Genomic DNA, 144,179 nt, shown 5'->3' with positions numbered 1-144,179 from the left:
CAGATGATGCATCTGTGGAACTCATTTGTGAGAAAGCAACGGTTTAATCGTCCTTTTATCTCCCAAAATAAAGAAAACAACAATAGCAAACGCGATCATTAAAAGTTGTTTGTTTATGATAATGCCTGCAGGGTGCTGGCAGATGGCCATATTCCATGGGCTTGCGAAGCATTTTCTAAATTACATGCTCAAGACCTTGTCCAGGCCTCATCACTGCTCTTGACTGGCTGATTTGGCTTTAATAGTTCGATTTTGTCATATTTATGTCGGTTATTTATAAATTTATTTGTCATATTTCTGTCTGTTGATACGTCAATTGATTATAAATTTATTTTTCATATTTCTGTCTGTTGATACGGATGTGTGGCCTCGGTCTCGATCAGCTGGACTGGCTGATTTGGTGGTTTAATAGTTCGATTTTGGCGGTTTTATGATTTAAACCAGTTTTTTTTCTACATATCATTAGTTTGTATTTAAATTTTAGAATGGTGAAGATAGTTCATGATTGTAATAGGATTATTTAATTAATCAGGGGTAGATATGTCATTTAGCTTGTTTTAAATATGGAAATAACTGTCATTCCATAAACCACCCCACATTTCTTGCGATTTTCTCTCTCTCTCTCTCTCTCTCCCTTTCTCTCTTCTCTCTCCCTTCCTTCTATCCTTCATGAAGAAACACAACATCAAGAAAAGACATCGTGACAAATGTCACACATCGTACGAGCATGAATGGTAAAACACAGCGTCAAGAAATCCTCCAGCATTACCAGCATGAATGCTAAAACACAACGGTATTAATCTGCTTGCTGTTAAAACACAATGTCAAGAAATCCTCCAGCATTACCAGCCTGAATGCTTGCTGTTAAAACACAATGTCAAGAAATCCTCCATCATCACCAGCATAAATGGTAAAACACAGCTCAAGAAATCCTCCTTCTAAAACACAACTGTATTAATCTGCTACTTTTTTTTTTAATTTACAGAGAAAATTATTACCAACAAGGTGATCATGTGTACCCGAGGCTCAAGGTTCTTGATGTATACAAAAGGGCGCTTGCAACGTGGGCCCGATGGGTAGATGAGAACATCGACATCAATGAAACACAAGTTATCTTCAGATGCTACTCGATCACCCATTTTAAGTAAGTTTAATTCGTCTTTTGTGTCGTTCACGTCTTATTATGTTTCGAAACCACCATTCAGAAAATCATACAGAAACAGTTTCCATAATCTTATGCATTGTTAGTTAATGAGAGATAAAATTCCAAAAATAAAATAAAATGTCAAATTACACAAGTGTCCTTTTAGTTAAAATCCCTCCATGCCACGTGTCATATTTTTATTGCTTCCTAGACTTTCTAGGAAAACCCCACTTTCTACCCAACTCCTCCTCTATGTAACCATTTATAAATATAATACACAGATGTATAAAAGTCTATACACATGTGTATTAACTAACAGTTGTGTATCTTGTATAAACTGATAGTTAGCGAGACTGTGCACATGTGTATAAATTAACAGCTATGTATCTTGTATAAACTAATACTAACGAGACTGTACACATGTGTATATACTAACAGCTGTGTATCTTATATATACGGAAACTAGCAAGATTTTAGGGATTTTGATTATATTGTTTAATAAATGCAATTTACAAAGACGCAAATGCACTTCTACCAATTATTTTAAAGGAAAGTTACAACATTGTAATTACAATCTTGCCATTGTTTAAAAATCTCTAGATGATATAATCCAATGGCACAGATAAGTTCACACAGTTCACTCTCAACCTGGTGTTACTCTAGAACCCTCACGATATATAGGATAAGGATCCGTTAAGAACCACCCTTTACTGAGATAAACGCGAGAACCAATGTGAACACAACCAAAAATACCTAAAAAATTAAAAACACACAAAAATATATTTTTATAAAAAAAGGCCACATTACGTCACCTAAAAAAACTGAACAACAATATTGATGCACATGTGTATGCGATATATGCGCATGTGCATTCGCATGCACATGTGCATTCGCATTCGCATGCACATGTGCATCAGTACTGTTCAATTTTTTTTCCATTTAATTGTGGGGTTTAGCTTTATGGTTTAGTTTTTAGCATTTAGCTTGGGTAGGGTGGGTGAGGGAGGTTTAGGTTTTTGGGGGTGGGGTGGGGGATTAGATTCTTTTAGGTTTTTGGCGGTTGGGAGGTGGGGGTTAAGTTTTCTTAAGTTTTTGGGTGGTGGTGGGAGGGGGTTATGTTTTTTAGGTTTTTAGGGGGTGGGGGTTAGTTTTTTTAGTTTTTTTTTTTTTTTTTTTTGGGGGGGGGGGTGGTGGTTAGGTTTTTTTTTAGGGTTTTTTTGATAAGGTATAGTTTTTTTTAATGGGGTGGGGGGTTAGGTTTTTGGGTTGTGGGTTATGGTGAGGTGGGGGGTTCATGCTTTGGGTGGTGGGTGGGTTTATTTTGTTGTGTTCATATTGGTTCTGGTGGTTCTCAAATGAAACCATATATATATATATATATATATATATTATATATATATATAGGGTCAGGATTTAGAGAGAACGATGAAAAGTGTGAGAACGGTGAGAACGATTTTGGTGGTGACATGTGGCATTGATGTTAAATTACACTAAGGGATAATATTGTCAAAAAAATCCACTCACATAAACTGGGTGTTCAAATAAAACACCATAAAAACACCCAATTTAGAAAAAACACCAAACACTCAAAAGCTATTTTTTAAGCTATAATTTACAACAGCTCAAAAAAACCATTTTTTTAACGTCATAAAACACTCAAAAGCTATTTTTTGAGATATAATTTAAAACAGCTAAAAAAAACATTTTTTAGCCGGCTCCTAGTTTAAACGCCATAACAATAAAAGCTATATTTTCAGGGTTCAAAGTGTAACTTATAGTGTGAACAAGTGTAAACAAGTGTGAACACAAGTATTTAATTAGTTTCACAGCTTTGGGGAATGTGATTGGAAATAAAAAAAATTCATACTAGTTAAAACGCCATAACAAAAAAGCTATATTTTCAGAGTCCAAAGTGTAACTTATAGTGTGAACAAGTGTAAACAAGTGTGAACACAAGTATTTAATTAGTTTCAGCTTTAGGGGAATGTGATTGGAAATAAAATAATTCATACTAGTTAAAACGCCATAACAAAAAAAAGCTATATTTTCAGGGTCCAAAGTGTAACTTATAGTGTGAACAAGTGTAAACACAAGTATTTAATTAGTTGTAACGGGTGAATTCCCCGATATCCACCCTGCCCCTGAGAAAAACGCATGAAAATACCTAGTCTAAAACGCCATAAAACACCCGGTTCAGAAAAACGCCATAAAACCCAATTAATTTTTTTCGAAAAGTATATCAATAGTATACTCATTGGAAAGATAAAAAAACGTTGAGTTTTATGGTGTAATTTTTTTCAAAAAAATAATCACGTATGAAAAAGTTATTGTCGTTAATATGATGGGGGAAATGGCATGTGATTAGCATGTGCACCTTTGATTGGATCTTCCTATTTTACCCCTCCTGGTAGTTCCAAGATCCCTATTATTTACAAAAATGCCACCGCATCAATCTCAGTCACAAACCACTAAGATCTTGTGGCTGAGAATCATTCTCACCGTTCTCACACTTTGAGGCGTTCTCTCCTGATAGGGTCAGGATTTAGAGAAAACGGTAGAAAGTGTGAGAACGGTGAGAACGCTAATTGATCGTCCGATCAAAACAATCTATGGACTAGATTGGCGCGGTGGCATTTTAGTAAATGAAAACAATTTTATTACATGGACGTGCTTCATTAAGGGTAAAAAAGTAAAAAACCATTTCTCACATAAAACGCCATTGAAAAATAAAACGCCAAATACATACAAAACGCCAATTTTATCACTTGGTACTTTTTAAAGGCTTTTTATTTAAGCTCTCTGACTACAAAAACGCCAAAAAATATGAAACGCTATTATATATAACGCCAAAGCTTACATCAGGATAAATGTTATTTGCATTTTTTTGTTATAAAAATAACATCCCGCCTAAACTACGCGCCAAAAAAAATTCTATAAATAGAAACGTCTCACCACCTTCCGTTTATCACACCAAAAAAACACAAAAAAAACACATAGTGGTTGCTAAAAAAATTTACAACTCAATGTAAAACGCCAAAAAATACAACGACGGCAAAACATCTTTTCTTTGATCCTCAGTAATATTCTGCATGAAGCTTCATTGAATGATTTGTTACGTGTGTGTAGAAAGATTTTGCTGCATGAGATGGACAAAATTGAAAAAAGAGGGACTGATGACACCCATATGTCATACTGTCATCTTTGTTCCTGAAGAAGGTTTGGATGATAAGAAGAGACCTATACCAGTGTAAATGTTACTTTGGCCTCGATGATTATAATGAAGACAATAGGCAGATAGCATCCACCCACACGGGGTCGATCTATGTCTCCAACATCCACAAAGACACTTCAACACATGAACAAAGAAAATAAACAACGGCAAACCCAAAACGCCATTTATTTTTCACATTTCTTGTAGTTTCAAGAGAAAAAAGAGACTGATGACACTGAAGATTTAAAATCATAAATTGCTTCTACTTTGTTTTTTTTTAATTTTCTTTATCTATTGTTTGTTTTGTAATTTCAGTTAATAAACAACAAAAAGAATATTAATGCTATAATGAAAAATATAATAAAACGCCAAAATTGGCAAGTGCGTGTAAAACGCCATAATGCCATAAAAAAAAGCCCTCAAAAAACTACCAAACTATAATAAAATTAATTTAAACAACTAATATTATAAAAAAAGCGTGAAACAATGTGCAAAGAATATAAAACAAAAAGAAGTCCAATAGTTATCTAACCGTCACTGGAAAACAAAACGCCATAATTACAGCCGTCAAAGATTTGACGTGTTACACCACAAAAATAGTTGAGTCTGAAAACATAACATGGTAAACTACAAAAAACAGTAAAATGAAACGACGGGAAACATAATTACTAACATTTATTATATTTATTTATCTTTTTCAAAATGCCATAATTACCTGTCATACGCGGAAAAAAAAGTCAATATAAAAGAAGACCATGAGAACCCAAGCTCAAAACATGCCAAAAAATTTTACTAAAACGCCACATATTGTCCAAAACGCCAAACAATTTAAAAATGGCTAAGGTTATTGCATGGAGGTTTGAAAGGAAAGAGAAACGATTCTGATAGGAAGAATGGTAAAGGTAAGGACAATCAAAGCAATGCTTGGAATGAATGAAAATGTTCAGAAGGATATCCTGGCCCTTGGGGTTCCAATGGACAACGATTGTGAAAGAACGAGAACTGTAATAAAAAGACTGAAAAGAAAATTTCCGGCAGAAGATGATGAAGATGATGATGATATTGAAGATACTCATATACCAAAACTTAGCAGTTGGGTATTGCATGAGGAAGAAGGAACACTTGAAGTGACTTGTAAAAACGGGGTGCAATATTCAAGGCCAATGGAAGATGTTGAAGACAGGGTTGCTATCTATCATTGAACAACTCTGTGATTTAACAACTTCAAACGATCCAAAATCCAAGGATGTAGTCATATTCAAGAATAGGTTCCAGCAAAGAAGAGTTGAGCTAATGGCGTTATACGCAAAAATGAAATTTGATGATGAAGAATCTGAAAAAAGTGAAGAACAAAGCGATGAGTACATCTCTGATGTAATCCCACCTACGTAAGACTATTAGTTTATTTTGATTTTCGTGTTATTGTAGTTTTATAAAATATTAATCTATGGTAATCAATTATTGTAGTTTATAAGAGCCATAACGCCAAAAATTTACTATGTGACACAAAAAGAATTAATTCAACAAAAAGAAATCTGAGAAAAACAGTAAAACGCCAAATAATTAATAATTCTACATAACGCCAAAATTATCTTGCACGCAAAAAAAAAAAGCAGCATGTCAAATGTGAAAATAGTGAAAGGGGAAGAATACTAAAAAGACAAAAAAAACCCCTCGGACACTGATCATGCCCCGCGCCACGTGTTCGGCCAGGATGCATTCTCACCGTTCTCACACTTTTTGCCGTTTTCTCCTGATCCCGTTTATATATATATATATATATATATATATATATATATATATATATATATATATATATATATATATATATATATATATATATATATATATATATATGGGAGGGTTATCTTGAGAACACTAAATATTGCAAGACCCGTGAGAGCGAATGAGAACACCAATCAAAACTATTTTTTAATACAACCCTCATTGAAATTATAATACAACATCAAAAAAATAATTTACAACATCGAATAATTCATTTCTCCTCTTTAAATCACTCTTATTATATTTTTTACGCATGTGTAAATTTTCTTTATTTACGAATTCTCGTAAATTTAAACTAGTAAATTTAATTCCTAGCAATGTATTCAGATAATAATAATAATAATAATAATAATAATAATAATAATAATAATAATAATAATAATAATAATAATAATAAGCATAAAAATAAATTTAGAATTTGAATTGTTTTTACCAAGTTCTCATGGTTTTTTTATTCGTTCTCACAATATTTAGCGTTCTCATTTAGACCCTCCCCTATATATACAAGTGTAAAAATTGCAACAACCACATTTTACGTTGTTTTTTTTTTTTGTGTGTGTTTTATTGAACATTTTGTATCCTTTTAAATTGAACAAGCATCCGTAGGCCCAATAAAGGTCCAATAATATGAATCTATAAATATCAAACCCTACTTCACGCGTAATCATAAAACCTAATTCTTCTTTTGTTATTTTCTAGACCTATCTACGATTCCAGTAGCGTTGCAGCCGTCGCCATCGACAACCTCAATTGGTAACACTTTATTGCCAATCTTCAAAGAAAACAGCAAATGTCATATCTGAGTAAACATTAATTAGTTCTTATTTCATTACTTCTATCGTCTCCCTTATTGTTTTGAGTTATTATTGTGAAGAAATCTCCTTTTATTCGTATCATAAGGTTTTTTTTTTCTTTCAAATGTATCATGCTTAATTTTAACCTTTTTCATCATGTAGGAATGAGAGAACACATATTTTAGTTGTTTATAACATGTTGACCGTTCATAGCAAGGAAAATGAAGAATTGTACAAGGTAATGTTAAACTTTAAAATTTCAATTTAACTAGTTTTTAGATATGTGGCTCCACATCACAAGATGGGTTGGTTGTTAGTTTTTCAATGCTTAGTTCTCAAACAAAATCTGAAACTACCTTTTGGATACGGATTTATAGATTTCTTGCTTTTTTCTAAAATATACGAATTTGAATTCAACTTTAAGCTACTTGATCCTTTTTCATATCTTTTGTCTCCAAAGTTTATTTAAATCAAAGAAACTTTTATTAAATACACGACCAATAATAGCTAACATACGTTTTCGTGAAGAATTTTTTTAGGGAAAATTACAAAATTCTAATTGACCAAAACTATTTTCAGATTTGGACATCTCATAAGTCCTTGGAACGACACATCATTCATGGGATGAGTCTTTGGAAATCCCTTTACTAATACCTAATAAAACATGGACACGCCTCGGAAGATTTCAAACTAATAATTTTTTGTTTATTATTAAATTTATAAAGAGAAACGTGTATTTATTCAGAATGTTCTTTATCATTACAGGTACCTGTATTTATTCGGGATGTTCTTTATCATGAGAGTTGTTCTTGAATCTGAATCCTGAATACTTGAAACAACAACCTCATCACCTTTAATCAAGAACCTCGGATCACCCTTTCTTTGATTATTATACCTTGGTCCCTTCCACAGCTTGTTCCAGCCACCATTACCACCGCCTCCCCATTGCTCCGGTGGCTTATAAACACTCTTCACATTCTTCTTTGAACCACCACCACCACCACCACAAGGTCAATTCACATTATTAACCTCCCGGACAACACCGTTTTCCACAGGACTTCCCTTCAGCAACAATTTTTGACTGGGAATTGTTGAGGAAGATTTGGTTTTTGGAGTTGACGTTGAAGCCGAAAGCTATGGAGGTTCGCCGGAAATTACGGCGGTTGTCGGGAAACTATGGAGGTTCGCTGGAGACGATATGAGATTGTTGTTGGTGCACTTGTGTCTGTACTTTGTCTGTATTCGGTCTGTATGTAACGATGTCCTTGTAAGTCATGTAAGTTGACCAAGTCAACCGTCCTCCTGGTTTGACTCAGTCAACAGTAAGTAAACTTGTTGAAAGTTGTCTGGCTCGAAGGATGAGTGATCGAAGGATAATGTAGATCCTTCGATCACCTCGAAAGATATGCTTCGACTAATGGTCCTCGAAGGATGATCCTTCGAGGTCCTTGCTAATCCTTCGAAAGCATTGTATCCGAAAGATGATCCTTCGGACCATCTTTCGGATCCTTCGAGCAGACCTGCTGTGTTTGGGTATATATACCCATGCATGTGTTGAGTTTCGGTAGACAGACACACAGACAGAAAGATACCGAGAGATAGGTTAAGAGCATTCTGTCCAGGACTCACACACACACACTTAGAGAGTTTATAGAACATTTCTGTAAACATTGAGCTTGTAACCGAACCCTCATTGCATTAATACAAGTTGTGTTAATCGGTGAACTTGTGTGTTTGTTTCTCTACTTGCTACTAACGCGGTTTGCTTGCTAGCTTGGATTCCGCACTCGCTAGTAGGTTTGTATAACAAGGTTTAGGTTCGTAATCCTCCGCGAAAAAGGGACCTACAAGTGGTATCAGAGCCTCGCTCTTTACCTTGTTTAAAACCGTGTTTTTACAAGTTTTGGTGTGTTGAAACACTTGGTTTTGCACCTGTTTTTACTTGTTTTCTTGCATTTTCTTTGAGTAAAAACGTGTCTAAACTAACCGGGAGTGTTTAAAGTTGGGTTGGGTAATTTGGAAATTGGTTTTTGAGAAACTTTGTGTTTTCCGGCCAATTTCCGGTGTGTTTCCGGTGACCGGACTTGGTGGATAAGGTTATCCATTTTTGGCATAGTTTATTTCAAATCTTGGTTGGTAAGATAGTTGTCAGCCTGCCATACCCTTTTGCCGAAAGTTGACTTACCAACCAATCACCTTTCTCACCAACCTATCACATCAGATCAGTGTGTGTCAGGACCTCTCGAAAGATATCTTTCGACATCGAAAGACTATCCTTCGACATCTGTCGATCAAGGAAGGCTCGAAAGATTGTTATCCTTCGACCCATCCTTCGAAGTCTGAATCATATCCTTCGAGAAAGGAATCTAATCGAAAGACTAGTGTCCGAAAGATAAGGATCTATCGTATTGGTGAATCTTTCGAGATCTGTTGTTCGAAAGATAAGGATTTAGCTCGAAAGATAAGGATCTTTCAAAGGAGAATCCTTCGAGCTCTTGAATCTTTCGAAATCATTGTTCGAGACTCAACAGTAATCTTTCGAGTACTGTTGATCCTTCGAACAATAGTTAATCTTTCGATTGTGGTCAGTTTGTTATTAACACGTTTCTGTGATTTCAGATCTCTCGACCAGGATCTTTCGGTTGTGTTATCTTTCGGATCATTCTTATTTAGCATTTATTTTGCTTATCTATCATGAATCCGAGTTGGTGGGGAAGTCCGGCTCCAGACAGTGGAAAATACATGAATACCAGTCAATCTCCATCATGGGCCGAATCTCCGGTATCTACATCCTCACAAACAAATGCCACTCCAGCTGGTCAATGGGCGTTTGTTTCAAATCAAACTCCGAGTATTCAAAGTCTTCTACTAAGCGAAAGTGAAACCGGAAGTTTGAACAGGCCTCCAAAGTTGATGCATCTTAATGAATATCCGGGATGGGTTGATCGTTTCCATACATACATTCTTGGTCAAAATACAGAGTTGTGGTTGCGGTTCACTACGGAATTCGATCAATCTATCGAGATTGCTGCTTCTTCGACAGCTACTTTTGCCGATCTTCCTGATGATCAAAAGAAGACATATGAGTTAGAAAAGAAAGCATACGCTATTCTCACTCAAGCACTGAGCAAGGATATTTATCATCAGTTCGTCAGTTTCAAGACTACGAAGAAGCTGTGGGATGCATTGAAGACAAGAGGAGTAGGTAATGAAGCCACACGTCAACTACGACGAGATCTACTGAAGAAAGAATTCGATGGCTTCACATGTATGGATAAGGAGTCCTTGGGAGATATGACAAGCCGTTTCTATCACCTACTTACTGAGCTGACCAACTTTGAAGTCACAACGACTCCAACAGAGGTGGTAAAGAAGTTTGCAGATGCATTGCCTCCTCAATGGAATAACTTCCTGGAAATCTTGAAGTACAACGGAACGTTGAAAACTACAAATATCAACGATTTCGTGCAGCTTCTGGAGAACAAGGATCAGGAAGAAACGTTGAAGGCAAAGAGAGTTGCAGTGCCACAGAATCCAGAGATGTATTATGGCACCTCCACTACTTCATCTGCAAAAGCCGGTTCACATGCTCCACTTCAAACGGCGTTTGTCACAAGCACGGATATGTATGGCAATCCAGTGCAAGTTCCTGTAAAGCCACCTCCAACCACAGATCTGTATGGAAATCCAATACAACCACCTCCTCCTCCTCCTGCTCAACAACCACAATATGCGTGTTATGGAGGAACATCATCTGCTGCAGGTCAACAATCAAAGCCAAATACAGTACAGCTTGACACTTCAAGCTTCTCTAAAATCAGTGTAGAAGTAGCTAAGGAACACATGGAGCTGCTTAACACTGTAGTGAGCGCGTACTGTGGGTTGATAGAAGGTCAGATTGGAAACATTAATCTGACACAAGAAGATTACAGGCAGATTGATAAGGAAGAGATGGACTTGATGGACATCAAGTGGGCCTTTGCGAGTGCTGTGAGAAGAGCAAAGGATTGGATGGAAAGTACTGGCAGAACCAGCTTGGAAAGTAAGCGAGACACCAAGTATGGGTTCGATAAGCAGGCTGTTAAGTGCTTCAACTGTGGTGAACGGGGCCATTTTAAAAGGGAATGTACAAAGCCAGCACAGCACGGGAATCAAAATCCCTTCAGAAACCGAGGCAACCAGCAGAATCAGAACAGAAACACTGAGCGTTCATTGGTGCCTGCAAATAACCAAACCAACCGAGCACTTGCAGTTCAGGTGGATGAAGGTTGTGACTGGTCAATCCAGTTGGGTGGTGATGCTCCTGATGAAACAGCATGTTTTGCTCAAATTGTGAAAGAGTTGGTTCACACCAGTGGTAGAGAATCTTCTGCCAGTGGTGGTGAATCGTCTGAAGATGAAGGCTCTTCTGGTTATAGCAGGAGTGCTGATGAAGAATCATCCAATTCTGGGGATGATTATGTGGGTGAGACATCGAATGCAGCAATCGATGCAGATATTGATGAACTCTTGGAGGAAGCTGCAGCAGAAACTCAAAGAAGATCTATTCTGGTGGATCAAGCTGCTTATACTTCGTCTTCTCTCCATTCAGCCTTTATGGCTAATGTCGACGGTTCATCAAGTCAGGTATGTGTCGATGAACCCACTGCTGTTAATTGTGATGAATGTGCTAGGTTGCATGCTAGATGTGCTGATCTGGAGAAAAGTATGTCTGAGTTGCAAGGCAAACATGATGCTTTACAAGCTAGTTTGTTTGACTTGCAAGACAAACATACTACTGTGAATGAGAATTTGAGTGACTTGCAAAGTAAGCATGACGCTTTGCAAGAAAAATATGATGTGACCTTTCTCCACAATCAGAAATTGACTGTGGATCTCTCAAAATGCACAGAAGCCAACATGTTTTATGAAAACCATGAAAAAGAATTTAAGTCAGTAATTGAAACATTAAAGAAGGATAAAACTGAACTGACTAAAATGGTTTCAAGAAAACAAACTGATATTAATTTGTATATATCTCGTCTTGAGAGTATGCAAAAAGAGATGGCTTGTGTGAAAACCGAAAGTGATGCAATCAAACTCAAGCTAGACAGTTATTTGAGTTCTAGCTATGTGTTAGATCACATCATTGACGTTCAGAAGGAAAAGAGAGATGTCACATGCATAGGCTACAAGAAGTGTCCACCACCAGTGAGACATAATTATGACGCCATGCCTGATGAAGAGGACAGAGTTTTCTTTGAACCTTCTGTGCCTCTAGATGTTAAGGAGTTTGCTGCAGGACTCGGATACCAAAGGGAAGTATCCTCAGATTCAGATGTGTCAGCAGATACATTTGTGAGTGCTGAACAGAATCAAGATCCTCCAGTTGTGATTGAGGATGCTGATTCGTCTGATGATGAATCTGATGATACTGTCCCAGCAAAGTCTGATGCGGTAGTCAAAAATGAGGACATACCTCTTGAGAATCACATTCTATGTGATCCCCCTGTCAAACCCGCTAAGACTGTTGCAACTGAGTCCTCATCTGAGAAGGAGTCGGAGAGTGTGAATTTGCTGTACACTCTAGTTGGTGATGATAAAATTTACTCAGACAAAGATTTTCCCATTAAGAATGTTAATCAATCCTTAATCTGCAAGGTCTTTGAGAATTCGACGAGTAAGTTCTTGGGAAAGGCAGGACCTAAAGTTACAGTTACACAGTGTCCTCCTATTCCAAAGGCTGAAATTCGAAAACAATTTGGTAACAAGAAATTACCAACAGTGCCAACACAGCAAAATCACACCAAACCCAAAGGTAAAACACCGGCTCAAGCTAACAAGAAGCCGAACCAAAAGAAGAAGAAGAATGTTAACTTTGTGAAATCGACGGGAACAGACAAAATTGAGAAGTTTGAAAATCAATCTAACTTAGATTTTGTCAAGAAAGCTATTGTCGAGAAAAGAAATGAACCAAGCAGTTCAAAACCAAGTACCTCGGGTTCACAAAGTTCAACATCATCGGCTAGACGATCACATGATTCTTCGGGGTTTGTAGAACGAAGATCATGTTTTGAGTGTGGAACCATTGGGCACATTATTAGAAACTGCCCATATCTTCATAAGCAGAAAGGAAAGGTTGATGATCCCCGTGACAAAACTGACCGTAAGCCAACTGTTTCCACAAAACAAGATCCCCGCCTTGTAAAAGAAAGGGAAAAGAAACAGAAACGCCAACAGGTCAAAAAGATAGAAAAAGCGATTAAAACCGATGCGGTTCAAAAACAATCTGTTGTTGTAAAACCAGACAATTCTAAAACTTCAAATCATCAAGAAGTTAAACTTTTAAAGAAAAACACTGGTGAAACCAAACAGACTTGGAAACCAAAAACGGTTACTGAATCAGGGGGACCATCACAATTCACCAACCATCAAAGACAAGAAGTTATTGTCATTGATGAAAATGGAAGACCCAAGACCACAATGGCTTGGGTCCCCATCTCCAACTAATTCAATTGAGTTCATGTGCAGGGTGCTTCAGGAGGAACTATCAGTAGTCACTGGATTGTTGATAGTGGGGCATCCAGGCACATGACAGGTGACATGAAGCTTCTCTATGATGTCAAATCTATTAGAGGAGGTTATGTTGCTTTTGCTGGAGATAAGGGTGGATACATAACGGGTGAAGGAATGATATCTAACGGGATTGTCAGTTTTGACAAGATCAATTTTGTGCAACAACTTGATCACAATCTTCTTAGTGTTTCTCAAATTTGTGATAAGAAATTCTCAGTACACTTTGATGCTAATGGATGTTATGTGCTGAGACCCGGCTTCAAAATTCCAAAAGAATGGATTCTCTTGTCGGCTCCAAGGATAAATGATTTGTACGTCCTTGACATGAGCCAGGCTATTACTACGTCTGCACAAGCAACTTGTTTCGTTTCCAAAGCCACAGAAAAAGACACTATCTCTTGGCACAGACGAATGGGTCACATTCACTTACGAAAAATGAATCATTTGGTTTCAAATGAATTGGTGAATGGTGTTCCCCTCAAAAATTTCCATCTTCAAGACGTCTGTGTTTCGTGCCAGAAAGGAAAGCAAACAAAGAAGAAGCACCCTACAAAGAAGATCAACACAGTGGCAGTTCCTCTTGAACGTTTGCACATGGATTTGTTCGGTCCTGTCAAGCACAAGAGTATTCGGGGTGACCAATACTGCCTCGTGGTTACTGATGATTATTCAAGATTTTCTTGGGTTGCGTTCATGGCACACAAGAGTGAAACCTTTGGCATTATCAAAAACTTGATCATTCAGATTGAGAATTTGTATAAGTTGAAGGTTAGGCGGATACGTAGCGACAATGGTACTGAATTTAAAAATCATTCCATGGCGGAGTTCTGCACTTCAAAGGGTATTCTTCATGAGTTTAGTGCAGCTTATACTCCTCAACAGAATGGTGTCGCTGAACGTAAGAACCGCACATTGATCGAGACTGCTAGGACAATGTTGGTAGAGTCGCAGCTACCCATTCCATTCTGGACTGAAGCTGTGGCCTCTGCATGTTACACATTGAACAGAGTCCTTACAGTCAAAAGGCACAACAAGACCTGCTTTGAGCTTCTTCAAAAACGGAAACCAGATTTGTCTTATCTAGAACCGTTTGGAGCTCCATGCACAATCATCGATCCTAATGGAAAGTTTGGGGCAAGAGCAATTGATGGATACTTTCTTGGGTATGCCACCCCTAACTTACGAGTCTGGAATCTAGAGACTAAAAGGGTCGAGGAATGGTCTGAGGTCAGAGTACAAAGGCACACCTTGCCAGTCAAAAATCCGGGTCAACCTTGGATGTTTGAGTACGATGACTTCTTCAATTCGATCAATGTTGAAGCCGTTGAAGAAAATGCTGCGGCTAGGATGTTTTTCGAGAGTGACAATGCAACAGTTTCACCGGTGGTTCGTCCGATTCTTGTGAATCAAGAACCATCTTCTTCGGTGAACAACAATACTCTCAACAATGAGGATTTTCATGACGCAAACGAATTGAACGAATCTTCAGAGGATGATGAATTTCTAGATGCAGATCAAGAGGCTCCTACAACAGCAGTTCATGGTACTTCAGAGGGTACCCCTCCAGTGGATACACATAGAACAGCTGAGACTACTGCATCATCCTCTTCGTCAATTCCGGGTCTTGAATTGGTTGTTGATCTTAATCTTAACAACCTGGGTATAAATGTTCCAGTTCCAGATAATCCAGAAACAAGGATTCATAATACCCATCCTCAACAAAACATCATTGGAAATGTGCAAAGTGGCGTACAAACAAGAAACATGTTGCGAAATAACAACAATGCAGGCTTGTATGCAGCTATTCGGGAATCCGGGCAACAAAACGACTGGTCCTTCGCGTGTTATGTCTCACAAGAAGAACCAAGAACGTGGAAAGAAGCCTTGAAAGATAATGCTTGGGTTGAAGCAATGCAGGAAGAACTGCAACAATTCTAGAAGCTGGGTGTCTGGAAACTAGTAGAGAAACCTGCTGGATATAAGAAGATTGGTACCCGTTGGGTTTTCAAATGCAAAAAGGATGACCGCGGAGTAGTTATCCGAAACAAAGCTCGTTTAGTCGTTCAGGGTTTTCGTCAGATTGAAGGGATCGACTACAACGAAGTCTATGCACCTGTTGCACGTCTTGAAGCAATTCGAATCTTTCTAGCCTATGCGTCCTTCAAAGGATTCAAGGTCTATCAGATGGACGTGAAAAGTGCATTTTTACATGGTGTGGTTGAAGAAGAGGTGTACGTCGAACAGCCTCCAGGTTTTGAAGATCCTATCCATCCCGATCGGGTTTGGTTGCTCAACAAAGCTCTTTATGGTCTTCATCAAGCACCACGAGCTTGGTATGCAACCTTATCTCACTATCTGCTGGAGAACGGTTTTCGTAGAGGTCTTATCGACTGTACTCTTTTCATCAAGGAACAAGATGGAGATCTTCTTTTGGTACAGGTATACGTTGATGACATTATTTTTGGTTCTACTAATGATGTCTTGTGTAGGGAATTCGAGCGCATTATGCAGGATAAATTCGAGATGAGTGCTATGGGGGAAATGACCTTCTTCTTGGGCCTACAAGTACAACAAACGGAGTCTGGGATATTCATCCATCAGACTAAATATGTTGGTGACATCTTGAGCCGATTCCAGATGTCTGATGCAACGCCCATTGGTACCCCATTGCCAACTAATCACGGAATTACTCCAGACTTGAAGGGAGAAGCTGTTAGCCCTTCAATCTATCGCGCTATGATCGGATCTCTTATGTACCTCACAGCATCAAGGCCAGACATAATGTACCCGACGTGCCTGCTTGCCAGATATCAAGTTAATCCGAAGGCCTCACATCTTGCTGCTGTTAAAAGGATTTTTCGTTATTTGAAGGCGTACCCTGACACCGGTCTGTGGTACCCTAGGGATAATAACTTTGAATTGGTAGCTTTCAGTGATTCTGATTTTGGCGGATGCAAAATCGACGGCAAGTCCACAACGGCTGGATGTCAGTTTTTAGGAAATCGCCTAGTTACATGGCAATGCAAGAAGCAGACGTGTGTCGCTACATCAACATGCGAAGCTGAATACATTGCTGCCTCAAGTTGTTGCTCCCAAGTTCTTTGGATCCAACAACAAATGCGGGACTACGGTTTTGAATTCCTAACTACTCCTATTTACGTTGATAATTCTGCTGCTTTAGATATCACTAGAAATCCTGTACAGCATTCAAAGACCAAACACATCGAAATCAAATATCACTTCATACGTGATTGCTTTGAGAAAAGGCTAATCGATGTTGTTAAGGTCCACACCGATGACCAACGTGCCGACTTATTTACCAAAGCTTTTGACAAATCAAGATTTGACTCTTTATTATTGGTAAACGGCATTAAGGTCAAGCAAGAGTAAAACCAACATCGGAAAATCATTTTTGTAAATATCTTTGTGTGTTTTTAAATTTATCTTAGTTTATTGATTTTAGGGGGAGTAAATCCAAAAATCTGAAAATCCAAAAACATCGAAAAATTTCAAAAACACAAAAACAATAGAAAATCAAAAATGAGTTTCCTGGCGAGCAAAAGAGAAAATGATAGTACATCAGTGGTCTATCCAACCTCTTTAAATCTTAAATGAAAAACGATAAGCAACTCTATATAAGATGTATCGGTAGGCTCACAATCATTTTAAAGTGTGCAGGGTGATATAAATCTTAATCGACTGAAGACCAGGTGGGAACCATTCATTGGCATATGGTCTTAGTACCGAAATTTCGTTTGATAGATTGCCGAGGATCTGAGATATTCGGTCTTTATGCTGCTTATCATCTGGGTATCATGGTTGTATCTTTTACCGAAAAATAACGGGGACGCAAGTCTAGATCTTCCATGATACTATACATACGTGTACATATTGCATACTGCATTCGACCTCAATAAGTGATAAACAATCACATGTCCAAATCAAATAAGTGATAAAATATCACATTTATCCGGGTGTCAAGTTCGTCTCTCTGCTGTACGGAAGTACTGACCTGTTCACGGACTTGCACCTGTGCCCTCATGCATACGAAAATCAAGTTCCTCATCAATAAGTGATTTTATCACAAAGGGCTTGTTTTCAATTCAAAATAAGTGAGTATCTCACATTTTATACGGTCAAACAGATGATAATCGGTATACTCACCGGTAAGATGAACTCTCGTGCATACCTTGATACGGGAATGTGTCGTGATGTGGATGAACACCGGTCGGTAAGTATAAATCATTCATTAACGTATCCTCTAAACATGATTACATCTGATAAGTTGAGCTTAAGTGGACAACAATACCGATAATTGTTATAGGATGCTTATCTTAATGTTAACTAACTGAACAACAAGAGTGTTTTGGCATGACCGTACACTGATATGATTCTCTTACCCTCGAAACTCACAAAAAGAACGTCTGTACTTATTTATTTACTGCTTAACTTTTATTATTTCTTTTAAACAGTTTCGTCGTTTGGTGCATATCAGCACGACATTAGCGGTGATGTCGTTTGATAACACTCAAAGGATTTTAAATTGTTGTCTTTTACTTTATAAAAGCCAAAAAGATTTTATTTCTGCTTTATTTTCGATCGTACGATGTTGGAGCTCAAGTCTTCGTTACCTGAAACCTGACTGAAAACCGAACTGACTAAATCTTCATAAACGGTCAAAATTTGCATGTTTGAAAGTTAAAAACTAAAATTGACAAATTTATTAAACTTTCAAACTGTCGGACGGTGTTTGATTATGACATGGTCATTCGTGTGTCATTTGTTTATACTATATTCCAAGCAGTTGTTCTCATTATGCGTTTAGATTTCTTGCATGTGCAGATTCTAAAGGCTAGGAGAACATGGTCGATGACAAGCATTGGAATGAAGACACGACGAGAAGGCGCTCAAGAGATGAAGATGATCGAGTTGCCGCTGGCCATCATCAACACCACAAGGATCTCACTTCATAAAGATAAAGTCTTTTCACGAGCATAACTCAAGGGGGAGCTTATGTTAAGGGGGAGTTTGTCAACACACTTCCTACATGATACGGGTAGTTTGTTGATACACTCTCTGCTTTCAAGACGTGAAGACTTTGAAGATTCTCCGACATTGAAGACTTGAAAGGACATCAGAGTTTTGAGAACTTGAAGACCAAAGACCGTCGAAGTTCAAGACGAGTTTACTACCATAGAAGATAAAGACAAAGCTACAGCCAAGGGGGAGTTTGTTGGTGCACTTGTGTCTGTACTTTGTCTGTATTCGGTCTGTATGTAACGATGTCCTTGTAAGTCATGTAAGTTGACCAAGTCAACCGTCCTCCTGGTTTGACTCAGTCAACAGTAAGTAAACTTGTTGAAAGTTGTCTGGCTCGAAGGATGAGTGATCGAAGGATAATGTAGATCCTTCGATCACCTCGAAAGATATGCTTCGACTGATGGTCCTCGAAGGATGATCCTTCGAGGTCCTTGCTAATCCTTCGAAAGCATTGTATCCGAAAGATGATCCTTCGGACCATCTTTCGGATCCTTCGAGCAGACCTGCTGTGTTTGGGTATATATACCCATGCATGTGTTGAGTTTCGGTAGACAGACACACAGACAGAAAGATACCGAGAGATAGGTTAAGAGCATTCTGTCCAGGACTCACACACACACACTTAGAGAGTTTATAGAACATTTCTGTAAACATTGAGCTTGTAACCGAACCCTCATTGCATTAATACAAGTTGTGTTAATCGGTGAACTTGTGTGTTTGTTTCTCTACTTGCTACTAACGCGGTTTGCTTGCTAGCTTGGATTCCGCACTCGCTAGTAGGTTTGTATAACAAGGTTTAGGTTCGTAATCCTCCGCGAAAAAGGGACCTACAATTGTTGAGAAAGATTAAATTTTCTGGGGTTGTTTAAGTTTTCCAGGAAACTATGGAGGTTTTTCCAGAGACGATGTGGGATTGTTGAAAAAGATTGCGTTTTTTAGAATTGTTTAAGTTTGGAATCTCGCCGGAAACTATGGAAGTTTGCCGTAGACGTATGAAAAATCCCCGGAGATGTCTGAAGGACGCATGAGGTGGTCAAAGACCCATCCGGTGCATGATAGGTCAATCCAAGGATTCATGAGATGGCCAAATCAAATCTGAGAATGGTTTTGCCAATGACTATTTTTATAATTTTACCAATTTTTTTTTATCAATTCTCATCCCGATAAAGCTACCTCATATTTTTGTAAAACTGGCAAAAAAGGTATTCTTTTAGTAAAACTGGCCAAAAAGGTATTCTTTTATGTTATCAAATTAAAAAGTATTACAGTTTATTTACTACATCAACGCACTCTTTTTTTAAAGATAAATACGTATGTATAATACTTCGTTTTTTGAAGTTGACTAACTGGTTGAAAACTATTTTTGTAAATGTTTCTAGTAAGTTGATCCAAACACCCTTAACCCTTTAAGTAGGGTTAGTATTTTGGGTCAGTTGCGAAATTCATTTAGTTTGATCCAAAGAAGATAGTTGTAATCCTCCAATCATTCATGTTTGATGAGAGTTAATTATATAGATGGCTTTGTTGTTTTTTATTTTACAATACGGATTTTGTCTTTCTTTTGAATAATCAATGATATGGTCCCAAGTTCCAATCACTCAAAGAAAAACTATAAGTGTATATATATAAACCTCAACTTTACAGACCTAAAATGGTAAAAAGTGTTACACAGACCAATGTACAATAAAATGAACTTGGGATATTGAAATCATACCAACATATAGAGGTGTTCATAAACCTTGAAACCCACCTAACCACCAAAACCAAAGCAAGCTGGCCGGTTTGAAATCTAACTAGTTTGGTTTAGGCTGTTTGACGGTTTTAGCCGTTTGGTTTGGTTTGTAACTTGGAACCGGATTAGAACGTATGGATACAGTTAAAAGTTTTCATGGGTGCGTTCTATCCCGTCCCAACAAGTGTGTCTGCCCCTGTTTTGGGTGATCGTTTTTCTTTAAACAACAGTTGTGCCTCCATTTCGTCAAGAACCCTTTTCTTCCAAAACCAAGAACTTCAAAAGCTGAAAAATACGAACAATCATAATACTGAACGGTGATTGAAGGATTACGTTAGATGAAAAAAAATATGAAGATTAACAACCATAACCGGATGTTACTATCTCTATATAAGAATATGAAATTTTTTAACTACATTCCTCACAAAAATGAACAAGGAGAGAGAAGCAACTAGTATATCGTAGACTTGTATGCGCTACAAATTGGTATAACATTTGATGTATTAAAGCTTTTGAGTAGCAAGTTTACTATTTCCAGAACCCCAATATTATTAGAACTGGGCAAAAACAAGCCCTCTAGCGAAGGACTTAATTAATACATGGGGAACAAAGGAAATAAAGAAAACGAAACACATAAAAAAAACAAAACAAAACAGAAACAATTTAGTTGCAGCCCAGCAGGTCTGAAGTCCAATCAGTCCATCTCCAATCCTTGTGTTTAGACCTGTGCTTAAACCAATTAATTGTTGAACTTATATGACACCCAGTGGCGGAGCCACACTTTGAGCAACGGTGTCGCCCGACACCATTGAATTTTGTGTAGCAAATACAACGTATAATAAGAAAAATTCGAGCGACACCATTGTTTTTTTACGAGCGACACCATTGTCTTTTTACAAACAACACCATTGTTTTGTTTTCTTCTAAACGAATTAGATAATAAACAAATTTATAGTTCAAAAATTAAGCCTAGTTACTTGAATTTGATTAGTATACTTTAAATCATTAGAGATAAGCTTAATAGATTTACATATACCCTTGAACTTTAATAGATTTATCATAAGTAAGTTTAATAATAATTATATTTTTTATAAGCGATTTATGTTTCGATTCCCAAACTTTAATAGAGTTATCATACGGTCCTTACAGTTTAATAAAGTTAGTAAATTTATTTTTTTCTTTTTTGACAAATATCTGTTCTTGTATCCTTTTTATAGGTTTAATTATTTTTTGTTTTACTTATTATAATTAAAGCTAACCTTTAATTCTAGACATGGTTATTTAATCATGTTGCTTTTTAACCCTTCAATATAAAATATACAAGATAACAAATATTATCATCTTTTTATTTACCTTATTATAGTTAAATGAAACTTTTAACTCTAAGTTGTTTACTTAACTGTGTTGATTGCTTATTTTACCGTCATGAAATATATACATCCTCGCCATCAACCTCTACGACCTCGCCACGAATCGTGGGCTCCAATCTTCACCATCAGCCTCCTACAACCCACCGCGAAGCGCATACTCGAATACTAGTTGAAAACGTTATGAATCGTTTTCAAAACATGAAAACAGAGCAACTATTAAATACTTTTTTTTATATATTTCAAATGACTTTGTAATTTTATTATGTCTTTTTATTTACTGACGTTGTACTTTTACTGTGATATTTGCTTTTATTATGTGATTCGATCAGACTAGATCCGAAACGATCCAAAAAGTTCGACTATGGGTTACTATAAACTGGGATATCCATAAAATATGACACCATAAGAAAAAGTTTCTGCCTCCGCCACTGATGACACCCAATTAATTTATACACTAGTTTTTTTTTTCTTTTGTTTATTTTTTTTTCAAACAAAACTAGTTATCTAAAACACCGATAAAACTAAAGTTGGTTAAGGAACAGTGGCGGCTTTGATGGTGGCTACACACAAGGCCCGTGATTTCGAAGGGCACATTTTTTCTAGCTCGAACAGGGTACGTGAATTCTCAGAGACGCCTCTGTTAAGGAACACCTTATATCAACTACATCAGTTTAACTCTCCATGGTCACATAACATGTCAAAAGAATTTAAAAAAAAAATATGCAAAAAGAGTGAAGGAAAATCACACATGTAGAGCAAAATGTGAAAACAATCGTAGTTAAGGAACTAACTAATATACAAATTATAATAGCATTGGATTTGCAGTAGACGAAGAACACATACGAGAAAGCCATAATTTAATATTTGTGTAACCTTTCAATTCATTCAGAAATTAAACAATTAAAATTTAATTAATAATCCTACTATAATATTACCATCTATTATATAGTTATATAATAATAAACCAACTATTAGATATTTATTTAGAAACCAACTATTAGATGAGAATATGATAAAAGTGTTTTTGGAAAAAGATCATGGAATCGAAATGGGAAAAACTGAGATGGGAAGAAAGTAGTCCTTGAATCGAAATGGAAATAGCACAGGAAAACATCTGGAAACTGATAGCTTGAAAACCGTCACAACCTGCTCAAACGATTTGAACATGTCCAAACGATCAGGCTAGATCATTTAGAATAGTAAACGATCAGGCAAATCCTGAAATGATCATGTTGATCGTTTAGAAGAGTAAACGAGCAGGAACAAACAACAAGAGATCCTTTGATCGCTAAAACCTTCAAAAAATCTTCGTGATCGCTAAAAAGATCCCATGATCATTAAACAAATAGGTAAATGATATTGCTGATCGTTTAGATATTCTTGACTGATCTTGGTCGCTAAAACAAACAATTGATATTCTTGATCGCTAAAAACTGTCACACCCTGATTTTCCGATGGGCCCGGACTTGGGGTATATGACAAACTAATATAGATATTCACAATAACACAGTGGAAGTCTTGGGAGTATAAAATAATTATTACAAATGTGAAAGATTGGATGTGGAGGGACCATTTATGTTAACATGCCAATTAATTTGGCCTCTGAGTGACCCTTACGGACCGCAAGACCTAAAGCCTTACGGACCGTAAGGCAATTATATTATTGTAACTGGCAGTCAGTTACGGACCATAAGGTTTAATACCTTACGTACCATAAGCAATTTAAAACTATGGGCGCCAAGGGTCCTTACGGACCATAAGCTGCCACTCCTTATGGCCCGTAAGGGGTTGCAGCTAGCAGAATGGCAGTCTGTCATGGCAGCCTGCATTTTGTGCCACCTTATTCGCGACTTGCCACTCCTTCCCTGCTTCCTACACGTCCTTGGACACTAATCAACTCCAGGAGAAGTTTAGGGACACTTGGCATGATCTACAGAATCATGTTCAAGTATAAATAGCCCCTTTAGGCAACCATTTTCCTTTCTCATTCTTATAGTCTCGTTAGTATTAGTTTATACAAGATACACAGCTGTTATTTCACGATGTGTTCTACATATGTAATTTAAAGAAATGTCTAGCCGATGAGTCGCTAGCAATGTCGCACCATGATGTGCAAATTGATGAAAACATGAGGTTCATTAAGAAACTGATTTCGAGCGAAGATCGACATGTTAAAAAGCTCTGAAAGAAATTGATCCCCATCGTGAAAGTCAAATGGGATTCCCGTCGTGGCCCAGAATATACATGGGAGGTTGAGTCTATTATGAGACAAAAGTACCCCATCTTTTTGAATAAAATCTCGAGTTCGCGATTTCTTTTAAGGGGGGTGAGGATGTAACATCTCGAAAATTTTATCGAATTATATATGGCAACACGTGTCCAATCAACTCTTAATTATGCCAAGTTATTTGGACAAGAGGGACTATTTGTGTATAAATGTGGAAGATTGGATGTGGAGGGACCATTTATGTTAACATGCCAATTAATTTGGCCTCTGAGTGACCTTTACGGACCGCAAGACCTAAAGCCTTATGGACCGTAAGGCAATTATATTATTGTAACTGGCAGTCGGTTAAGGACCGTAAGGTTTAATAACTTACGGACCATAAGCAGTTTAAAACTATGGACCGTAAGCTGCCACCCATTACGGCCCGTAAGGGGTTGCAGCCTGCATTTTGTGCCACCTTGTTCGCGACTTTCCACTCCTTCCCTGCTTCCTACACGTCCTTGGACACTAATCAACTCTAGAAGTTTGGGGACACTTGGCATGATCTAGAGAATCATGTTCAAGTATAAATAGCCCCTTTGTGCAACCATTTTCCTTGCTCATTCTTACTTTCTCTTCTCTATCACTCTTGGAGATTGCTTCTGATCTATAGAGGCCTCCTACTAAGTTCTTATTCCTCCTAGAAAACTTGTAAGTGTTCTTTCATAGCTCTTTTCTTTTCTAGGCTAAGTAATTAGCCGAAAGTCAAGCAAATTGACTTTTGCTTTGACTTTCGGTTATGACCATTACGGTCCAGCCAATATTCGAATTGAACATGGCTACGTGATCATAATATGGTAGATGATAATCCCCTATGAGGGCACCTCCTAAAGACCACATTAAGTTGGTTAAATGACGAGTCAAAGTTATGTTAAAATGGAAGTCAAAATGCAGTTTTTTGGAAAATATATAAAATAAACTTATAAATATCTAAGCACATACTTTTGACATTATATTAGTTACTTTAACATATTAGAACATGTTAAAGAATGTTCAACCCGTCATTTTCAGTTTATAGTTCAGTTTGCAACCGAAAGTCAAGCAGTTTGACTTCTGCTTTGACTTTCGATTCTGACCCGATTTAGCTAAGTTAGCTTCTCATTTGAAGTTGTATTATGATCAGATTAATCTATGAAATAACCCTCTGAGGTTATAGCATTTGATCATAATTAGTTGTTGGGTTTTATGCAAGTTCATGTATTATGCCTATTATTGACCGAAATGCTTTTTTGAGCATAAAATGGTTTTAAACCATAATGAACATATAATTTGTAATACCTACTGATATGGTAACATATTAATCATTGACTCATCTTATCACCCGATCACCCGATACCGCCTATGCGCGTACGGTTGACTTATATAGCTTAGTTTATATAAACTAGCCGAATTGGGTTAAATTCCTTCAATTTCACTTCTAATGAATGTATTATTGTTTACCCTATATTATACAAGTCATAGTACTTTTAAGGGTTTAAACCTCATTCTACCCGGTCACCGCTTAATCTAGCGAACCGTACCGTTTTATATTAGTTAACCGGTCCAAGTCTATGACTTGAATAGGACCCGTAAACATGCTAATGGATAATAAGTCCATTTATTCTAGACTAAGGGAGTCCAGTAACTTTCAACCTTACTTGTTGTTTTGTTTGAATGGTTGTGCTTGTAACTTTCTTTGGATTGTAAAGACTTAAGTCAGGTAGATACTCTTAACCTATTTTCCCTATATGGGCTTGGGATACGGTAAATTATTACTGCTTTGTCAGGTATAGGATCAATGACCTTTTGTGTCCAAAATATGAATAACCCGTTTTAATTCATTTTCCTTGATAACTTAAACATTGGGGGTTAATGCGACCATGTCCGGATATCATTGGCTCATTTAATTGCAAATGGCTATGACTTAAGCACAGGGTGTAGGCATACACCTGTCAGATGCTAATGTTGTACTAAAATATTTTCTTACCCTTTATAGGGATACCTTTTATGGGTTAAAGTGGTGTGTCGATTAATCATGTCTCGGAGTTTAGTTCCGGATCCCATATGTATTGATACTAATAACAAGAGATATAGTTTGTCCCAAGTAATTTATGAAAATTGATATACCTATGGTATATAAAAACATTTTTAAATATTTTCAAAATGTATCGTTTATTTGTATTTACCAGTGTAAACTGACGTATCTTCAAAAGACTAAGTGCATGTTGCAAAGTACGTAAATAGGCTAGAAGCTGCCCGGTAATTGCTTAGTGGAATTTGCAACTCCATGCATGAAGCCTAGTGGTCTTTTATGTAATATTTTGTTTATCCGATCCGCCCGTGGATCATTTATACACTTCGGTCTGTACATCATGGTGCGACATTGCTAGCGACTCATCGACTACACATTTCTTTAAATTACATATGTAGAACACATCGTGAATTCCACTGAGTTTCCACCGGTAGCTTAAAAGTATAAGCTACAGAACTGACACATTCAATTATTTCGAATGGTCCAATGTATTTCGGGCTCAACTTGCCCTTCTTTCCAAATCGCATCACACCTTTCCAGGGTGATACTTTTAATAATACTTTGTCCCCAACTTGGAACTTAAGAGGTTTCTGCCTCTTAACAGCATAGCTCTTCTGCCTATTACGGGCAGCTTTGAGCCTATCACAGATTTGAATAATCTTCTCCGTGGTTTCCAGGACTATCTCAGGTCCTGACAGTTGGCCTTCCCCAACTTTAGCCCAACAAACGGGCGTTCTACATCTACCCCTAATCGAATTCTCCTACAATAATAGTTATCATACTAGCATCAAGGCCGCTCCATTTGAAAATGGAGCAGCGGCCTTGATGCTAGTATGATAACTATTATTGTAGGAGAATTCAATTAGGGGTAGATGATCATCCCAACTACCACCTAAATCTATAACACACGCTCTCAGCATGTCTTCCAATGTTTGAATAGTACGCTCACTCTGTCCATCAGTCTGTGGATGGTAAGCTGTACTGAAATTTAATCGTGTGCTCAAAGATTGTTGAAAACTTCTCCAAAAATGTGATGTGTATCTAGTATCTCTATCGAATACTATAGATACTGGCACTCCATGTAAAGACACAATATTGTCCACATATAAATTGGCCAATTTGTTAGAACTAAAAGTTTCCTTGGTTGGCAGAAAATGGGTGACTTAGTCAATCTGTCGACAATTACCCAGATCGTGTCATTGCCACGTTTGGTCTTTGGTAACTCGGTAATCATGTCCATAGTTACCATCCCCCATTTCCATGTGGGAATTTCAAGTCGTTGTAGCAGTCCTCCTGACGGTTTCTGATGTTTGGCTTTAACTTGCGAACACGTCAGACATTTAGCTACATAAGTGGCTATGGATTTCTTCATACACATCCACCAATAATTTCTTTTCAAATCCTGGTACATTTTGTCTCCCCCAGGATGTACAGAATATCTAGAATTATGAGCTTCCTGGAGAATCAGATCTCTGAGTCCTCCAAAGATAGGAACTCATATGCTATTATTAAATCTCAGGATTCCATCATTTCTAGGTATTAACTGCTCAACAGTTCCACCTAATCCTTCATTAGAAGAATTTGCTTCTAATAAGGCTTGTTTCTGAGCATCTAACAGCTTCTCATTCAGGCTAGAACGTAAGTTAATGCTTTTGGCGTTAACTCTAATCAGTTTAACCCTTTCCTTGCAACTCAAGGCATCAGCAACGTCATTTTCCTTACGGGGATGGTAACGAATCTCACATTCGTAGTCATTCAAAGTTTCAATCCAACGGCGTTGTCGCATGTTTAAATCTTTCTGATTAAACAGATGTTGTAGACTTTTATGGTCCGTGTTTATAATACACTTTGTGCCATATAGACAATGTCTCCACAACTTTAGTGCGAATACAACGGCACCCAATTCTAAATCATTGGTGGTGTAATTCTTTTTGTGCACCTTAAGTTGTCGTGATGCATATGCAATCACTTTGCCTCTTTGCATAAGCACATAACCCATTCCTGTGTATGAAGCATCACAGTAAACAACAAAGTCTTCAATCCCTTCAGGTAGGGCTAAGACAGGAGCATTGCTCAATTTCTACTTCAGAATCTCAAAGGATTCTTTCTGTTTCGGACCCCAGTCAAACTTGACATTCTTGCGGGTTAATGTAGTCAAAGGAGTGGCTATTCTTGAGAAGTTCTCAGTGAACCTTCTATAATAACCAGCTAATCCTAAGAAACTACGAATTTCAGACAAAGTCTTGGGTGCTTCCCAATTCATTATAGCTTCAGTCTTGGTGGGATCTACTTGGATACCTCACTCACTTATGACACGTCCTAAGAATTGGACCTCTCTAAGCCAAAACTCACACTTAGAGAACTTTGCATAAAGCTTCTCTTGCCTTAGCAATTCAAGAATGCATCTAAGATGTTTCTCGTGATTGTTCTTATTATGAGAATAGATAAGTATGCCTTCTATAAAGACAATGACAAACTTATCTAAATACGGCTTGAAGACTCTATTCATGAGATCCATGAAAACTGCTGGTGCGTTTGTGAGCCCAAAAGGCATCACAAGAAATTCATAGTGGTCGTATCTGGTTCTGAAAGCAGTCTTTGTAACATCTTCATTTCTCACTTTTAGTTGATGATAATCGGATCTTAAATCAATTTTCGAGAAATAACTAGCTCCTTACAATTGATCGCACATATCATCATTTCTTGACAGTGGATAACGATTCTTGATCGTTATCTTGTTCAGCTCGTGGTAGTCAATGCACATTCGCATGAACCGTCTTTCTTCTTAACGAACAGTATGGGAACTCCCCAAAGTGAAGAACTTGGCTGAATGAAGCCTTTCTCTAATAGCTCAACTAATTGTACCTTCAGCTCCTTCATCTCCGTGGGTGCTAAGCGGTATGGTGCTATAGCTACAAGAGCATATCCAGACAAGATGTCGATCCCGAACTCGACTTGCCTCTCCGGGGGCAGACCGGGTAAGTCTTCTGGGAAAACATCTGGATACTTTGAAATAACTGGGATGTCTTCAATCCTTGGCTTTTATTTATCAATTGTCACATGTGCCATGTAGATGACACATTCTCTTTTCAAACACTTGGATGCCTTAAGCAAAGACACTTTCTCTGGCAATCCATAGTGTTGATCTCCATGAATGGTGAGTACATCAGCGGATGGGGATTCTATGTTGATAAGTTTCTTATCGCAGGCAATACGGGTTTGGTTATGAGCTAACCAATCCATGCCTAAAACTATATTGAATCCCGCCAAAGTCATTGGCAAAAGATTAACAAGGATATAATGATTCTTAATGGATATAACGCATCCATCAAGAATCGTTGAGGCTATTTCTATACTACCATCAGTCATTTCAACTTCATAAGTTATATCTAGAGCTATTAAGGGTAGATTTTGAAGCTTATCAAACTTATGATCTACAAAGATCTTATTGGCTCCAAAATCAAATAAAATTCTAGCAAAAATATCATTTACGATGTTTCCGCTATCCGTTGGGGTGTTACAATAATTATCTCTTATAGGTAGTTATCTAAGAGGTTGTGGTATAGACAGGTTACCCATGAGGTAGTAATATATACCACCTACAACGATGGTTGATCAACTATGTAGAGTAAAATCTGTATGCTTAGTTCATTTGGATGTGTTTATGATTGTTAAAGAATATTTTGGTTTTACACAATGCTATGATTGTACGTGTGATATAGTTGTGTGATGCGCCATGAATATTTTGTGATTAATGCTTGTTAAAGTTTATATTTTTAATTTAGTTAAACTAGAACTCACTTAGCACACAACTGGCGTTTGGTATTCAATTCACGTTTGTTGACAATGTGAAGACTAGTGTGCAGTAGAGACTCCCTGGCAATTGCCATCCCATTTTTAATGTTTATGTAGATGTTTCTTTTTTCTTATTTAGGTATGTAAATATTAAAATTTTCCTTTACGTTTGATTGAAAGGTTTTGATTTGAATTACATGCCAAAAAGTAAATCCAACAGTTGAGATCCTCGCACACATGGCGTTTCATGAATTGTGTTAACAACACTTATTTTTTTTAATTTCACTAATTAACCCTTTAACTTGATTTTTCTCTAAAAGATCACATTTGTTAACTTGAAAGAAATAACTAAATACACAGTTTTGTTTATTTTTTTATTTTGTCAATATTCCAATATATTTTTCTTTATTGAAATTGGATTTGTGTTCAAAATAAAGTATTTTTATCAAAATTATACAAAATACTATTCAATGATCTTTGTTACACTGAGTAACGGTATCGGGTAACGAACCCAAACCATACCGACCAAGTACCATAACGAACCAAACCAATACCGAATGAACATGATTGTATATTACATTAGACAACTATTGTGTAATTAACAATTGTAAATAATATTTTTCTTTTGTAATACATATATGTTTCCTGTTGCACCGAACATAGAAATTTCCACTACTTAAGAATTAGACCTTAAACTCTCATAGTTTTTAAAATTCACTAGAAGACTGATCCGCGCGCGTTGCGCTGCGGCCAACGAAATGGACATGTTGTTGATTAGATTCACATTTACAATGTGTTAAAGGTGTTTTTGTTGGTTAAGTCTGTATTACTATCTTATACAAATAAGTAATTCACCAAATAATCTCAATACAATTAATAGTATCATAATTACTACGTTACATGACTTGTATCCATATAAATAACATATCGTATTAAGCTCCCCCGTTGTGGCGGGGGTGTAAAACCGTGACAAGTAGCACCAATGCCACACTCGAGCCAACTACCACCAACATTGAAGTTGCGGCGTCTTAACGTGGAAAAAGTAGACCGACATACAAAAATAGAAAATAATAACTAACTCGATTTAGGACTCGCACATTGTGACGAACTTATTAAACCGGAAAAAAATAGATGACGTAAACACACTTAACCACACACGTACGTTGCCCCATGTTAACTCGCAAAATTTAGAACGAAGCGTATAACAAAACGTAAAATCGTTGAACCACACACACATTGTGTCATGTTAAGTCGCAAAATTTATATCTAAACGTAAAATGAAAATTTTGCAAAATATGAAAAACATTGGGGATCAAAGTTGAAAGTAAAAAGGTTGTGAGGTTAAATTGGAAGAACTAAAAACTTTTGGGTTAAAACTACAAAATCAAGTAGTTTTGGGTTTAAAGTGAAACACCACTTTTTTTTTTTTTTTTTTTTTGAAAAACCCCCCAAAACATGGGGTACAACACCACTAAGCATCATGTACAACACAACTATGCACAAAAAACTCATTAAGCATCATGTACAAACCCATTATGCACAAACATCTTTCAAATTAATAGTATATAAATTACCCTTTATTTAAACATAGTTAATATTTTTAGACTTATTAATCAGATAAATAAGCATAACCCACCCCCTAACATCAAGTTAGACCGCATAGGGGGATTCGTCGAGTCTGCCAAGGCTTATGTGAAGCTTAGGCATAGGGATAGGTGGATGACATAGAAGGGAAGACCCACTTTCATAAGAAAATAAGTTATGGTATTGGGCCCTAAAATTTGTGTGTCCCATTTAAAAAAGAGAGAGTAAATATGATATGTGGATATTGCTATGCAATTTGATTTTATGAATCATAATCTTGAATTCTTTGATATAGTTTACAGAAAAATATTCTATGTTGTCGATGTACAAATCTTGGTACAACTTGCGATAGCTGAACTTTAGCTTTTTTTAATTGTATTTGTATTCTTTTACACTGAAAAAGCCTCCGAAGGCCCAATAAAGGTCCAATAATAAAAATCTATAAATATCAAACCCTACTTCATGTGTAATTACAAAACCTAAATCTTCTTTTGATATTTCTTCAAACCTATCTACGATTGACAGCAGCGTTGCGGCCGCCGCCTTCGACAACCTCAATTGGTAACACTTTGTGGCCAATCTTAGAGGAAAACAACCAATGTCATCTCAGGGTAAACATTTGATTCTTGTTCCGTTACTTCTATTTTCTCCCTTATTGTTTTGAGTTATTATTGTGAAGAGATCTCCTTTTTATTCTTATAGTAAGGTTTTTTTATTTTTTACGAATGTACCATGCTTAATTGTAATCTTTTTCATCATGCAGGGAATGAGAGAACACATATTTTAGTTGTTTATAACATGTTGACCGTTCATAGCAGGAAAATGAAGAATCATACAAGGTAATGTTAAACTTTAAAATTTCAATTTAACTACCTTTTAGATATGTTGCTCCACATGGCCACATGTGTTGGTTGTTAGCTTGTCTATGCTTAGTTAGAGTTTTTGTTTTCTCTAAGCAAAATATGAAACTTGTTTTGTTTAGATCTTTCAAGGGGAGGCTGATGATTTATAGATTTGTTGCTTTTTTTTCTATGAAATATGAATTTGAATTCAACTTTAATGTAGTTGATTGTTTTCTAAATTAAATACTTAACCAATAGTAGCTGACTTATGTTTCCGTTTAATTGAAGAAATTATCATCAGATTTCAACCTGTAAGTGCCTATGCACCTAAAGTACAATTCACTCGAGGTCACACACGTGTAATGTGTTGAATCCAACACACAATTATATAGACGAATGTAATTGATCACAAACACGTAAATAAACCTTGATTTCTATTGATTGAAAGATACACTCTTTTAATGACACTCAGAAATCTCTCGAAAACCTCTCCAAAAACATAGATAAAATCTGAGCTATAAACCTATTAATTAAAAAATAAATGATATTTGTTTAGTTTAGATTATCCAAGTTAGTGGATGATGATTTAAAACTAGATTTAACTATATGGACGGTCTTAAGAACATGTGTATATTAAAGATTTGTTGACCATTAAATGTGAAACGATAATGAATAAAGTAGGAATGGTGTATTTTAAATTCATAGCCATTTATCGCTTCTTTTTTGTCTTGGTGAATTTATTTATTGCAACAAAGTTCTGTTGCGGAAGCGGCAGCCGAGCTCTGTAAGTGCCTATGATATTTACAATCATGGGTCGTGTGTTGCTCTAATGATATTTGAAATTGAGATGCTAACATAATCTTACATGTTTATCAGAGCATCTGTGGAGCTTGTTTGTGAGAAAGCAAAGGTAGTTTAATCTCTCCCAAAATAAAGTAAACAAAAATAGCAAAGCGTGATCGTTAAAAGTTGTTTGTTAATGATAATGCCAAGGGTGCTGGCGATGGCCATATTCCGTGGGCGTGCGAAGCGTTTTCAAAGCTACATTGTCAAGACCTTGTCAAGGCGACACCACTGCTCTGGTAAGTACCCTTTTATTTCAGTTAATCAAAAATTTATTTATCAATCATATTTCTGTCTATTGACTCGGAGGTGTGGCCTTGGTTTCGTTCTGCTGGACTGGCTGATTTGGCAGTTTAAAAGTTCGATTTTGGCAGTTTTACGATTTAAACCAGTTTTTTTCTAGATATCATAGTTTGTATTTAAAATTTAAAATCATGAAGAATGTTCATGATTCAAATAGATGTAGCTAACTATATCTTTCATATATACATACATACGTACATATATACACACATATATATAGAGGAAGGTTAACGTACATTACGGCTTAACTTACATCACGTACGACAGGTAATTACACACGTTCATTTTAAAATCACACACGTTATAATTCAAAAATCCAAAATCACGCATGTTGAAACACAATAATCACGCATATTAAAAACATTAATCACGCATGTTATAGAACAAATCACGCACGTTGTTGTACGTGAAGTACGTTAAGCCGTAATGTACGATATACCTTTTCTCTATATACATATATATATATATATATATATATATATAGGATTCGGTTCAAATGAAAACCACTACGAGTTGCGAGAACCGTGAGAACTTTTTGATCCGACGCGAGTTGGGCCAAATTTTTTTCGCACAAACGTAGATGAAAACATTATAAACATATCTGTAAAAAAAGTAAAAAAAATAGTCGAGGCGTTAGTTTTGACTAATACAAGTTTTTTTTACGCGCTTTTTTTTATCAGGGCGTAAAAAAACTTGAGTCAGTGACTCGACAATTTTTTATTACTTTTTTTACAGATGTGTTTATAATGTTTTCATCTACGTTTGTGCAAAAAAGTTTTGGCCCAACTCGCGCCGGATCAAAAAGTTCTCACGGTTCTCGCAACTCGTAGTGGTTCTCATTTTAACCCATTCCTATATATATATATCATTAGTTAACACTAGTGAACTAATCCTAGTCCTTGATTATCAAAAATACAAGTGTATACACAAGTGTAAATCAATGGCTAAGATTTGTTTACTCAGTTCACAAATACATTAGTGTTCACTCTATAACCCCACCCTATACATATATACGGGTGGGTTAACGTACAATATTCTTTAACTTACGATGCGTACGAGATGAAATTACGCACGTTTTAAAACTCAGAAACCCTAATCACGCATGTTGACAAACCATAATCAAGCATGAACATAATCATGCGTGTTAAACAACTATGTACGCATGTTATAATTCCATCTCGTACGTATTGTACGTTAAGTGATATTTTGTTTTACACTTTCACTACATATATATAATATATAAATATATATATATATATATATATATATATATATATATATATATATATATATATATATATATATATATATATATATATATATATATATATAATTTGGTTCAATTCGGTTGAATTTGGTTTGGTATATATATTCTTAATTTAGTTTGATTTTGTTCGATGTTTGGTTTGAGGTTCAAAATTTAAAAAATTAAATCGAATAAACATGGTAAATTTTTTTAAAAAAAAATCAGTATTGGTGGGGTTTTCAACTCAAATGGGTTTTCAACAGATCCATCCCTTTTATATATATATATATATATATATATATATATATATATATATATATATATAAACAACTAGTTTGATTGTTCATTTAGTATGACAGAATATAGAAATTTGTGTGATTAATCTTACCAAATAACTTACAAGTGTAAGTGGATAGTATAAAATAAAATAAAAAGATATGAAATATTAATTTTGATTTTTTCTTGTATCCATAAGTTACACATATGTATGCAAAAGTATAAAATTCAAAAATTACAAACCTTTGAATAAAATGAAATGATATAGATTTTTTCTTCTTGCAACAATTAGTGTTATATATATACTAATGTATTTTAGATGGGTAAAACAATAAATATATACTCATGTTAAGACAAATTTAACACAAGTCGTTAATTCAACTACCAATTAAATAGTTGAAATTTAATGAAGTTTAATCAATTATCTAAGTCTATTTTGTTATAATTTTTTTTTAATGGCTAAACTTGCACACTATAGGGATAGAACCCATAGCCTCCTATTACCTCAATCGTTATCTAATTCACCAACACCACTAGGCTATACCTAAATGGATATTTCGTTATTATTATTATATTAAAATACAGCTTTTTGAGATAGAAAGGTAATTTTTACGTGATATTAAGACACGAGATATTAAGACATACGATATAATGAGTTTTAAAGTGAAAGCTTGAAATTTAATACACGTGATAATAAGACGCGATAGAGTAAGATGATACGATATATTGGTAATAAAGTGAAATGTTTGAAATATAATTCTTCACCATTCTAACCTCAAGATCGATCATCTTCTTCCCTTCAAGATAGCGGAAAAATAATGTCCTAATAACCGACACGTTCATCTTTTTTTTTCATTTTTTGAACTATAATTAAATTATATTATTGTAAGGAAATTGCACACTCTACTGTGCAGGTTCCCCTTTGATAATATTCAAAGAATTTAGTTAAACATTTAATGCTCATTGAATGTTTTCACCAATATATGTAACCTTCTAACCAAAATATATACAAAATGTGTTAGAGACCTTTTGGTAAGAACACAAACCACCATGCTTTTGTAGACCATAATTTGATGGCCGTATAGTGGTTACACTTTTGAGTGGGGATTTTCAAATCATTTGAATGGGATAATAACCTCCCATTGTATTATATTTGTTCCATGATAATCTTTAGCTTTTCTTGACTTTAGTAAATGTTCTAGCATATATATATAGGGGACCGCTAAAATGAGAACCACCTCGAGTTGTAAAAACCATGAGAACTACACCGTGCGGGGCGAGGTGGACCAAAATTTTTTTTTCAAAAACGTAGTTGCGTGTATTATAAACACATTTGTAAAAAAAATTCAAAAAAAAAATGTCGTGTATGTAGTTTTGAGCACCACAAATTTGTGTTTACGGGTACCATAAATCTAACCGGAAAATTTACGGGTACCGTAAACACAAACTTGTGGTGCTCAAAACTACACACACGACATTTTTTTTTTTGAATTTTTTTTTTTACAAATGTGTTTATAATACATGTATCTACGTTTATGAAAAAAAAATTTGGTCCACCTCGGTCCAGATCAAAAAGTTCTCGCGGTTCTTACAACTCGAGGTGGTTCTTATTTTAGCGCAATTCTATATATATATATATATATATATATATATATCATTTAGTGCCATGCCATAAATCCATTTAGCGATAGATTCATCACCCACCCCAATTAAAACTTATCCACTCATTCACCCTTAACACATATGTATGCAAAAGCATAAAGTTCAAAAACTATGAACTATTGAAAAAATATAAATGATATAGATTTCCTTTTCTCGCAGCAATTAAGTGTTCTATGGTAATTTTCCCAGATACAAAGAAAAATAAACATGTTTTTACGTGCCATTAGTGTTTGCCATAAAATCCTATTCATTGTATATTGATCACCCACCCCTATTAAAATGCATCTATTCATTCACTCTTTATTATAGACTTCTTGCTAAAACCGAGTTGCTATTTTTCTTTCTCAAATTCACCAATTTTTCTTAGCGATCTCTCACATTTTTCTCTTTTGGTCATTTTCTTCTTCTTTTTCCGTTTCAGGTTCAAAAAGTTTTGCAGTATTTCTCAAATTTATTATCAATAATGGCCCAGAACGTAAATTCCTACACCATCAACGGTACCAACATAATAATCAAAGGTATGACATGTCTATTTTACATCGTGCAATGTATGCATATCATGCAACACTCATTATCTAGCCATTATGATTGTATAAACTAAAAGTTAAATGATGTGGAACTTTTCTTTATTGTTTTATAGTGTACGCATATCATGCAAACACTCAAAGTCCAATTATTATGATTGTATAACCTTAAAGTTAATGACGTGGAACTTTTTTTATTGTTATACATTTTAATATTAGATTTAAAATCTACTTTTTGTGAGACTTGACGGTGTTGTTGATTTGTTTGTATGTACAGTCAGTGATTACGTGCGTATAAGGTCTAATGACCCTAAGCCATACACTCTTGTTGCTCGAGTAGAGTTGTTGGGTATTGAACATCAAATGGCTCTGATTCGGTGGTATTACCTGCCTGAGGAGACAGAGCAAGGGAGGAAAAGCTTTCATGGTATAAAGGAGGTGTTTTTATCTAATCACTATGATGTGCAGAGCATTCATACCATCCAAGGGAAGTATGTTGTTTATTCCTTGGAGAACTACATGAACCTAAAGCGTGTCGGTGTTGATGATTATTTTTTCCGATTTGAATACAACTATGTTAAAAAATGTCATGTCGATGTTTTTGTTGTCGTGTGAATAATTTGATTCTGTCAACTACTGACTACATGTATTCACTTTTGTTTGATGAGTTTTGAAATATGTCCCAAAATGGCAGATATTATGTTGCTTTTAATTTATAGTTCTTATAATCATAATCACTTCATTTTGTTACTTGACAAGATTTATGAACTAATTGGTTATATACATGATATGAAGGTATTGCGAGTGTGAAATGCCATACAATCCAGATCTATTTATAGTGCAATGCGATGGATGCAAGTGCAGGTATATCTTGTCCAAATATCATCAATAATCACATGCATAATGTTCATGCTCCAGATGAGACATTTTTTTATTCATATTTTGTATTTAAAAGTGATTTGTGAGAGTGATATAATCAACCTTACATCTCTAACCAGTTTATAATACCATTTTAATTTTTATTTACCATTAAATGTGAAACGATTGTGAATAATGTAGGAACGGTGTATTTCAAATTCGTATCCATTTATCGCTTCTTTTTTGTCTTGGTGATTTTATTTATTCCCTGTTGCAGAAGCGGCAGTTCTTTCACTCTCATAGAGCTCAGGTTCCGCTTGCTACTAATAACTTCTATTTTGTTTTTCCTTTATCAAATATAGTCCTCTCTTGTCATCTTTATTAGCTTTAATCTAGGCTTTTAGTTTTGTTTTGTGTTTTCTTTCTTTCTGTTGGTAAAAGATGTTTTGCATTCACCATAAACAATGTAGTTATCTCTTACATTTTTATTTGTGTTTTGTAAAAGCCAATGGCATCGGAACAAGTGTTTGCTGATCAGCGGGACAGCGAAGATGAAGTTGATGACGATGTTGCTGGTCTTGAGGACTGAAGGGTGTGTCATGTTTTTCTCTGACCTCATATTTATGATATTTACAATCATGGGTCGTGTGCTGCTCTAATGAAATTTGATGCTGAGATGCTAACATAATATTTCATGTTTATCAGATGCTAGATGCTCGACAACTTCGCTGATGTTTCTAAAGATGAGAAACAGATGATGCATCTGTGGAACTCATTTGTGAGAAAGCAACGGTTTAATCGTCCTTTTATCTCCCAAAATAAAGAAAACAACAATAGCAAACGCGATCATTAAAAGTTGTTTGTTTATGATAATGCCTGCAGGGTGCTGGCAGATGGCCATATTCCATGGGCTTGCGAAGCATTTTCTAAATCACATGGTCAAGACCTTGTCCAGGCCTCATCACTGCTCTGGACCGGCTGATTTGGCTTTAATAGTTCGATTTTGTCATATTTATGTCAGTTGTTTATAAATTTATTTGTCATATTTCTGTCTGTTGATACGTCAGTTGACTATAAATTTATTTTTCATATTTCTGTCTGTTGATACGGATGTGTGGCCTCGGTAACACATCGTGACAAATATCACACATCGTACCAGCATGAATGGTAAAACACAGCGTCAAGAATTCCTCCAGTATGAATGCTAAAACACAACGGTATTAATCTGCTTGTTGTTAAAACACAATGTCAAGAAATCCTCCAGCATTACCAGCCCGAATGCTTGCTGTTAAAACACAATGTCAAGAAATCCTCCATCATTACCAACATGAATGGTAAAACACAGCGTCAAGAAATCCTCCTTCTAAAACACAACTATATTAATCTGCTACTTTTTTTAATTTACTGAGAAAATTATTACCAAGAAGGTGATCATGTGTACCCGAGGCTCAAGGTTCTTGATGTATACAAAAGGGCACTTGCAACGTGGGCCTGATGGGTAGATGAGAACATCGATATCAATAAAACACATGTTATCTTCAGATGCTACTCGGTCACCCATTTTAAGTAAGTTTAATTCGTCTTTTGTGCCGTTCACGTCTTACTATGTTTCGAAACCACCATTCAGAAAATCATGGAGAAACATGTCACACCCCGACCACGTAGGACAACAAACCGTGGCGGAAACGTCGGGGAGTGTTGTAACAGAAGCTATCGTTTCATAACCATGGATACAAAAAGTGTTTCGTTTTATTGATATAATTAAACATTACATTGTTTTAACACATAGAACAACAAGTTTCATATCGACTATCATAGTTTTAAAGTCACTAAGGCCTCGTCCAGATCCTATGTGACGCATGCATCCTAGAAAATCACATCATTCAACCACACCTGAAACATATGTAAAAACAAAGTCAGCAAAGAAATTGCTGGCCAGTACATAGCTTTTATAAGAGTATCGAAGTCATGGCTCGTTTATATGTTGCAGTACTTTATTAGACTACATGAGTCAAAATACAAACCTTGTTTTAAAAAGTGTATTGCAACATATTTAACCAACTCAAATCAAGATGGTTATAGTTTGTAAAATCTCGTAGCCATGCTTCTTAACCCCAAAAACATTTGTTTTAGAAAACCAACTTGTAAAATATCTTGTAAAAACTCGTTAAAAACTCGTATAGTTTATATCTCTTAGAAAATAAAAACATCTTTGTGTGACATTGTTTCAAAATCGTTTACCCAAGTGAACTAAATAACGCCACGATATGTAATATGATGAAAACACTTATATATAAGAAGTACCAGCGGCGTATCTACCATGTTTTCACCATATTACCCCCGTCTCATTATCTAAACACTTAACAAAAAACCAATCGTTTATCGAAATCGTTTAACATCGTTTCCAAATCGTTCCCAAATCGTTTACTCGTTCCCAAATCATTTCCAATCGTTCCCAATCGTTTACTCGTTTCCGAATCATTTAAGTCGTCATCGTTTTAATTGTGAAAACTTATATATGGTCGTCTCGTTAACAACATTCATGTCACACCCCCAAAATCCACCTGCGGATAACACCCGCTTCGAGGGCGTGACTGACCAGGATCCAGCCACCAATTATACTGAATAATTAAGTTGATAACCAAAGTAATACTCACTAACCATGAGATTAGCAAATATCAAGTTCAGAGTTTAAAACTTCAATAGCGGAAGCAGAAGTAAAATAGTTTTAACAAAGTTCATAGTTCATGATAAATAAAACCCAACACACGGGTTTCGACGATCACTACACATTCCCAAGCAGCAGCTCCTCAGTCACTGGTTACCTGCAAAGCATGCAGTAAGGGGGTCAACAATAATGCTGAGTGAGTTCACTAGTTGTCCAGTTTTAATTACCAAAACTCGTTTCACCAGTTAATTTATCCGTTTATACATGCCATAGGGAGCTACCCCAAAAGTTAGCGACTAAACTGTTTTTCCAATACCGAACACTAGGTAACCGTTTGCGTTTCCGCAGGATGCCCCGATGTCAATGTTCTATCATCATTGACGGATGCCTGAGTACATTAGTTCACGACCGATCCCATACCATGGCACTGTGTGAGGTTGGTAAAACCTAAATAGCGCTATCAACTAATAACCCGTTCGCCTGGCCCCGGCGACTAATCGGTATTATGTAGTAGGGACTTGAGTGATAGAGTTGCGTTTAGTGCCGTTTGGTTGCATTCCGTATAAACAGTAATTAACTCAAAGGTTTCCCAATACAAGGGAAGGAAAAGTAAGTTTGTTCCCAGTAACTAGGGAAGGAATGTAAATGGTATCCCCTTTTACAAGGGGATAGGGTTGTTTTAGTCTCGAGTCCCAAACCACCGGGACGCATGCTTTTAAGTTGTGAACTCACCTTGGGTTGCTCGGTAGATATTTTTACCCGGTCAAGTATGTTGGTCACCACGTCCTAACATGGTTACCAAATATGGGTCAAGTCGGGTACAAGTAAACACATAGCGAACACGTATGGCAATACATATAGCAAACACGTATAACATGCGAATACACAAACAGTTGGGTTATTGGGTCAGCCCTATCATATAATCATCAGTGACAAACATGCAGCCCAGTCAACAGGAAGCCCAACAGTCAAAGCCCAATAACACCAAAATAATCCAGTCGAGACAAGGGTGGTTGCGACTCGCAACCGAGGTTACGACTCGCAACCGAGGTCTCGGTTTATCACGTTTTGGTTACGACTCGCAACCAGAGGTTCCGACTCGCAACCGGCGGTTCCGACTTGACGGCAGTGATTACGACTCGCAACCAGATTCGATACGCGTTGATTGCGACTCGCAACCGGGAGATCTCGACAAGACTTGATGTGGTCTCGAGTCGCAACCAAAGGTTACGACTCGCAACCGTGATTACGTGCACAACAAACCTTCTGGAACCTGCAATGTACTGACCAATAGAATTGCATTTTCATGCAAATTGTGTACTATATCCACTAACATGTTTTCTTGTCTAAAATGTGCACAAAACAGATCAAACAAAGCATATTTGAAAATATTTATATGACATTCAAGTTGTTCATCATATTCAAATAACATTCAACATCATTCATGAACATTCAATCCCTAACATCACTTTAATATCATTCGGATAACAAAATCATCAAATCCCTCATAGAAATGTTAGAACACATTTTATCACTAAACATCACAACATGAACGGACATAATAGACATTATCATTCTCGGTTCCTAAGCATAAACGGATGCTACCCATTCAACCAAAGTCATGAATATTCATTCTATCTAAACATTCCGGACAAAAATATGTTAACCGGTTATCCATTTCACACATTTTGATTCTCACAATGAAGCATCAATAAGCATACACAACAAACGTCATAAACACTAACCAATGGAGATTCAAGGTGTGAGGGGATGATGGATCGATGAGTGAGCTTCCGGTTGGTGATTCCGAGCTAGAGCCGAGGTGTTCTTGTTGTTGGTTGATCCGAGAGAGAAAAGGAGAGGAGAGGAGAGGAAGGTGATCTTGGTTAGGGTTTGAGGGTTTTGGTGAGAGAGATGAGAGGAGAGCATGAGAGTGTTTGCAAAAATGGTAAAATGCAAAGGTTGGCCGGTTATATAGAATGGGTCAAGGGTTGTTTCCGGGTGGGCTAAGGGGTGTCAAGGCCCAAACGGCCCATCACTACTGTTCACTCGAGACCGAGCATGGTCTCGAGTCGGGTTTCGGCTCCTATATATATAACACACATATATATCTATATACGCGTATACATACATACACATAACATGAACAACAATAGATCAATTTTTCATTCAAACACACATATACACGTAAGTTACATCAAAAGGTTTCCCGGGAAAATCCGAAGTGTCACATTATCCCCAAGTTTTAGGAACTTTCGTCCCGAAAGTTAAGGCAGCCACTGTCAAGCTAGCGTAAGTGAAAGCGTTTCAAAGGGGTGTCACATCATCCCCCCGTTAGTTTGGAATTTCGTCCCGAAATTCGGTTGTAGCTTCAGTGCTGGGGTTTTCGTTAGGGAACAGCTGGGGATACTTGTGCTTCATCTGGTCTTCCCGCTCCCAGGTATACTCTGGGCCACGTCGCGAGTTCCAACGGACTCGTACAAGAGGTATCTGGCTACGTTTGAGGATTTTGATCTCTCGATCCGTGATTTCAATCGGTTCCTCAGTAAAGTGTAGCTGTTCGTCAATCGTCAGTTCCTTAAAAGGAATTACGAGCGTTTCATCTGACAGACACTTCTTCAGATTGGATATGTGGAAAACATTGTGTACCGCACTTAGCTCTTCAGGTAGGTTCAATCTGTAAGCAACCTTACCGATCTTCTCGGTAATTTCGAATGGTCCAATGTATCGCGGATTAAGCTTGCCCCGTTTACCAAAGCGAACCACACCCTTCCAGGGTGAGACTTTAAGTAGAACCCGGTCACCGACCTGGAATTCTAGAGGTTTCCTACGCTTGTCAGCGTAACTTTTCTGACGGTCACGAGCCGCCGCCATACGTTGTCTGATCTGGGCAATCTTTTCCGTTGTATCTACCACCATCTCTGGGCCCGTGATTTGACTATCACCGATTTCTGCCCAGCAAAGAGGTGACCGACATTTACGACCGTACAATGCCTCAAAAGGTGCTGCCTGAATACTAGTGTGGTAGCTGTTGTTGTAGGAGAACTCTACTAGCGGTAGATGCTTCTCCCAGTTCTTGCCAAAATCGATCACACACGCTCTAAGCATGTCCTCTAGGGTTTGGATGGTGCGTTCAGACTGTCCATCCGTTTGCTGGTGATAAGCGGTGCTCATGTCCAAACGTGAGCCAAAGGATTTGTGCATAGCTTGCCACAGTTCCGAAGTAAAACGAGCGTCTCGGTCGGAAATAATCGAGGTTGGCACTCCGTGCCTCGAAACTACTTCCTTAATTAAACCTCCGCCAAGGTAGAAAACTTGTCTGTTTCCTTAATAGCCAGAAAGTGCGCGGACTTGGTCAATCGATCTACTATTACCCAAATAGTATCATTTCCGCGTTGAGACCTAGGTAGCCCTGTAACAAAATCCATGGAAATTTGCTCCCATTTCCATTTCGGGATTTCTGGTTGTTGGAGTAGGCCTGCCGGCTTCTGGTACTCTGTCTTGACTCTCGCGCAAGTCAAACATTTGCTGACGTATGTTGCTATGTGGGCCTTCATACCAGGCCACCAATATGTAGTTTTCAAGTCGTGGTACATCTTGTCCGAACCAGGATGTACTGAGTAGCGGGACTTGTGGGCTTCGTCCATCACGAGTTCACGTAAATCTCCATAGAGAGGGACCCAAATGCGCCCTGCTACGTAGTAAGCGCCACCTTCCTTCTGTTCTAGTCGCTGCCTCGACCCTCGCAGAGACTCAGCCCTGATGTTTTCCGGTTTCAATGCTTCAACCTGAGCATTTCGGATCTGGGTAGGGAGGTTAGACTGGATGGTAAGTTGCAATGCTCGCACGCGCTTTGGTATAGTGTCCTTTCGGCTGAGGGCGTCTGCCACGACATTGGCCTTGCCCGGATGATACTTAATGGCGCATTCGTAGTCATTCAAGAGTTCGACCCATCGACGTTGTCGCATGTTCAATTCCTTTTGCCTAAAGATATGCTCGAGACTCCTGTGATCGGTGTAAATAGTGCACATGGTACCGTACAGGTAATGTCTCCATATCTTAAGAGCAAAAACCACTGCTCCCAGTTCCAAGTCATGCGTTGTGTAGTTTCTTTCATGCGTCTTGAGTTGTCGTGAGGCGTAGGCAATAACTTTCTCGCGTTGCATTAACACGCAACCGAGCCCATGAATAGACGCGTCGCAGTAAACCACAAAGTCGTCAGTGCCTTCAGGCAACGAAAGAATAGGAGCGCTACAGAGGTTATCCTTAAGCCTCTGAAAAGCAGATTCCTGTGCTTCATTCCACTTGTAGGCGATGCCTTTCTGAGTGAGTATAGTGAGGGGCTGCGCAATCTTTGAGAATCCCTGAATGAATCTGCGGTAGTAACCTGCCAAACCCAAGAATTGGCGAACTTCTGTGGGAGTCTTAGGCGTAGGCCAGTTCTTTATTGATTCGATCTTGGCGGGGTCGACGTGAATTCCGTCCTTGTTGACCACATGCCCAAGGAAATGGACCTCTCGAAGCCAAAAGTCGCACTTAGAGAATTTGGCGTACAGCTGCTCATTGCGAAGGAGTTCCAGAATAAGGCGTAGGTGTTGCTCATGCTCTTCTTGACTTTTCGAATAAATCAGGATGTCGTCGATAAACACAATCACGAATTTGTCGAGGTAAGGCTTACATACGCGGTTCATAAGATCCATGAACACTGCAGGTGCGTTAGTCATTCCAAAAGGCATAACGAGGAACTCGTAATGACCTTAGCGAGTCCTGAACGCAGTCTTAGAGATGTCTTCATTACGAACTCTCAGCTGATGATAGCCTGATCGCAGGTCAATCTTAGAATAGTAGCTCGATCCTTGCAACTGATCGAATAGGTCGTCGATGCGCGGGAGAGGGTAACGATTCTTGATGGTAACCTTGTTCAACTCACGATAGTCGATGCATATTCGGAATGTGCCATCCTTCTTCTTAACAAAGAGTACTGGTGCTCCCCAGGGTGATGAGCTAGGACGGATAAATCCTTTATCCAATAGTTCCTGTAATTGCGTGGAGAGTTCCTTCAGTTCTGCAGGGGCTAGACGGTACGGTGCACGAGCTATAGGTGCCGCTCCGGGAGCTAGCTCGATTTGGAATTCGACCTGACGGTGGGGAGGGAGTCCAGGTAGTTCCTCAGGAAATACCTCGGGATAGTCTCGTACTACAGGAAAATCTTCAATCCTCTTTTCCCTTTCGTGGGTGTCGGTGACGAGTGCTAGGATAGCGGTGTGCCCTTTCTGTAAACACTTCTGGGCTTTCAGGAGCGAGATAATGCCTGTGACTTCTCCACCTTTGTTGCCTTGGACGATGAGGGGTTGGCCAGAACGACGAGGAATGCGAACCGCTTTCTCTTGACAGAGGATCTCAGCGCGATGTTTGGATAACCAGTCCATACCAATAACGACGTCGAAGCTTCCAAGCTTGACAGGGAAAAGATCGATACTAGACGTGTGGCCCGACAATTCTAGTGTGCAGTCGTGGATCACGTGCGTGGCCTCGATGTTCTTACCATTAGCTATCTCGACGATGTGCTTAGAACTTAATAATGCGGGCGAGTGCTTAAGTTTCTTACTAATGCGAAGGGATACATAACTGGCATCGGCACCGGAATCAAATAACACAGAAACATAACGATCATCAAGTAGGAACTTACCCGCCACGACGTTGGGGTCGTTCCTTGCTTCTCCAGCTCCAATCACGAAAGCTCTTCCCCTTGCACCATTCCCAGCATTGTTGTTTTGCTCATTGTTCCCAGCTCCCTGATTGTTGTTGCGATTCAGATTCAGTTCAGGGCAATCCTTTCGCATGTGCCCTGTTGCCCCACATTTAAAACATGCTCGGTTGTTTCCCTGCTGCTGTTGCTGTTGGGGTTGTTGCTGATTCTGCCTTGCTGGGAACTGACTTCTACAATCCTTGGCTTCGTGCCCCATCTTGTGGCATCGCTGACACTGACCCTTGCTACATGCCCCATTGTGGTGCCTGTTACACTTGTTGCACTTAGGGTAGTTTCCCCGGTAGCCACCCTGTTGCTGAGTGCCTTTGTTGTTGTCAGTTTTCCTTTGCTGAGCTGGGGCCTGAGTAGAGTTAGCATCCTTGCCCTGATTTCCATCCCACTTTCGTTTACCATCACTAGAAGTTCCTTCCGCAGCACTGATCCTTTTGGGCAACCTGCCCTCCTCCACAGCCTGGTTGGTGAGCTTGTGGGCAAGACGAACCACGGGCTGTATGGCAGTGAGGTTGGCCGAGGTTACGTGGCTCCTGATTTCTGGGACTAAGCCTTTGATGTACAATTCGATCCTTCGGTACATAGGTCGGGACATGTTTGGACAAAGAGCAGCATATTCGTTGGACAGCTTGGTGTAGGTCTCAATCTCTGACCCAACCATCTTGAGTTCATAGTACTCGTCCTCGAGTTTGTGGATGTCATCCCTGTGACAGTACTCTTCCTTGATCATATCCTTGAAATCTTCCCATGCAGTAGCGTTAGCAGTCTCCAAACCAAGCATTTGAATTTGCGCCTTCCACCACGAAAGTGCGCTTCCCTCAAGAGTACGAGTAGCAAACTTCACCCAATTAGCAGGGGGACACTCGCAAACAGCAAAAACAGCTTCGACCTTCTCGATCCAGTGCAAAAGACCTATGGCACCCTCAGTGCCACTGAAAGGAAGAGGCTTGCAATCCATGAAGGTCTTGAAAGTACAAACACGTGGTTGCACGGGCGCAGGCTGACCTATAGGGTGAGCTACGAAAGCTGCAGCCACTGTGTTGAGCAGGTTAGTGAACTGTGCCTGAGTCATGTTGACGTTTCCTCGTCCGCGTCCACTCATTGTCTTCATAACCAGAAAACATAGTATGAGTGTGGTGTCGTAATATAGCGAGAAAGAGATAGAAGAGAGAAGGCGTATCTATCTAATCAGGCAAACTGGTATGTATAGTAAAGCAGAAGCATAAGACAAACAAGCAAGCAAATATGGGTCCGAGCTATGAGGTTAGATAAGTCGAGCCTTGCACTTGGAGTGTAGTGTCGTCACGAGTCACGGGTTATAGTCTGGTTTTTCTCAAAAAGATTTTCCCCTTTTTAAAACCAAGTTCACTATAACCAATAGCTCTGATACCAATCTGTCACACCCCCAAAATCCACCTGCGGATAACACCCGCTTCGAGGGCGTGACTGACCAGGATCCAGCCACCAATTATACTGAATAATTAAGTTGATAACTAAAGTAATACTCACTAACCATGAGATTAGCAAATATCAAGTTCAGAGTTTAAAACTTCAATAGCGGAAGCAGAAGTAAAATAGTTTTAACAAAGTTCATAGTTCATGATAAATAAAACCCAACACACGGGTTTCGACGATCACTACACATTCCCAAGCAGCAGCTCCTCAGTCACTGGTTACCTGCAAAGCATGCAGTAAGGGGGTCAACAATAATGCTGAGTGAGTTCACTAGTTGTCCAGTTTTAATTACCAAAACTCGTTTCACCAGTTAATTTATCCGTTTATACATGCCATGGGGAGCTACCCCAAAAGTTAGCGACTAAACTGTTTTTCCAATACCGAACACTAGGTAACCGTTTGCGTTTCCGCAGGATGCCCCGATGTCAATGTTCTATCATCATTGACGGATGCCTGAGTACATTAGTTCACGACCGATCCCATACCATGGCACGGTGTGAGGTTGGTAAAACCTAAATAGCGCTATCAACTAATAACCCGTTCGCCTGGCCCCGGCGACTAATCGGTATTATGTAGTAGGGACTTGAGTGATAGAGTTGCGTTTAGTGCCGTTTGGTTGCATTCCGTATAAACAGTAATTAACTCAAAGGTTTCCCAATACAAGGGAAGGAAAAGTAAGTTTGTTCCCAGTAACTAGGGAAGGAATGTAAATGGTATCCCCTTTTACAAGGGGATAGGGTTGTTTTAGTCTCGAGTCCCAAACCACCGGGACGCATGCTTTTAAGTTGTGAACTCACCTTGGGTTGCTCGGTAGATATTTTTACCCGGTCAAGTATGTTGGTCACCACGTCCTAACATGGTTACCAAATATGGGTCAAGTCGGGTACAAGTAAACACATAGCGAACACGTATGGCAATACATATAGCAAACACGTATAACATGCGAATACACAAACAGTTGGGTTATTGGGTCAGCCCTATCATATAATCATCAGTGACAAACATGCAGCCCAGTCAACAGGAAGCCCAACAGTCAAAGCCCAATAACACCAAAATAATCCAGTCGAGACAAGGGTGGTTGCGACTCGCAATCGAGGTTACGACTCGCAACCGAGGTCTCGGTTTATCACGTTTTGGTTACGACTCGCAACCAGAGGTTCCGACTCGCAACCGGCGGTTCCGACTTGACGGCAGTGATTACGACTCGCAACCAGATTCGATACGCGTTGATTGCGACTCGCAACCGGGAGATCTCGACAAGACTTGATGTGGTCTCGAGTCGCAACCAAAGGTTACGACTCGCAACCGTGATTACGTGCACAACAAACCTTCTGGAACCTGCAATGTACTGACCAATAGAATTGCATTTTCATGCAAATTGTGTACTATATCCACTAACATGTTTTCTTGTCTAAAATGTGCACAAAACAGATCAAACAAAGCATATTTGAAAATATTTATATGACATTCAAGTTGTTCATCATATTCAAATAACATTCAACATCATTCATGAACATTCAATCCCTAACATCACTTTAATATCATTCGGATAACAAAATCATCAAATCCCTCATAGAAATGTTAGAACACATTTTATCACTAAACATCACAACATGAACGGACATAATAGACATTATCATTCTCGGTTCCTAAGCATAAACGGATGCTACCCATTCAACCAAAGTCATGAATATTCATTCTATCTAAACATTCCGGACAAAAATATGTTAACCGGTTATCCATTTCACACATTTTGATTCTCACAATGAAGCATCAATAAGCATACACAACAAACATCATAAACACTAACCAATGGAGATTCAAGGTGTGAGGGGATGATGGATCGATGAGTGAGCTTCCGGTTGGTGATTCCGAGCTAGAGCCGAGGTGTTCTTGTTGTTGGTTGATCCGAGAGAGAAAAGGAGAGGAGAGGAAGGTGATCTTGGTTAGGGTTTGAGGGTTTTGGTGAGAGAGATGAGAGGAGAGCATGAGAGTGTTTGCAAAAATGGTAAAATGCAAAGGTTGGCCGGTTATATAGAATGGGTCAAGGGTTGTTTCCGGGTGGGCTAAGGGGTGTCAAGGCCCAAACGGCCCATCACTACTGTTCACTCGAGACCGAGCATGGTCTCGAGTCGGGTTTCGGCTCCTATATATATAACACACATATATATCTATATACGCGTATACATACATACACATAACATGAACAACAATAGATCAATTTTTCATTCAAACACACATATACACGTAAGTTACATCAAAAGGTTTCCCGGGAAAATCCGAAGTGTCACAATTCAAACCTTTGTGACTCGTCCATCGTTCAACTCGTTCTCGTATTAACAAACCACCAAAGGGTAAGTTAACAAACATCAGATTCAGTCGCTACCCACAACCCCCACACATAACCATGGGTGTAGTAAAGTAACGTGATTTGTCAGATCCTATGGTACCATAACCTAATACTGGTCGGCTTGATCAATGCTAATGAATGTCATTCGTTATGTAACTACAACCAACAAGTTCGTTCACCTTATCGAAATCGTTCTTAGTTTAGTAAAATCGTTTTTGAAATCATCGTTTAAACTTTGAAAACATTTCGTACATATGAATCACCCCAAAACATTTAAAAACAGTAAAATAGGGGAACTATGTACTCACATGAAGTGCAAAGTATCCTCGTTCAAATAGAACTCCAACAAACTCAAGCAAATCACAGAAATCAAGTAGCACCTAATAATCGAATCACTAGTCAAACAATAGACGCCTAAATCGGAAGATCGAATAGACTGAAGTCTTGTAAACCAAATGAGTGTTGGAACTCATGTGATATGGTTTAACAAAGGCTACATCCTTAAACGAAACCTAACCTAAGTGCTTTCGACCCAACGTGACCCATTAAGGTAGCTTACGCTACTTTAACGCGTCGTGCGCGCAATGCGTGTTCGAGACGTCTAACTAGTCCTATGACAAGTATTATATGCCCATACATGTTTAATTATGTTACATAATCAGTTACGTGATAAAATTTTAGGTTACATATGCTTAATTACCAATTATGTATGAAAAGGGTATTTTGGTAATTTACCAAAGGCACATAAACTACTTATGATGCGACTAATCAAACCTAAGTGACCATAAGGTATAACCTCGGAAGGTTGTTCCCTACGCTACTATGGTCACTAAACATGTTTGGTCGGATCCTAATGATCGACCAAACGGGTCGTGTTCGAAAGTCTAAGCGGGTGTTTAGTCCGCTTGACTTACGACTCTACACAAGCACTAATCCAAAAGTAACGAGCTAAACATGCTAGAACATGTTTAGTTAAGTTAGAAAACAGGTTTTGATATCAAAACAAACGGTTTTGATACCCTAGAGTAGTTTGGTTACAAAATACGCATAAACATGCATTTTGGCCGAAACTACGACTCGTCACTACGCCTAGTCAACGTGGTAATCAGTAGGTATAGTCACTAGGGACTATAACCATCGTGATTACGCTCACGTTATGAAGTTCAAACGAACTTCACATTGACCATAAACTGGTCAATGCAGAAAGTCAAACGCAGTTTGACTTTAATGCTAAAACGAATGAAAAGAACGAAAGAACGCTTACAGAAGGTCCCCGCAAGATTTGATTCCGATTTTTCTCTCAGGTAGGAAGCATATACTTCCACTTAGAGAGCATAAATCAGATTTCAAATTGTGGGTTTTGAAGTGAAATGGATGGGGTATATATAGGATTTCTAGAACCGTTAAGATCGTTCGTCGAAAAACGTGCTTTGATCTAGACCTTACATGTGGGCACATGGTTTTATAAACCATGGGAATACTTAAAACCATCAAATGGTATTGCAAAACAAGGATCAAAACCATCCATGTGTGGCACATTGTTTTGAAATACCATGGATGCCTAAAAAAATGGACCAAGTTCAATGTATCTGCCAGAATTTTCAAAAATGGTCCATGCACTTTAAAACTTGATTTTTGGCACTTTTAAACCCCTTTAACCTCATTTCAAGGCTCTAAAATGATATTAAAGTATAGGGAACTTAAAATATGCTCAAAGACATCACGGATGTCGGTTCGTTTGGCCGTACGGTTGCGTTATTCGGTTAATTACGACGGAAGTCGTAACGAACGCAAAAAGGATCCAAATTAAGCGACGAATGGAATTTTGTCATGCCAATCACTAAAATAAAATATTTTAATGATTACATAAATTTTTGGATGTCCGGATATATTCAGGACGTAAGATATGCGCAAAAATGCAAACTTATGCACTTTTGATGCTTTTAGTCTCTATTGATCAATAAAGTTTATTTTAGCATACCGAACCCTTCAAAGCCTATTTCTAAGCTATGTAAAGGATATTTATGTTATATTTAACTTATGATCAAGTTCCAGAGTGTTCGTTACTACACAAATTGGTATAGTTTTGTAGTTTGACACAAATAGTCCCTACGATCGAACAAAGTTGATTTTAACACACCAAACCATCCAGAACTTATTTCTAAGTTATGTGGAGGTTGTTTAAGATATGTTAAGCCTATTTCACTATTCCGGAGTGTTTGTTGCATTAAACTGGTTATATTTACGCATCAGTGCGCGTATAACCTTCCAGAAAGCGATTTAAAGCTTGAAATTGGAATTGAATCGAATTATAAAATCACCAAACACAAATACACACAAAATAACACCAAAACACATATAATAACACCAAAGCACATTGTTTTATTAATAATCAACATTGTTTTATATCGTACATCGATTACAGAGCACAGTTGTCACAAAACAGTTTCCATAATCTTATGCATTGTTAGTTAATGAGAGATAAAATTCCAAAAATAAAATAAAATGTCAAATTACACAAGTGCCTTTTTAGTTAAAATCCCTCCATGCCACGTGTCACATTCTTATTGCTTCCTAGACTTTCTAGGAAAAACCCACTTTCTATCCAACTCCTCCTCTATGTAACCATTTATGAATATAATACACAGATGTGTAAAAGTCTGTACACATGTGTATTAACTAACAGTTGTGTATCTTGTATATACTGATAGTTAGCGAGACTGTACACATGTGTATAAATTAACAGTTGTGTATCTTGTATAAACTAATACTAACGAGACTGTACACATGTGTATATACTAACAATTGTGCATCTTATATATACGAAAACTAGCAAGATTTTAGGGATTTTGACTATATTGTTTAATAAATGCAATTTACAAAGACGCAAATGCACTTCTGACAATTATTTTAAAGGAAAGTTACAACATTGTAATTACAATCTTGCCATTGTTTAAAAATCTCTAGATGATATAATCCAATGGCACAGATAAGTTCACACAGTTCACTCTCAACCTGGTGTTACACTAGAACCCTCACAATATATAGGATAAGGATCCGTTAGGAACCACCCTTTATTGAGAAAAACGCGAGAATCAATGTGAACACAACCAAAAATACCTAAAAATTAAAAACACACAAAAATATATTTTTATAAGAAATGCCACATTACGTCACCTAAAAAACTGAACAACAATATTGATGCACATGTGCATGCGTATGCATATGCACATGTGCATTCGCATACACATGTGCATCAGTACTGTTGTTCAATTTTTTTTTCCATTTAATTGTGGGGTTTAGCTTTATGGTTTAGTTTTTAGCATTTAGCTTAGGCGGGGTGAGTGAGGGGGGATTAGGTTTTTGGGGGTGGGGTGGGGGATTAGATTCTTTTAGGTTTTTGGTGGTTAGGAGGTGGGGGTTAGGTTTTCTTAGGTTTTTGGGTGGTGGTGGGAGGGGGTTATGTTTTTTAGGTTTTTGGGGGTGGGGGTTAGTTTTTTTAGGTTTTTTTTTTTTGAGGGGGGGGGGGTGTTAGGTTTTTTTTAGGGTTTTTTTGATAAGGTATAGTTTTTTTTATGGGGGGGGGGTTAGGTTTTTGGGTTGTGGGTTATGGTGAGGTGGGGGGTTCATGCTTTGGGTGGTGGGTGGGTTTATTTTGTTGTGTTCATATTGGTTCTCGTGGTTCTCAAATGAAGCCATATATATATATATATATATATATATATATATATATATATATATATATATAGGGTCAGGATTTAGAGAGAACGGTGAACAGCGTGAGAACGATTTTGGTGGTGACATGTGGCATTGATGTTAAATTACACTAAGGGGTAATATTGTCAAAAAAACTCACTCACATGAACTGGGTGTTCAAATAAAACGCCATAAAATACCCAATTTAAAAAAACGCCAAACACTCAAAATCTATTTTTTTAAGCTATAATTTACAACAGCTCAAAAAAACCATTTTTTTAACGCCATAAAACAATCAAAAGCTATTTTTTGAGCTATAATTTAAAACAGCTCAAAAAACCATTTTTAGCCGGCTCCTAACTAAAACGCCATAACAAAAAAACTATATTTTCAGGTCCAAAGTGTAACTTATAGTGTGAACAAGTATAAACAAGTGTGAACACAAGTACTTAATTAGTTTCACGCAGCTTTGGGGGAATGTGATTGGAAATAAAAGAATTCATACCGGTTAAAACGCCATAACAAAAAAAGCTATATTTTCAGGGTTCAAAGTGTAACTTATAGTGTGAACAAGTGTAAACAAGTGTGAACACAAACTCAAGTATTTAGTTAGTTTCAGCTTTGGAGGAATGTGATTGGAAATAAAAGAATTCGTACTAGTTAAAACGCCATAACAAAAAAAGCCATATTTTCAGGGTCCAAAGTGTAACTTATAATGTGAACAAGTGTAAACACAAGTATTTAATTAGTTCAGAAAAACGCCATGAAAATAACTAGTCTAAAACGCCATAAAACCCGCAGTTCCGAAAAACGCCATAAAACCCAGTAAATTTTTTTTCGAAAAGTATATCAATAGTATACTCATTGGAAAGATAAAAAAACGCTGAGTTTTATGGTGTATTTTTTTTCAAAAAAATAATCACGTATAAAAAAGTTATTGTCGTTTAAATATGGTGGGGGAAAATGGCATGTGATTAGCATGTGCACCTTTGATTGGTTCCAAGACCACTATTATTTACAAAAATGTCACCGCATCAATCTCAGCCACAAACCACTAAGATCTTGTGGCTGAGAATCGTTCTCACCGTTCTCACACTTTGAGACGTTCTCTCCTAATACTGTTCCTATATATATATATATATATATATATATATATATATATATATATATATATATATATATATATATATATATACTAGCCATTTACCCGCGCGATGCAGCGGGAATAGCGATTTACATAGATCTTATATTCTTATGGTCTAAGCTATACTTATTTGGTGGATTATTTGCATGTGTAAGCATATTCATACCATGGGTCATGATTGTTTATTTTAAGTTAATTTACGACTAAGGGTACCCGCGCGATGCAGCGGCGACAAAATTTTACAACATGGTACTTATTTTTATTACTTTGTCAATCGTTTCGTGATATATCATATAGTACGTCTATTAGTTTATTTATCTGTAACATCGGTATGATCCACCTATCTCATGAGTGTTACGTATCTCAGTCAAATAATAACGGAAACACAAAGTCAACTTATGAAAACACTAAGAGAAGAAAGGTTATTAGTCTATACACTCGTATAAGAGTAAAATACGGATGGATGCATGTGAGAGATGAAAGAAAGAATTAGATAGATGTGTTAGATGATGTAAGAAAAGATATAGAGAAAAGAAAGAATTATATAAAAGTAAAAAATTATTTCATCCAATCAATACAAGTAAAAATGTTCATGAGCCAGCCGAGTCGGTATTAACCAACTAATGTCAGCTTGGCAATCTAATCGTCCAACATTAATTGTTTAATTCAAATAATTTAGCATATAAATAACTGATGTTAATCAACAAATTTGACAAATTTGGTTTTTATACAGTGACCTGTGTTTTTGAAACCGGACCGGCCGGTTGAACCAGTGACCGGTGACACTGCCGGTCCGGTTACACACATTCAAACCGTTTTCCTTTGAGCCGGCCAGTTTTTTTCAGCTCGTGGTTGAACCGGCGAACCGTAATCAAAGGTTGAACCGAATTAGTGAGGTGAAATACATATGACAGAGTCTAGAAGAACAATTGAACAAAATACTTGGATGCATAGACAGTGACTATTCCATGTCCCAAACTGAGCTATTAAAAACCGTCAAGCTACTTCTATTTGATCAGTTCTTACAATTTTTAAATATCTCTAAGTAGTACCATCGATATTCAATCAGATAAGAACACACAAACATTTCCCAAAATAATATCATTATTATAAAGCTATTAAAAGTAAAAGATTGTGTCAACATCCAAATAGTTCCAACAAAATACCAAAGTAGAGATATGATATTAATGACGGAGATTTTGTTTATAGATGCGTAGAAGCGTGATACTGCCTTGTGTTATTTTTCTAACATCTTCATTTTCATCACTTTTCTGAGATAACATTTTTCTTGGTACTCATAACACAAAGAACCATATCATCATCAAATATATATTACTAATAACATCCTAGAACAGGAAGACTTGTATTGATACGTGTGAATAAATAGAACCAGAACTTACTTCCAATGACAGTGAAATAGTCCAATCCTTTTGGCTCACTAAAACAATGATGTACCAATATAAAAATGAGTGCAAAAGCTACCAATGGAAACAAGTATTGTATTTTTGACATTTTTTTCATTTATTTATTATTTTTTTAATATGACTTACAAGTATGAGTTATAAAAAAAAAAAAAGAAAACTAAGCTGTATACATGTTTTGACCATATGAACTACAAAAGAATGAAAAAGATTCCCAAGTCAATTTCATATTCACCCTAAACAAGAATATAATTTAATCAAAAAATGTAAGTAAGTTCACCTATTTTGCTTGCTCCAACGCATGCCCCTCATCTAACGGAGAAAAATGGACAGAGTTGATGAGCTGCATACACATGATGACATTTTAATAAACCCAAGGAAAGGAAAGTAATCAAAAGTACCTGAATCACATGTAGCGTTGGACTGCAGAGAATTGGACATAGGATTCGCAGATCTATTCTCAATGCCCAACAGCTTGAGAGATATTCTCTGCGTATAATTAGCCTGCAAAATCCCCAAGTGAGCAGAATATATCATTGAACTTTATCAAATACGTGGAATGTTTACTTAATTTTCAAAATAATAATATTAGCATACATAGTAGAAAACAAACCTGGCTTGTTGCAGCAGTATAATATTTCTCTTCAAACCTCAACGCAAAATCCTTAAGTTCATGTAGCTTCTCTGGTCCAGAAAACTGAGGTTGCTTCTTCAAGTTATCCATTATACATAAAGCATATGTTAGATAGAAAAAAAATAAAGAGCTATGAACATGCATAGATACATACATATATAAATGACCACTTACAAGCCCCCAGTTTTGAACATGAAAGAAAGTATCAATTTTCCAGCAGCTGCACCTTTAATGATTTTTCCATAAAAATGAAAAGGCAATGATGGTTGAGGGTTGGGAAGACTTGCTGTATAACCTGGGAAGATATCAACAGGCAACAACCTAACCCTTGTCATGCTTCAACTGCGGAATGTTTGCATGTAGCTCAGCGAAAGGCGTGACATTCAGATTGCAAGATTTTGCTCCAAACATAGGCTCAGCAAAGCAAATCTGAATGCATCATTTAGCAGCCAATATAACACACAAAAAACACAGTAATTCGGCAATATAAATACGCAGATAGCGAGTGACAATCATATAGGATCAACCAACAAACCTTTCCAGGTATCACCATTCGTTGCTCCTGCAGAGATCAAGGTACAAATTAATGTACTGAAAAGTTTCCTTTCATTTTGAATTAGATACAAAAGTTGTAGTCTTGCCAAGGTGTGTACTCAAATCTCATCAAGAGCGAAAAGGGAAACTGGCACAACAGTACAACACATGATGCCAATTTCAAAAGCTGCAAACTTCTTTTTCAAAATTTTATAAACATAACTGATTTGTGTTGAAATGCTTATAGTTGTTACTAAATATTTAAGTCATAATTTATATAATGGTGGGAGCTTGATGTGGTTAACTTTGACTCATCAGTTTAGCTTTTTATTTGCAGCTCTTTTTAGTTATTTATTTGAGTAGAATTTGTTTTAGTTTAAAATTTTGGAAGTATGTGATGACGAATATTGGAGTAGCAAAGCATTTCAGCAGACCCTTGCTCTTGTTTGACCATTTTAAGAACTCTTGAAGTCTCAACAGGATCTGTAAAAGAAACAAAAGTAAAAAGTCAGAGATAGAAAGTAAAAAGCACAAATTGAAAGCCAAAAATGGGTCCAAAGAATTTGGTCCTTTGAGTACCATCTGTTCTACCAATTTCCATGTATACTAAACATACCACAAGAGTATCATCTGTGTAGCCCCCCCCCCCCCAATAAACTCCTTTAGCTTTTCCTTCACTCGATCCCCCAACCTTCCAGATCCATCTTACATCAACATAGCTGGTTGGCAGGAATAAACCGGTCTTTAAAGAACCAAATACTTCCACCTGAAAAACACATGCTCGCCATTATCAACGCTGACAACAAGTGCATCAATAATCCAATATACTTGAAATTTTAATACATTTCTTTAACAAGTGCCGCTGCGATACCATCGGTCAAATGCACTCAAACAGCAGTTGTTGTTGCACGACAAACAAAAATGACTTGAAAATTTACATTGCGACACACGTTATCAAGGAACAGAACACTTAATGAATCGACCATTCAGAAGTGTTGATTTTCATGCGCTCTTTAAGAAAGGAAAAAACAGTCAAAATGGTCAAAATTGTAAAAAAATGAACCCCACGTGACCCGTTTCAACCTGAACCCATCTGGAAAAGAAAAACTTACTTAGGCTCAGCTGCATGAACGATCTACAGTACATCAGTACCAGCAAAAGTGACTCCATCGGCATAAAAAGAAGCCAATTTTAGATCTAAATTGTGCAAATCATAACTCTAAAAGGGACCAGAAGAAATTAAACACAATGACAACAACCAATTACTCGGTCACTCTACTCACTCTACTGATGTTTTTGTCTTGTCGTTGCTTTCTTCGTCACCGCCATTTGTTTTTGCGCCATTTTTGGTCCTTTCTCCTCTATGATCTCTTCTTTGTTATTCTTAATGTCAGTCTCCTCGTCAAGAGCTTTCTTGTCATCAACTTCCATTGGCTCGGTTTTTCATTTGAGAGTGCAATCTGAAACAAGTAACAAAAACTATAAACATCATAAACTGAAGGTACACGTGCACTTAGCAGAATTGCTCATGCACAGAATACTCAAATTTAGCAACATGTAGCAAGATTTACATACACGTATACACGGTTACAAGTGGCAAACATAATGATTTTTACCCACGTTGAATTTATCACAAGCTGGATCACCAGGCCTATTTCAGAGGCACAACCGCTTACCGCCATTTACCTGAGTAACATGCCTACTTTCTTTTTGGGTGGTTCTGCATAGCAGCCCAAAAACTTGAACTATTCAACCCAAACTTATAATATGAAAGCGTGATGTGAACAAATAAACAGAATGCCTAAATAACAATGACCATACCAGAAATAACGGAAGGCTTCAGCCAGCGGTTGCGATTGAAAGCCGACATAAGCACGTTTCAAACTACCTAGTAGCTTCCATGTGCAATTTGAAGCCCTAAAAGAAAGCATAAAACTTAAATGCATAAATTACTCCATTGAATCAACAATCAATCCAAATTTTCAATTAGAAAGGAGAACATAAAAAGGTTAGACCAAAACCAAAACTCGAATAAAACCCCAATTCATAAAAATCAAACCAAATCGGAGTGTTTTAGTTCCGAACGACATGGAAGCCCAAGATTTTAACTCGAACATATCCTACCACCCTTTCCACCGTCTCCAATAAGTTTAGGGTTGATAGGAAGAAGATATTGCGTACCAGACAGCAGCCGTATCACCAAGGTTGAAGAGAGAGAGGGAGAGCAGGTGCGAGATGAGATTGAGATCTTGAATCGCCTTGGAGAAAAACTCTAGATCCAGATCTAGAATCGCCAGAGAGAGAGAGAGAGAGGAGCAGGGAGCGGGCGATTTGAAATGTTTTGAAATGAAGGTGAAACTCTAAAATGTATCCAGATGTATCCCGTGTTTTTTAGTAGAAGGGTAGAAGTGGAAAGTGATGTTTTCTAGTGCTTAAAAGACTTGTACTGTATGCTTTAGGGGTGTTTTAAGGAAATTCATATGACCTTAAGAAGTCCTTTGGATATGCTTATTAATATAGTATAGATATAAATATATATATATATATATATATATATATATATATATATAGGGGATGGTTCAAATGAAAACCACTTTTAACGCGAAAACTCGAAAACTAACTAAAAAAAGCCTAAAAAACACACAAAAAAATTTTTTTTTTTTTTTTTTCAATTTTTTTAATAAAAATCGCTAGTTTTTATATATAAAAAAAAACTTTTTTTCAAAAAAAAAAAAAAAAAAAAAAATTTGTGTAGTGCACATGTGTAATAATACACATGTGTAGTACACAGACACATGTGCAGTATTACACATGTGCACTACACAAAAAAATTTTTTTTTTTTTTTTTTTTTTTGAATTTTTTTTTTTTTTAATAAAAAAACCTGCGAAAATTTGATTGAAAAAAAAAATTTTAAAAAAAAAAATTTTTTTGCATGTTTTTTTGGCTTTTTTTAATTAGTTTTCGAGTTTTCGCGTTAACTAGTGGTTTTCATTTGAACCTTCCCCATATATATATATATAGGGGATGGTTCAAATGAAAACCACTTTTAACGCGAAAACTCGAAAACTAACTAAAAAAAGCCTAAAAAACACACAAAAAAATTTTTTTTTTTTTTTTCAATTTTTTTAATAAAAATCGCTAGTTTTTATATATAAAAAAAAAACCTTTTTTTCAAAAAAAAAAAAAAAAAAAAATTTGTGTAGTGCACATGTGTAATAATACACATGTGTAGTACACAGACACATGTGCAGTATTACACATGTGCACTACACAAAAAATTTTTTTTTTTTTTTTTTTTTTTGAAATTTTTTTTTTAATAAAAAAACCTGCGAAAATTTGATTGAAAAAAAAATTTTTTAAAAAAAAATTTTTTTGCATGTTTTTTTGGCTTTTTTTAATTAGTTTTCGAGTTTTCGCGTTAACTAGTGGTTTTCATTTGAACCTTCCCCTATATATATATATATATATATATATATATATATATATATATAGGGTAGGGTTCCAGCCTGAACAACCTCCCAAGAGTGAACTGCGTGAACAGATCTGGACTCTTGATTTCCTTTTTAGTTGTTAAGGGTAGGATTGTAATTATATAAAAAATTAGATTTAAATCATTATTTTAATAATTGAATTAAGTTACATCTTTCCTATTTTAAATTCATTATCTTTTATTTTTTAATAAGATAAATATCAAAACAAACAACATATCACAAGATTTCAATTTCAATTTTTATTTCAGAATTCATCACCAGAATTCAAATTTTTATATTTAAGATCCACGTGACCTTCATATTTCAACGGTATACACATGTGTACTTGGATATTAATAGAACAGTACACATGTGTACTCAGCATCGTACATATGTGTAATTAGCTGCATAATACATACATAGAAACAATACCTGTAAAACTATTTTATATTTAACAAGTTACAAGTCCCGTAATGTTTGCCAAACCAAACAAAAAAAACATACAATTACAAGTTCTAGTTTCATGAAAACAATAAACCCAACATAATCGGAAAAACAAAAACATAATCTTTTACAACTATTCGCCACGTTGTATGCTGAATCATCCTTATCGACCAAGCAAACAAACATACGTGAATCATCCTTATCGACCTCATACGTGAATCATCCTTATCGACCTTCCATCTCCACTTTTCTCGTTAATGACAAACTCCTATAATAGCACAAAAGAAACTCAGCAACTAATACTTTGCATAATCCACAAGTGTAGATCAACAACTTTACACATTCAGTACTCAAAAAATCATGAGATATCACAAAAACAGACTCTATACACATGTGTACATCACATTAAAATCAGAGCAAAATCCGAATACACATGTGTACTTCGCATTAAAAACAGAGCAAAATCAGAATACACATGTGTACATCGCGTTAAAAACATAGCAAAATCAGAATACACATGTGTACATCGAATTAAAAACAGAGCAAAATCAGAATACACATGTGTACATCGCATTAAAAACAGAGTAAAATCAGAATACACATATCTGCATCGCATTAAAAACAGAGTAAAATCAGAATACACATATGTGCATCGCATTAAAAACAGAGCAAAATCAAAAAATTGAAAAAAAAGTCATGAAAAAAAAATTACGAATTTTGGAGTTACTTACTATACGTCGGTGATAGATTCTGGATATTCTGGACCGCCGGTGGATAACCGTTCTGTTCAAGGATCCAGAAAACCGCCGGTGGATCTGAAAAACAATGTAAAATCGGATTTAGAATCGTTTTTTCTTCGATTCGGTGAAGATCAATGCCGACGAGGAAACTAAGATGAATCGTTTTTTCTTCGATTCGGATCTAAAATTCAAATTTAAACACTTGATTATGGTTTCTTCTAGGAAAGATCAACTGATCAAGAACTCAAGATCTAAAATTCAAATTTCAAACAACACCCAAATCACAGAATATGCTAAATTCTTAATCACTCTCTAATCAAACCCCAATTAAAACCAAATTAATTATAACCAATAATAAAATCAACTGAAGTGGAGTGATAATCATAAAAAAGAAGAAAGAAAACGATTGTTTACCTTTATCATCCAGCTAATTAAGGGACCCACATTTATTGAAAAAAGGGGGTGGAGCATGCTGGTTAATGTGTGATATTGAACTCAAAAAGTAAAACATTTTTCAAACTACAAAATTGATATAATGATATTAACGTACCACTATTGTGTCCCAAACAAGATGCATCCTTTCTTCAAGCCCTGTGTAAATATGAACAAAAATGTAAAATGCCAGGAGAAAAGGCTCAGGAGGTACACAATGGTTCTAGAACATGTATTTTTACCGTTGACCCCATTTGGTATTTTGCAAAAATCATCAATTCCAAAAGACTTCTGTGTAGAATTTAAAGGACAGTTTGGTACGAAAGCACAAAATTATATGAAAAAAGAACAAGAAAAATAGTCACTTGCTTTGCCGCTGTGATAAAATCAGGATCCCATAGGACGGAATCATCAAGAACTAAGCCAGAAACCACAGGTTCTCCAATAACTTTTTGCCCTGTATGAACACAAAGCTTATCAAACCATTGATCACCTTCTGCATTAATTAAAGAAACGGAGGACGATGAATGTTACCAATTTTAGTTTCGTCTTCGGTTGGATAAACTACGCCATAGATTCCGCTAAACCGGAGAAATCTCCGGCGTCCATTGCGATCGAACCAGATTTCAGATCTATGGCGTCCGGTGGAAGGAGGCGGATGTGCGGCAGCACATTGACGCCGAACTGAGTGAACGATTGTTGTGATTCGCCGAACTCGATATCGCAGAAGAAGAGTTTGTGAGTGTAGATATGGAGTCTTGGTGGTTGATTGTGAACGATTTGGATAGTAAGAACAATTCAGATTTGAGTGATTTGAGGTGGGAGAGAAGGATGTTGAAGAAAGTTTGTTGAGTGTAGATCTGGAGACTTCGTATTCCCAATTAAATGTTGATAATCATGAATTTTCAATTTGATATATGGAAAGAATTTAGGTTTCTTTTTTGAATTAGTTTGATTGTGTAATTACGGATATACCCTTATGTATTTAATTAAATGAAAAAAATTAACCAAATAATTACCATCATGCCACAATTTTAAATCTCAAGATCATAAAAATCAAGGGCCAAGATCAGTTCACGCAGTTCACTCTTGGGATTTTGTTCACGTTTGAACCTAATCATATATATATATATATATATATATATATATATATATATATATATATTGGGCCAGGATTTAGAGAAAACGGTAGAAAGTGTGAGAACGGTGAGACGCTTATTGATCGTCCGATCAAAACAATCTATGGACTAGATTGGCGCGGTGGCATTTTAGTAAATAACAACAATTTTATTACGTGGAGGCGCTTCATTAAGGATAAAAAAGTAAAAAACCATTTCTCATATAAAACGCCATTGAAAAATAAAACGCCAAATACATACAAAACGCCAATTTTATCACTGGGTACTTTTTAAAGGTTTTTTATTTAAGCTCTCTGACTACAAAAACGCCAAAAAATATGAAACGCCATTATATATAACGCCAAAGCTTACATCAGGATAATTGTTAATTGCATTTTTTGTTATAAAAATAACATCCCGCCTAAACTATGTGCCAAAAAAAATTCTATAAATAGAAACGTCTCACCACCTTCCATTTATCACACCAAAAAAACACAAAAAAAACACATAGTGGTTGCTAAAAAAATTACAACTCAATGTAAAATGCCAAAAAATACAACGACGGCAAAACATCTTTTCTTTGATCCTCGGTAATGTTCTGCATGAAGCTTCATTAAATGATTTGTTATGTGAGTGTAGAAAGATTTTGCTGCATGAGATGGACAAAACTGAAAAAAGAGGGCACTACGTCAAAAATGGCCTACGGCCACACTATTCTCAAAACCGTTCTGCCACTTTCAGCCACACATTTTATTATTAATGTGACCATTGTATAGCAACTCAAATCCTTTAGCCACACCTTTTGAAAAAAATGTGACATTTACTAGCCAGTTTAGCCACAACTTGAAAAATGTGGCCAAATGTGACCTACTGTCACGGTATTTGTTTGATTTTTTAATTCATGTGACAGAAACACATCTTTTAAAACCTTTAGTCACGCTTTCAATAAAAAATGTGACAATCACTAGCCACAATGTAAAATTGTGACAAAATATTACTAATCGTCACAATAGATCTTTAATAATGTGGCTAAAAGATAAAACATATGGACACTTACAAATTTCAGTGACCAAAGATATTGTTTATTAGTCATTTATAAGTTTTTATATGTGGCTAAAAGTGATCAATTGTTACTGTGATGAGAAAAAAATGTGACTAATAAGTAGTCAATCATCACACTTTAATTAATTTATGTGACCATTGAATGCTTTTCACTCTTTATCCCCTTCACATTTTTCCATCCCCAACCATGAACCATCACACTGTAAGCCTCATTCCCGCTCCCGCTCCCGCTCCAAGATTCAGAAGTCAAAAAACCCTAACTCCTATCCCACTCCATAGACGAACAAAAGCACTCATTTTCTCAACAAAAACCTAAACACTCACTTTGCTATTTATGCACCCATTTTTTTCAAATCAAGCTCAACGACGGCACACTCCAAAACCCTTATTAATCGAATGGCATAAAACCTCAATTTCATTCAACTCGATTTTGATTTCGATTGTTTTCGTTCTGCAAAAAAAAAAAACCTAAATACTCTGTTGTGCACCTCAATTTGCGATAATTGATTGTTTCTTTTGCAGATACGGTGGCAGAAAGGTTCCAGAACTAACTAATGATTTTTACTAATTTTGTTAAATGGATGTATCGCCGTGAAAATTGATTGATCCGAAGTGTGAAAATGAGAACCGGCAGGCAACAGGTGACGCTTCGGGACCTTGTTGATGAGGCGAAGAAGCGGAATGTTTTCCTGTTCGTGTGTAGTGTTGGACTATCATATCTGATGTCTTGTAAGTTTTTTGTTGTGGAATTGTGTTCAGAAAATGTACTTATTTGGAATTGTGTTCAGAAAATGTTTTCAGATTGATACGTGAATGTTAGAGAGAGAAAGTGAGTTAGAGAGAGAAAGATAACAAGAAGGATTTCACAACCAACCAACTGTTCTGTTATTACTCCACTCCTTAAGTACACTATTACAACTGTCATTAACTGTCTTAACAACTATTAACAGTAACTATTATAACAACCCCCCCAACTGTTACAATTTTACAATTAAGACCCTGTAGTATATTCACATATCAATACCCCCTTCTTTAAGTAATTTTGTCCCCAAAATTACCAATCCTTAACAATTTCAACTCCCAAAGTCAAAATCAGGGAACCGCACTTTCATTTCTTCAAGATTCTCCCACGATGCCTCTGTCAATGGTAAGCCCTTCCAACTTATTAACACATCCACACTGACACGATTATTCTTCTTAACCATCTTCCGATCCACCACTGCAGCTGGATAAAACAAGAACCGAGATTGCACTGGTAAAGGAAGAACAGTAGAATGATCACCTCTTGCTGGTTTCAACAACGACACATGGAAGGTAGGATGAAGTTGTGCTTCCGCCGGTAAGTCATGCTTGTATGCAACTTTACCAACTCTTTCTAAGATTAGGAATGGCCCAAAGTACTTAGGGCTTAACTTGCTATTTGTGTGTTTCCTTAGAGAATGCTGTCTGTGATTCTGTAGTCGCAAATATACCCATTGCCCCACATCAAACTCTCGTTCACTTCTTTTACCATCTGCCACTTGTTTCATCTGATTCTGGGCGACCAACAAAGCCTGTCTCAGCTGTTTAATTGTTTGTTCCCTTTCAATACACAATTCATCCACAGCTGCGATAGTGCAATCCTTAGGAATATAGGGAACACAAATAGGCGGTGGGTATCCGTACAAAGCCTGGAAGGGTGTAGTCTTGATTGAGGAATGGTAATTTGTATTGTACCACCACTCAGCCAAGGTTAACCATTTAATCCAGGGCAGTTTAGTACTGAGTGTCATGCCCCTCAAATAAGACTCAATGCACCTATTAACCACTTCAGTCTGGCCATCAGATTGAGGATGGTAGGCAGTTGACATGTTCAGCTGTATACCATGCATTTTAGTGAACTCTTTCCAGAAACTACTTAAGAATAAGGGGTCTTTGTCAGATACAATGGTTTGAGGCCATCCGTGCAGCTTAAAAACATTATCCATGAAAGCTTGAGCAACCCCAGCAGCTGTATAAGGATGTCCCAACGGAATAAAATGACCAAACTTAGTCAACCTATCCACCACCACCATAATAGAATCCTTTCCTTGCACCTTAGGCAATCCTCCTATGAAATCCATTGAAATATCGGAAAAAATATGCTTTGGAACAGGCAAAGGTTGCAACAATCCAGGATATGCCACATTTTCAGACTTAATCCTTTGACACACATCACAGGTTCGAATAAAGTATCGAACTTGTTTATGTAATCCCTTCCATTTAAAGATGCCCTTGATCTTTTGGGTAGTGGCATGTACACCCGAGTGCCCTCCCATGCTTGAATCATGGCACAACCTAATAATATCTCTTTGTAATTCCTCATCATTTCCCACTATCACCCTGTTATTCTTTAATAATACTTCCCCATTCCACTTATATCCTTTTACAGTTTCTCCCTTCATCAATTTTTGTATCCTTCCTTTAATCACACCATCCTCTTGCCAAGATTTCTTAATTCGTTCCCAAAGAGTGCCATCCAATGTAGACAAGGACATAGTAAACAAGGCAGGACTTTGGACTCTAGACAATGCATCAGCCACTTGGTTTTCCACCCCCTTTTTATACACTATTTCATAATCATATCCCAACAATTTGGAGCGCCAAGCATGTTGTAAGGGTGTAGTTAACCTCTGTTCTAGCAGGTACTTCAAACTTTTTTGATCTGTTCTGTTCTGATAACGAAACGACTGACAGATAAGTAGTGGTGCCAATATTTGACTGCATAGATGATAGCTAACAGTTCCTTTTCATATACTGATAAAGCTTGCTGCCTGGGAGATAGTGCTTTGCTGATAAAGGCCAATGGATGGTTGTCTTGCATTAAAACAGCCCCAATCCCTAATGCAGAAGCATCAGTCTCTAACACGAAGGGTTTATCAAAATCTGGAAGAGTCAAAACTGGCGGTGAACAAACTGCTTCTTTAAGGTTTTCAAAAGCACTTGTAGATTCCTCCGTCCATACAAAGTTATCCTTTTTTAAAAGAGAAGTCAATGGCTTTGCTAAAACACCATATGCTCGAATAAATCTTCTGTAGTACCCTGATAACCCGAGAAAACCCCTCAACTGTTTGACATTGGTAGGTTGTGGCCATTGTTTGACTGCTGCAATCTTCTTCGGATCAGTTGCTACCCCCTCTTTTGAAATAATGTGACCCAAATATTCTACAGTCACTCCTCCAAATGCACATTTAGAAAGTCTCGCATACAACTTAGCTTCTCTCAAAACAGTCAAGACCTCTCTTAAATGTATCACGTGCTGCTCTACCGTTTTGCTGTATACCAGTATGTCATCAAAGAATACAAGAACTGATTTCCTCAAAAAATCCTTAAAAGTATGATTCATCAAGGACTGGAAGGTAGCCGGAGCATTGGTTAAGCCGAAAGGCATTACCAAGAACTCAAAGTGACCTTCATGAGTCCTAAAAGCCGTCTTATGTACATCATCAGGATACATCCTAATTTGATGGTATCCTGACCTTAAATCCAGCTTAGAGAATATTGTAGCTCCCCCCAATTCGTCCAGCAGTTCTTCAATCAGAGGTATAGGGTACCCATTCTTAACGGTTGCATCATTAAGCCTTCGATAATCAATACACATTCGCCAAGATCCGTCTTTTTTTTTAACCAACACCACAGGGGCTGCAAAAGGGCTGGTACTGCCCTGTATAACTCTTGTGTCCAGTAACTCCTTAGTCATCTTCTCTATGACATCCTTTTGTGCAGCCTGATACCTATACGGCTTTTGACTAATAACCATGGATTCATCCTTGAGAATAATCCTGTGATCGTAAGCTCTAGATGGTGGTAAACAATTAGGAGTAGCAAAAACATCCCCAAACTCCTGCAATAAAGACTGAATCTTGCTATCAGCTACCCCATTAGGAACCACTGCCTTATGTTGGTAATGCTCATCACCCTCAACTTGTTGTAAACTGAACAATTGAGATTGAACAACTTGGCTGCCCTGTGATGTCAATAGATGACTCATCAATTTATTCGAACATAATGAGACTCTATTAGTATTACTTCCCTTCAATTGGTAAACCTTACTATCTACCCGAAACTGCATAGTTAAATCTTGAAAATTCCACACAATATCCCCAAGAGAAGACAACCATTGGACCCCCAACACCATGTCGTAACTGGCCAGTGGTAATACTAGTACATCAGCCTTCATCCACAAACCCTGCATTTGCCATTGAAATCCTTGACAAACTTTCACACATAACAGCTGAGAACCATTTGCTACTCCCACCTTCATTCCCTCTATGTCTTTCATTACACACCCCAACTTAACAGCCAACTTCTCATCAATGAAATTATGAGTAGACCCCGAATCTATCAATATTTGTAAGGTTTTTGTACCAATATTGCCTACTACTTGCATAGTATAGAAAGAGGGGATACCTGTCAAGGCATGAATAGAGATAAGAGGATCAGTCACTGTAGTGTCAATCACCGTATCCTGAGTAACATCAGCAGTTGGGTCATTAGTCATATATTCCCCATCCTGTTGTCCCTCATCTTCCCCATCAACCACTTCTAACACAAACAATTGTTTATTTGGACATTTGTGGGTAGGGGTAAACTTGTAATTACACCAGAAACATTCCCCTTTTGACCTTTTATTTTCAATTTCTCTACTGGTCAATCTTCTAGTGGTAGACAACTTCTGATTGGGGTGAGGATTAGGTAACAATGGTAAGTGTGATGTGTTAACTGGTGGTTTGAAGGTGGATATAGGTTTAGGATTATGTATAAATGTGGAAGACGTTGGTTTCGAATTGAATGAAGGTTTAAACTGGGATTTCATTTTTTCATTAGCAAGTTTCTGTTTCTTTGCCAACATATAAGCTTCTTTCATGGTTTTTGGATCAAACATACTAACCGGACCCCCTAATTCAGGTTTAAGACCCTTAATGAAAAGACTAATTGCATACTCTTCTGCTATAGTTACCCTTAACAAGTTTTCATCAAACTCATCACAATAAGTTTCCAACTCCCCATCTTGTACAGTAGAGGATAAAATCCCCATAGCATCTCTAAACAATTGCTTAGAAAATCTATCAGTGATTGTTCTAGCATATTCTGCCCATGAAACACTAGCAATAGGTCTAGTTTTTGCAAAATTATTATGCCATTTAATAGCTCTTCCTTCCAAATGAATCACAGCATACCTGACCTTGTAGTTTTCCGGAGTATCATCCACATCAAAAAAGTGATCGCACTTACACACCCAGTCTTCAACGTCTCCGGAACCATCATACTTTGGAAATTCCAGTTTCCCCATTCTAAAGAATCTATCATTCCGATTGAAATTATTGAAATCTTGATTGGTATTACCTGTGTCGCTGGAACCGGAATGATTATTGTTGTTATTGTTAACCAATTTCTCCAATAATTGTTTGAAATCATTGAAGGTATGCTCTGTTTTCGCCATGAATGCATCAATCTTGAGCAATGAATTCGCATGCTCCTTCAAAGTTTTTTCAATTTCAGTTTGACCTCTTGTTGCTGTCATAATTGCTGAACAAATTGATCGAACAATGATCAATTTTGAGTGATGAAACGAAGAACACGAATAGAATTGACCGAACAATGATCAATTCCGAATCGAATTGAACTGAATCAATCGAACAATGACTGATTCTTATGAATCAAACGGACCAATCAATCGATAATGGAGCTTCCGAGGATCGGAGAGCTCTGATACCAATTGATACGTGAATGTTAGAGAGAGAAAGTGAGTTAGAGAGAGAAAGATAACAAGAAGGATTTCACAACCAACCAACTGTTCTGTTATTACTCCACTCCTTAAGTACACTATTACAACTGTCATTAACTGTCTTAACAACTATTAACAGTAACTATTATAACAACCCCCCCAACTGTTACAATTTTACAATTAAGACCCTGTAGTATATTCACATATCACAGATATTTTGGATGTATGTTTGTTCATACATTCAGGGCTGCAGATTATATGGATGGTATGTCGAAAATCTGACTTCACGTTTATAAGGTTATTTTCTTTGCGACACATTGTATCTGGAAAATCGAACAATAAATGACATGAGTTAATCATAATATGAATTTGAATCACAGTTTCAGAATTCATCGTTTGATCGTTTCTCCTAAGTCCTATTGTAAGTCTCGGTCCGTCATGAATACATATGTATTAGAACGATATTAAATATAAGCTAGATCTTATATATAGGTTCATTAAGTTTATAAGTAACATTATATCATTATTATTGTTATTCTTTATAATATAAAGTTAGGGACGGTTATTAGTTTTCTTCCGGGATGTATATATACTTGTATCATGTAATGTTACATTTACCAATTCAATCAAGAACCCTATCAATTCTGTTAATCATTACAAATTTCATCCAATAAAGTGGTATCAGAGCCACCGATCCGTGATCATTATTCGACAGATTCGTTACAATATCATCATTTTTCAGTTTAAAAGGATTATAATTTCATCAGATCTGTAAACATGGCGACGAATGGTGGAATTCAAACCCAAATTCCCAAATTATTGGGTCAGAATTACTACCATTGGCATATACAGATGAAGGTTTTACTAGAATCACAAGACTTATGGTCAATTGTGGATGAAGGTTATACTGAAATTGCATCCAATGCACCGGAGAATGAACAAAATGCTTATAAAGAAAAGGTTAAGAAAGACAAGAAGGCGATGCATATTATGTTCCAGTCAGTGAACGAAATGGTATTCGAACGCATTGCAACATGCAAAACATCAAAAGATGCATGGGAAGTTTTGCACAAAGCATACAGAGGGGAGAACAGGGTTAAAACGGTAAGGCTTCAAACCCTAAGATGTGAATTCGATAACTTACGTATGAAGGAAAGCGAAAGTATAGAAGATTATGTTAACCGTACCACGATAATAGTCAATCAATTACGTATGAATGAAGAACGAATAGATGAACAACGTGTAATTGAGAAAATCTTAAGAAGTTTGACTAGAAAGTATGAATCGGTGGTCGTGGCAATTGAAGAATCGAAAGATCTAAATATGATTTCTACTGAGGAACTGTTAGGTATTCTTCAATCGCATGAATTAAGGTTAAAACAGTATGATGATACATCCGTAGAACAAGTGTTTCAAGTTCAAGGGGGTAATTATGATAGACCAAGACAGTTTAAAAACGATATCCCAGGAAGGGGACGAGGAAAAGGAAGGAATAGGTTTAATAGTTCGATTCGGTGTTACAATTGTCAAAGAATAGGTACAATTGCTGGTACCTAGATAGCGGATGCAGCAATCACATGACAGGCAATAAAACCTTGTTTGTAAATCTGGATGAATCAGAACAAAGAGAAGTAAGGACTGGAGATGATAAAAAGTTAGAAGTTCTCGGATGTGGAGAGGTAAATGTCAGAATCAAGGGACAAGAAAAGAAAATACCGAATGTGTTTTACGTGAATGGGTTAAAACATAATTTACTAAGCGTCGGTCAGTTAGTGCAGAAGGGTTATGATGTAAGATTTAATAAAGAAGGATGTACAATTCATGACTCCTCTGGTCACTGCATGGGAACTATTAAGATGACAGGTAACAAGATGTTCCCGTTGAATCTGAAACATGACATAGTCCCTAGAGTTTGCAACATGACTACTCAAGACAACTCGGTCTTATGGCATCGAAGATATGGACATGTAAATTTCGAGACTCTGCATGATATGGGCTTGAATGAGACGGTAAGCGGATTGCCAAAGATCGATAAATCATCGCACATATGTGAAGGATGCATCTTTGGTAAACATGCTAGAAAGCCGTTCTCAAAGAAAGTTGTATGGCGAGCAAGTGAACCTCTTCAACTTATCCATTCTGATATCTGTGGACCCATGAAAACACAATCCATCGGAGGGTGCAGGTATTTTATTACATTTATAGATGATTTTTCGAGAAAGACATGGGTATATTTTCTAAAGTTCAAGTCTCAAGCCTTAAGTTACTTTAGAAACTTCAAACGTCTAGCAGAGAATCAAGTAGGTTATAAAATTAAGAGCATGAGGACGGACAGGGGCGGAGAGTATTGTGGGCACAAATTTCAAAATTTTTTAAAGGAAAATGGAATACATCATCAACTTACTACTAGTTATACTCCTCAGCAAAACGGGGTAGCAGAAAGAAAAAATAGAACTCTCATGGAATTAAGTAGGAGTATGATGAAAATGAAAGAACTACCAAACATGTATTGGGCCGAAGCCGTGTCTTGTGCTACTTATCTACTGAATCGAACCATCACCAAAAGTGTTCCAGACTTAACGCCACAAGAAGTATGGAGTGGTAGGAAGCCCAACGTAGAACATCTCCGGATATTCGGATGTATTGCTTATGTTCATATTCCAAAGCAAAATCGTACTAAGTTAGATGTTAAAACCGAGCGGGTTATATTCGTTGGGTATAGCGAACATAGTAAAGCATACAAACTATATAATCCAGTGACAAATAAAACAATCATAAGCAGGGATGTAATCTTTAATGAAAGTCAACACTGGGTAACTACAAAGGGAAGCGATGGGAAGCTATACATAGGAATGAATACTGTAAGTGATGATGATCAAACTGTGGCTGTAGAAGATATGGTAGAAAACCGAAGCGGAAGTGAAACACCTTCAGTGAGTGGTGCAAATGAAAATCATGCAAGTAACATTGAAGATAATATGCAAAATGCTCATGATGAAGAAATAGGTAATAGTGAGGGATCCGGAGTTCATGAAGACACTTCATCTGATTCTGAAAATGAGGTTATAAAAACTAAGCGAGTGTCAGAAATATATCAAAGTTCGTCGGCCCTAACAGAAGCACAAGTAAGGGAACTTTATAACAAAAGCCAAAGTGATGCTAGCAACGTAGTGAATTTTGTCTTGTATGCGGACTCTGATCCAACGACATACAACGAGGCAAGCAAAGATATCAAATGGCAAGAAGCCATGGATAAGGAGATGGAGTCCATAATCAAAAACAATACCTGGGATCTAGTAGATCCTCCTAAGAATCAAACACCAATTGGTGTTAAGTGGATATACAAAACGAAATATGACGAGCATGGAAAAGTAAGCAAGTACAAGGCCAGATTGGTAGTGAAAGGTTATAGTCAAAAATATGGGATAGATTATCAAGAAGTCTTTGCCCCGGTAATAAGATTTGATACAGTTCGTCTTGTACTTGCATTAGCAGCACATCATGGATGGTATTTACACCAAATGGATGTTAAAACGGCCTTCTTAAATGGGAACCTTAAAGAATGTGTCTTCACTGAACAACCAGAAGGATATGTAGTGAAAGGTGAAGAAAAGAAGGTATGTAAACTAAAGAAGGCACTATATGGTTTAAAACAAGCTCCAAGAGCTTGGTACAGTAGAATAGAAGGATACTTTGTTACACATGGATTCAAGAAGTGTACGTATGAACATACCTTGTTCACGAAAATATCTAAAGATGAAAGGATAATTATCTGTCTGTATGTGGATGATCTCATTATAGCTAGTGATTCAATGTCTAGTCTCAAGACATTTAAAGATTTGATGAAACGTGAGTTTGAAATGACCGATATGGGAACGCTGCACTATTTCCTGGGAATGGAAGTCACTTTCAACAATGGAAACATCATTCTCACACAACATCAATATGCAAAGGGTTTATTAGATAGATTCAATATGTCAAACTGCACCACGCTTTCAACTCCAATGGAATATGGTTTACGCTTGTCAAAACAAGACATGGACGATGATGTAGATTCCAATTTATATAGGAGACTGGTGGGAAGTTTGATGTATCTGACAAACACTAGGCCAGACATAATGTTTGCAGTTAACAAAATAAGTCAATTCATGGAGCAGCCCAAACGAAGTCACTGGGAAGCAGGAAAGAGAATTTTAAGATATATAAAAGGAACTCTAAACCAAGGACTCGTCTACTCAAAAGGAGGGAAAGGGACATTAACGGGTTTCAGTGACAGTGACTATGCGGGTAACATAGATGATAGTAAGAGCACATCAGGATACGTATTTCAATTAGGAACAGGAACTATAGCATGGCAGTCAAAGAAACAAAAGGTAGTAGCTTTGTCTTCGACAGAAGCCGAGTACATCGCTCTATCTATGGCAGGATGTCAAGCACTCTGGCTTAAAGGAATTCTGGAAGAACTTCAAGAAGGAGTCAAAGGTCCAGTAATAATTCACTGTGATAACAAATCCACAATAAGTCTTGCCAAAGATCCTGTATTTCACGGGAAAAGCAAACACATAAGGATTAAATATCATTTCATTCGAGATTCGATTAAAAATAACAATGTAGAAGTACATTTCTGTCCCACCGGAAATCAAATTGCTGATATACTCACCAAAGCTTTGCAGCAAAAGGTCTTCAACCATCTGAAAAGCCAACTGCAGATATGGGATGCATACGCTGACTAAAGATTCAGCAAACCTCTCGATCTAGCTTACGGGAGGGTATTAGAACGATATTAAATATAAGCTAGATCTTATATATAGGTTCATTAAGTTTATAAGTAACATTATATCATTATTATTGTTATTCTTTATAATATAAAGTTAGGGACGGTTATTAGTTTTCTTCCGGGATGTATATATACTTGTATCATGTAATGTTACATTTACCAATTCAATCAAGAACCCTATCAATTCTGTTAATCATTACAAATTTCATCCAATAATATGAAATAATTATATATGACTTTCACACTTGTTATTTCGCTTCTTGTATTGAGGTAAAATTTTAAGATTATGTCATGCTTTCAAGCCTCTTTTTATTTTTAACACATTTTGGTATTTTGCTACAAATTGTAGATGAGAAGAAAGGCTTGAAGTTGATTGATTCTCCTTTGTCTTGTGGTGTCAAAAGGGCTTCTGAAGGTTCTCTGACGGTGCGTAAGTTGGTTTTTTACTGCATCTATCTCACATTTAAATTTATATCATTAACAATAACTGATTTGTAACATCTAAAGCCTTTTGGGCAATAATCACTGACTTGTACATACATATCAGATTATGGAATCATGTGCAGATGAAGCTCTTGAGCATGCTGGTTCAGTTCTTTCAGGTAATAAGCACCCTTTTTACCTTCATTTCTATATCTTATAACAATTTACGATAACTTTCATGACCAATATTGATTATTTTTGCGCTTTCTCTTTTTGATAGCATTAAGTGAGAAGCTATATGTGATAAAGGGGGGTTGTGGAGCTGGAGTTCATATAGCATATGCAGCTGAAGCAATGGCCTTAATTTGGAGCTCGATTCACTACAAGAATGGACCACCTTTAGCGGCGACAGCTGTCGCCGGTATTGGTTAAAATTGTCGCCGGTATTGACCTTTAGCGGCGACACGTCGCCGGTAAATGGTCGCCGGTATTGGTCGGACGCTATTGGCCTCCTGTCGTCGCTAAAGGTCAGCGTCGCCGCTAATGTTTTTACCGGAGAATTGCCGGAAAGCTCGCCCGAGACCTGCAAATCTTCATAAACTCAAACAACAAAACATTTTACACAAATTTTTCATTCAAATCTCATGTATCATAAACTCAAACAAAGCATAAACACAAATTCCTCGCCGTGTTATCATTCAAATCTTATATATACATCCATAAACTCAAACAAATCCTTTTACATAAAATTACATTACACATTTTCTACATAAAACTAAAAAACAAGTCGGAGCTTGACGGAGAAGGTGCTCCGGTGACGAAGAAGACGGTCATTTACGGTGGTGGTTGACGGTGGCGATGCAGGTGATTCTCCGGTGAAGATGCAGGTGCTCCGACGATGCTCCGGTAATGGTCCGGCGATGCTCTGGTTGTGAAGATGGCGGTGGTTGCTTCACGGTGGTGGTGATCCGGTGGTGGTGGTAACAGGTTGTTGTTGTTGTGAAGATGATGGAGTTGGTGATTGTGTTTGTGTTTGTGTTTGTGGGTGAGTGTTTTTGTTGAAGGAAGAGAAAGCAGGAAGGAACCTAAACCGTTGGATCATACTCTCATCAAGGGCAGAGATCAGCTCTTTTCAAGCTTCACACGGATTGACTTTTAGCGGAGACAACTGTCGCCGCTAATGCCTATTGTCTTGTCGCCGCTAATGCCCTTTAAATCCCCAACCGTTAGATCAGGATAAGGATCAACGGCTGGGGTTTGGTTTCAGACTCCGGGATGCGGATCGACCAATAGCGGCGACATTTGGCCTGTCGCCGCTAATGGTGTCGCCGCTAAAAGTGGTTATTTCTTGTAGTGATTGGGATTGGATACAAGAATCTTTTTTATCGACAAAAGATGGTGAAGGAACATCCTGGTATAACCATTATCCTGCTTTATTGGTTGTTATCCATGTAGGTTCATCACTCCCTTGTTGAGTTATAACAGGTCAAATGGTTGCATTTAAGTTATGTCAGGTCAAATGGTTTAGACTATAAGATATAAAATATAGTTAACAATCAAACTGGTCAAATGGGTAAAATAGCAAAAAAGTTTTGCCAGCCCAACCCAACATTTACATTCTATGACTGATAGTTTTCTGTTGACATTTTGATCCGAGCCCATATTGACCCGTTGCCCACCCTCATATCACCACATTTACATTCTATGACTGATAGTTTTCTGTTGACATTTTTTCTTGGTTAAAAACTGATTACTTGAAATTCTTGAATGCATCATGGGCGTTCAGTTCTTAGACATCATTTGTATCAGTATAAGTATTTCTTTTTCATCTTGTATGTCGTTTTTTCTAACATCTCTGGCTCTCCAGTTTTCAGGTTTTATTTTCTAATTATAATATATGTTTTATTGAACAAGCAAGAATATTGCTAATAACTGTTAAAAGAAACACCATTTACCTTGCTATAATGTTTAGGAGTACGGGTGCAAACGAGCAAAAAGCTCGAACGAGCCGAGCTTAAACAAGCTCGAGCTTGAGCCCGAGCCTAAAAACAAGCTCATTTAGTAAACGAGCCCGAGCCTCAGCTTCGCTTATCGAGCTCGAGCCGGCTCACGAGCCTAAACGAGCTTTTTGTTTATATATTTGTATTAATATATTAAACATATATTTTATAATTACCATTTATATAAATATAAAAAAGTAACTAAATTATATGTTTAATAATATTTATAATTATTATAAATTAATTAATAAATACTAAACGAGTCGAGCCCGAGACGAGCTCGTGCTTGAAAAATTACCTTCGAGCCGAGCTCGAGCTTTCATAAGTTAAACGAACTCGAGCTCGAGCGTGGTCGAGCTCGGGCTCGGCTTGGCTCGGCTCGTTTGCACTTAGGAGTAAGTGTTCTTTTCTCTTGCTCTTTGTCTCCTTTTTACATTCTAAGCAGTAAGTACACATCATTCTAGGGTTAACATCTAATATCTGATCTTATAAATTGATATAGCAATGTTATTCCAACTATATGGATTCTTTACTATACACATCTGATTTTGTTTATAGATATGGATAGTATGTTATAAGATTGCATTGGAGTTATCATGTGACTACATTCAATTTATTAGTTATAATACCATGTTCAAGTTTAATACACCCCTAGCCATTGACTTACTCAAATAACTGTATTCACCACTGCACTTAAACATAAGAAAAAAATACCTTTTCATTCTCGTATTATAACATTTTCTAATAATTGGTACAAATCTTTCACTCGTTAATGAACTGTATATAAGTTCCCCAAGTATCTTTTGGTGTTTCTAAAATATGTATAATTTTTGTTCCTGTGTATTTCTTTCAGATTAGGGGAAGAGTAGCGGAATACTCGTTTGCGGACATGAATGGCTTTCGCGGAGAATGGTCGAGTTATGCACCAACTTTTATTTCTATGTGACAAACCGTATTTTAAGTGTCAACGAATGTATTGACAAACAATAATTTTCGTTAACGTTAAAATATTTGTAGTATACAATATATTGGAAAATGATTATGCAATGGGTTTTTTGGAATATGCTAATTTGTTTGTACACTAAGATTTGTTTATTTAGTATGAACAAGTGACAACAAATTAACTACACCATGAGAAATAAATCCTGAAATCAAACTGGAGCCAAACCGCAGGTAACGGTTCGGTTTGGTTCGGTTTCATCTTTTAATGGTTTATTTTCAGTTTTCAACAATCAAAACCGTTACTAACAGTTCGGTTAATAGACCAAGTTGGGCCTTAACGGATCACATCGGACGATAGTAGATCATATATATCTTAATATCTTAATGAACCATATTGGGTGTTAACAGATCACAAGGAACAATAGTAGTAGGTCATATAGGTCTTAATGCACCATATTGGGCCTTAATGGATCACAATGGACAATAATAGATCTTACAAGTCTCAGTAAACCATATTAGGCCATAGATAATATTAGGGGTGCAAACGAGCCGAGGTCGAGCTCGGCTCGTTTATTATTAGGGTTGTAAACAAGCCAGGCTGAGGCCGAGCCCGAGCTCGACAAGGCTCGGGCTCGGCTCGTTATGTTTTTATGAAGCTCGAGCTCGGCTCAGTTCGAGCCTACTTCTTTGAGCTCGAGCTCGGCTCACGAGTAAAACCCAAAGCTCGGCTTGTTCGAGCTTTTAACTGAGTCGATCATGAGTAGCTCTCGAGCCTATGGGCTTGTTTACACCCCTATTTATTATCTATTAATTAATAATTAATAATTTTTTTACGCTTGCGAGCTCGATAAGTGAAGCTCGGGCTCGGGCTCTTTTACTAAACAAGCTTATTTTTAGGTTCGAACTTGGCTTGTAAATAAACTTATATAAGCTTAGCTCGACCTCAATGGATCGCAATGGACAATAGTAGATCATTGTTGTCTTAACGGACTATATCGTGCCTTAATGAATCATAATGGACAATAGTAGATCATACATGTTTTAGTTGACTATATTGGGTCTTAATAGATCATAATGGACAATAGTGGATCAATGTTGTCTTAATAGACTATATTGGGCCTTAATGGATCATAATGAACAATTGTAGACCATTGTTATCTTAACGAACTATATTGGGCCTCAATGGATTATAGTAGATCATACATGTTTTAATGTACTTTATCTGGCCTTAATGGATCACAATGGACAATAGTAGTTCTTGCTGTCTTAATAGACTATATTGGGCCTTAATGGATTACAATGAACAATAGTAGATCATACATGTCTTAATTGATCATATTAGGCATGGTTCACAATGGACAATAGTTGATCACTGTTGTCTTAATGAACTATATTGGGCTTTAATAATTCATAATAGACAATAGTAGATCATTGTTGTCTTCACGAACTATATTGGGTCTTAATGGATCAGAATGGACAATAGTAGATCATACGTGTCTTGATTGACCATATTAGGCTTTAATGGATCCCAATAGCCAATAGTAGACCATGTATGCTTTAATGGACCAAATTAGGTCTTAACAGTCCGTCAATAGTTTTCATGATATACGTATTTAATCCGTTTAACTTTATTTTGCCTTATATTTTCTCTTTGTTATTTACTGTTAACTTTTTATTGGGAAGTTTCAGTATCTAATTATAACTTTTTGTTATTTATTATGACGAACCAAACTACCATACGGACAACATCGGTACCTGTGTTCGTTTTTCTGATTTTTTTCTCAACGGTCCTACCAGTGTCGTCACGAAGCGAACCTATTCCAAATGAATAACATCAGTACTTGTATTGGTAAAAGCGTTTTCAGTTTCTACTAATTAAAACTGGTTTAAATTAGCCATATAAAGGATAAAGGAGTTGTATACGCACATGTATTCGTTTTTATATCCTTTGGCCGTTATATTAAATGCTTGTATCCTACAAGTACCATTAGACCACCCGTAGTGGTTAAGAAAAATAATGCCCCCACCATGGGGCATTACCCGACATGTGTCATCCCAGTCAGTATGGGGCGTTATTGCAAAAGTGGTGTAGTGGGAATAATGCCTCTTCCAATCATTAAACAAAAAAAAACAAAGAAATTGCTCATTGGCTAGTCAAACACTTGACCCCTCCCCATTGGCCACCATTTGATCACTTCAGCATTATATTTAAAACGCTAGCATGCAAATTTAAAAAAAAAAAAAACGCCCTATAACGCCTAGTGTAGTGGAGGAGGGGGGGGGGTTGGGGCGTTTTTTTTCAATTTTTTTTAAAAAATAACGCCCCACTACGGGTGGTCTTATTAACCAATTGATTTGGGGCGAAAAACCGTCACGAAGCTTTAAAAAACCCACTTGTTTATTAAAAATTTAAAAAAATGGATTCCCTCTTTTAACATTACACCCAAAAAAAATTCCCTCCCAACCCAATTCCTCTTCCAATTTCAAACTCCCCCTCATTTTTTTTGCTTGTATTCCTCGCCTTCCATTTTCTTCCCTACATTGATTTCCTTTCAACTGGATCCACTCCCAACCAAATGCGCAGAAGTTGAAGATTGCCCGTGAGAGGAATCTGGAGAAGCTTAAGCTTCTTCCAAAGGAAATGCGTAGAACCCTAATTCTTCTTTCTCTTTCTAATTCGTTCTGATTTCACCCTTCTGATTGATTGATATGTGTACAGGTAGTGAACTTGAAGCCAACAAAAAAGCTATGAAGATCCAGGTTAGTTCTGGTTTATCCGCAACTGTTTCATTCTGTTTAGGGTTTCATGTTTTAGAAGACCTGTTTCTGAATCAGATGGAGTGTTTGTTTTTTATGGTATAAATATATTGATTTGGTAGCTTTTACTATTAGATAATAATAATTGGGCAGTGGATATGATTTTTGAGGTCCTGTTATGTGCAAATGGGTTTTTTTAATTATTAAAACTGTTGTTTTTTCGAGTCATAATAATAAGATGGAAGGATGTTGAAGTTTCTTCCTGATACTAGTCTTAAGTTTGTATACTTTAGAATATGATGTTTTAATTAAAGAAAAGTTTGTAGTTATTAAACTGAATAGATCTTGGATATCCATTTTAATGGTAGGACATCCATCTTGGACATCACCAAATTACTATATTAATATTATGATTAGGTTAATTTATGACATTATTTTTGCGGCCATGTGTTTGCCTTAGTATAGAAAAATCCAAAGCTGAAACATTTCGTTAGCAATGAAGAATTTTAATTTCTTTTGTGAAATTGAAATGATAAATTCATTTGATTAAGGTAGTTTATTTATAACTTTGGATTAATAAACTTAGTGCTGCACCAATCTATTTATAGCTTCCTACCCACATCCAACATTCCGCTATAAATTGAAAAAACGGATAACGTATCGAACTGGAAAACATCAGAATCAGTACCGATATTCACTTTTATGGCTTCCATTTCCGATAAATTGACATTGTATTGCTATGGTACTGTGTCGAATCAAACATCAGTATTGGTACATGTAATTAATACATAAACCCATACTGTGATGAATCAAACTTATACCATCTGAACAACATCAATAGTGATACCGGTATTCAGTTTCATAGTTTTCCATCAATGTAAAACACCTCTTGATTACTATACCAAATGTCTATATAGCCAATAATAACATAACTGAAAGTCCGATGTGAAAAGCCGAAAAACCCACTAGTTGTAATAAACTTTTAATGAATTCAGTTTCGGTAGGTGAGTCGTGGACGTTTCTCCAAGATGTTTCGATCACACTCGCTAATCGCTCAAGCCGCCAGTCACCCCTACTTCGAGTGACTACCATCACACCACCACAGGTAAGTTCCAATTCAGTCTTCACATTGCATTTTGAATCTGATTTAATGTATTTATCGCTTGAGCTTCATTAGGGTTAAAATGGAAATGGGTTAAATGGGTCAACCCGCCAACCCGACTGGGTTGACCCGAACCTGGCCCATTTAGCTAAACGGGTTCGCGGGTTCAACTTGAAACTGACCCGAACCCATTTAGGCTAAACTCAAACCAACGAATTTCGTGATAGGTTCGTGTGATCGTGTCGTGTTTTCGGGTCGTGTCAGAGTGCTAAACCTTATGCAGTTGCTGTCTTTTCCACATGCTATGTTGATGTTTTATCTTCAGCCATGCTAGGTGATATGGCTGAAGCAATTAATTTGACTGGAGACGGCTGTGAAGAGTGCTAAACCTTATGCTGTTGCTCCTACAAAGAGCCTTCTCTCTTCCTCTTGTTGATGGTAATGTTATTTAACACTTTTAGACTAAAACTGTTTGCTAATGTGGCTCTGATTCTAGTTTCATTGTCTTGAATCGGTGATAATATCCAACACTACTGAAATAGTGTTGCTGCTCATCATCTACCATGCTCTTGGGTTATATATGTCAAACATGTTACGCTACAATAGAGTTGAATTCTTATTGTTTAGGTGATAGACACAACATTGTCATGTGTTTATTTGTATCACACACACACACATGTGTATATATATATATATATATATATATATATATATATATATATATATATATATATATATATATATTACAATATTAATAGACACTGATTGTGAACATGGGATTTCATGTGGTGTGTGGACTGTTGGACAGTGCATTATGAAGGGAGTTTGGCTGAAACAGGTGAAGTTTTTGACACTACACATGAGGACAATACAATTTTCACCTTTCAACTTGGCAAGGGCCCTGTGATTAAGGCATGGGATGTTGCTTTTAGAACAATGAAGGATTTTTTTTACCTAGCAGCACAAGTTTCAAATCCTCCTCACATCTCTGTATCCAAAACTGACCAACGAACTTCACTTTGGCCACCTCAACATCAACCGATAAAGCTGGTTAATATTTCTGGTATTTTTCTTACTCTTGGGTTTCAAAACTTTTAAAGTTACCAGTTAAAATTTTGTGACTTAGTTTTATAGCATATTTGAGGATTTTTATTATCAACGACCATACACTTTGGTTGACTTGTGGTTACTTTTCATGATCGTTAGATGTGTATACAAAAGCTTCAGTTCAACAAATGCTCCTTATTTTTTGTTTGTTGAGTTGCTGCCAATAAGAATTGCTTTTGTTATGTTAACTTCTAACTTAAAAACTGAGCCAAGCCGAGTTCAAGCTCAATTTTCAGATCGGTTATGTGAAATTGAGCCGAGCTGGAGCTGACTCTGATTTGGCCCGGTTCTGCTCAGGAACAACCCTGTCCACATGGCGCCTTTTGATTGGGTTGTATTTACGTGTAATCATTTGTAATGGTCAAATGCTTATATTTTTTAGAAGTTGATCAAATGTGTATTTAAGTAAAAATGGTCATTATATACATACATTGTTTATATTCATTTTGTGTTTTTTCACTCGGAGTTACAACTACTTCACCTTTACATTTAATATTTACGAGTTCACAATCTTAATTTTTATGTTGGGGAGGTTGCCAAAATAACTTGCAAGTCAGATTATACCTATGGTAGAGCTGGTTCTCCGCCAGAGATTCCATCAGAGTAATTACCTCATAGCTTATCGTGTCTAATATTTTGCAATTGTTATTCCATGTTAACCATAGGTAGCTTGTTTTGATTATTAGCACAGTTGACTATATTGTTATTGATGGACTTCATAATGTGCAGTGCAACTTTATCTTTGAGGTGGAGCTGGTGGCTAGCCCCTTAGATGAAAGGGCTAGACTAGAGTAAGTTATTTATCCAACTTCATACACTTTTTCTTATGTTAGCATCCTCAAATGGATCATGTTTAATTACTACTGAGCTGAACTTATATTTGCATACTCAAATGGATCATATATAATAACTAGTGAGCTGAAGAGGCAAAGGGAAATGGCTGCTGCACAAAAGGAAGAAGAGAAAAAGAAGTGTGAAGAAGCAAAGGCAAAAGTGCATAAGTGCTGCTCGTATTCAAGCAGTGAGTATATGGACTGCTTCTCGTATTCAAGCAGTGAGTATATGGGCTCGAAGAAAACAATCTAGAAATAGCTCTTAGTTTTTGTGTACATTTGTTTCCCTTTGAAACTTTTATAGATAGGTTTTGATTAGAAGTTTGTCTTTAGTTAGTGTTTAAGTTGAAAACTTATGTATGGATTTTAGGATATTATTGTTAATATCATCTGGTTTCTAGATTATCTCATGTTTACTTCAGTTTTTATTTTACAAAAAACTGAAACTAAAATAAATAATTACATGAAAATGACCACATAGAACCATAATAAATACGTGTGACCAAAGGTTAAATAATAGTCACACATAAAATTACAAAATCATGTGGCTTTACATAACTATTAGCCATGCTATTGTCACTTTGTTTTTTGTTTGTGTGACAAAACGGTAGTAAATGTCATGGGAAAAAAGTTATGAGTGACCGAAGGTGAGACAATAGCCACACTTAATATTACAAAGTTTTGTGTGGTTCTATTTAACCATTAGCCACACCATAATCCCTTTGTTTCTTGTTCGTGTGACTGAATGATACCAAACGTCATGGGAAAAAAAAGTTATGTGTGACTAAATATTATACAATAGCCACACTTAAAAATAAAAAAATTAATTCATGTGGCTTTACATATCTTTTAGCCACACCATCCTTATTTTGTCTTTTCTATGTGACAGAATAATAGCATACGTAATGGGCAAAATGAATATGTGTGACCAAATGTTAGATAATAGCCACACTTAAAATTATAAAGTTTCTTGTGGCTTTACATAATCATTAGCCACATTATCATTACTTTGTTTTTGTTTATGTGACGTGATGATAGCAAACGTCATGAGAAAAGTAAAATATATGTGACCAAAGGTTAGGCATTAGCCACACTTAAAAACACAAAACTTTATGTGGCTTTACATAAACATTAGCTACACTATGATCACCTTTTTTTTGGGACGGAATGTTAGCAAACGTCACGTGAAAAAAAAGAATGTGTGACCAAAGGTTATACAATAGCCACATTTAAAAGTACAAAGTTGTTTTGTGTGTCTAGAAATAGTTTTTAGCCACATTTATAGTAAACTTATGTGACTAAATAATAAAACAGCCACACTTACAGTGAGTTCATGTGGTTGTTGCTACCATTTAGTCACACTTAATGGATGGAATGCTTGATTATAACAACTCTTTTTGCCACATTTTTTTAAAGTGATGTGGCTAAAACAAACTTTTATGTGACTATATAGTAGAAACGACCACGCTTACAATAAATTCATGTGACTGTTGCAACCCTTTAGCCACACTTATTGCACATAATGCTTGATTCTAGCAAGAAACAATGGTACCCTTTAGCCACACTTTTAAGTTGCTACAGCCACTAAACGTGAATGTGACTGTATGATACCTACGATGACTCGACCTTTGGTCACACTTGAGCTGGAAAAAAAAAGTGTAGCGAAAGGTGTATGGTCACACTTTTTTTTTTGTGACCATAAGCCTTTTTTGACGTAGTGGGGACTGATGACACCCATATGTCATACTGTCATCTTTGTTCCTGAAGAAGGTTTGGATGATAAGAAGAGACCTGTACCAGTGTAAATGCTACTTTGGCCTCGATGATTATAATCAAGACAACAGGCGGATAGCATCCACCCACACGGGGTCGATCTATGTCTCCAACATCCATAAAGACACTTCAACACATGAACAAAGAAAATAAACTACGCCAAACCCAAAACGCCATTTATTTGTCACATTTCTTGTAGTTTCAAAAGAAAAAAGAGACTGATGACACTGAAGATTTAAAATCATAAATTGCTTCTACTTTGTTTTTTTTTTTTAATTTTCTTTATCTATTGTTTGTTTTGTAATTTCAGTTAGGGGCTGTTTGGCAACATCTGCTGAATGAATAAGAGGTCTGAATGGGTTAGAGGCTCTGAACCAATAAGTGCTGAACCAGTAAAATGATGTTTGGTTGCACCTCTGGATGAATGTGTAAAATGACATTTTTACCCTATGAACAAAACTATCTGATTAGCATCAATTCACTGTAAATCAATACCTTACTTTCGAACTTGCTTTTTCTTCAAACAATACCCTAATTTCAAATGCCCATTTCTCTCTCTACAAACCCTAGTTTTTTTTCTTCATGATTAAGATCAGTTTTTGACCTGGTTTTCGAGGTGGGTTTGGTCTCAATTGCAATACGCAGTTCCCAATTTCGATCTTTTCATCGGAAATGGACGGTGCTGGTGGCGGCGGCGGTGGTTTGGGGGCGGGGGGGGGGGAATAAGATTCCGGCAGAGGGTGGTGAGCCCAGGGTGAAAAAGGAAGATGAAGACTGCTTCTCAGTTGGAGATTCTTGAGAAAAGTTATGCTGGTATGTAAAGTATTTTTCTTTTTGATTATCTTGGTTTTGGTTGAATTTTTTTTTTGAGTTTGTTGCTTGATTTGATCTTTAGTGGAGTCGTATCCATCGGAGCCGCTTCAAGTTGAGCTATCGGTGTAGTTGTGGAGTAGCAAAGGAGGAGGAGCCGGCGGCTGTGGAGGAGGAGACGGTGGAGGAGCAGTGGAGGGGGATGGGGAGCTGTGGAGGAGATGGGAGGAAGGGGTATGTATGTCAAGTGTTTCATTCAGCGACTTTTCAAATCTGAACCATTCAGATCTGAATGGAACCATTAAGAGGTAAGGGTTTTGTGAACCAAACAACCCACCGATTCAGAGGTAAGCTCTGAATGGATCCATTCAAATCTAAACAAACAGCCCCTTAATAAACAACAAAAAGAATATTAATGCTATAATGAAAAATATAATAAAACGCCAAAATTAGCAAATGCATATAAAACGCCATAATGCCATAAAAAACGCCCTCAAAAAACTACCAAACTATTATAAAATTAATTTGAACAAGTAATATTATAAAAAAAGCGTGAAACAATGTGCAAAAAATATAAAACAAAAAGAAGTCCAATAGTTATCTAACCGCCATTGGAAAACAAAACGCCATAATTACAGCCGTCAAAGATTTGATGTGTTCGTCCAGGATGCGTTCTCACCGTTCTCGCATGTTTTGCCGTTTTCTCCTGATCCCGTTTATATATAAATAAATGGAAAATTGGTATTTAATAAACCAACCTTTAACAAGTTGGTAAATAATAATCCAACCTACAGAATTGGTATATAATAATCCTACCTATCAATATGTTGGTACTCAATAAATTTCCCTTAATTTTTTTTAACTGAAGTTAGTTTTTAAGTTTTATTTATTACACAAACAGTCCCTGTAGTTGTAATTTACAAGTTTTAACTATTTTATAAACCTCAAATCGAGGAAAAGGAGGATTTTCGAGTGGTTTTTTTGTTTCATAAAATAGTTAAAACTAGTAAATTACAACTACAGGGACTATTTGTGTAGTAAATAAAACTTAAAAACTAACTTCAGTTAAAAAAAATTAACGGAAGTTCATTGAGGACCAACATGTTAATAGGTAGGATTATTATATACCAATTCTCTAGGTTGGATTATTATTTACCAACTGGTTAAAGATTGTTTTATTAAATACCAATTTTCCTAAATATATATATATATATATATATATATATATATATATATATATATATATATATATATATATATATATAGGGGTTATCTTGAGAACACTAAATATTGCAAGACCCGTGAGAGCGAATGAGAACACCAATCAAAACTATTTTTTTAATACAACCCTCATTGAAATTATAATACAACATCAAAAAAATAATTTACAACATCAAATAATTCATTTCTCCTCTTAAAATCACTCTTATTAGATTTTTTACGCATGTGTAAATTTTCTTTATTTACGAATTCTCGTAAATTTAAACTTGTAAATTTAATTCCTAGCAATGTATTCGGATAATAATAATAATAATAATAAGCATAAAAAAATTTAGAATTTGAATTGTTTTTACCAAGTTCTCATGGTTTTTTTATTCCTTCTCACACGTTCTCATTTAGACCCTCCCCTATATATAAAAGTGTAAAAATTGCAACAACCACATTTTACGTTGTTTTTTTTGTGTTTTATTGAACATTTTGTATCCTTTTAAATTGAACAAGCATCCGTAGGCCCAATAAAGGTCCAATAATATAAATCTATAAATATCAAACCCTACTTCACGCGTAATCATAAAACCTAATTCTTCTTTTGTTATTTCTCTAGACCTATCTACGATTCCAGTAGCGTTGCAGCCGCCGCCATCAACAACCTCAATTGGTAACACTTTGTTGCCAATCTTCGAAGAAAACAGCCAATGTCATATCAGAGTAAACATTAATTAGTTCTTATTTCGTTACTTCTATCTTCTCCCTTATTGTTTTGAGTTATTATTGTGAAGAAATATCCTTTTATTCGTATCATAAGGTTTTTTTTTTTCTTTCAAATGTACCATGCTTAATTTTAACCTTTTTCATCATGTAGGAATGAGAGAACACATATTTTAGGTGTTTATAACATGTTGACCGTTCATAGCAAGGAAAATGAAGAATTGTACAAGGTAATGTTAAACTTTAAAATTTCAATTTAACTAGTTTTTAGATATGTGGCTCCACATCACAAGATGGGTTGGTTGTTAGTTTGTCAATGCTTAGTTCTCAAACAAAATCTGAAACTACTTTTTGGATACCGATTTATAGATATCTTGCTTTTTTTCTAAAATATATGAATTTGAATTCAACTTTAAGCTACTTGATCCTTTTTCATATCTTTTGTCTCCAAAGTTTATTTGAATCAAAGAAACTTTTATTAAATACATGACCAGTAATAGCTAACTTACGTTTTCGTGAAGAAATTTTTTAGGGAAAATTACAAAATGGTAATTGACCAAAACTATTTTCAGATTTGGACATCTCATAAGTCTTTGGAACGACACATCATGCATGGGATGAGTCTTTGGAAATCCCTTTACTAATACCCAATAAAACATGGACACGCCTAGGAAGATTTCAAACTAATAATTTTTTGTTTATTATTAAATTTATAAAGAGAAACGTGTATTTATTCGGAATGTTCTTTATCATTACAGGTACCTGTATTTATTCGGGATGTTCTTTATCATGAGAGTTGTTCTTGAATCTGAATCCTGAATACCTGAAACAACAACCTCATCACCTTTAATCAAGAACCTCGGATCACCCTTTCTTTGATTATTATACCATGGTCCCTTCCACAGCTTATTCCAGCCACCATTACCACCGCCTCCCCATTGCTCCGGTGGCTTATAAACACTCTTCACATTCTTCTTTGAACCACCACCACCACCACAAGGTCAATTCACATTATTAACCTCCCGGACAACACCGTTTTCCACAGGACTTCCCTTCAGCAACAATTTTTGACTGGGAATTGTTGAGGAAGATTTGGTTTTTGGAGTTGACGTTGAAGCCGAAAACAATGGAGGTTCGCCGGAAATTACGGCGGTTGTCGGGAAACTATGGAGGTTCGCTGGAGACGATATGAGATTGTTGAGAAAGATTAAATTTTCGGGGGTTGCTTAAGTTTTCCAGGAAACTATGGAGGTTTTTCCAGAGACGATGTGGGATTGTCGAAAAAGATTGCGTTTTTTGGAATTGTTTAAGTTTGGAATCTTGCCGGAAACTATGGAAGTTCGCCGTAGACGTATGAAAAATCCCCGGAGATGTCTGAAGGACGCATGAGGTGGTCAAAGACCCATCCGGTGCATGATAGGTCACTCCAAGGATTCATGAGATGGCCAAATCAAATCTGAGAATGGGTTTGCCAATGACTATTTTTATAATTTTACCAATTTTTTTTTTATCAATTCTCATCCCGATAAAGCTGTCTCATATTTTTGTAAAACTGGCAAAAAAGGTACTATTCTTTTAGTAAAACTGGCCAAAAAGGTATTCTTTTATGTTATCAAATTAAAAAGTATTACAGTTTATTTACTACATCAACGCACTCTTTTTTTAAAGATAAATACGTATGTATAATACTTCGTTTTTTGAAGTTGACTAACTGGTTGAAAACTATTTTTGTAAATGTTTCTAGTAAGTTAATCCAAACACCCTTAACCCTTTAAGTAGGGTTAGTATTTTGGGTCAGTTGCGAAATTCATTTAGTTTGATCCAAAGAAGATAGTTGTAATCCTCCAATCATTCATGTTTGATGAGAGTTAATTATATGGATGGCTTTGTTGTTTTTTATTTTACAATACGGATTTTGTCTTTCTTTTGGATGTGGAGGGACCATTTATGTTAACATGCCAATTAATTTGACCTCTGAGTGACCCCGTAAGGCAATTATATTATTGTAACTAGTAAGCGGTTAAGGACCGTAAGGTTTAATAACTTACGGACCATAAGCAGTTTAAAACTATGGACCGGTAAGCTGCCACCCCTTACGGCCCGTAAGGGGTTGCAACTGGTAGAATGGCAGTCTGCCATGGCAGCCTGCATTTTCTGCCACCTTGTTCGCGACTTGCCACTCCTTCCCTGCTTCCTACACATCCTTGGACACTAATCAACTCTAGAAGTTTGGGGACATTTGGCATGATCTAGAGAATCATGTTCAAGTATAAATAGCCACTTTGTGCAACCATTTTCCTTGCTCATTCTTATTTTCTCTTCTCTATCACTCTTGGAGATTGCTTCTGATCTATAGAGGCCTCCTACTAAGTTCTTATTCCTCCTAGAACACTTGTAAGTGTTCTTTCATAGCTCTTTTCTTTTCTAGGCTAAGTAATTAGCCGAAAGTCAAGCAAATTGACTTTTGCTTTGACTTTCGGTTATGACCATTACGGTCCAGCCAATATTCAAATTGAACATGGCTACGTGATCATAATATGGTAGGTGATAATCCCCTATGAGGGCACCTCCTAAAGATCAGGTTAAGTTGGTTAAATGACGAGTCAAAGTTATGTTAAAATGGAAGTCAAAATGCAATTTTTCGTAAAAATGTATAAAATAAACTTATAATTATCTAAACACATACTTTTGACATTAAATCGGTTACTATAACATATTAGAACATGCTAAAGAATGTTCAACCCGTCATTTTCAGTTTATAGTTCAGTTTGCAACCGAAAGTCAAGCAGTTTGACTTCTGCTTTGACTTTCGATTCTGACCCAATTTAGCTAAGTTAGCTACTGATTTGAAGTTATATTATGATCATATTAATCTATTAAATAACCCTCTGAGGCTATAGCATTTGATCATATTCAGTTGTCGGGTTTTATGCAAGTTCATGTATTATGCCTATTATTGATCGAAATGCCTTTTTGAGCATAAAATGGTTTTAAACCATAATGAACATATAATTTGTAATACCTACTGATATGGTAACATATTAATCGTTGACTCATCCGATCACCCAATTGCCCGATACCGCCTATGCGCGTACGGTTGACTTATATAGCTTAGTTTATATAAATTAGCCGAATTTGGTTAAACTCCTTCAATTTCACTTCTATTCAGAATGTATTATTGTTTACCCTATATTATACAAGCCATAGTACTTTTAAGGGTTTAAACCATATTCTATCCGGTCACCGCTTAATCTAGCGAACCGTACCGTTTTATATTAGTTAACCGGTCCAAGTCTATGACTTGAATAGGACCCGTAAACATGCTAATGGATAATAAGTCCATTTATTCTAGACTAAGGGAGTCGAGTAACTTTCAACCATACTTGTTGTTTTGTTTGAATGGTTGTGCTTGTAACTTTCTTTGAATTGTAAAGACTTAAGTCAGGTAGATACTCTTAACATATTTTCCCTATACGGGCTTGGGATGCGGTAAATTATTACTGCTTGGTCGGGTATGGAATCAATGACCTTTTGTGTCCAAAATATGAATAACCCATTTTAATTCGTTTTGCTTGATAACTTAAACATTAAACATTGGGGGTTAATGCGACCGTGTCCTGGATATCATTGGCTCATTTAATTGCAAATGGCTATGACTTAAGCACGGGGTGTAGGCATACACCCGTCAGATTCTAATGTTGTACTAAAATATTTTCTTACCCTTTATAGGGATACCTTTTATGGGTTAAAGTGGTGTGTCGGTTAATCATGTCTCGGAGTTTAGTTCCGGATCGCATATGTATTGATACTATAACAAGAGATATAGTTTGTCCCAAGTAATTTATGAAAATTTATATACCTATGGTATATAAAAACATTTTTAAATATTTTCAAAATGTGTCGGTTATTTGTATTTACCAGTGTAAACACTGACGTATCTTCAAAAGACTAAGTGCATGTTGCAAAGTACGTAAATAGGCTGGAAGCTGCCCGGTAATTGCTTAGTGGAATTTGCAACTCCATGCATGACGCCTAGTGGTCTTTTATGTAATATTATGTTTATCCGATCCGCCCGTGGATCATTTATACACTTCGGTCTGTACATCATGGTGCGACATTGCTAGCGACTCATCGGCTACACATTTCTTTAAATTACATATGTAGAACACAACCTTAATTCCACTAAGTTCCTCTGGTAGCTTTAGAGTATAAGCTACAGAACTGACACATTCAATTATTTCGAATGGTCCAATGTATTTCGGGCTCAACTTGCCCTTCTTTCCAAATCTCATCACACCTTTCCAGGGTGATACTTTTAATAATACTTTGTCCCCAACTTGGAACTTAAGAGGTTTCTGCCTCTTATCAGCATAGCTCTTCTGCCTATTACGGGCAGCTTTGAGCCTATCACGGGTTTGAATAATCTTCTCCGTGGTTTTCAGGACTATCTCAGGTCCTGATAGTTGGCCTTCCCCAACTTTAGCCCAACAAACGGGCGTTCTACATCTACCCCTAATCGAATTCTCCTACAATAATAGTTATCATACTAGCATTAAGGCCGCTCAAATGGAGCGGCCTTGATGCTAGTATGATAACTATTATTATTCGATTAGGGGTAGATGATCATCCCAACTACCACCTAAATCAATAATACACGCTCTCAGCATGTCTTCCAATGTTTGAATAGTACGCTCACTCTGTCCATCAGTCTGTGGATGGTAAGCCGTACTGAAATTTAATCGTGTGCCCAAAGATTGTTGAAAACTTCTCAAAAATGTGACGTGTATCTAGTATCTCTATCGAATACTATAGATACTGGCACTCCATGTAAAGACACAATATTGTCCACATATAAATTGGCCAATTTGTTAGAACTAAAAGTTTCCTTGGTTGGCAGAAAATGGGCTGACTTAGTCAATCTGTCGACAATTACCCAGATCGTGTCATTGCCACGTTTGGTCTTTGGTAACTTGGTAATCAAGTCCATAGTTACCATCCCCCATTTCCATGTGGGAATTTCAAGTCTTTGTTGCAGTCATGACGGCTTCTAATGTTCGGCTTTAACTTGCGAACACGTCAGACATTTAGCTACATAAGTGGCTATGGATTTCTTCACACACATCCACCAATAATTTCTTTTCAAATCCTGGTACATTTTGTCTCCCCCAGGATGTACAGAATATCTAGAATTATGAGCTTCCTGGAGAATCAGATCTCTGAGTCCTCCAAAGATAGGAAGCCATATGCGATTATTAAATCTCAGGATTCCATCATTTCTAGGTATTAACTGCTCAACAGTTCCACCTAATCCTTCATTAGAAGAATTTGCTTCTAATAAGGCTTGTTTCTGAGCATCTAACAACTTCTCAATCAGACTAGAACGTACGTTAATGCTTTTGGCGTTAACTAGAGTCGGTTTAACCCTTTCCTTGCAACTCAAGGCGTCAGCAACGTCATTTTCCTTACCGGGATGGTAACGAATCTCACATTCATAGTCATTCAAAGTTTCCATCCAACGGCGTTGTCACATGTTTAAATCTTTCTGATTAAACAGATGCTGTAGACTTTTATGGTCCATGTTTATAATACACTTTGTGCCATATAGACAATGTCTCCATAACTTTAGTGCGAATACAATGGCACCCAATTCTAAATCATTGGTGGTGTAATTCTTTTGTGCACCTTAAGTTGTCATGATGCATATGCAATCACTTTGCCTCTTTGCATAAGCACACAACCCATTCCTGTGTATGAAGCATCACAGTAAACAACAAAGTCTTCAATCCCTTCAGGTAGGGCTAAGACAGGAGCATTGCTCAATTTCTACTTCAGAATCTCAAAGGATTCTTTCTGTTTTGGACCCCACACTACTAGAAAAATGACCTTTAATGACACAAGAACAACGACACACACTAATCTTATGACACGTAAACATGTGTGTCATAAAAAAAATGTCATCGTTGGTAAAATCCGAATATTTTATGACACCTATATTTGTGTCTCATCGTTTAAATGTCGTTTAAAAAAACAAAACACGTTGACATATGTGTGTCATCTTATAATTTTTATGACACTATATTTGTGTGTCATCGTTTAACTGTGATTAAAAATCATATTAAAATATGTGTGCCATCGTTGTGTGTCATCTTATAATTTTTATGACACTATATTTGTGTCATTGTTTAAAAATCATATTGAAATATGTGTGTCATCATTCTGTGTTATCTTAGACCGTGGGGTATGGTGGGGCGGGGGTTTGGGGCATGGGTTGACACTAGACTTCGAGCCCCCCTCCCCCCGCTGGTGAGTGACGTGTTGGGTCGGTATGGCGGGGAGTGGCTAGCCCGCGTGGGTTGGCCAGTTTTATTAAAATAAAAAAAGCCTAAATTAAAAGATACACACAAAATTTTAAAAAAAGTCTAAAAATATCATTAAAATTTCCTAAAAATTACAAAATTCTACAAAAAAATAAGATTACAAAATAAAAAAAAGCCTAAAGCGTTAGGTAGATTTCGAAAAGGGCGAGCTTGTCAAACGGCTTCCGCTCCTTGCCTCGGAACTCGATGTTGGCCACCGCCACCCGGTCTTCGTGACTTATATCACCGCCCGGGACGCTGTCGTAGTAGGCTTTAAAACGATCGAGCTTCGGTCGTAGCTCGCGCCACTTGTGTTGGCACGCATTTAAATTGGGCCGGTCATTTCCCATGTTTGCCGGTAGCTAGCGAAAGCTTCCGGCCAGTAACGGGTCTCACCGGGTTGGCGGCCCTTCATCGCGTCCACGGCGCTCGTGATAAGTGCTAGCTCTTCCTCGTGCATCCAAGACGCCATCGATCAAGTGTGTGTGGGTAGCGGGTTCGGGTAGGTGGAGTGAAGGGTTGGGATAGCGATGTGGACAGGCGGTGAGGTTGGGGGTTTTATAGCGAGTTGGGTGAACCTTTTGGCTTGGCCAAACGGTTATTTTTTAAATTTTAAACATAGCCGCTATGACCTAGCCAACCAGCCAATGAGAGCCGGCCACGGAGGACCGCTAGGCATGCCCAACACCCGGGCTGAAACCCCCGCCCAAGGGTCCATGCCAAAACCCAAGCCACCAAGGGTGGGGACTTGGGCGTTTGTACCCAACCCACGCCCCAATCCTCGCCCCATACCCCATAGTCTTATAACTTTATGGGGTATTCAAAACCCGAACCTAACATCACCCGACCTGAAAAACTATCGTACCTGAATTATCCGAACCCAATGAAGGTTTTGCCCTTTATCTTAATATCATTTTTCAGTCGGTGTCATTTTCAACATATTTTGACAGGTTTTGTCTTTTTTACTTAGTTATGTTATTGTGTTTCTATTACATATTTTTGTAACTAGTTATTGTGTATTCGTTACTTAATTTCGATTGACACCATGCTATAACTACTTATTGTGTATTTGTTGAAACAGGTTCTTTTTTGTGACATGGAATCGAATTCTGACTCAGATCATGCATGCTGAAGAGAACAAATCACAAAGAGGTCCAACAATAAAGTCAAAATCTAGTAAAGGGAAACTTATAATTACCTACAATAAAAAGGGTGTCCCAATTGGAAAGGAATCAGTAGCACTCTCTACTTTTGAGGGATTGGTAGCAAGAACTACGATTCCCATAACTTATACCACTTGGCCGAAAGTTGGTAAGGAAACAAAGGAAGAATTATGGCAATATGTCATGGTAAGTCTAACATCTAATCTTAACTTTAAACTATCTTCTTAATAGTTAATTACACAGATAGTCCATGTGGATTACCTAAAATAACACCTTTTAGGTACTAACTTTTTTTTTGTAACGGATTCGGGTTCTATGGTTTCAATTTTGTAAGACTTTAGGGTATTAAGGCTAACAGACGTTAAAAATTCTATTTAGGTTGAGTTAAATGACTGTTTTACCCTTAAATAACCACAGGGACCATATGTGTAATCAGGTTTATTTAAAGTAATTATTGCCATTTGGTAACTTCTACTTATTTCAACCGTCAGTTTTCCATCTTTGCTTGAGTCCAAATCTGATTATTTTGACCCTAAACCAAAATGAGGTGCTTAGAGTTAAGGGTATCACAACAGGAACCATTCTCTGAAAAAATTACAACAGGAGCATCAGTATTACATTCTAGTAGTGGTGTTAACTGGTTTTGTGTGAATATGCATGTATATAGAATATTAGAGACAGACCTAGTAAACGGTTCGGGTCGTGGGTCAAAACGGGTTCGGGTCAAAACGGGTCATTTATAAAAAGGGTTGTTTTGGTTTGGATCGAAACGGGTCCGGGTCAGAACGGGTTTCGAGTCAGGTCGGGTTGGGTAGGGTCAGTTTTTTTTATGATGATGACTAATATGTGTTAATTACTCCACTGATGTGAAAGTAATTGTGGTTGTAATTGTCGATCTATTATTGATAAACAAGGGCCCTATATATAGGGATCATACAACCATAATAAAAGGAAAGGATATACATCAATAATACAAAGATTATCTCCTAATAATACAATTGTAATCTATTCCTAAAATATGTGTAAGTCGGTTATGCTAAGACACCCCCTCAGTTTGAGCGGGCGGAGGACAGACGCTCAAGCTGGACCGAAAAGATTGGAATAGTTCACGAGATAACCCCTTTGTAAATATATCCACGTACTGCATTGAGGAGGGCACGTGAAGAACTTTAATGTGCCCAAGATGATCCTTCTCACGGACGAAGTGTATGTCGATCTCTATGTGTTTTGTCCTTTGATGTTGAACCGGATTGTTGGACAAGTAAACCGCCGAAACATTGTCACAGAAAATAACCGATGCACGAGATAAGGGTGTGTGTAACTCAAACATCAGGTTGCGAATCCAAGTTGTCTCAGCAACTGCATTAGTGACCCCCCTATATTCAGCTTCTGCACTAGAGCGTGAAACTGTAGGCTGACGTTTCGCGGACCAAGTAATAAGGTTATCACCAAGGAACACACAATAACCGGATGTGGAACGTCTAGAATCGGGGCAACCACCCCAGTCAACATCAGAATAAGCCACCAAATCATTGTTATTCGACCGACCAATCCTTATACCGTAATCAATAGTGCCTTGCAAATATCATATTATACGTTTCATAAACGCAAAATGCGGATCCCTGGGCTCGTGCATGAATAAACAAACTTGTTGAACTGCATAAGACAGATCAGGACGCGTGAAAGTTAAATATTGCAAAGCACCCGCCAAACTTCGACATAGAGTCGGATCCGAAAATAATTGGCCTTCGGTAGCACTTAATTTAGAAGAAAGATCAACTGGTGTGGAGCACGGTTTGCACGAGGTCATGGAAGCGGGGCAATAATGTCCTTGGCATACTGTGCCTGTGACAAAAAATACCAAACTTCTGATGTGTGACTTTTATTCCCAAAAAATGATGCAAACGTCCCAAATCAGTCATGGCAAATTCCTTTGAAAGCGTGCCAATAATGTTGTTCAACAGACATTAATAATAGCTATATCATCAACATATAATAATAGATATGCAATATTTGATGGGTCCTGATGATAAACAAATAAAGACTGGTCACAGGTACTGCTGCGAAAACCCTTAGAGGTAATAAAAGTGGCAAACCGAGTGTACCATGCCCTGGGTGCCTGCTTTAGCCCGTACGATGATTTCTTCAAACGACAAACATGATTAGGAAACTGTCTATCATAAAAACCTGGTGGTTGGTGCATAAACACTATCTCCTGTAGGTTCCCGTGCAAAAACGCATTCTTGACGTCGAGCTGATGAATCGGCCAAGAACGTGAGACAGCCAAGGACAAAACAGTACGAATAGTAGCCGGTTTAACAACTGGGCTAAATGTCTCATCACAATCCACACCAACGGTTTGGGAATTTCCATTAACCACCAACCTAGCCTTGTATCGTTCCAACGAGCCGTCCGACTTAAATTTGTGCCGGAATAACCACATGCAGCAGATAACGGGATGGTCAAGTGGACGAGGAACCAGCTCCCATGTTTCATTATCCTGTAAAGCCGTATATTCGGTTTGCATGGCATGCAACCAATTAGGATCAGTTAGGGCTTTGGCATAGGAATTAGGGACTGGTGAGATAGATAGGGTATTGTGGATGGCCGGGTGAGTGGAACGGGATTTGGAACGAGTGGTCATAGGGTGTTGGTTAGTGGTCATAGAGGTGGGCTGGTTTTGGGTTTGGGCCGGGGCTGACTGTGAGACGGGCTGAGTCAGGTTTGGAGGTGGGGCCGGGGCTGACGGTGGGACGGGCTGGGGTTGGGTTGGATGTTGGGCCGAGGAGTTCGATAAGGGCATTAGGCCTGTAGGGTGGGCTGGCACATGAGGGACTGTTTTGGGCCGGCGAGAATAAGTAAATTGGTATGGGGCCGTGGCAAGGGGTGGTACGGGTTGGGTATTGGGCTGGGTAACGGGCTGTGAAACAGGCCTGTGGAATGTAAAGCCCGTTGGTAAGGTGTCATCCAAAAAATTGTAGGAGGTAGGTGGATGAGGAAGTGTATAAGGGAACACGTGCTCATCAAAGTTCACATTCGGGAGATGTGAACCTTACCTGTGGTAGGGTCCAAGCAACAGTAGCCACGGAAATCAGGGGGATACCCGAGGAATATACATCGCATGGACCTATGGTGAAGTTTATGGGGTTGGGTAGCGGATGTGTTGGGGTAGCAAGCACATCCGAACACCCGTAAGTGGTCATAGGCTAGGTGACGGAGGTAAAGAACAAAGGTAGGTGTGTAGAAATTTAGTCTTTTGGTGGGTAGGATATTGTGTAGGTAGGTAGCAGTGTGGAGGGCTTCAACCCAAAACAAAACGAAGGAGGTAGATTCGCATGAATTAAGAGGGCTCGAATGATGTCATTCAAGCGGCGAATCATACGTTCGGCCCTTCCATTTTGAGAGGATGTTTGTGGGCAAGCAAAACGGAAAAGGAGACCGTTTTGTTGGGCAAAGGTTTTGAATGCTAAATTGTCAAATTCACCCCCTAAGTCACCTTGGAATGTTTTTATTTTCCGGTTAAATTGGGTGAGGATTAATTGATGGAATTTGGCAAAGGTAGGAAAAGTTTCGGACTTATATTTAAGGGGGTATACCCACACGAAGTGTGAGAAATTGTCAATTAGCACCATGTAATACTTATATCCTGATTTACTCGTGATAGGCGAAGTCCATAAATCGCAATGAATAATATCAAAAGGAAAGGATATACATCAATAATACAAAGATTATCTCCTAATAATACAATTGTAATCTATTCCTAAAATATGTGTAAGTCGGTTATGCTAAGATGATGGGCCTGCACGTGCAACACGTGGACCGACTCCTGCGAATAGTCCCTTTATTCCTCCATCCCTGTTCCATGATCATATCCATGCATCTTGTCAAATTCATGATCAACAAATGTAAAAACTGGAATCGATAAAGTGAACATATAAAAACTGGAATCGCTTAGCGTCTTTTGATACCAAGTATATGGACGTAATTACAGCTCTATTCCAATTCTTCTACTTATGATATCTTCAATAACACCCCATACTCCGCATATTTATTGGTATAACTATCTGTATATATCATACTTGTGCCAGATATAAGTGGCACACGTTGAAACAGTTATTAGTAACTTCATCACTGACAACCCGTTTGGCTAAAGGATGTATTAGTAACATCATTTGCAACACCAGGTGTGTTGTCACTTGGTGAAGTTCATGTTTCCCTTGATTTCAACATTACCATTCATATTGTTTGAAATCCCGCATCCAAAAGCTTACATGCATTACATCAATCAGGCAGAATCAACTTTTGCAAGTCTAGAAGAAGAGTGTGATGCAAAATCCCCTTCATCACTAATAGAACCAAATCTATATCAGAAAACAAACGTACTTACTCATCTCAAAGTTTGATGACACAACACTCGTACCTTTTGTCATTTGCTTATGTTGTATCTACACCTGCCAAAACGGGCGAGTCGGGTCGGGTTGGGTGGCGGGTCAGAACGGGTTAATTCAGAAAAAAGGCTATTTTGGTTCGGGTTAGAACGGGTTGTCAAAACAAGTTCGGGTCAAAACGGGTACGGGTCAAAATGTGCAGCCCTATTGTTAACCTATTTTTGAATATATTGTTTGTTTTGTATTTTCAGGCACATTTTGTGGTTGACCCAAAGAGCCGGAAGCAAACTATTCAATCAATTGGGACAAAGTGGAGAAACTTCAAACATACTCTATACAGGGATTACATTGAGACACAAAAAAATGACCCTGAGGAGAAGAAAAATTTACTTAATCCTCCTCTTAAGTATCCGTTCTTGAAAAAAGAAGACTGGAAACTATTTGTAGCACAAAGAACTTCAAAACAATGGGAGGTTTGTCTAAACTTTTGGTGCTTGTATTTGTTTAGTAGTCCATGTCTTATCTAACATTATATAAACATTTTAATTAATGTTTCTAATGCAGGAGACAAGTAAGAAGGCAAAGAAAGTTCGTGCACATCATAAATACAATCATCATTTGAGCAGAAAGGGATATGCCAGACTCACTACTGAGATTGTATGAATGCAGTTAACCTAATAATTCACTTTTATTTGTTTACGTTAATTTAATTTTGTTATTCTTGATAATTTAGATGCAAGAAACCGGCCTGGAGGAAGAGGAGATTGATAGGGCAATGTTGTGGAAATGAGCAAGAGAACTGAAAATAGGAGGTTTCGACTCAGATGTCCAAGTGGTAGTTGATAGAATTGTAAGTCTTTCTTTGATCTTACACTATGAGGTTTAAATGTTGAATACAATAGGTTGATTTGGTCAGTTTAGTAGGCTGATTTGTGGCAGTAGTTGCTTTGTTCATGAAACTTACCCTCAAATACCGGTACCGAACCATACCGTATCGTACCGGGTATATTCAGTACTGGTACCGTACCAGGTATATTCGGTACCGTACCGTACGGTACCGGTATTTTCAATGCCGGTTGCTACCGAGCTCATCCATATCCAAGACTAAACTATAAAGGGTTGCTTGGGTTTGTGGTAGCTAATTAGTTACATAAAAGCTGGAATATAGTAATCAATAATTTTTTAGAGAAAAAAAACCTTAAATCCTTTTTATTTTCAATTCGTCCTCTGTATTTTTTATATTTTCTGATTGTGGGTTTTGATTACATAGATAACAATACTAGCACAATCAAAATGATACTAGCACAATAAAAAACATGATACTAGCACAGTGAAAATGATCGATATTAGCACAAAGAAAATGATATCAACACTTGATGACTGTGGGTGTTGATTACAAACTGAATGGTATTAGCACAAACAAAATAATATCAGCACACTAAAAATGATATCAGCACAAATATAATGATATCAGCAGAAAACAAAATGAGACCTGATGGAAGAAGAATAAAAGGGAAAAAAAGGCCTCTCGCGAATCTGGATGATAAATCAAATTGCATGAAAGTAGGATCTGGAATGGAATGATAATGATAATGATAATATGGAATCAATCTAATATTTTCATAGCTTAAATTTAGGAATTTTCATATTTTTTTATATTGTCAATGACAAAAATACCCTTATTAAAACTATTTAAGTTGTACCATTTGTCAAAATCTAAATAGTTCTTACAGTTTTCAGGTTCAAAGTAGTTTGTATTTTATCCTCCTCCAATAAACGTAATTATAGACCATTGCTCACTTACATTTTTTACTTACTGTTGACTTACATATGACTTATTGTTGAGTGTTGACCAATTTCAGGACCAGCTTAAGGAATCAGATTCTGGAGAGGGCACATGTGGAACACATGATGTGCTTACCCAGGCCTTGGGTACTGATAAACAACGTGGGCATGTACGCGGGATGGGAAAATTTGTAACTCCACAACAATACTTTTATTTACCCAATACTGTCAAGCATTACATGGACACTGGGAAGAAGAAGTATGATAAATGACTCAACAAGCTTGAAGATGAATTAGAGAAACTAAAAAGAGGTGTGAACAATGTGTCAGAAGAAGCCGAAAGTTGCCAATGGGGCAATGAAGATCTTGAAGACAACCCAGATGAAGAACCACTTGTAAGTCTTGGGTATAAGTGTTTCTTTTTAAGATAATTTCTTTATGTTCTATACGAATTCATTGCAAGTCATGGCTATAAGAAGTAACATCCTATATATATATATATATATATAGGGGACCGCTAAAATGAGAACCACCTCGAGTTGTAAGAACCGTGAAAACTACACCGTACGGGGCGAGGTGGACCAAATTGTTTTTTTCATAAACATAGATGCGTGTATTATAAACACATTTGTAAAAAAAAATTCAAAAAAAAATGTCGTGTGTGTAGTTTTGAGCACAGCAAGTTTGTGTTTACGGGTACCGTAAATCTTACCGGAAAATTTACAGTACCCGTAAACACAAACTTGTGGTGCTCAAAACTACACACACGACATTTTTTTTGAATTTTTTTTTTTTACAAATGTGTTTATAATACACGCATCTACATTTATGAAAAAAAATTTGGTTCACCTCGCCCCGGATCAAAAAGTTCTCACGGTTCTTACAACTCGAGTTGGTTCTTATTTTAGCGCAACTATATATATATATATATATATATATATATTTGTAGGATATGTCATGTTTTCTTGCGGTTGACAACGCATCAAACATAGTTGCCAAAGGAACTATACTGATGGATACAAATGAAGAGGAGTTCCTTCGAGTCATGTTGGAAATATGTTTACATAGAGAAGCATTACTACCGGTTCCACTTGAAGAGGAGTTCATTATGGAGGTCGGAGATGCAATTGGGCACATACTGAGTTGGCCAAGACATCTAGTCATTCAATGCTCTGACTTGGTAATATTATTTTCATAGATTTAATGCATATAAACATGAGGTGTAACACCTCGAAAAATTTCGCCCACTAATGTCTTGACACGTGTCATAAGGTTCCGTTATGTGAAAACATACTTTAGAGGGACTAAAAGTGACAAACAGTGAGAACTATGGAACGTAAGGGTCCAAAGTGTCAACAATGGATAAACAGGCTCTATGATAACCCTACATAATGTTTATAACCTTAAACGGATGGTTCATGGATCATACGACGCGGAAATTACACAAAAGTGAAGTATTGCAAACTATAGGGGCCAAAAGTGTCAACATGTTTAATTTATACCTCTGAGTGAACTTTTGGCAGACCCGAAGCTTTGTATAGCTAAAATATACTCACTAGAATATGTGGTAAAAATTTCATGAAGTTTCGTCAACGTATGAGAAAGTTATGGCCAAAACCGTACTTGAAGGACTAAAAGCGTCAACGTCGAATTTCATGGCTTTTCGGTTGAGCGCAAAGTTATCCGAGGACATTACCATGTTGGTAAAAGTCCTAAGGTTCTTAAAAACCAAGTTTGGGGGTTTACGGGTCGAGAAAAGTGGCCGAAACATCGCGTACAAGCTCAGGGACCATTTCTGCCAAAACTGAAGCAAGTTTGGCTGAACCAGGGTCAGGCGACCCGCCTGGTAAAGCCCAAGCGGGCCGCGTGGGGTTGCCAGCGACAGGAAGTTCGGATTTGGGTCGAATTGGGTCCGATTTTGAGTGGAATCCAGTTGTTTCTTGCCTCCAAATGCTCCAATTAGAAGCCATGCATGGCTATGACTACAGTAAACCTCAAATTACAGCTTTAAATCCGAATTCATCTCATTCTTGAGCATTTACAAATTGTGAACAAGAACTCTCAAGACTTGCAAAGGTTCTCAAGACTTCCTGGAGCTAATCTGATCATCAAGGCCGATTTCTAGTGTTCACTAATCACCTATAGGACCTTTGTAAGCTTTCAATTCGTTCTTTAATCCGTTCTTGTTGTGATTATTGCTAAAAGTCAAACTGGGTATTCATAAGCTTTGACTTTCTGATTAAACGGATTTCTTTCAGTCATTTCTCGAATTGAAACCTGTTATAGATTGGTATTTATGTGGGAAACAAACCCTCTAAAGGGCACTATCTGAATCCCACTATATGCATGCTAATTGTCGAGTCAAACATGGTTCTAAAAAGTCAACAGAAGCGATTCTTGTGAAAAATGACATGAATAATGATATAGATGACATGCAATCTGATTGATCATCATAAATAACTTGTAATACATATAAGAATGTGTTTTAATCATCATCAACTCGACAATCTATAGTATAGCCACGAATCGGAACCGAAAGTCTTGTAAAACGATTATTTCGTAGACTATCGATTCGGATTCGTACATGCATGTTCGAGATCTGTATTGGAAAGTATTTTTGACTATTTTTATTTTAGTTAAACTTTCTGGAATTTTCTTTGATTGAGTCTATGTTTAGCCTATTCGAATGCATGTTTCCGGTTTATGCATAAAGTTGACTATCTTGCCCTTTTTGATTTAAAACGGGATTTTTGGAAAAATGAAAGGATAGAAATCTTTATTTCTAATATATGAACTTGCACCGAAAGTTTCGGATCAGTTGGTGGTCCAGATTGTGAGTTATGGCCATTAGCGTAAAACTATATTATAAATTTACATAAACGGTCCTTTTCGCGCAGAACCCGTTTCTGGCCACGTTTTGATGCAAAACTTTTTACCAACTGATGTATAATAATATTCTGGGAATTTTGATGATTTTTAATTAATTTTTGGCTGAACGGATCCTAGATCGCCTAGCTATTTCGGGTTATGTCGGTTTTGACCGTTTAAGCCATAAAATGAGTTTTACACATCCTTTTGACCCGAAACCTTTTTCTACTGATTTTATATGATGAATAAATTATTTTAAGTATTCTGGAAATATAAAAATCTCAGATTTAATTTGAAAACCCGAAAACGCCCTTAAATCGCATATTTAGCGTTTTAAGCGCATAGTAAGCGTTATACTTGTTTTAAACATATAAGACCTATACCTACTGATGTGTTTAGCTTATTTTCATATAAAAACAGTAAGTATAAGTATATGAACTCAGATTTCCAGTTTTGGCACTTTTAGCCCTTGTGAAATTACTAAAATACCCCTACGGTGCATAGTTTAGTTTTAAATGATAAATTTGATATATGGGTCATACCCTACTGATATAATATGTTATATTAAGTATATTTACTGTATGAACCAGACCCGAAACTCAGATTTCTAATTTTACCCTTTTATTATCTTTTAAATGACCAAAATGCCCTTCTAAGGCATAAATTGGGTTTAAAATTATTCCGGGCAATATAGAACATAACTTACTGATATAATATCATATTTTAAGCATATTATCTCAGGGAACTTGCATTTGAATCATTGGTCTACCCGTATCGCCCTTTTCGCGTTCGGTTCGGTTTACGTAACTAGTTTGCGTAAATTGACCGAAACGGGTCAAACGATATCATTTTTATTTCAAAATCCAGAATGTATTTAGTATACCCATATTATACAAGTATTCAAACTTGTCGGGTCTAAATCACATTCTATCCGGTCTTTCGCTTAATCGTGCGTAAACCGTATCATTCTTAAAACTAACCGGTCAAAGCTTAGGCTTAAATAAAAGGCCGTTAGGAATCTAATAGGTTAATTATAAACCTTGTTCCAGATTAGGAGGCCCGGTAAAAGCTACCAACACTTATCATTTGTGACTTATACTTGCCCAGGTAAATACATTTTGACTTATTTTCCCTATACGGGCTTGGGGTACGATATTTAAAATACCGCTTGATCGGGCGCACAAGTCCTGCGCCTTATAGGTGTACAGTCTTGAATAGCTTGTGCGACTTCGTTTAAACAGTTTTGTCTTACTTAAAGGCTTTGGGGGGTTGTTGACCGTGTCCCGGATATCCTTGGCATTATCTTACGAGATGGCCACGACCAGAGCACGGGGTGTAGGCGTACACCCGACGCGTATAACTCTTTAATGTGGTGTGTCATTTAATCTCTAGCCCGGACAGCAGATCCCGGGCCACCAGAGATATAAGTGCATGTAATTCGTTCACAAGTTTATATTATATAATTATCCCAAGTTAATAAAAATATTTATGCCTTGTGCATTTAAATCAATTTTCAATCATTTTCAAAATGAGTCGGTTGATTTGTATTTACCAGTGTAAACTGACGTATTTTTCCCAAAAGGTTAAGTGCAGGTACTATACGGAAATAGGCTGGTTGTTTCCTAAGAGCGTCCACTATAGTCTCGCAAGCTTGGACGACAATATATCTGTTGAACTATTTTATCTTATTTTATTTGATCCGCCTGTGGATCCATTTCAACTACTGTGATATTTATTATTACACTTTATTTAAAAGTTGAAATGTTTCTATTCTGCTTCCGCTGTGCATTATTACATTGTGTTGATTGTCTATGACGATGCCAACTACGTCACTGTACCCCACACCGGGCCCACCGGTGACACGTGGAAATCGGGGTGTGACAGGTTGGTATCAGAGCCAACGCTGAGTGAATTAAACACTAGTCTTTTGTGTTTAATCTCAGTTACACAATTGCACAATCCTCGATTTTCGAGTCTAGACAAAGAACTTAGGAAATGTTCAACTTTTCGTTTAATTTATTTTTATTATTTAGCTTTGTCTTATATATTTGTTGTGCAACTTGTTTGACTTTTGACAGGATCACTATGCTGCCATGGATGAGAGGTCGAGGAGGATTTGCTACGTCTCACGACCATGAGGCAGGGCCCTCACATAGGCGAGCACCATCCGCCACGCACAACACAGCCGCCAACGACCTTTGGAGGTCTTTCGCCGAGCCTGCTAGACACTCGGTGTCCGCCAGCACTTCACCGTCTTTACCCCACTCGTTTGGGCCCCACTCGGAGAATGGGCCCCATGGTTCGCATGGATCCTACATACCTTTGCAGCAGTCACCGCACCAGTATCCAGCACCAGTCTACCAGGGTTTGTATAACCCTGATGCTTTTGTGGATGAGCCAGTGGGTCATAACCCACTTGGACCGGAGGACCACTTTTCTGGTGGTCACGAGATGGACGTCGACGAGGATACGGACCCCTCGCTACCGCCATCAGGTACGCCTAACCATCCGATTGAGATATCGGATGGGTCGCCATTTAGGGGATCACCCTACAATGGTGGGGACAGCTTTCAGGAGAGATTTAAGCAGCATGATTGGTATTTCACCCCCAGCCACAACTCTCCGATGCTCCAGTCTCACCAGGTTTCACCGGTGCACTCGCAGCACCACTCGCAGCAGCAGCAGCTCCAGCAGCAGCCGCCTCTACCGCAGGACCTATCTGAGGCCCTATGGCGTGACGTGATCACTCCGTCACCACCGCCGCCACCAGTTTTACCTCCTCCGCCTCAGAGGCCAAGGAGGAATGCGCGCATGTCTACGCGCGGAGGGATTCGCATAGGCACCCCTCCACATGTTGGTAGCAGCCACTACACGTCTCTTCCCGGGGAGTCCGAGACAGGGGAGTCTCAGCATCCCGTATCGGAGGTTACTTCTGTACCGATCCCGCCTCTGCCGCCGCAGAACTATGGAGAGCCGATTCCGGCTTATGCTAGTGCCGCTCAGTTTAACCCGTTCGAGCATGTTTTCCCTCAGGGTTATGATTACACAGGAGACCCTTATTGGCAAGCTGTGAACTACAGCTCACTCCCTCCTAGTGGTCCATTGGGAGACACTTGGGCTGCTGGGCAGTCTACTTTTGGTTACCCTCCGGGTTACCAGCAGCCACCGCAGCCGCAGTCGTACCAGCCACCGCAGCCACAGCAGTACCAGCCACCGCCACCGGCGCCTATGATGTCGCCGCCGCAGGTTCAGGAGATCCTGCATGGGATTGATAGCATGCGACGTGAGTTTCAACACGAGATGCGAGCTGATCGCCGTCGCACCAGTGGTATGTTCAAGAAGGTATTTGACCTGCTCAAGGGTAAGGGCAAGAGGGATCATTGAATCCTTTAATTATTGTCTCATTTACTTATGTCCCTGCGTGGACATCTATCCTTGTACTCTACCCCTGTGTGGGTATATCTATCTTATTCTACCCCTGCGTGGGTATGCTGTTCTGTTGACCCCTGCGTGGGTTTGCTTTATTTTATTTTGTTATTGTTGTTATTTGTTTAGCCCCTGCGCGGGCATGTTATTCATGTTATTCATGTTATTTCAAAGTCCCGTTTAGGGCAAATATGTACTGGTACTTTATTTGAAATTTGAAATGGTTAATTTGAATTTCTCATTTTATTTATATGCATGAATATAATATTAAAATAATGGAAAATATCAATTTTTATTTGATTTGCCATTTATAAGAATCTTAGTAAGGTATAACCTAGCTTGAATGCCTTATTAACAGGCCTGGCCCTGATGGTAAAACCTGGTTGAAAGGATTCAACTCCCTGTTAACATCTGAAAACATGTTAACATTCCTGGCCAAGCGTGATCCGTAAAATCACACAAGCCACCCTTTTTGATAAATTATCTACAGATTTTATCTGTATACAAGTCTATTAATGACTTGATACCTACGGGTTATGACTATGTCATATAGTGGCAGTTGTGGTTTATAACTCCCTGCCAAGAAAAGAAATATCTACAGATTATATTTGTATACAAGTCTGTTTATGACTTGATACCTACGGGTTATAACTATGTTATATAATGACAGTTGTGGTTTATGACTCTCTGTCTAGTAAAGGATTATTTGTTTAATTATACAATTTATAATCCTATAAAAATCTAAATTTATAATTTAGTAATTGTCCATGTGACTAGGCCTATGGTGCCAATATATATATTTTCATTCCTTGATTGCTATTAAGAGCCTGAATGAAATTTATTAAATTAACTGCTAAGGTTCTTGATACCATGGTTAATAAATCGTCTAGAACGATAATACTGTTAGGTTCTAAACTAGACCTTGTCCTTTATTGTAGCTTAAAGCTACAATGGCCAAATCGGAGGAGACCAACAGTCATTCTGGGGAACACTCAGATAATGCAAAGATTCACGTTACCGGTGCAGAGTTGCAAGGACTGATAGATAACGCTGTTGCCAAAGCTATGGATAGGCAATTCAGGGAATCTAGTGGTACTCGGAGTAGGACCCGAACAGAAACGCACGCAAAGCCCAAGACTCATTCTGAGGCTCATAGCAAGCCACCCTCTAAAAAGAGTGAGCCGAAGAAAGCTGAGGATGATAATCACTCCTCCAACCACAGCAGCGTCCCAAAGCAGGAGATTAAGCTGAAGCATGACACGTACAGCAGGTCCTGTACGTACAAGTATTTTGTGTCCTGCAAGCCCAGAGATTTCACTGGGGAAAAGGGAGCCGTCGATTGTATGACGTGGATTGACTGTCACACCCCGAATTCCACGTGTCTCACCGGTGGGCCCGGTGGGGGATTACCGTGACGATGTTGGCAACAATATAGTCAAACCACACAATTATATAATGCACAGCGGAAGCTTAAGATAAATATATAAATTTCAACCTCTGATCATAATATCAATGTATTACAGAGTTGAATATCCACAGTGGATCGAAAATAAAAGTAAGGTATTGTTCCATTAGATACTGCAATCAAGCTTGCGAGGCTTATCCCGACGCTAGGGAGCTAATACCAGCCAATTACGTTTAGGTACCTGCACTTAATCTTTTTGGGGAAAATACGTCAGTTTACACTGGTAAATACATTCAACTGACACATTTGAAAATGTTTATTAAAATTGATTTGAATGCACAAGGCACAAATTCTTTTATAACTTGGGAAAATTCATAATAATCTTGTGAACGTTTTACATGTTCTTTTATGCGTTCAGTAGCCCGGGTCGTGCCGGGTTAAAGATTTATAGACACACCACGTTTGCGTAAAACCGTAGTATGAAAACCAACGGCTACGTCTTTTAGTTTTAATGTCGACACTTTATACCGGGTGTACGCCTACACCGGGATGTCGATGGTCGTGGCCATTTCGTAAAATGATGCCGAGGATATCCGGGACAACGGTCATTAAACCCCCCAAAGGCTTATAAGCAACAAAACTGTTTAAATGAGCCAATCATATTTAATCAATTAACCACCTAAGCGATGGAAGTATATAATGCTCAATCAAGCGGTATTAATATACCGTAACCCAAGCCCATATAGGGGAAATAAGTTAAAGTATTTACCTTTGCAAGTATTAATCCTTAATTTAGATCAAGTCACCGATAGCTTTTACTGGGGCTCCTAATCTGGAACGAAGGTTTTAATTAACCTCTTAGAATCCTAACGGTCCTTGTATTAGCCGTAGCTTAAACCGGTTGATTCCGATATATAGATATGGTTAATTCGCACGAAAAGGCGAAAACCGAAAATGGAGTATGATTTGGACCCAACAAGTTCAGTGACTTGTTTTATATGGGTTTATAGTTCATACTCTGGATTTTGGGGTTCAAATAGTATAATTTGACCCGTATCGGCTATTGCACGAAAACTAGTTCTATGAGCCGTACCGTGTGCGCAAATAGGCGAAACGGTTAACCATAAGAGTCGTACGCTTATTTCCTAAGTCAATATGCCTTAAAATATTTTGGTATCAGTAGGATACCTTCCGTAATGCCCGTAACGAGTTTAAGTTAATATTATGCCCCGAAGTGGCTTTTTGGTCATTTTAAAGACTTTAAAAAAAAGTTTGTCGGGTTCTACAGGGAATCTGAGTTTCCCGAACAGCTTATAAAGCTTAAAATACTTTATTTATTATTTAAAACCAGTAGCAACTGGAATCGGGTCAAAAGACCTTGTAGAACTCCCGTTTTGGCCAAAAAGGGCATATTCGGTATTTACCGAACCGTAGCCATAACCGCAGGTTATGAGCAAGGTAAAAATTATTAAAAATCTTTAAAATTCCCAAAATATTATTTTACCACAGTGGGTAAAAGTTTTGGTGACGAAAACTTGGGTTAGATGGGCGTTATGCTAATTGCGCCATTAATTACAAAACTTTCTTAAAAGTGCGCCTTTTAGCATAACTCTCATTCTAGACCTCGGTTTGACGTGAAACTTTAGGGACATGCTTATAATTTAATAAGAAAGGTTTTGGTCCGTTCACGTGTCCGAAATACTCGTTTTAATTTCAAAAGGCCGTTACGGTCAACTTTTAGGCGAATGACGGAAATGCGCTAAAGACTCGGATAACTCATGAACCGACCACAGAGGCTTATACCAACATGTGACCTGGTCCTAAGAGAGTCCTAGGGTATATTTATACCTCACTAAAACGGGTCAGAACTGAAGTCAAAGCAAAAGTCAAACTTTTGCGACATTCGGCTCCGAACCGGTTCTATATAGTAAATGATCGATTCAAACGAGCGCAAACATGTTTATATACTTATTATCATGTTTTATGATTATCAAAACAGGTTCCATAACATATATATTACAGATTATGCATAAATCGCCAAAATAGCTTTCTGTTGACTTTCTAACCGCACGTTTGACTCGACATTTGATATGGTTAGAGTGGTGATCAGGGGGAACCATTTTAGAGGTTTAATACCCACATAAATACCAACTCATAACCACTTTTGATTCGTCATAAGACTGAACCATTTGCAAGATATTTTAAAGTCAAACCATACTTACGACGGTTTGGTTTTTGGCTAAATACTAAGCATAAACTGAAGTATGAATGATCAAGGCAACTTACAGAAGTTAGGACTTGAATATGGAGCAGAGAAGAACACTTGGGAGCACTTAGAATGATCAGATGGAAGTTGTTTGAGTTGTGTGAATGTTGTAACTACAACATGGCTATTTATAGCCAAATGCCAAGCCATATTGATCATTGCAAGCACTACTATCAGACCAGGGGTGATGGTAGGTGTCCCCTAAGTGTTATGGGTTGAGCATAGGGTGCCCATGCCCCATAATTATGTGCATGATCGTTCACAAGCTCCAAAAGCCAAGTAGTTGCAAAATTTCTGCATCTGGGCACTTTACGCGGCCCGCATGGGAGTTCCCATGCATTTTAATGCGGGTCGCCTAAAGTTCAAATAACAGACGCGAAATAGAGGAGGCTCGCGGCCCGCCTCAACTTATGTCCAAACCTTACGCGGGTCGCCTAAGGTTATATTTTCTGAATTTTTAAATCTTTTTGTAATTATTACAGAATCTGGCCATTAATAACGAAATCTTTCGTAATGATTCGCCTGACCTTTCGGTTTTGAAGGGGTAACTTTGCGGTTTGGCCCTCGGTTATTTACCGATAGGGGCCTCGTGTTAATTACCCGCATTATTAAGTCCCCGGTTTATTTATTAATTATATTGGAAAGCCTTAACTTTCACTGTTGACGCTTTTAACCCTTCTTCTACGAATTCGATCGTAACTTTCTCGTTTCATATCGAAACTTCGCGAAATTCTTATATATTATTTTAGTGAGGGTATAATACCGTTACAAAGTCTTTGGAACGTTAAAGGGTCACTCAGAGGTATTATTAAACATGTTGACACAGTTAACCCCTGTAGTTTGTAATCTCTCACTTTCTTCCGCGTTTTGTTTATGTACGATCTATAATTTATTCGTTTGAAGGTTTAAGCATTATTTAGGGATACTATACAGTATATTTACCCTTGTTGTCATTTATAACCCTCGAATTTATATACTTTCAAGGTTTGTCAAAATTAGTCCTTTATTTATTATAGATGCCACGTGTAAATAAATGACACGTGTTAACACATCATTGGACACAAAAATTCGAGGTGTTACATCCTCACCCCCTTAAAATAAATCTCGACCCGAGATTTACTCAAATAAATAGGGGTATTTTTCTTTCATTGTAGCTTCGACTTCCCACGTATATTCAGGACCTCTACGAGCATCCCATCTGACTTTTACAATCGGTACGTGCTTTCTGCGAAGCTTCTTCACCTGTCGATCTTCAATCGACAAAGGTTTTTCTATGAACTTTAAGCTCTCATCTATATGCACATTTGTGTGTGGAATCACCAACGATTCGTCGGCGAAGCACTTCTTGAGATTGCAGATGTGGAACACATTGTGAATTCCATTGAGCTCTTCAGGCAAGTTTAGTTTATAGGCAACTGATCCGACTCGTTCGATGACCTCAAAAGGCCCTATGTATCTCGGACTCAGCTTGCCCTTCTTGCCGAAACGCATCACCCCCTTCCAGGGTGACACCTTAAGTAATACTTTTTCACCCACTTCGAAGTGAAAATCCTTACGCTTTGGATCAGCGTAGCTCTTCTGCCTATCGCGGGCAGCCTTGAGACGTTCCCGGATCTGGACAATCTTGTCCGTCGTCTGGAAAACAATCTCTGGTCCCAATAATTGGACCTCTCCTACTTCCGCCCAACAAACAGGCGATCTGCATTTCCTACCATATAATGCCTCAAAAGGCGCAGCCTTTATGCTGGTGTGGTAGCTATTATTGTAGGAGAATTCGATCAGGGGTAGGTTCTTATCCTAGTTACCGCCTAAATCGATTGCACATGCACGTAGCATGTCTTCTAGCGTTTGGATGGTACGCTCACTTTGACCGTCCGTCTGTGGATGGTAAGCCGTACTAAAGTTCAAACGCGTGCCCAAAGATTGCTGGAAACTCTTCCAGAAGTGAGATGTGTATCTAGTATCCCTGTCGGAGATAATAGACACAGGTATGCCGTGTAAGGCTACAATCTTATCAACATATAGTTGGGCTAACATATCGGAGCTATACGTCTCCTTGATGGGTAGGAAATGAGCTGATTTAGTCAGCCTATCGACTATGACCCATATTGTATCATTTCCTTTCCTGGTCTTGGGTAACTTGGTTATGAAGTCCATAGTTACGCATTCCCACTTCCACTCGGGAAGTTCAGGCTGTTGTAGCAAGCCAGACGGCTTTTGGTGCTTGGCTTTGACTTGAGCACAAGTCAAGCACTTTGCTACATGGGCGGCTACAGACTTTTTCAAGCCTATCCACCAATAATTTGCCTTTAAGTCTTGGTACATTTTATCAGCACCAGGATGGACTGAGTATTTGGAACTATGGGCTTCCTGGAGAACAACATCTCGTAGTCCCCCATAAATCGGAACCCATATACGTCCATTCAGCCTAAGAATTCCATCCTTGCTAAGAGTCAACTGCTCCGCAGTTACCCCCAGCTTTTCATTAGGATAATTAGCTTCCAACACAGCCTCTCGCTGTGCAGCCAAAATCCTTTCAATCAAATTATTTTTAACTTCAATGCTCTTGGCATTGATTCGAATGGGTTTTACCCTTTCTTTCCTGCTCAATGCATCGGCGACTACATTCGCCTTGCCGGGATGGTACCTGATTTCGCAGTCATAATCATTCAGGGTTTCCATCCAACGGCGTTGTCTCATGTTCAACTCCTTCTGGTTGAACAGGTGCTGGAGGCTTTTGTGATCAGAATAAATCACAAATTTAATACCATAAAGGTAGTGCCTCCACAACTTAAGTGCAAATACAACGGCACCCAACTCCAAATCATGGGTGGTGTAATTCTTTTCATGCACCTTTAATTGCCTTGAAGCATAGGCAATCACTTTGCCCTTCTGCATAAGCACACACCCCATGCCTGTGTGTGATGCGTCGCAGTAAACCACGAACTCATCAGTACCTTCTGGTAATGTTAACACAGGAGCGTTGCTTAGCTTCTGCTTCAGGATTTCGAAGGACTCTTGCTGCTTCGGGCCCCAAATGTACTTTTCTTTCTTCTTGGTCAAAGAAGTCAAGGGCGCAGCAATCCTCGAAAAATTTTCAATAAATCTCCGGTAGTATCCTGCTAACCCCAGGAAGCTACGGATTTCGGTAGGCGTCTTTGGCTCTTGCCAGTTCATGACCGCCTCTACCTTAGCGGGATCCACTTGGATACCACGCTCACTCACCACGTGTCCTAAAAACTGGACCTCTCGTAGCCAGAATTCACATTTCGAGAATTTGGCGTAGAGTTTCTCACGTTGTAGTAATTCGAGAATGCAACGGAGGTGCTTTTCGTGGTCAGCTTGATTCTTGGAATAAATAAGGATATCGTCGATGAAGACTATGACGAATTTATCTAGATACGGCTTGCAAACGCGATTCATGAGATCCATGAACGCAGCCGGTGCATTTGTGAGCCCAAAAGGCATCACTAAGAACTCGTAATGACCATAGCGAGTCCTAAATGCAGTCTTGTGTACATCTTCATCTCTGACCCTTAGTTGATGATAACCCGACCTTAAGTCGATCTTGGAGAAGTAGCTTGCTCCTTGTAGCTGATCGAATAGATCATCGATCCTTGGTAAAGGATATCTATTCTTTATGGTAACTTTATTCAGCTCTCTATAGTCGATGCACAACCGCATAGATCCGTCCTTCTTCTTTACAAATAGGACAGGAGCTCCCCAGGGAGATGAACTAGGTCTGATAAAACCTTTCGCCAGCAGTTCATCCAACTGGGTCCTCAGTTCTTTCATTTCCGTTGGCGCTAATCTGTAAGGTGCTCTTGCTATCGGAGCTGCTCCAGGAATGATGTCAATTCTGAACTCCACTTGTCTATCTGGTGGCAAACCAGGTAGTTCTTCAGGAAAAACCTCGGGGTATTCAGAAATGACAGGAAGACCCTCGATCTTCGGCTTTGGTTCTTCAATTATCACCTGAGCCATGTAAATTACACAGCCTCTGTTCAAACACCTTGAAGCTTTTAGCATAGATACGTCTTCGGGCAATCCGTAATGCGTATCCCCTCGAATGGTAAGAGATTCACCACTCGGAGTCTTTAAGACTATTTGCCTCTTTCCGCAAATGATTTGGGCCTGGTTATGGGATAACCAGTCCATGCCTAGCACGATGTCAAAACCCGCAAGTTTGAAAGGAAGTAGAGATAAAGGAAAAGAATGGTTCCTAATGGATATTTCACATCCTTCTAGAACGGTAGAGACGGTTTCTATCGTTTCGTCTGCTAACTCTACTTCGTATTTCATGTCTAGGGTTTTGATTGGCATATTTAGTAGTTGGCAAAATTTCTGGTCTACAAAGGACTTGTCAGCGCCAGAATCGAACAGTACTCTTGCAAATATATTATTTACGAGAAAAGTACCTGTAAGCACAGTATCGTCCTTAACTGCTTCCTTTGCATCCAAGCGAAAAATTCTCGCATTTGATTTCTTCGTCTCTTCCGCCTTCTTGGCATACTTCGGGCAATTACTCTTTATGTGCCCCTTTTCATTGCAATTAAAGCAGGTTGCATCCTTTATCTTTTTGCACTCCACTGTCTTATGCTCCTTGGACTTGCATAGCCCACAGGGTGGAGTCCTTTGTTGCGACTGTGAACCAGACGCAAACCTACACTTCCCGGAGTGAGGTTTCTTGCAGACCTTGCAGTAAGGTCTTCCATCAGCTTGCCCCTCCTTCTTTGCCTCCGACCCTCTCTTTCCTTCACCGTTTCCACGGTGCTTTTTCCCAGACTTTCGTGAGGTATCATCCTCACGCTTTCGCTTTTCAGCCTCCTTGCTCCTTTGTGCCCTCAGACGGACAGCATCAAGTGTAAGAGACAAGGAGAGGTCAGTAACTGACCTGAAGGTCGTCGGCCTAGAGGCCTTCACACTGGCCTTGATTGCCGGTTCTAAGCCCCCAATGAATCGGGCAATTCTTCGTGGTTCTGGTGTCACAAGATATGGCACCAGGCGTGACATAGTGTTAAAGCTTGTCAGATAAGCTTGACAATCCAGGTTTGTCATCACTAGTGAGACAAAATCAGCCTCAATCTTCTCAACCTCGTGCTGAGGGCAGTAGTTTTCTTTTATGAGGGTAATAAACTCCCCCCATGACATTTTGTACAAGGCAGACTTACCTGAAGCCTGCACCAGAGCTCTGATACCAACCTGTCACACCCCGAATTCCACGTGTCTCACCGGTGGGCCCGGTGGGGGATTACCGTGACGATGTTGGCAACAATATAGTCAAACCACACAATTATATAATGCACAGCGGAAGCTTAAGATAAATATATAAATTTCAACCTCTGATCATAATATCAATGTATTACAGAGTTGAATATCCACAGTGGATCGAAAATAAAAGTAAGGTATTGTTCCATTAGATACTGCAATCAAGCTTGCGAGGCTTATCCCGACGCTAGGGAGCTAATACCAGCCAATTACGTTTAGATACCTGCACTTAATCTTTTTGGGGAAAATACGTCAGTTTACACTGGTAAATACATTCAACTGACACATTTGAAAATGTTTATTAAAATTGATTTGAATGCACAAGGCACAAATTCTTTTATAACTTGGGAAAATTCATAATAATCTTGTGAACGTTTTACATGTTCTTTTATGCGTTCAGTAGCCCGGGTCGTGCCGGGTTAAAGATTTATAGACACACCACGTTTGCGTAAAACCGTAGTATGAAAACCAACGGCTACGTCTTTTAGTTTTAATGTCGACACTTTATACCGGGTGTACGCCTACACCGGGATGTCGATGGTCGTGGCCATTTCGTAAAATGATGCCGAGGATATCCGGGACAACGGTCATTAAACCCCCCAAAGGCTTATAAGCAACAAAACTGTTTAAATGAGCCAATCATATTTAATCAATTAACCACCTAAGCGATGGAAGTATATAATGCTCAATCAAGCGGTATTAATATACCGTAACCCAAGCCCATATAGGGGAAATAAGTTAAAGTATTTACCTTTGCAAGTATTAATCCTTAATTTAGATCAAGTCACCGATAGCTTTTACTGGGGCTCCTAATCTGGAACGAAGGTTTTAATTAACCTCTTAGAATCCTAACGGTCCTTGTATTAGCCGTAGCTTAAACCGGTTGATTCCGATATATAGATATGGTTAATTCGCACGAAAAGGCGAAAACCGAAAATGGAGTATGATTTGGACCCAACAAGTTCAGTGACTTGTTTTATATGGGTTTATAGTTCATACTCTGGATTTTGGGGTTCAAATAGTATAATTTGACCCGTATCGGCTATTGCACGAAAACTAGTTCTATGAGCCGTACCGTGTGCGCAAATAGGCGAAACGGTTAACCATAAGAGTCGTACGCTTATTTCCTAAGTCAATATGCCTTAAAAGTATTTTGGTATCAGTAGGATACCTTCCGTAATGCCCGTAACGAGTTTAAGTTAATATTATGCCCCGAAGGGGCTTTTTGGTCATTTTAAAGACTTTAAAAAAAAGTTTGTCGGGTTCTACAGGGAATCTGAGTTTCCCGAACAGCTTATAAAGCTTAAAATACTTTATTTATTATTTAAAACCAGTAGCAACTGGAATCGGGTCAAAAGACCTTGTAGAACTCCCGTTTTGGCCAAAAAGGGCATATTCGGTATTTACCGAACCGTAGCCATAACCGCAGGTTATGAGCAAGGTAAAAATTATTAAAAATCTTTAAAATTCCCAAAATATTATTTTACCACAGTGGGTAAAAGTTTTGGTGACGAAAACTTGGGTTAGATGGGCGTTATGCTAATTGCGCCATTAATTACAAAACTTTCTTAAAAGTGCGCCTTTTAGCATAACTCTCATTCTAGACCTCGGTTTGACGTGAAACTTTAGGGACATGCTTATAATTTAATAAGCAAGGTTTTGGTCCGTTCACGTGTCCGAAATACTCGTTTTAATTTCAAAAGGCCGTTACGGTCAACTTTTAGGCGAATGACGGAAATGCGCTAAAGACTCGGATAACTCATGAACCGACCACAGAGGCTTATACCAACATGTGACCTGGTCCTAAGAGAGTCCTAGGGTATATTTATACCTCACTAAAACGGGTCAGAACTGAAGTCAAAGAAAAAGTCAAACTTTTGCGACATTCGGCTCCGAACCGGTTCTATATAGTAAATGATCGATTCAAACGAGCGCAAACATGTTTATATACTTATTATCATGTTTTATGATTATCAAAACAGGTTCCATAACATATATATTACAGATTATGCATAAATCGCCAAAATAGCTTTCTGTTGACTTTCTAACCGCACGTTTGACTCGACATTTGATATGGTTAGAGTGGTGATCAGGGGGAACCATTTTAGAGGTTTAATACCCACATAAATACCAACTCATAACCACTTTTGATTCGTCATAAGACTGAACCATTTGCAAGATATTTTAAAGTCAAACCATACTTACGACGGTTTGGTTTTTGGCTAAATACTAAGCATAAACTGAAGTATGAATGATCAAGGCAACTTACAGAAGTTAGGACTTGAATATGGAGCAGAGAAGAACACTTGGGAGCACTTAGAATGATCAGATGGAAGTTGTTTGAGTTGTGTGAATGTTGTAACTACAACATGGCTATTTATAGCCAAATGCCAAGCCATATTGATCATTGCAAGAACTACTATCAGACCAGGGGTGATGGTAGGTGTCCCCTAAGTGTTATGGGTTGAGCATAGGGTGCCCATGCCCCATAATTATGTGCATGATCGTTCACAAGCTCCAAAAGCCAAGTAGTTGCAAAATTTCTGCATCTGGGCACTTTACGCGGCCCGCATGGGAGTTCCCATGCATTTTAATGCGGGTCGCCTAAAGTTCAAATAACAGACGCGAAATAGAGGAGGCTCGCGGCCCGCCTCAACTTATGTCCAAACCTTACGCGGGTCGCCTAAGGTTATATTTTCTGAATTTTTAAATCTTTTTGTAATTATTACAGAATCTGGCCATTAATAACGAAATCTTTCGTAATGATTCGCCTGACCTTTCGGTTTTGAAGGGGTAACTTTGCGGTTTGGCCCTCGGTTATTTACCGATAGGGGCCTCGTGTTAATTACCCGCATTATTAAGTCCCCGGTTTATTTATTAATTATATTGGAAAGCCTTAACTTTCACTGTTGACGCTTTTAACCCTTCTTCTACGAATTCGATCGTAACTTTCTCGTTTCATATCGAAACTTCGCGAAATTCTTATATATTATTTTAGTGAGGGTATAATACCGTTACAAAGTCTTTGGAACGTTAAAGGGTCACTCAGAGGTATTATTAAACATGTTGACACAGTTAACCCCTGTAGTTTGTAATCTCTCACTTTCTTCCGCGTTTTGTTTATGTACGATCTATAATTTATTCGTTTGAAGGTTTAAGCATTATTTAGGGATACTATACAGTATATTTACCCTTGTTGTCATTTATAACCCTCGAATTTATATACTTTCAAGGTTTGTCAAAATTAGTCCTTTATTTATTATAGATGCCACGTGTAAATAAATGACACGTGTTAACACATCATTGGACACAAAAATTCGAGGTGTTACATTGACGAGATGGATACTGTGGTTGATATCAGCGGGTGTGCTGATAGAGATGTCGTGAAGTACGCGTCCCAGTCGTTCAAGGGAGACGCGTTAGCATGGTGGAAGTCGCTTCTACAAGCTACTGGAAAGACCGCTCTGTATAGCATGAACTGGGATCAGTTTGTAGCACTGATCAAAGAGAACTTCTGTCCGCAGCACGAGGTCGAGCGAATTGAGTCGGATTTTGTATCCTTAGTTATGAAGAATCTCGATTGTCAAGCGTATCTTACTACGTTCAACACCTTATCCCGGTTAGTGCCTTATCTGGTGACCCCGGAGCCGCGTAGGATTGCGCGATTTATTGGGGGCCTGGCACCGGAGATAAAGGCGAGTGTTAAAGCTTCAAGACCTACTACATTTAGATCCGTAGCAGATCTATCCCTCTCCCTCACTCAAGACGTGGTTAGATTGAGAGCCATGAAGAGCTCTGAGGAGAACAAACGGAAACGTGAGGATGACACCTCACGAAGGTCTGAAAAGCGACATAGAGGGAACAACGACCACAGGAAAGGGTCGGGGTCTAGGAAAAGTGATCATCAGTCGGGTGAGAAACCCAGATGCAAGATCTGCAGGAGACACCACTTTGGGAGGTGTCGGTTAGAAACGAAATCCCAGTCTTCAGAAAAACGATGTGGAATCTGCAAGTCCACAGACCATAAAGCTGTGGATTGCAAGAAGATGAAGGATGCAACCTGTTTTGGTTGCAACGAGAAAGGGCACATTCGGCCCAACTGTCCAAAGAATGCGAAGAAGGCTGATGATGGGAAGAAGACTAATGCGAGAGTCTTCAGAATGGACGCAAAGGAAGCAGTCCTTGACGATAACGTCATTACCGGTACGTTTCTTGTAAATGATGTTTTTGCTAGAGTCTTGTTTGATTCAGGAGCTGATAAGTCGTTTGTAGATGATAAGTTTTGTAAATTGTTGAACCTTCCTGTTAAAACCTTAAGCGTGAAATATGAGGTGGAATTAGCCGATGGAACCTTAGAAACCGCCTCGACTGTTCTAGATGGATGTGTTATATCCATTAGGAATCATTCTTTCCCGCTATCCTTGCTTCCCTTTAAGTTAGCTGGATTCGACATAGTGATAGGCATGGATTGGTTGTCGAGTAACCAAGCCCAGATTCTGTGCAACAGAAAGCAAGTAATAGTTAAGACTCCGTCCGGTGAGTCACTTACTATTCAAGGAGATACCCAGCATGGATTGCCTGAGCAAGTGTCCATGCTCAAGGCATCCAGGTGCATGCAGAAAGGATGTGTCATTTATATGGCGCAAGTTACCATAGATGAGCCGAAGCCGAAGATTGAGGATATCCCCGTTATCTCGGAATATCCTGAAGTTTTTCCTGAAGAGCTACCCGGGTTGCCACCGGATAGACAAGTAGAGTTTCGGATATATATCATACTAGGTGCAGCACCTGTAGCAAGAGCACCATACAGATTGGCACCAACGGAGATGAAGGAGTTGAGGACGCAATTGGATGAGCTTTTAGCCAAAGGTTTTATTAGACCTAGCTCATCTCCTTGGGGAGCGCCAATCTTGTTCGTTAAAAAGAAGGATGGTTCGATGCGTCTGTGCATCGATTATCGTGAGCTTAATAAGGTCACTATCAAGAATAGGTATCCGTTACCCAGGATCGACGATCTGTTCGATCAGTTGCAAGGAGCAAGCTATTTCTCCAAGATTGACCTAAGGTCAGGTTATCATCAGTTGAAGGTCAAGGAGGAAGACGTACACAAGACCGCGTTTAGGACTCGTTATGGACATTACGAGTTCCTAGTGATGCCGTTTGGGCTCACTAACGCACCAGCCGCGTTCATGGACCTCATGAATCGCGTCTGTAAACCCTATTTAGATAAGTTCGTTATCGTCTTTATTGACGACATCCTTATCTACTCGAAGAGCCAAGCTGACCATGAGAAACACCTTCGTTGTATTCTCAAACTTCTGTATCAAGAGAAGCTTTATGCCAAATTTTCGAAGTGTGAATTTTGGCTTCGAGAAGTCCAGTTTCTTGGACATGTTGTAAGCGAGCGTGGTATCCAAGTGGATCCCGCTAAAGTAGAAGCAGTCATGAACTGGCAGGAGCCGAAGACTCCTACCGAGATTCGCAGTTTCCTCGGATTGGCAGGATATTATAGGCGATTTATCGAGAACTTTTCAAGGATTGCTGCGCCCCTAACTTCGTTGACCCGTAAGAAGATTAAGTTTGATTGGGGCCCTAAGCAGCAGGAATCCTTTGACATTCTGAAGCAGAAGCTGAGCAATGCGCCAGTATTGACGTTGCCCGATGGTATAGATGAATTTGTGGTGTATTGTGATGCATCACATACTGGCATGGGCTGCGTACTCATGCAGAAAGGCAAAGTCATTGCCTACGCTTCTGGACAGCTCAAAGTGCATGAGAAGAACTACACCACCCACGATTTAGAATTGGGTGCGGTTGTATTTGCATTGAAGCTATGGAGACATTACTTGTATGGAACCAAGTGTATAATTTATTCGGATCACAAGAGTCTTCAGCACTTGTTCAATCAGAAGGAATTGAACATGCGTCAAAGGCGATGGATGGAAACTTTAAATGATTATGACTGTGAGATAAGATACCATCCAGGCAAGGCAAATGTGGTTGCCGACGCCTTAAGTAGAAAGGAAAGGGTTAAACCGATCAGAATCAATGCCAAGCGCATTGAGATAAGAAATAATTTGAACGAAAGGGTGTTAGCTGCACAGAAGGAAGCTGTGCTGGAAGCTAACTATCCTGCAGAAAAGTTGGGAGTAACTGAGGAGCAGTTATCCCACGACAAAGATGGAATGCTACGACTAAACGGACGAATATGGGTTCCAGTATATGGAGGACTTCGGGATGTTATCCTCCAGGAAGCCCACAGCTCTAAATATTCCGTTCATCCTGGAGCTGATAAGATGTACCAGGATTTGAAATCAAACTACTGGTGGATTGGTTTGAAAAAGTCCGTGGCCGAGTATGTGGCCAAATGTTTGACTTGTGCGCAAGTCAAGGCTGAGCATCAGAAGCCGTCAGGTTTGCTTCAGCAACCTGAAATTCCCAAGTGGAAATGGGAAATGGTGACAATGGATTTCATCACCAAGTTACCAAAGACGAAAAAGGGAAATGATACCATATGGGTCATAGTAGACAGACTGACTAAGTCAACTCATTTTCTACCCATCAAAGAGACATATAGCTCAGATATGTTAGCTCAATTATACGTCGATAAGATAGTGGCACTACATGGTATACCTATATCTATTATCTCTGATAGAGATACTAGATATACGTCACATTTTTGGAAGAGTTTCCAACAGTCGTTGGGCACTCGTTTGAATTTTAGTACGGCTTACCATCCTCAGACTGATGGTCAGAGCGAGCGTACTATTCAAACTTTAGAAGACATGCTTCGAGCATGTGCGATCGACTTAGGTGGTAGTTGGGATAAGAACTTACCACTAATTGAATTCTCCTACAACAACAGCTACCATTCCAGCATAAAGGCTGCGCCTTTTGAGACCCTATACGGTAGAAAGTGTAGATCGCCCATTTGTTGGGCAGAAGTTGGAGATGTCCAGTTGTCTGGACCAGATATCGTCTTTGAGACGACAGACAAGATCGTTCAGATCCGTGATCGTTTGAAGGCTGCCAGGGATAGGCAGAAAAGTTATGCGGATCCTAAGCGCAAGGATTTTCACTTCGATGTGGGTGAAAAAGTGTTGCTTAAGGTATCACCTTGGAAAGGTGTAATGCGATTTGGAAAGAAAGGCAAGCTAAGCCCGAGATACATAGGACCTTTCGAGATAATCGAACGTGTCGGGGCAGTCGCTTATAAGTTAAACTTGCCCGAGGAACTTAGCGCCATTCATAATGTGTTTCACATCTGTAATTTGAAGAAGTGTTTCGCTGACGATTCACTGGTTATACCGCATACAGATATACACATAGACGAAAGTCTAAAATTTGTGGAAAAACCTTTGTCGATTGAGGATCGACAGGTAAAGAAGCTTCGAAGGAAGCACGTGCCTATTGTTAAGGTCAAGTGGGATGCCCGTAGAGGTCCCGAATACACGTGGGAAGTGGAATCCACGATGAAAGAGAAATATCCCCATTTGTTTGAATAAATCTCGGGGTCGAGATTTCTTTTAAGGGGGTGAGGATGTAACACCTCGAAAAATTTCGCCCACTAATGTCTTGACACGTGTCATAAGGTTCCGTTATGTGAAAACATACTTTAGAGGGACTAAAAGTGACAAACAGTGAGAACTATGGAACGTAAGGGTCCAAAGTGTCAACAATGGATAAATAGGCTCTATGATAACCCTACATAATGTTTATAACCTTAAACGGATGGTTCATGGATCATACGACGCGGAAATTGCACAAAAGTGAAGTATTGCAAACTATAGGGGCCAAAAGTGTCAACATGTTTAGTTTATACCTCTGAGTGAACTTTTGGCAGACCCGAAGCTTTGTATAGCTAAAATATACTCACTAGAATATGTGGTAAAAATTTCATGAAGTTTCGTCAACGTATGAGAAAGTTATGGCCAAAACCGTACTTGAAGGACTAAAAGCGTCAACGTCGAATTTCATGGCTTTTCGGTTGAGCGCAAAGTTATCCGAGGACATTACCATGTTGGTAAAAGTCCTAAGGTTCTTAAAAACCAAGTTTGGGGGTTTACGGGTCGAGAAAAGTGGCCGAAACATCGCGTACAAGCTCAGGGACCATTTCTGCCAAAACTGAAGCAAGTTTGGCTGAACCAGGGTCAGGCGACCCGCCTGGTAAAGCCCAAGCGGGCCGTGTGGGGCTGCCAGCGACAGGAAGTTCGGATTTGGGTCGAATTGGGTCCGATTTTGAGTGGAATCCAGTTGTTTCTTGCCTCCAAATGCTCCAATTAGAAGCCATGCATGGCTATGACTACAGTAAACCTCAAATTACAGCTTTAAATCCGAATTCATCTCATTCTTGAGCATTTACAAATTGTGAACAAGAACTCTCAAGACTTGCAAAGGTTCTCAAGACTTCCTGGAGCTAATCTGATCATCAAGGCCGATTTCTAGTGTTCACTAATCACCTATAGGACCTTTGTAAGCTTTCAATTCGTTCTTTAATCCGTTCTTGTTGTGATTATTGCTAAAAGTCAAACTGGGTATTCATAAGCTTTGACTTTCTGATTAAACGGATTTCTTTCAGTCATTTCTCGAATTGAAACCTGTTATAGATTGGTATTTATGTGGGAAACAAACCCTCTAAAGGGCACTATCTGAATCCCACTATATGCATGCTAATTGTCGAGTCAAACATGGTTCTAAAAAGTCAACAGAAGCGATTTTTGTGAAAAATGACATGAATAATGATATAGATGACATGCAATCTGATTGATCATCATAAATAACTTGTAATACATATAAGAATGTGTTTTAATCATCATCAACTCGACAATCTATAGTATAGCCACGAATCGGAACCGAAAGTCTTGTAAAACGATTATTTCGTAGACTATCGATTCGGATTCGTACATGCATGTTCGAGATCTGTATTGGAAAGTATTTTTGACTATTTTTATTTTAGTTAAACTTTCTGGAATTTTCTTTGATTGAGTCTATGTTTAGCCTATTCGAATGCATGTTTCCGGTTTATGCATAAAGTTGACTATCTTGCCCTTTTTGATTTAAAACGGGATTTTTGGAAAAATGAAAGGATAGAAATCTTTATTTCTAATATATGAACTTGCACCGAAAGTTTCGGATCAGTTGGTGGTCCAGATTGTGAGTTATGGCCATTAGCGTAAAACTATATTATAAATTTACATAAACGGTCCTTTTCGCGCAGAACCCGTTTCTGGCCACGTTTTGATGCAAAACTTTTTACCAACTGATGTATAATAATATTCTGGGAATTTTGATGATTTTTAATTAATTTTTGGCTGAACGGATCCTAGATCGCCTAGCTATTTCGGGTTATGTCGGTTTTGACCGTTTAAGCCATAAAATGAGTTTTACACATCCTTTTGACCCGAAACCTTTTTCTACTGATTTTATATGATGAATAAATTATTTTAAGTATTCTGAAAATATAAAAATCTCAGATTTAATTTGAAAACCCGAAAACGCCCTTAAATCGCATATTTAGCGTTTTAAGCGCATAGTAAGCGTTATACTTGTTTTAAACATATAAGACCTATACCTACTGATGTGTTTAGCTTATTTTCATATAAAAACAGTAAGTATAAGTATATGAACTCCGATTTCCAGTTTTGGCACTTTTAGCCCTTGTGAAATTACTAAAATACCCCTACGGTGCATAGTTTAGTTTTAAATGATAAATTTGATATATGGGTCATACCCTACTGATATAATATGTTATATTAAGTATATTTACTGTATGAACCAGACCCGAAACTCAGATTTCTAATTTTACCCTTTTATTATCTTTTAAATGACCAAAATGCCCTTCTAAGGCATAAATTGGGTTTAAAATTATTCCGGGCAATATAGAACATAACTTACTGATATAATATCATATTTTAAGCATATTATCTCAGGGAACTTGCATTTGAATCATTGGTCTACCCGTATCGCCCTTTTCGCGTTCGGTTCGGTTTACGTAACTAGTTTGCGTAAATTGACCGAAACGGGTCAAACGATATCATTTTTATTTCAAAATCCAGAATGTATTTAGTATACCCATATTATACAAGTATTCAAACTTGTCGGGTCTAAATCACATTCTATCCGGTCTTTCGCTTAATCGTGCGTAAACCGTATCATTCTTAAAACTAACCGGTCAAAGCTTAGGCTTAAATAAAAGGCCGTTAGGAATCTAATAGGTTAATTATAAACCTTGTTCCAGATTAGGAGGCCCGGTAAAAGCTACCAACACTTATCATTTGTGACTTATACTTGCTCAGGTAAATACATTTTGACTTATTTTCCCTATACGGGCTTGGGGTACGGTATTTAAAATACCGCTTGATCGGGCGCACAAGTCCTGCGCCTTATAGGTGTACAGTCTTGAATAGCTTGTGCGACTTCGTTTAAACAGTTTTGTCTTACTTAAAGGCTTTGGGGGGTTGTTGACCGTGTCCCGGATATCCTTGGCATTATCTTACGAGATGGCCACGACCAGAGCACGGGGTGTAGGCGTACACCCGACGCGTATAACTCTTTAATGTGGTGTGTCATTTAATCTCTAGCCCGGACAGCAGATCCCGGGCCACCAGAGATATAAGTGCATGTAATTCGTTCACAAGTTTATATTATATAATTATCCCAAGTTAATAAAAATATTTATGCCTTGTGCATTTAAATCAATTTTCAATCATTTTCAAAATGAGTCGGTTGATTTTATTTACCAGTGTAAACTGACGTATTTTTCCCAAAAGGTTAAGTGCAGGTACTATACGGAAATAGGCTGGTTGTTTCCTAAGAGCGTCCACTATAGTCTCGCAAGCTTGGACGACAATATATCTGTTGAACTATTTTATCTTATTTTATTTGATTCACCTGTGGATCCATTTCAACTACTGTGATATTTATTATTACACTTTATTTAAAAGTTGAAATGTTTCTATTCTGCTTCCGCTGTGCATTATTACATTGTGTTGACTGTCTATGACGATGCCAACTACGTCACTGTACCCCACACCGGGCCCACCGGTGACACGTGGAAATCGGGGTGTGACATGAGGTCTAATTTAAAGAATTTATATTTTTTTCTGGAAAAAGTGTTGGCGAAACCAAAGACAAAACCCGTGAAAGATTTAAAAAGTAATAAACAAATAAAACAACCAAGAGGAACTAATGAGGGAAACGGAAAAGAGCTTGAGCAAAAGATTGTACAAGTGGAAAAGGTCACGGGAAAAGAAGTAGTAAGTGAGAAAGAAAAAAAAACGAAAAAGAGAACCTAAAGTGGAAAATGAAAAAGAGAATGACAAGTGAACGAAGGCAAAAGGGGGATGACGGGAGCACAAAGGAGGCCAAGGATAAGAGTTGAAAAGAATGCAGTTTTAACAATGATTGCATTGGTGGTTGACGCATTGTGCTTTAAAGGTTGATTCTACAAAATTGCAGTGTGTGGACGATCTATTTGGGTACGAGAGTTTCACATATTTAAATTGGGATGATTTTGAAGCAATTTTTACATTGGATGAGCTGACTGGTTCTGTCATCACTGCTTATATGATGTAAGTGCTTAAATTTAGTTTCAAAAATTGTTTGTAAAACACAATTTATTTAATTGATTTAGTTTTTGTATGTTGACAGGTTCTTGTATGAGCAAATCAAAAATGGGCCAAAACTTGATCATGGTATTTGTTTTGTGAGCCCGAGTGCAATCTCGCCAAGTGAACGTAAATCAAAATGCAAACATATTGATGATGCAAGTAGTGTGGTTGCAGATCGGTTGTCTACAAGAAAGGACAATGACATCATCATATTGCCCTATAATCCCGGGTATGATTTTCCAATTAAATAACTATTTATAAAGAAAAAAAACTATTATCTTGATATTATTTCACTTGATTTGGTTTTTATAGAAGACATTCATAAAGAAAAAAAACTATTATCTTGATATTATTTGACTTAGTTTGGTTTTTGGTTTTTGTAGAAGACATTGGGTGTTGGCAGTTTTGGACATGAAAACATATACTTGCTATTATCTTGATTCTATAAGCAATAACACAATCAATCCGGTGTTGAGGCAAATTATTGATGCGTAAGTAATATACATTATCGAAAAATTATATTATACTATCATAATATATTTCTTAATTTTTTAGGGCAATGGCCTTGTATGCTATGCAAAGTGTCAACTAGGTTAAGGCTAAGGTGAGCACTTATTTCTTATTGAAAGAAACATAACTTTTTATTTGTGTAGTGTACATGTGTTGAAATTGTAGCTTTAACTTCATCGACTGAATTGGAATCTTTAATTGTGTAGTGTCCATATCAGACCAGACGGGAGGTACTGAATGTGGCTATTATGTGTTGAAGTTCGTGAAAGAGGTGGTTGAAGAAGGAATTGAAATACTTGCCAATGACAACGTAAGTACTACTTTTTAAATGATTACTTTTGAAGTATTATTAGTTAGCTAATTAGTTGCAAAACTATTTTTAGATCACTAAATTTAGTTTATAATTTTGGGGATTTTGAGGAGATTTGTGTGTTTGATTTGCATATAAAAGAAACTGGGTCAAAAGATAACTAAATAACCGGATGGAATGAGAACATAATTGTATGGATGTGATCTTTGTTTATCATATCAAAGTGCATGTATTTAGTCTTTATAATTTTGTTTGTCATTAATTGTTTTTCATATCAAAGTGTATGTATTTAGGTTCTTTAATATTTTTCTCAGGTTGGGTAAGGCAAAGTGGTATACATGGATGAGGATATTGATGGAATATGTGAAGGGTGTTCGAGTTATGGGGCAACGTTTGTTTTCAAGTGACTATTTTAGATGTTTAAGTATGTACGCCAAATAATACTTTTTGTTAACTTAAGATATTTGAATTATATTTGACGTATGACTATGAAATGAATTGTTTTGGTTTTTGTGTATTTTGTCATGAAATAGATTTATATATTGTTTTGGTTCTCTAAAGAAAATTCAAAATTCTAAAAAAAATTAAACAATGAAAACCGTGACTCGCAATGCGTGCCATAAATGTTGTCATTAAAGTGTCATAAACACGTGTCATTAAAATGTGTCATCAACGCATGTCATTAAGGTGTGTCATTAAAGCGTGTCATAAAGCTATGTCATTAAGACGTGTCATTAAGGTGTGTCATTAAAGCGTGTCATAAAGGTGTGTCATTAAAGTGTGTCATTAAAGAGTGTCATTAAAGAGTGTCATTAAGGTGTGTCATAAATGGATGACACACAAATACATGTCATCTTCAATTAATGACAGGGGCTTCCTTGACACTCTTTTGTGTGTCATATCTACCCTTTAATGACGCGCAATGCATGTCATTGAAGGTTTTTTTTCTAGTAGTGCCAGTCAAACTTGACATTCTTGCAGGTTAATGTAGTCAAAGGAGTGGCTATTCTTGAGAAGTTCTCAATGAACCTTCTATAATAACCAGCTAATCCTAAGAAACTACGAATTTCAGACGAAGTCTTGGGTGCTTCCCAATTCATTATAGCTTCAGTCTTGGTGGGATCTACTTGGATACCTCGCTCACTTATGACATGTCCTAAGAATTGGACCTCTCTAAGCCAAAACTCACACTTAGAGACCTTTGCATAAAGCTTCTCTTGCCTTAGCAATTCAAGAATGCATCTAAGATGTTTCTCATGATTGTTCTTATTACGAGAATAGATAAGTATGCCGTCTATAAAGACAATGACAAACTTATCTAAATACGGCTTGAAGACTCTATTCATGAGATCCACGAAAACTGCTGGTGCGTTTGTGAGCCCAAAAGGCATCATAAGAAATTCATAGTGGCCGTATCTGGTTCTGAAAGCAGTCTTTCGAACATCTTCACTTCTCACTTTTAGTTGATGATAACCAGATCTTAAATCAATCATCGAGAAATAACTAGCTCCTTGCAATTGATCGAACATATCATCATTTCTTGATAGTGGATAACGATTCTTGATCGTTATCTTGTTCAGCTCGTGGTAGTCAATGCACATTCGCATGAACCGTCTTTCTTCTTAACGAACAGTATGGGAACTCCCCAAAGTGAAGAACTTGGCTGAATGAAGCCTTTCTCTAATAGCTCAACCAATTGTTCCTTCAGCTCCTTCATCTCTGTGGGTGTTAAGCGGTATGGAGCTCTAGCTACAAGAGCATATCCAGACAAGATGTCGATCCCGAACTCGACTTGCCTCTCCTGGGGCAGACCGGGTAAGTCTTCTGGGAAAACATCTGGATACTCCGAAATAACTGGGCTGTCTTCAATCTTTGCTTTTATTTATCAATTGTCACATGTGCCATGTAGATGACACATCCTCTTTTCAAACACTTGGATGCCTTAAGCAAAGACACTTTCTCTGGCAATCCATAGTGTTGATCTCCATGAATGGTGAGTACTTCACCGGATGGGGATTTTATTTCGATAAGTTTCTTAACGCAGGCAATACGGGCTTGGTTATGAGCTAACCAATCCATGCCTAAAACTATATCGAATCCCGCCAAATTCATTGGCAAAAGATTAACAGGGATAGAATGACTCTTAATGGATATAACGCATTCATCAAGAAACGTGGAGGCTATTTCTATACTACCATCAGTCATTTCAACTTCATAAGTTATATTAGAGCTCTTAAGGGTAGATTTAGAAGCTTATTAAACTTATGATCTACAAAGCTCTTATCGGCTCCAGAATCAAATAAAACTCTAGCAAGAATATCATTTACGTTGAACGTACCCGTAATGACATTAGCATCTTTAACTGCTTCTCTAGCAGTTAGCTGGAAAGCTTGAGCATTGGACTTCTTTGCCTCCCCAAGCTTAGCATTACCCTCAACAGTACGTTTAGGGCAGTTGGTCTTTATGTGGCCCTTATCACCACATCCATAGCATACAGCATTCTTTAAGTCCTTGCAATCAAGTGACTTGTGATCAGTCTTCTTGCAGATGCCACATGGCTTTGACTGTTGGTCTGTCCGAAACTGTCCCCAGTGTTGTCTCCCACAAGTTTTACATGTAGGCCTATCATCAGACCTCTACTGGTTCTTATTGAACCCAAATTTTCCTTTCTTGGAATCCTGGAAGCGATTATCATCACGCTTCATCTTTCTGTCAGTCTCAGTCTTGACTGACTTCAACCTCACTTCATCCTGAGTAAGGGAAAGAGATAGATCTACAACAGATCTGAAGGTTGTGGGTTTAGAGGCTTTAACCATGCCTTTGATCTCTGGTGCTAATCCACCAATAAAACGCGCAATGCACTTGGATTCCGGGGTGATCAAATAAGGAACCAATCTGGACAATGAGTTGTAGTCGGACACATATTTCTGACAGTCCAGGTTCTTCATAGTGAGAGTCAAGAAATCAGACTCTACTTTCTCAACCTCATGTGGAGGGCAGTAAGTTTCTTTGATCAGGTCCACAAACTTGGACCAATTCATATTATATAGGGACACTTACCCTGTATACCGAATCATGGCCTTCCACCATGTCAGGGCATCGCCCTTGAAAGATTGAGATACATACTTAACAATATCCTTGTCAGCATAGCCGCTAATATCCACGACTGTTTCCATCTCAACGAGCCACTTCATGGCATCGATGGCTCCTTTTTCCCCTGTGAAGTCTCGAGGTTTACAAGATACGAAATCTTTATAAGTACACCCGTCTTTAATAGACTGGGTTTTTTCCTTGGCCACACGTCTAGGCTCACTCCTCTCATTCGAGGAATAATATGAGCTTTCAGATTTAGGTGTGGAAGATGGTGGGATTGATTGGGATTTAGGATGGGTCGCACCCGTTCCTTTAAAAGTGACCATGAAATTCTCCATGGCTTTGTTATAACAACCCTCCTAAAACCCCTTAACATAACCCTAAATGTTCCTATTATACCCCGTATACGAGAAACGGCCCTGAAATACCTTAACAACTATAAAAAAAATAAAAACAATAAACAGAGTGTCTCGCGGCCCGCGATGGGTGAGACCTAAGTGTCTAGCAGGGCGCCACAGCCTATACTTGTCCGGCACAAAATTGCGCCACGTGTCAACACGTGGCAAGGCTATACTCGCTGATTCACCAATCCTAGGACTAGCTATGGCGGCTGGCGGCCCACGACGTGTAGGCCTTGGGGCGTCGCGGGGCGCGACGAGGTGGCTGATCAGCCTATAAAAGGGAGTCGAGAGTTCAGTTGTTCCTCGTTCAAAATTCTATTCTCTCTCAAATTCTCTGTAAGCTAAAACTCTCGGGAATAATACCCCTTAAAAGCGAAGCTCTGCCTCGTTGTAAGTATTATAACCCCGATCACGTAGTTGTTACTCTACTCGATTGATCTAGGGCTCCGTAACGCATGTCAAGGCTCTGCCTGACTTGTTCGTTGGAGTTCTGTCTCGTGTTACACCCGATTGATCTAGGACTCCGTAATGCATGTCAAGGCTCTGTCTGACTCGGTCGTTGGAGTTCTGTCTCGAGTTGTACGGTTAATGTGATTTGGGTTATCTTACTAACACGTGTGCATTGTTTAATATTAATAGATAATAACCAGGAGAATCACCAGGAAGCTACAATAGTATCACCTAAGTTAACAATGTGAGTACATCTATTTTTATAAATCTTTTTATAAAATCCTCAAATGTTTTCAATTATACTTAACAGTGATTGAGTCTATGTATTCTACAATTACTGCCGGTATGTTGGGGTTTTGTATACATTATTTGGAATCCGTTACTATTGGACAAAGAGTTAGCCAATGAGTAACATGACCCACAAGTCAGGATTGACAGTACTGAATGAGTAACTGTGTAGATATAAACATTTTAATCGCTCTCAATACTGTAAAGTTATAAGAGTTGTTTTTGATTAAACTGGGATGCACTCGCCAGTATTTCTTGCTGATAAAACCTTTTTAAAACGCGTTTCAGGTAACTTAATGTGAAGCCAAATAGAAGCCAGCTGGAGAGCACTGAAGGCTTAAAGTTGTGGCTATAGAAGTTACCTAAATAAATAAAAGGAGTTTATATTTTCAATAATTAGGGTTCACCCCTACAAATGTATTGTCAAACGAAACTTTGGTTTATCCCATTTATTGTTATAAAAGTTTGGTGTTTAACTCTGATAAAAATATTTTCTAACTACGGTCCTGATGTATAAATTCCACTGCCAAATTAATAAAAACCGATACCAACCGATACCACCCGCTCTGAGGTTGTCCCGCAGCCGCCCGCTTCCGGGGCAAGGGTCGGGGCTGCGACAGAAGCCAACTTCAGCTGTAATCAGGGCTTGAAGGTTATTTCCTTCACCCTCGCGAGTGTCATGTCAATCATTACCATGCCCGCTATTGGCAATTCCAGAATTCCGGTTCGCCATTTTTTGAAAATTTGGACTTCAAGCCAAAATAGATTATTGCTCAGTGCATTATATTGAATATTATAAATGGTCATCGAATATGATGACTTCAAAATTTTATCAGCCATGGTCTTATTGAACCATATAGGCTATAAGGTTTAGATATATATATATCCTCCACCTTTTAGGCCAGTGTGCGCATAGTCATAACTGCCTAAATATGATTTAACGTTACCTTGAATGTTAAATAAGTTTAATCAAATATTATTAGCCACGGTTTGAAAGGACCATAAAAGGCTATAAGGCTTGAACATAGTCCTCCACCTATTGGACAGTGCGCCATAAGCTCACAACTGCCATTTTCTCATTTGGCAATAAAATTTTTGTAATACTTTGAGCCGCGATCTCATTCGATCATGTGGCTATAAGGTTTAGACATAGTCCTTTACCTTTGGACAGTGCACCATATCGTCACAACTGCCATTGTCTAATTTGACAATAAGATATAGCCCATAGGCAAATCATTTAACATTACATTGAATGTTAAAAATAAAATGATCATCGCATTGATGATATTAATATTATTAGCCAAGATCTTATTCGATCATATAGGCTATAATGCTTGGACATAGTCCTCCACCTTGATCGCCAGTGTGATTCCTCATTGCCACACTGCCAGAAGTATTAACATTACTTTGAATGTTAATACAGGAATAATATCTTAATGGTTTGACAATAATATATATATATCTTTAACCAAGGTCTCATTTGACCATAGAGGCTATAAAGTTTGGACATAGTCATCCACCTATTAGGTCATTGTGATTCCTCATTGCCACACTTCCATTTATTGTTACCAATAATATAAGCTTTGCCATGTGGCTGGTCAAAAACTATTAAGAAGATTTTTTTGTGAATTTCCGCGCAGATCGATAAAGTTCGAATTAAAATTGAGACGATCGCTTGAACAATGGCGAAATATAAGATAATTTGAAATTATCATTAATGAAAGGTTTACAATACTGGTCCTTATAGGGACTTATAAGAAATTACAAAGCTTAGTCCACATAGGGACTTTCGATAAGAAATACAATGACATGTCCAACATGGACTTTTGAAATTTAAATTAAATAAACGAAAAATATAATCTTCATTCATCTGATAATCTTGGAAAGTTTCTGGAAGATCTTGCTTGTTCTCCTTTCATTCCTTTAAGTCTGTCGCTAAATCTGCTCTGCTCATTCCAAGGCTTGATTAAAAGCCTCGAGTTGTTGCGGTGGTTGTGGTTGCGGTTGAGGAGCAACAGGATACTGGTACCCATAATTGGGATATCCAGCATTTGGATAAGCAGGTGGAAATGGTGATGGATAAAGTGCATTGTGAACAACCGCCTGTAAATAGGGGTCGTATGATGGAGCCGGATAATTACAATCCATTGGTGCTGCCATGTATGAAGGATAATATCCAGTCATATATGGATATGTAGGAATAGGGTTATCAAAACCCATAGGTATTGTTGAGGTGGCTCAACAACTGGTTCAACATTAGAGGATCCACCCATTTGTGGGTCCTCTAGAATAGTAGGATAAGTTGGAGGCATAGGTGGAAGCGAACCCGACCATTGCCCAGCACGTACCGACATACGTGCACCACGATGTTTCCTCGGTTGTGGTGGTGGTTGAGGTTGTTCCGCGGGCTCCATTGGCTCGTCCTCTTATGGAGGTGGTGGCGTTTGCGGAGATGGATATGGTGGTGTATGAATAAAAGTAAATTGATTAAAATATTGGTCTCATTCATCAGGACCCTGATAATGAGATCCTGCATAGGATGCCATGTGACTTGACAGTTCAATTAGATGCATGTGGGATCCTGATGGCGGCATTTCTAGGTTAGAATTATCATCATGTTGGTTCTATTGGATTTGGCTAGGTGGTGGCGAGTTGATAAACTGTTTATGGTCAAAAGAGTCATGGTGAGAATGTGAATGGGAATGATGCGAATGGTAAGTGTGGTGTGAGTAGTGAGAGTGTGAGGAATGATGCGAGACAGAATGTCTTGATGGCTGCGACGAGTGTGACTCGTTTGAATACTGCGGCTGGTCCGAACTATGGGACGGTGATGGTATCTGTCTAGATGGTCCTCCCTGCATGAGACCTTTTCCTCGTCCTCTCAGTCTTGGCGGCATATTTATAACCTGTCAAAAATAAAAAAAAACAACAAATATATAACTTAAATAGATATGAGTGATCCTAAGTCAATGCCTAGACTCGAAAAGTCTAACGATTATGTTAATGTGAAATTTGAGTCTAGACACAAAAGGCTAGTGTCTAATTCACCCAAATGTTGGCTCTGATACCAACCTGCCACACCCTGATTTCTCGGTGGGCCCAGACTTTGGGTATATGACAAATTGATATTGATATTCACAATAACACAGCGGAAGTCTTGGGAGTATAAAATAATTATTAAAATTTACAATTGCCCGAAAGCTCAAAATAATATACAGACCGAAGTGTATAAATGATCCATAGGCGGATCGGATAAACAAAAGATTACATAAAAGACCACTAGGCTTCTTGCATGGTATTGCAAATTCCACTAAGCAATTACTGGGCACCTTTCAGCCTATTTACGTACTTTGCAACATGCACTTAGTCTTTTGAAGATACATCAGTTTACATACACTGGTAAATACAAATAACCGACACATTTTGAAAATATTTCAAAAATGTTTTTATATACCATAGGTATATCAATTTTCATAAATAACTTGGGACAAACTATATCTCTTGTTATTAGTATTACATGTTTGTCAATACATATGGGGCCCGGAAGTAAACTCGAGACATGATTAACCGACACACCACTTTAACCCATGGGGGCAGCTAGGTTATGGTGGCCGATTGGGCTTGAGCCCAATAAAAGAAGATGGGTGACTGGTTTCGCAAGGGGGCAAGGGTGAGAGGTTAGGGTTGGGCGGATTGGTTTTGTTCATTTATATATTTATATTTTTTTAAGCAAATATAATCACCTCAAATATAATCAAATAAATTTAGGCATGATATACACGTATAAATATGTATAGTACACATTCGCTCATAAAAGGTATGGAGCGGTAATTAGAACGTATATGAAACGTAACTAAAGAAATTGAAAAGAATGAATGATTTTTACCTCGGAATAACGGGTTGTCATGCATCTACTCACCTACGTGGAACTTCAACGCAAACCGTGAGTTTACTCGATCCCCTTTTTCTCTTTGATCACTTTCTGGGGTGTAATATGTATGACATAATCAAACACACTCATACACACAATCAAACTTATACAATCACTCAATCTATCAAACATGCTATTTGATGTACTTAGGTTATTCATGTGAGATATTCAATCATGCAACCACTTATCATTAACTTTGCTAGCCAACCATAACATGTATAGCGCTATAGCAGTAGCACACCGCCCGTTTTCGTGGTCTATGTTAAGTATTCAATCATAAACGGTCTTGTTCACTTGTTCACAACTTACACACTTGGAATTTTTGGTTTAACACTTGGGTTGTGCATGCTAGTATGTAATTTAACTTAGTATACGAATGCCATGTTGGATTTGAGAACCTCTTTATTATATGCTATGTAAAAAGCAAACTTGTATGCTCGCCAACCTTTTGTGTTGGATTTGAGAGCCTATTTATTATACTTTAATACATGTTGCAGGAAATGTATGATGATGGTCGGAGAAATCTACTTAGGGTGGCTTAGAAACACAGCTAATTTCTATGTTTTGTATTTCCTTTTGTTTGATTATGTTATGAACAAGATGTTGCAATTTCGTTCCAAACGTTGTACTTTTGAATTAGAAATGAAATGAAATATTGTTATTTAAATTACTGTCACTTCTAGTATGTTATGAAGTATCAAGCAATCTCGTTTCGTCTCACTCTGATGTTTCCGCCATCGGTTGGGGTGTTACAATAATTATCTCTTATAGGTAGTTATCTACGAGGTTGTGGTATAGGCGGGTTACCCATGGGGAAGTAATATAGGCCACCTACAGGGCCTTAATATAGTAGCAATCCATTTGTTGTTTTGACGATGGTTGATCAACTATGTAGAGTAAAATCTGTATGCTTAGTTCATTTGGATGTGTTCATGATTGTTAAAGAATATTATGGTTTTACACAATGCTATGATTGTACATGTGATATAGTTGTGTGATGCGCCTTGAATATTTTGTGTTTAATGCTTGTTAAAGTTCATATTTTAAATTTATTTAAACTAGACGTCACTCAACACAACTGGCGTTTGGTATTCAATTCAGGTTTGTTGACAAAGTGAAAACTGGTGAGCAGTAGAGACTCCCTGGCAATTGGCATCCTATTTTTAATGTTTATGTAGGTGTTTCTTTTTTCTTATTTGGGTATGTAAATACTAAAATTTTCCTTTACGTTTGAATGAAAGGTTTTGATTTGAACTACATGGGCCAAAAAGTAAATCCAACAGTTGAGATCCCCGGGCACATGGCGTTTCATGAATTGTATTAACAACACTTAACTTTTTTTTAAATTTCATTAACCCTTTAACTTGATTTTTCTCTGAAAGATCGCATTCGTTAAGTTGGAAGAAATAACTAAATACACAGTTTTGTTTATTTTTTATTTTGTCAATATTCCAATATATTTTTGTTTATTGAAAATGGATTTGTGTTCAGAATAAAGTATTTTTATCAAAATTATACAGAATACTATTCGATGCTCTTTGTTATACTGAGTAACGGTATCGTAACGAACCGAAACCAATACTGACCGAGTACCATAATGAACCAAACTAATACTGAATGAACATGATTGTATATTACATTAGACAACTATTGTGTAATTAAACAATTGTAAATAATATTTTTCTTTTGAAATACATATATGTTTCCTGTTGCACTGAACATAGAAATTTCCACTACTTAAGAATTAGACCTTAAACTCTCATAGTTTTTAAAATTCATTACCCTTTATTTCAACATAATTAATATTTTTAGACTTATTAATCAGATAAATAAGCATAACCCACCCCCTAACTTCAAGTTAGACCGCATAGGGGGATTCGTCGAGTCGGCCAAGGCGTATGTGAAGCTTAGGCATAGGGATAGGTGGAGAACGACATAGAAGGACAGACCCACTTTCATAAGAAAATAAGTTATGGTTTTGGGCCCTAAAATTTGTGTGCCCTATTTAAAAAACAAAGAGTAAATATGATATGTGGATACTACTATGCAATTTGATTTTATGAATCATAATCTTGAATTCTTTTAAACTAAAAAAGCCTCCGTAGGCCCAATAAAGGTCCAATAATAAAAATCTATAAATATCAAACCCTACTACATGCGTAATTACAAAACCTAAATCTTCTTTTGATATTTCTTCAAATCAATCTACGATTGACAGCAGCGTTGCGGCCACCGCCTTCGACAACCTCAATTGGTAACACTCTGTTGCAAATCTTAGAGGAAAACAACCAATGTCATCTCAGGGTAAACATTTGATTCTTGTTTCGTTACTTCTATTTTCTCCCTTATTGTTTTGAGTTATTACTGTGAAGAGATCTGCTTTTTATTCTTATCGTAAGGTTTTTTACTTTTTACGAATGTACCATGCTTAATTGTAATCTTTTTCATCATGCAGGGAAGGGAATGAGAGAACACATATTTTAGTTGTTTATAACATGTTGACCGTTCATAGCAGGAAAATGAAGAATCATACAAGGTAATGTTAAACATTAAAATTTCAATTTAACTCCCGTTTAGATATGTTGCTCCACATCACCACATGCGTTGGTTGTTAGCTTGTCTATGCTTAGTTAGAGTTTTTGTTTTCTCTAAACAAAATATGAAACTTGTTTTATTTAGATCTTTCAAGGGAAGGATGATGATTTATAGATTTGTTGCTTTTTTTTCTAAAAAAATATGAATTTGAATTCAACTTAATGTACTTGATTGTTTTCCAAATTAAATACTTAACCAATAATAGCTGACTTATGTTTCCGTTTGATTGAAGAAATTATCATCAGATTTCAACTTGTAAGGGTCTATGCACCTAAAGTATCAATTCACTCGAGGTCACACACGTGTAATGTGTTGAATCCAACACACAATTATATAGACGAATGTAATTGATCACAAACATGTAAATGTTAGAAAAATAACCACTGCTTGAAAACCACTGATTGGAAACCACTGATCAATTTGATAAACTACTGATCAGTTTGTCTAACTACTGATGAACTTAACTACTGATCAGTTTAAGCACTGATGAGTCTAACCGCTGATCAACCACTGTCGGTTGAAGCAGTGGCAAGATGAAACAGAACCACTGATCAGAACAGTGGTTAGAAAGGTTGCAAAATTAGAAGTATAAAAGAAACAGTAAACGATTTAACCGGGCTTGTGTTTGACACAATTCCCTTAAACAGATTCGCCGTCTGTTCCCAGGGTACGCCGGTTCGAAACAGCACCGAGCGCTGCCGGACTTGAACACTTGCCTGAAAGAAAACTGGAGAATGCTGTAGAGAGAAAGAGAAGAGACTGTTGATTTCGGTGTGTCTAAACTGAACGAAAAGGTTCGGTTTTATAGCCATAAAATTGTAACTGTGTTCTCAACATCATTGCAGCATATTAAAAGACCAGACTAATGGTCATTATTGCATTTATTGTATCAGTTTTAAAACTGAAACATAATGATCATTAAAAAGAAATCATAACAGTCTAGAAACTGAAAAGAATGATCATAATTAAAAACGAGAAGAATAACAGTTACGAGTCTGTGCAAAAACTGGCCTCACGCGGGCCCGGGTTTTCGGAGCTGCATTCGTGTCCGCAGGACGTGCGGGCACGCACGAGTTCAACCAAATTCCAGCTCCGAAACTCAAATTTTTGCACCCCCCCTGCGCACGCGCGGGTAGGACTTGTGGTAAAACATGTCATAAGACTACAATTGCTTGGAGAAGCTTTTGCCTTATAAATTGCCTTTTCTTTTGTTCCCACACCAATGTGGGACAAGGTGGTTTTACCACTTGAGACTTTCCATTCACACCAAACTTCCAACAATCCCCCACATGAATGGAGGTCGATCTCAGAAACAACATTATTCCAATTTGATTTCAGCAGTTGAGTTTTGCATACGATAGGTAGGTGTTACCCTTTGAACCTTCGCTCATGAAATGCACTTAGCCCACTAGCTCTGAGTAGAACTCGATGTCTTTGAACTCGTCTGCCGTTTGTGTAGACGACAATGCACTTCACACAAGACTCTCCCTGACAAAGTCAAGTCCTCATAGTTATGTTCGTTATGGTCATGAACATGAGCCTGGTTCTGTGAGAGCCATTAGGTATTGTGCCCCAACAACACCCTTCGAAGCGACCCCACTTCTCTCTCACATAGGTGATTCACCATGTATGGTTATCTTAGTCGAATCATTAAAAGCCATAGGCTTAGCCTCACACTTGTCACTTTTTGGAATGGACTAGGAAGTTTACTAAGCCTTGCAATAAACTCCCTTATATATATATACGTAGGGTTATCTCCCACAGTGACCTTATTAATTCATACAATTAGGTTTTCCTATTGAACTCAGCTCTTGGGATCTCCAGTCTACTGAGTTAGGTTTCCATCATATGAACTTATTTTCAAGGGCTTCAGTCCCATTCCCATGGACGACTTCTGTACTAACTCTCTACTTAGGCCTTTTGTTAGCGGATCCGCAATATTATCCTTTGACCTCACGTAGTCAACAGTGATAATTCCTGTAGAGATTAGTTGTCGTATCGTATTATGTCTACGTCTGATATGTCTGTTCCTACCATTATACATTGTGCTACGAGCTCTGCCAAGTGCCGATTGGCTATCACAATGTATACAAATGGCCGTTGCCGGCTTAGGACATCTTGGTATATCCTCAACAAATTGACGTAGCCATTCTGCCTCTTCACCTGCTTTATCTAAAGCGATGAACTCAGATTCCATCGTGGATCTAGCAATAACCGTTTGTTTTGATGATTTCCACGATATCGCTGCACCTCCAAGTGTGAATACATACCCACTTGTTGCTCTGGAATCATTCGTGTCAGATATCCAATTTGCATCACAGTGTCCTTCTATAACTGCTGGATATCTGTTATAATGCAACCCGTATTCTCGAGTGTATCTTAAGTAACGAAGCAACCGAGTGATACAGTTCCAATGCATTGAACTCGGGTTGCTTGTGTATCTACTTAGCTTGCTCACAGCAAATGCTATGTCTGGTCGAGTACAACTCATAAGATACATCAAGCTACCAATAATTCTTGAGTATTCCAACTGGTTTACGGGTTCACCTCTATTCTTGGCTAGATGTTGACTTGTGTCAAGTGGAGTTCTAGCTTCATTAGAGTCATTTGCATTGAACTTCTCAAGAATTTTGTCCACATAGTGGGATTGACTTAAAACGAGTCCATTTTGGGTTCGCGTGATTTTGACCCCCAAAATCACATCCGCCAGACCCATGTCTTTCATGTCAAATCTTGCTTTTAGCATGTTCTTTGTAGATTTTATGATTTTGTCATCGCTTCCAGCAATGAGCATATCATCTACATATAGACACAAAATGACATATCCATCAGATGTGTCCTTCACATACACACACTTGTCCCATTCATTGATTTTGAACCCAGCATCAAGCATGACATGATCAAACTTTTGATGCCATTGTTTTGGAGCTTGTTTCAATCCATACAAGGATTTCACAAGTTTACACACTTTCTTTTCTTGCCCAATAGCTGTGAAGCCTTCGGGTTGCTCCATGTAGATTTCTTCCTCGAGAATCCCATTCAAGAAAGCTGTTTTCACATCCATTTGGTGAACTTCCAAATTTCTAATGGCGGAAAT

The 144,179-nt window shown here is 37.8% G+C and overlaps 2 protein-coding genes and 2 pseudogenes across 2 annotated transcripts; all 4 read left to right on the top strand.

Moving 5' to 3' along the window:
* The first annotated feature begins 37,670 nt into the window (after positions 1-37,670).
* Positions 37,671-38,823, top strand: LOC118480956 (annotated as a pseudogene).
* Positions 38,824-64,917: 26,094 nt separating this feature from the next.
* LOC110872761 lies at positions 64,918-76,149 on the top strand. The gene is made up of 6 exons (XM_022121635.2): positions 64,918-65,500; positions 70,763-70,814; positions 70,898-70,938; positions 75,644-75,720; positions 75,842-75,896; positions 75,998-76,149. Exons 1-6 carry the CDS (start codon positions 65,392-65,394, stop codon positions 76,147-76,149), a joined length of 486 nt encoding a protein of 161 aa, XP_021977327.2. The 5' UTR covers positions 64,918-65,391.
* A 7,969-nt stretch (positions 76,150-84,118) lies between these two features.
* LOC110869936 lies at positions 84,119-84,868 on the top strand (annotated as a pseudogene).
* A 2,170-nt stretch (positions 84,869-87,038) lies between these two features.
* On the top strand, positions 87,039-130,108 carry LOC110871069. Its single transcript, XM_035975981.1, has 10 exons — positions 87,039-87,044; positions 87,127-87,275; positions 88,867-88,920; positions 89,125-89,200; positions 90,057-90,142; positions 96,408-96,675; positions 101,129-101,350; positions 101,442-101,534; positions 129,888-129,995; positions 130,060-130,108. Exons 1-9 carry the CDS (start codon positions 87,039-87,041, stop codon positions 129,942-129,944), a joined length of 1,011 nt encoding a protein of 336 aa, XP_035831874.1. The 3' UTR covers positions 129,945-129,995; positions 130,060-130,108.
* The last annotated feature ends 14,071 nt before the right edge of the window (positions 130,109-144,179 follow it).

Source organism: Helianthus annuus, chromosome 8 (assembly GCF_002127325.2).
Source record: "Helianthus annuus cultivar XRQ/B chromosome 8, HanXRQr2.0-SUNRISE, whole genome shotgun sequence".
NCBI lineage: Eukaryota > Viridiplantae > Streptophyta > Magnoliopsida > Asterales > Asteraceae > Helianthus > Helianthus annuus.
Note: the sequence above shows the minus strand (reverse complement) of the source record. Positions and strands in the feature narration are given on the sequence as shown.

What these genes read in the sequence shown, in the direction of transcription:
- LOC110872761 (XM_022121635.2), top strand. Translation starts at nt 65,392, where the DNA reads ATGAGAACCGGCAGGCAACAGGTGACGCTTCGGGACCTTGTTGATGAG. An exon ending in TCTGACTTCACGTTTATAAG is followed by an intron (nt 70,815 to 70,897) that starts GTTATTTTCTTT and finishes TTTGAATCACAG; the next exon opens with TTTCAGAATTCATCGTTTGA. An exon ending in CTTCTGAAGGTTCTCTGACG is followed by an intron (nt 75,721 to 75,841) that starts GTGCGTAAGTTG and finishes CATACATATCAG; the next exon opens with ATTATGGAATCATGTGCAGA.
- LOC110871069 (XM_035975981.1), top strand. An exon ending in AAAATGAAGAATTGTACAAG is followed by an intron (nt 89,201 to 90,056) that starts GTAATGTTAAAC and finishes GGAATTGTTGAG; the next exon opens with GAAGATTTGGTTTTTGGAGT. An exon ending in GTTGTCGGGAAACTATGGAG is followed by an intron (nt 90,143 to 96,407) that starts GTTCGCTGGAGA and finishes TTGTTGAAACAG; the next exon opens with GTTCTTTTTTGTGACATGGA.